At 37.7% G+C, this 144,179-nt stretch overlaps 3 protein-coding genes across 3 annotated transcripts; 1 reads left to right on the plus strand and 2 right to left on the minus strand.

The window, feature by feature from the left end:
• Positions 1 to 19,897: 19,897 nt before the first annotated feature.
• Positions 19,898 to 52,321, minus strand: LOC106050188 (39S ribosomal protein L37, mitochondrial-like). Its single transcript, XM_056010437.1, has 9 exons — positions 51,888 to 52,321; positions 48,224 to 48,388; positions 45,692 to 45,789; positions 45,156 to 45,295; positions 43,327 to 43,445; positions 42,982 to 43,164; positions 39,032 to 39,177; positions 21,201 to 21,284; positions 19,898 to 20,284 (listed from the first exon to the last, which is right to left on the minus strand). Exons 1-9 carry the CDS (start codon positions 52,015 to 52,017, stop codon positions 20,039 to 20,041), a joined length of 1,311 nt encoding a protein of 436 aa, XP_055866412.1. The 5' UTR covers positions 52,018 to 52,321; the 3' UTR covers positions 19,898 to 20,038.
• Positions 52,322 to 69,481: 17,160 nt separating this feature from the next.
• LOC106070755 (uncharacterized) lies at positions 69,482 to 91,303 on the minus strand. The gene is made up of 4 exons (XM_056011400.1): positions 91,187 to 91,303; positions 82,444 to 82,563; positions 81,687 to 81,829; positions 69,482 to 69,823 (listed from the first exon to the last, which is right to left on the minus strand). Exons 1-4 carry the CDS (start codon positions 91,301 to 91,303, stop codon positions 69,637 to 69,639), a joined length of 567 nt encoding a protein of 188 aa, XP_055867375.1. The 3' UTR covers positions 69,482 to 69,636.
• Positions 91,304 to 113,396: 22,093 nt separating this feature from the next.
• On the plus strand, positions 113,397 to 116,392 carry LOC106050252 (uncharacterized). Its single transcript, XM_013205203.2, has 3 exons — positions 113,397 to 113,435; positions 114,255 to 114,672; positions 115,411 to 116,392. Exons 2-3 carry the CDS (start codon positions 114,264 to 114,266, stop codon positions 115,662 to 115,664), a joined length of 663 nt encoding a protein of 220 aa, XP_013060657.2. The 5' UTR covers positions 113,397 to 113,435; positions 114,255 to 114,263; the 3' UTR covers positions 115,665 to 116,392.
• Positions 116,393 to 144,179: the final 27,787 nt, after the last annotated feature.

Here is a 144,179-nt window from a genome sequence, read left to right on the forward strand (position 1 = left end):
AAAATAGAATAGATAGGCTACTCATTTTAAATTTGTGTAACAATATAGGGAAATGTTGGAGAATGTTGTTGGGGAGGGGGGGGGTGACACCCTGAGCCTATCGCACCGGATGATACCGACCCTAGTGACGCCACTGCTTCTCACCCTCCTGGTCCAGACAAGTGATCATATTGCATTTAGAAAGCTTAAAGCATAAAATTGCGCTAAACAAAAACAATTGGTAAAAATATTTTGAATCGCATAAATTTATTAATGTTAGTCTAGATCTATTAGGTCTACAAATTTAATCACATGACTGATCCAAGGTAATTGATACAATGACAATTAATATGAGCTTTTTTTTAAAAAGTATTTTTAAAATTATTTTTCTTATTTTTTTTAACACAGTTTTGAGCAATTTTCATCCTTTTAGCTATGGTCCAATCACATTAATTGGACATTTTTTTTTTGGTTGGGGGGGGGGGGGGCTGGGGGAGTTGGGAGTGAGGCTGCTTTTTCAAATTTTTTTTTTCTAAAAAAAAAAGTTGCTGAGTCTGAATTCGAGCTTGGGCCTCCATGATGAAGAGCCTACACGCTAACCACAAGTATTTACAAAAAATCGAAGGTTTTATGGCTATCCCAGTTTCTTTTGTTAGCTTCATAGTTTTAGGGAACTCTCTAATTCTCCACACAACGCTCAATTCCCTTTAGATACTACTGATTCTATACATATGTATATATTATTAATTACGACTAATTAATAAAATAATTGGTCATTTTTTCGATTGATGCATATGTTGTTGTCAATATATAGTTGTAAAAAGTTTCGACTTCATCTGCGGTTACTTTGGGAAGTGAGGGAAATAAGATTTTAACCAAAGTTGAGTTGATTAAAAAAAAGTTATTACCTGTGCTTATATTGCTAAATAATGGAAATAGTAGGAAAGTCTTATTTCAGTCATATAGACCTACCTAGACTTTGTTAAACTTCCTGAGTGTGCCAAGCACATGTTGTGGACAATATAGGCTATGTATATTTAATGTCCTTAATAGGTTGGAACGAATATAGTTTCCAAATGTATCTTCCCCAACAACTGCTATCAGCCTCATCTTCTACCTTCAATCACAAAAGTCACCAGGATAAGCTTCTACTTCCAGACACTGCTATCAGCCTCATCTTCCACTCTCAACTTCCACCTCCAATCACAAGTCACCAGGATAAACTTATCTTATCTTATCTTATATAATACAGACGTTACTTCAAAAAAAGAAGATGATTACGTCCTAAGCGTCATGCATTTAGTCATGCATATTAACCAATGACTTAAATTCTGCCAAGTCACTGGTTTTCCTGGCTAGCTCAGGCAACCCATTCCATGCACTAATAGCACTAGGGAAGAAGGAGTATTTGTACAAATTTGTCCTAGCATATGGGATGAGGAATGTGCCTTTATCTTTGTGTCTTTCAGAGTATTTTATTTTTTTTTTGTATTTGAAGATTATGGTTCAGTGTTTTATGTATAATTGCTACTTTACTTTTGAGTCTTCTGTCCTGAAGGCTTTCTAAATTTAGTGATTTTACTAAAGGTGTTACTCTAGTCAAATGGGAATATTCGTTTGTTATGAATCTCACTGCTCTATTTTGTGTCTGTTCCAGTTTCTTAATGTTTTCTTGAGGATGCATATTCTATTATTGGTCTAACCAAGGTTAAATGACATTTTAGTTTTATGTTCTTATTTGATTTATAGAAATTTCTTGTAATAAATCCTAATGCTTTGTTTGATTTTTTTGTAGTTTCATCAATATGTGGATTCCATGACAGTTTTTCATTTATTATAACACCTAGGTATTTTGCGTTTTTAGTCTGTGTTACTGGTTTGCCATGAATAAGATAAGTGGAATTAATTTGTTTTAGTTTTTTTTTTGTTACTCTTAACAACTAACATTTTTCTGGGTGGAAAGAAATGCTCCAATTTGATTGCCATTTCTGTAATTCATCTAATTCTCTTTGTAAAATATCTGTGTCTTGTGTTGTTTTTATTGTTCTATATATTAAGCAATCGTCTGCAAATAATCTGACTTTTGTTCCTGAAGTAATGCAATTTGGTAAATCATTTATGTAAATTAAAAATAGTAGTGGACCCAAGACTGTTCCTTGAGGTACACCTGAGTTTACTGTTATCGGTGTTGATTTAGAGCCATTTATTATTACAGTTTGTTCTCTCCCTATCAGAAAATCTTTAATCCACTGATGCGGTGGACCATTAATGCCGAAATATTTTATTTTTTTAAGCAAACTATGGTGGTGAACTTTGTCAAAAGCCTTAGAAAAATCTAGTAAGATAGCATCTATTTTTTCACTATTATCTAAACCTTTTTAAAAATCATCAATTAGTCCTATTAGTTGTGTTTCACATGATCTATATTTCCTAAAACAATGTTGGTATTGTTACGTATTTCTGAATCTTCTGGCTAAATGTACTAGAAGGCACACAAATAAAAACACTGTAAAGAACTTGACGACTAAACTTTCAGCTTCATATAACTTTATTGACTATTAACTCTAACAATTTGTTACTGTAACAATTAGCGTAGAAGACTGTACAATATATGTCAGTTTACAGTTAGCTATACTTCGTTGCAATTCATCTCTTCACTTCGTTGCTATTCATCTCTTCTCAACTTGCCTCGAGCCGTATTCCACAGGACAGACCAATGACACACTTCCCAGTGTCGCTCCAGGTCTCACAAAACTGAACCAAGTCGTACTCAAGTCTACCGAATCAAAGCCGCACACGTCTTACATCGACTGTATCGACTGTAACGGCTCAAGTCCACTGTAGTTCGCTGTATAGACTTTAACGACAGTAGTCCACTCCAGTTAACTCTACCCTAGTTAACTTGCATCGAGTCGTACACATCTCTCTTCTACTGTCTCGCACAGTAGACAACAGTACCAACGACTCACTCACGACTGACTTTCACATTAACTCTCTGGCTTATATAGAGTCCCTAATCGCTTCTCCAAAGTTGCACAAACACTGATTGTATCTTCTGGAATAACACGTGAGGAAACGTCACATACTGTCTTTATTTATACATGTAGATTCCAGAGAACACTCGCTGCAGTGTCATCAAGTCGGGGTCACACGTAGTGACCTCTATCTGTCACTGTTCATTAGTAATTGTCCCCCTACTTAGATCTGTTCGTCCCCTGGAACAACACGTGAGGACACGTCACATCCTGTCTTTGTTTGTACATGTAGATTCCAGAGAACACTGGCTGCTGTGTCATCTCGCCGGGGTCATACGTTGACCTCTACCTATCACAGTTCATTTGTAACAGTATGGTGTGAGGACATTATGTTTGTCTAAGTGGTTTATGATGTTGCTACATATTATGTGTTCTAGAATTTTACATGTGATGCTGGTAAGTGATACTGGTCTGTAGTTTCCTGGGTCAGATTTTTCTCCTTTTTAAATAGTGGGGTGACATTAGCTTCTTTCCAGTCCTTTGGTACTCTGCCCTGGTTAAGTGAAGCCTGAAAGAGTATTTTGAACACTGGGGCTAGCTCATTGCTTAGTTCTTTGAGTAATTTAGCTGGAATACCATCAGGCCCAGAAGCTTTATTTGGTTTGGTGTTGGCTAATAGTTTTTGAATTCCATTTTCTTGTACTACTATATCTTCTATGTTGTTTACTTGGTTCAAATTCAGTAATATGTCTTTGTCTCCTGGGGCTGAGAATGCTGATGCAAAGTATTTGTTTAGGATGTTTGCTTTAGTTTCATTATCATTATGTGTTATGTTATGTTCATCTTTTAATGGCGCTATGCCTGTTGTTTCAATTTTCTTAGACTTAATGTATGACCATAGGTTTTTGTTGTTATCTTTAGATATTACATTGTTTATGTATTCACTCTGCAGCTGTCTGCTTACTTTTTGGGTTAAGTGTTTAATTTTTATATACTTTTTGTAAACTCTTTCTGCATTAGTTTCTTTAAATTTTTTATATAGGTTTACCTTCTGTTTACAAAGCTTCTTTAGTCTATTATTAAACCAGCATTTATTTATTTTGTTTGATGTGTATTTAGTTGGTATATGATTTTCTATAATGCTTTTAAGATGGTTTTTAATGAAATTCCAGAGGTCATCGACTGGTTGGTTAATGTCTTTTTCTAATAAGAATGTTTGTTGAAAGTTTAGTGCAGCTTGGTGTAGTTGTGTCAGGTTACATTTATTCCAGAGTAAGATACCCCGATCTTCTCTGACGTAGCCTACAATCGAAGTATTGTGTGTGAACAGAACAGGCCTGCTACAAGCCCTTTGGCTAAACACGAATAGGATGAAATGACGGTATGTTTGTGGATAAGCCTATTAAAAACTTGCATGTTATACTGAAGTGTTTCAAACTGGGGGGAATGAAAAATCTGGAGGGTGCGAAACCTTTCAAATTTTTTTTCAAGGTTAAAATTAAAAAGTTGTATTTTTGTTGTAGTCATTAATCAACGTTCTAATATGAATCCTGTCAAATGTCTTTCTTAGGCCAGACATCCTCACAACTGTTGAAGTAGTTTGACGACTTTTGTGTGACAAAAATTAAAGTTCCGAAGCGTAAGTTCTTACTGAACAAGAAAATAATCTTAAGACCGTCACTCACACTACAGTCATACGTGCGCTCGAATATCCCTAGTATACCAGTTTTGACCAATCCTTCTTTATTAGACTTTTGCTTTTTAAAATTTGGATGAATAGTGTCTTCTGATTGCAAGAAAATAATTCAATATTGGAACGTATTTGCCTGTTAATCATTTTGTACATGATCTCTGCATACCACCAGAAACAAAGCGCTGTCTGCATACCACGAGAAAAAAAGCGCTGTCTGCATACCACGAGAAACAAAGCGCTGTCTGCATACCACGAGAACAAAGCGCTGTGTAGACGCCAGAAAATAAAAACACAAAAATTATGAAGCCCAGAAGGCAGGAAGGCGTCTGGCGAAGCTTACGGCACTTCCCCTAGATCTTGTCACTTAAAAAGGGGTTGGGGGGGGGAACTGATTCCTCTCTTATGCTATTTCCTGCAAGAAAGAATTATCTACAAATCAACATTTACGAAACCAAAGGCTTAACAAACTAGCTTTTAATTAACATTCACTTCGTACATTTTGATTCCAAACATAAAATGAATATTTTAAAAAAATTAAACCGGAAAATTTTATCATAATTATATATCTTTTCTTTTTCATTACATTCTTAAAAGCCTTCCAAAATCAATTGTTAGCGCTTTCATAGGTTTTCCCTTTTAGGTACCTAGCTGGGGTGCGATAAAACAAAATGTCCAGGAAAAAAACAGGAAAAAGTTTGAGGAGCACTGTTCATTTGTTTTGAATGTTTCTCAAACTTCAAATTCGGCAGGTCCACCTCTTCTTAATTTATTTTCTTTAACCGGCGATTTCTGACTAGGAGAAATGATGCAATCTAAAACCAAAGAAAATTCGTGTCTGAAGTTCAGAAACACTGAAAAAAGTTGGACCAATAAATGACTAAGGGGGCGGCGAATATTTTTTGGTCTCGATTCTAAAATATTTTAGATGGTAGTCAAAAATTGAATAAGGTTAGCATAATGAAAAAAAGTGTCCGTAATGTGTAAACGAATTTAAAGTCTAAGAAGAAAAACATGCTCAGTTAATGTAAAGTCTATTTCTTATTTAATAAACATACATTTATAAATATATGTAGTAGCCATGGATAAAATGTCATAATCATTCACATTTAAAATAGAATAGATAGGCTACTCATTTTAAATTTGTGTAACAATATAGGGAAATGTTGGAGAATGTTGTTGGGGAGGGGGGGGGTGACACCCTGAGCCTATCGCACCGGATGATACCGACCCTAGTGACGCCACTGCTTCTCACCCTCCTGGTCCAGACAAGTGATCATATTGCATTTAGAAAGCTTAAAGCATAAAATTGCGCTAAACAAAAACAATTGGTAAAAATATTTTGAATCGCATAAATTTATTAATGTTAGTCTAGATCTATTAGGTCTACAAATTTAATCACATGACTGATCCAAGGTAATTGATACAATGACAATTAATATGAGCTTTTTTTTAAAAAGTATTTTTAAAATTATTTTTCTTATTTTTTTTAACACAGTTTTGAGCAATTTTCATCCTTTTAGCTATGGTCCAATCACATTAATTGGACATTTTTTTTTTGGTTGGGGGGGGGGGGGGCTGGGGGAGTTGGGAGTGAGGCTGCTTTTTCAAATTTTTTTTTTCTAAAAAAAAAAGTTGCTGAGTCTGAATTCGAGCTTGGGCCTCCATGATGAAGAGCCTACACGCTAACCACAAGTATTTACAAAAAATCGAAGGTTTTATGGCTATCCCAGTTTCTTTTGTTAGCTTCATAGTTTTAGGGAACTCTCTAATTCTCCACACAACGCTCAATTCCCTTTAGATACTACTGATTCTATACATATGTATATATTATTAATTACGACTAATTAATAAAATAATTGGTCATTTTTTCGATTGATGCATATGTTGTTGTCAATATATAGTTGTAAAAAGTTTCGACTTCATCTGCGGTTACTTTGGGAAGTGAGGGAAATAAGATTTTAACCAAAGTTGAGTTGATTAAAAAAAAGTTATTACCTGTGCTTATATTGCTAAATAATGGAAATAGTAGGAAAGTCTTATTTCAGTCATATAGACCTACCTAGACTTTGTTAAACTTCCTGAGTGTGCCAAGCACATGTTGTGGACAATATAGGCTATGTATATTTAATGTCCTTAATAGGTTGGAACGAATATAGTTTCCAAATGTATCTTCCCCAACAACTGCTATCAGCCTCATCTTCTACCTTCAATCACAAAAGTCACCAGGATAAGCTTCTACTTCCAGACACTGCTATCAGCCTCATCTTCCACTCTCAACTTCCACCTCCAATCACAAGTCACCAGGATAAACTTATCTTATCTTATCTTATATAATACAGACGTTACTTCAAAAAAAGAAGATGATTACGTCCTAAGCGTCATGCATTTAGTCATGCATATTAACCAATGACTTAAATTCTGCCAAGTCACTGGTTTTCCTGGCTAGCTCAGGCAACCCATTCCATGCACTAATAGCACTAGGGAAGAAGGAGTATTTGTACAAATTTGTCCTAGCATATGGGATGAGGAATGTGCCTTTATCTTTGTGTCTTTCAGAGTATTTTATTTTTTTTTTGTATTTGAAGATTATGGTTCAGTGTTTTATGTATAATTGCTACTTTACTTTTGAGTCTTCTGTCCTGAAGGCTTTCTAAATTTAGTGATTTTACTAAAGGTGTTACTCTAGTCAAATGGGAATATTCGTTTGTTATGAATCTCACTGCTCTATTTTGTGTCTGTTCCAGTTTCTTAATGTTTTCTTGAGGATGCATATTCTATTATTGGTCTAACCAAGGTTAAATGACATTTTAGTTTTATGTTCTTATTTGATTTATAGAAATTTCTTGTAATAAATCCTAATGCTTTGTTTGATTTTTTTGTAGTTTCATCAATATGTGGATTCCATGACAGTTTTTCATTTATTATAACACCTAGGTATTTTGCGTTTTTAGTCTGTGTTACTGGTTTGCCATGAATAAGATAAGTGGAATTAATTTGTTTTAGTTTTTTTTTTGTTACTCTTAACAACTAACATTTTTCTGGGTGGAAAGAAATGCTCCAATTTGATTCCCATTTCTGTAATTCATCTAATTCTCTTTGTAAAATATCTGTGTCTTGTGTTGTTTTTATTGTTCTATATATTAAGCAATCGTCTGCAAATAATCTGACTTTTGTTCCTGAAGTAATGCAATTTGGTAAATCATTTATGTAAATTAAAAATAGTAGTGGACCCAAGACTGTTCCTTGAGGTACACCTGAGTTTACTGTTATCGGTGTTGATTTAGAGCCATTTATTATTACAGTTTGTTCTCTCCCTATCAGAAAATCTTTAATCCACTGATGCGGTGGACCATTAATGCCGAAATATTTTATTTTTTTAAGCAAACTATGGTGGTGAACTTTGTCAAAAGCCTTAGAAAAATCTAGTAAGATAGCATCTATTTTTTCACTATTATCTAAACCTTTTTAAAAATCATCAATTAGTCCTATTAGTTGTGTTTCACATGATCTATATTTCCTAAAACAATGTTGGTATTGTTACGTATTTCTGAATCTTCTGGCTAAATGTACTAGAAGGCACACAAATAAAAACACTGTAAAGAACTTGACGACTAAACTTTCAGCTTCATATAACTTTATTGACTATTAACTCTAACAATTTGTTACTGTAACAATTAGCGTAGAAGACTGTACAATATATGTCAGTTTACAGTTAGCTATACTTCGTTGCAATTCATCTCTTCACTTCGTTGCTATTCATCTCTTCTCAACTTGCCTCGAGCCGTATTCCACAGGACAGACCAATGACACACTTCCCAGTGTCGCTCCAGGTCTCACAAAACTGAACCAAGTCGTACTCAAGTCTACCGAATCAAAGCCGCACACGTCTTACATCGACTGTATCGACTGTAACGGCTCAAGTCCACTGTAGTTCGCTGTATAGACTTTAACGACAGTAGTCCACTCCAGTTAACTCTACCCTAGTTAACTTGCATCGAGTCGTACACATCTCTCTTCTACTGTCTCGCACAGTAGACAACAGTACCAACGACTCACTCACGACTGACTTTCACATTAACTCTCTGGCTTATATAGAGTCCCTAATCGCTTCTCCAAAGTTGCACAAACACTGATTGTATCTTCTGGAATAACACGTGAGGAAACGTCACATACTGTCTTTATTTATACATGTAGATTCCAGAGAACACTCGCTGCAGTGTCATCAAGTCGGGGTCACACGTAGTGACCTCTATCTGTCACTGTTCATTAGTAATTGTCCCCCTACTTAGATCTGTTCGTCCCCTGGAACAACACGTGAGGACACGTCACATCCTGTCTTTGTTTGTACATGTAGATTCCAGAGAACACTGGCTGCTGTGTCATCTCGCCGGGGTCATACGTTGACCTCTACCTATCACAGTTCATTTGTAACAGTATGGTGTGAGGACATTATGTTTGTCTAAGTGGTTTATGATGTTGCTACATATTATGTGTTCTAGAATTTTACATGTGATGCTGGTAAGTGATACTGGTCTGTAGTTTCCTGGGTCAGATTTTTCTCCTTTTTAAATAGTGGGGTGACATTAGCTTCTTTCCAGTCCTTTGGTACTCTGCCCTGGTTAAGTGAAGCCTGAAAGAGTATTTTGAACACTGGGGCTAGCTCATTGCTTAGTTCTTTGAGTAATTTAGCTGGAATACCATCAGGCCCAGAAGCTTTATTTGGTTTGGTGTTGGCTAATAGTTTTTGAATTCCATTTTCTTGTACTACTATATCTTCTATGTTGTTTACTTGGTTCAAATTCAGTAATATGTCTTTGTCTCCTGGGGCTGAGAATGCTGATGCAAAGTATTTGTTTAGGATGTTTGCTTTAGTTTCATTATCATTATGTGTTATGTTATGTTCATCTTTTAATGGCGCTATGCCTGTTGTTTCAATTTTCTTAGACTTAATGTATGACCATAGGTTTTTGTTGTTATCTTTAGATATTACATTGTTTATGTATTCACTCTGCAGCTGTCTGCTTACTTTTTGGGTTAAGTGTTTAATTTTTATATACTTTTTGTAAACTCTTTCTGCATTAGTTTCTTTAAATTTTTTATATAGGTTTACCTTCTGTTTACAAAGCTTCTTTAGTCTATTATTAAACCAGCATTTATTTATTTTGTTTGATGTGTATTTAGTTGGTATATGATTTTCTATAATGCTTTTAAGATGGTTTTTAATGAAATTCCAGAGGTCATCGACTGGTTGGTTAATGTCTTTTTCTAATAAGAATGTTTGTTGAAAGTTTAGTGCAGCTTGGTGTAGTTGTGTCAGGTTACATTTATTCCAGAGTAAGATACCCCGATCTTCTCTGACGTAGCCTACAATCGAAGTATTGTGTGTGAACAGAACAGGCCTGCTACAAGCCCTTTGGCTAAACACGAATAGGATGAAATGACGGTATGTTTGTGGATAAGCCTATTAAAAACTTGCATGTTATACTGAAGTGTTTCAAACTGGGGGGAATGAAAAATCTGGAGGGTGCGAAACCTTTCAAATTTTTTTTCAAGGTTAAAATTAAAAAGTTGTATTTTTGTTGTAGTCATTAATCAACGTTCTAATATGAATCCTGTCAAATGTCTTTCTTAGGCCAGACATCCTCACAACTGTTGAAGTAGTTTGACGACTTTTGTGTGACAAAAATTAAAGTTCCGAAGCGTAAGTTCTTACTGAACAAGAAAATAATCTTAAGACCGTCACTCACACTACAGTCATACGTGCGCTCGAATATCCCTAGTATACCAGTTTTGACCAATCCTTCTTTATTAGACTTTTGCTTTTTAAAATTTGGATGAATAGTGTCTTCTGATTGCAAGAAAATAATTCAATATTGGAACGTATTTGCCTGTTAATCATTTTGTACATGATCTCTGCATACCACCAGAAACAAAGCGCTGTCTGCATACCACGAGAAAAAAAGCGCTGTCTGCATACCACGAGAAACAAAGCGCTGTCTGCATACCACGAGAACAAAGCGCTGTGTAGACGCCAGAAAATAAAAACACAAAAATTATGAAGCCCAGAAGGCAGGAAGGCGTCTGGCGAAGCTTACGGCACTTCCCCTAGATCTTGTCACTTAAAAAGGGGTTGGGGGGGGGAACTGATTCCTCTCTTATGCTATTTCCTGCAAGAAAGAATTATCTACAAATCAACATTTACGAAACCAAAGGCTTAACAAACTAGCTTTTAATTAACATTCACTTCGTACATTTTGATTCCAAACATAAAATGAATATTTTAAAAAAATTAAACCGGAAAATTTTATCATAATTATATATCTTTTCTTTTTCATTACATTCTTAAAAGCCTTCCAAAATCAATTGTTAGCGCTTTCATAGGTTTTCCCTTTTAGGTACCTAGCTGGGGTGCGATAAAACAAAATGTCCAGGAAAAAAACAGGAAAAAGTTTGAGGAGCACTGTTCATTTGCCTTGAATGTTTCTCAAACTTCAAATTCGGCAGGTCCACCTCTTCTTAATTTATTTTCTTTAACCGGCGATTTCTGACTAGGAGAAATGATGCAATCTAAAACCAAAGAAAATTCGTGTCTGAAGTTCAGAAACACTGAAAAAAGTTGGACCAATAAATGACTAAGGGGGCGGCGAATATTTTTTGGTCTCGATTCTAAAATATTTTAGATGGTAGTCAAAAATTGAATAAGGTTAGCATAATGAAAAAAAGTGTCCGTAATGTGTAAACGAATTTAAAGTCTAAGAAGAAAAACATGCTCAGTTAATGTAAAGTCTATTTCTTATTTAATAAACATACATTTATAAATATATGTAGTAGCCATGGATAAAATGTCATAATCATTCACATTTAAAATAGAATAGATAGGCTACTCATTTTAAATTTGTGTAACAATATAGGGAAATGTTGGAGAATGTTGTTGGGGAGGGGGGGGGTGACACCCTGAGCCTATCGCACCGGATGATACCGACCCTAGTGACGCCACTGCTTCTCACCCTCCTGGTCCAGACAAGTGATCATATTGCATTTAGAAAGCTTAAAGCATAAAATTGCGCTAAACAAAAACAATTGGTAAAAATATTTTGAATCGCATAAATTTATTAATGTTAGTCTAGATCTATTAGGTCTACAAATTTAATCACATGACTGATCCAAGGTAATTGATACAATGACAATTAATATGAGCTTTTTTTTAAAAAGTATTTTTAAAATTATTTTTCTTATTTTTTTTAACACAGTTTTGAGCAATTTTCATCCTTTTAGCTATGGTCCAATCACATTAATTGGACATTTTTTTTTTGGTTGGGGGGGGGGGGGGCTGGGGGAGTTGGGAGTGAGGCTGCTTTTTCAAATTTTTTTTTTCTAAAAAAAAAAGTTGCTGAGTCTGAATTCGAGCTTGGGCCTCCATGATGAAGAGCCTACACGCTAACCACAAGTATTTACAAAAAATCGAAGGTTTTATGGCTATCCCAGTTTCTTTTGTTAGCTTCATAGTTTTAGGGAACTCTCTAATTCTCCACACAACGCTCAATTCCCTTTAGATACTACTGATTCTATACATATGTATATATTATTAATTACGACTAATTAATAAAATAATTGGTCATTTTTTCGATTGATGCATATGTTGTTGTCAATATATAGTTGTAAAAAGTTTCGACTTCATCTGCGGTTACTTTGGGAAGTGAGGGAAATAAGATTTTAACCAAAGTTGAGTTGATTAAAAAAAAGTTATTACCTGTGCTTATATTGCTAAATAATGGAAATAGTAGGAAAGTCTTATTTCAGTCATATAGACCTACCTAGACTTTGTTAAACTTCCTGAGTGTGCCAAGCACATGTTGTGGACAATATAGGCTATGTATATTTAATGTCCTTAATAGGTTGGAACGAATATAGTTTCCAAATGTATCTTCCCCAACAACTGCTATCAGCCTCATCTTCTACCTTCAATCACAAAAGTCACCAGGATAAGCTTCTACTTCCAGACACTGCTATCAGCCTCATCTTCCACTCTCAACTTCCACCTCCAATCACAAGTCACCAGGATAAACTTATCTTATCTTATCTTATATAATACAGACGTTACTTCAAAAAAAGAAGATGATTACGTCCTAAGCGTCATGCATTTAGTCATGCATATTAACCAATGACTTAAATTCTGCCAAGTCACTGGTTTTCCTGGCTAGCTCAGGCAACCCATTCCATGCACTAATAGCACTAGGGAAGAAGGAGTATTTGTACAAATTTGTCCTAGCATATGGGATGAGGAATGTGCCTTTATCTTTGTGTCTTTCAGAGTATTTTATTTTTTTTTTGTATTTTGGTTCAGTGTTTTATGTATAATTGCTACTTTACTTTTGAGTCTTCTGTCCTGAAGGCTTTCTAAATTTAGTGATTTTACTAAAGGTGTTACTCTAGTCAAATGGGAATATTCGTTTGTTATGAATCTCACTGCTCTATTTTGTGTCTGTTCCAGTTTCTTAATGTTTTCTTGAGGATGCATATTCTATTATTGGTCTAACCAAGGTTAAATGACATTTTAGTTTTATGTTCTTATTTGATTTATAGAAATTTCTTGTAATAAATCCTAATGCTTTGTTTGATTTTTTTGTAGTTTCATCAATATGTGGATTCCATGACAGTTTTTCATTTATTATAACACCTAGGTATTTTGCGTTTTTAGTCTGTGTTACTGGTTTGCCATGAATAAGATAAGTGGAATTAATTTGTTTTAGTTTTTTTTTTGTTACTCTTAACAACTAACATTTTTCTGGGTGGAAAGAAATGCTCCAATTTGATTCCCATTTCTGTAATTCATCTAATTCTCTTTGTAAAATATCTGTGTCTTGTGTTGTTTTTATTGTTCTATATATTAAGCAATCGTCTGCAAATAATCTGACTTTTGTTCCTGAAGTAATGCAATTTGGTAAATCATTTATGTAAATTAAAAATAGTAGTGGACCCAAGACTGTTCCTTGAGGTACACCTGAGTTTACTGTTATCGGTGTTGATTTAGAGCCATTTATTATTACAGTTTGTTCTCTCCCTATCAGAAAATCTTTAATCCACTGATGCGGTGGACCATTAATGCCGAAATATTTTATTTTTTTAAGCAAACTATGGTGGTGAACTTTGTCAAAAGCCTTAGAAAAATCTAGTAAGATAGCATCTATTTTTTCACTATTATCTAAACCTTTTTAAAAATCATCAATTAGTCCTATTAGTTGTGTTTCACATGATCTATATTTCCTAAAACAATGTTGGTATTGTTACGTATTTCTGAATCTTCTGGCTAAATGTACTAGAAGGCACACAAATAAAAACACTGTAAAGAACTTGACGACTAAACTTTCAGCTTCATATAACTTTATTGACTATTAACTCTAACAATTTGTTACTGTAACAATTAGCGTAGAAGACTGTACAATATATGTCAGTTTACAGTTAGCTATACTTCGTTGCAATTCATCTCTTCACTTCGTTGCTATTCATCTCTTCTCAACTTGCCTCGAGCCGTATTCCACAGGACAGACCAATGACACACTTCCCAGTGTCGCTCCAGGTCTCACAAAACTGAACCAAGTCGTACTCAAGTCTACCGAATCAAAGCCGCACACGTCTTACATCGACTGTATCGACTGTAACGGCTCAAGTCCACTGTAGTTCGCTGTATAGACTTTAACGACAGTAGTCCACTCCAGTTAACTCTACCCTAGTTAACTTGCATCGAGTCGTACACATCTCTCTTCTACTGTCTCGCACAGTAGACAACAGTACCAACGACTCACTCACGACTGACTTTCACATTAACTCTCTGGCTTATATAGAGTCCCTAATCGCTTCTCCAAAGTTGCACAAACACTGATTGTATCTTCTGGAATAACACGTGAGGAAACGTCACATACTGTCTTTATTTATACATGTAGATTCCAGAGAACACTCGCTGCAGTGTCATCAAGTCGGGGTCACACGTAGTGACCTCTATCTGTCACTGTTCATTAGTAATTGTCCCCCTACTTAGATCTGTTCGTCCCCTGGAACAACACGTGAGGACACGTCACATCCTGTCTTTGTTTGTACATGTAGATTCCAGAGAACACTGGCTGCTGTGTCATCTCGCCGGGGTCATACGTTGACCTCTACCTATCACAGTTCATTTGTAACAGTATGGTGTGAGGACATTATGTTTGTCTAAGTGGTTTATGATGTTGCTACATATTATGTGTTCTAGAATTTTACATGTGATGCTGGTAAGTGATACTGGTCTGTAGTTTCCTGGGTCAGATTTTTCTCCTTTTTAAATAGTGGGGTGACATTAGCTTCTTTCCAGTCCTTTGGTACTCTGCCCTGGTTAAGTGAAGCCTGAAAGAGTATTTTGAACACTGGGGCTAGCTCATTGCTTAGTTCTTTGAGTAATTTAGCTGGAATACCATCAGGCCCAGAAGCTTTATTTGGTTTGGTGTTGGCTAATAGTTTTTGAATTCCATTTTCTTGTACTACTATATCTTCTATGTTGTTTACTTGGTTCAAATTCAGTAATATGTCTTTGTCTCCTGGGGCTGAGAATGCTGATGCAAAGTATTTGTTTAGGATGTTTGCTTTAGTTTCATTATCATTATGTGTTATGTTATGTTCATCTTTTAATGGCGCTATGCCTGTTGTTTCAATTTTCTTAGACTTAATGTATGACCATAGGTTTTTGTTGTTATCTTTAGATATTACATTGTTTATGTATTCACTCTGCAGCTGTCTGCTTACTTTTTGGGTTAAGTGTTTAATTTTTATATACTTTTTGTAAACTCTTTCTGCATTAGTTTCTTTAAATTTTTTATATAGGTTTACCTTCTGTTTACAAAGCTTCTTTAGTCTATTATTAAACCAGCATTTATTTATTTTGTTTGATGTGTATTTAGTTGGTATATGATTTTCTATAATGCTTTTAAGATGGTTTTTAATGAAATTCCAGAGGTCATCGACTGGTTTGTTAATGTCTTTTTCTAATAAGAATGTTTGTTGAAAGTTTAATGCAGCTTGGTGTAGTTGTGTTAGGTTACATTTATTCCAGAGTAAGATTTTTCTTTTGGGTTTTGTATTGGCTACTGCTTTTATCTGACTGTGTATTTTTATGATCTCATGGTCTGATAGACCAGGTATAATATCATAATCAACTACTAATCCAGGTCTGTTGGTTAAGAAGAGATCTAATGTGTTGTTTAATCTAGTTGACTTTTTAATGATTTGATCTAAACTTAGGTTGTGTAAAGTTTCTATGAAAAGCTCATTTATGTCCTTAAGGTTTTGGTGTTTATCTATGGTTAGTGTTTTCCAATTTATATCAGGTAGGGTGAAATCACCCATAATAAAAAAACTGCATTTTTATTTGTCTCTTTAAGTGTAGTAATCTGATTACATAGTTCCTGCATGTATTCTAAACTAGAATTTGGTGGTCTGTAAATGCTGCCTATTATTAGGGATGTTGAGGTGGTATTAATTTTACAAAATGTTTCTATATTTTTTGAGTTACATAAGGTAATTTCTTCTGCTATAAGAGTGTTTTTTTATTGCTAAAAGAACTCCTCCATGATTATCAGCCCTATCGTTTCTAAAAATTTCATAATTACTATTGAAAATTTCTGCATTATAAATTTCAGGATGTAGCCAAGTTTCTGTTCCTGCAATTATGTCTGGTTTCTCACATTCTAATAAAATTTCTAAGTATGCTGTTTTGTTCCTAATGCTTTGAAAATTTATTACTAAGGTTTTAAGGTATTTTGGTATTACTTCTTTAGTAGGTTTGTTTAGTGAGGCTGTTGTATTAATTTTAGTAGATTTAGGTTTAATAGGAGTGGATCTGGCTAGTGGTTGGTGAGGTGTATTTATATCGAGACATGATGCATGGTACCATTCATCGCAGGTGTCACATTGAATGGCTTTCTGTTTCATGGTGCATACTTTTTTGCAGATGTTGCATCTATCTTTAGATCTAGGCCCTGGATTTGATTCTACATCTCCTGCTATTAATATTAACAGTGATAGGTATTTATTTCTGCTGTGTCTGATTGAGAACTTCCATTTGTGATGGGTAATCTTCTTTAATGTTATGGATGTGTATGTTAGGTAATTTTTAGCGGCCCGCGAAAGGGGAAAAGACGCTATTAGTTTTGTGCGAAATGTCTGACCGTCTGTCCGTCCGTCCCGTTTAGATCTCGTAAACTAGAAAAGATATTGCAAATCCGACATCACAATATTTGAGACCATTTAAAGTTCTGATGCAACGGCTACTTTTTTTTTCTGAAAGCGAAAAATCTAATTTTTAAAATCAGTTATGCAAGCAGTTTTTTAAAGAGAAAAAGCTAATTAGTATGCATTATAAGTTAGACCTAATTTAAAATGAATAGTGATCTTATAAGCTTGATTTTTCTAAACATTTTTTTTTATTGCGGAGATTTTTTTATATTTTTTGAGGATTCGAATAAGAGATAGAGCCTTTTCAAAACAATTAGATCAATTAGAAGACATCAGTTAGGCTAAGGGAGGCGCGGTGGCTGAGCGGTAAAGCGCTTGGCTTCCGAACAGGGGGTCCCGGGTTCGAATCCTGGTATTTTCAACTTTGGAATCTTTGGGCGCCTCTGAGTCCACTCAGCTCTAATGGGTACCTGACATTAGTTGGGGAAAAGTATAGGCGGTTGGTCGTTGTGCTGGCTACATGACACACTCGCTAACCGTAGGCCACAAAAACAGATGAACTTTACATCATCTGCCCTATAGACCACAAGGTCTAAAAGGGGAACTAGTTAGGCCAGGTTCACATCTAACTTTACATTCACTTACACCTATTCTTTGATCTGCGGGACCGTTGGGGCACTACACAAGATCTGTTAACCTTCTTTCTCCATTCTTATCTCTCATTTGTCTTTGATATAATTTCATTTGGATGTTCTTTCTGAAAATATTGAAGCCTGCCTGGGTGGACCTCTTCGGGGGCCGATTTTGAGTTTGTGTTTCCACACAAACTGTCTTTTGTAACCTTGTTTAAGTTGCATTGATCTAAAGTGTGATGATTGATTATGACTGTTGTTTCCTTTTTAAGTTTAGTGTTGACTAAAGGTAGATCTAGTTCTGTGTTCAGCTAGTGTGTATTTAGTAATTATTAGCTTCTACTTCCAGACACTGCTATCAGCCTCATCTTCCACTCTCAACTTCTACCTCCAATCACAAGTCACCAGGATAAGCTTCTACTTCCAGACACTGCTATCAGCCTCCTCTTCCACATCCAATCAAAAGTCACCAGGATAAGCTTCTACTTCCACCACTACCTTCAGCCTCATCTTTCACCTCCAGTCACAAGTCACCAGGATAAGCTTCTACTTCCAGACACTGCTTTCAGCCTCATCTTTCACCTCCAATCAAAAGTCACCAGGATAAGCTTCTACTTCCACCACTGCTTTCAGCCTCATCTTTCACCTCCAATCAAAAGTCACCAGGATAAGCTTCTACTTCCACCACTGCTTTCAGCCTCATCTTTCACCTCCAATCAAAAGTCACCAGGATAAGCTTCTACTTCCACCACTGCTTTCAGCCTCATCTTTCACCTCCAATCAAAAGTCACCAGGATAAGCTACTTCCACCACTGCTTTCAGCCTCATCTTTCACCTCCAATCAAAAGTCACCAGGATAAGCTTCTACTTCCAGACACTGCTATCAGCCTCATCTTTCACCTCCAATCAAAAGTCACCAGGATAAGCTTCTACTTCCACCACTGCTTTCAGCCTCATCTTTCACCTCCAATCAAAGTCACCAGGATAAGCTTCTACTTCCACCACTACTTTCAGCCTCATCTTCCACTTCCGATCACAAGTCACCAGGATAAGCTTCAACTTCCAGACACTGCTATCAGCTACTACTTGCAAAGCCCCTCACTCAAACCAGCCTCAGCATTCACTAAATTTAGCTTGAAAGAAATGTGCATAGTTTATATAGATTATTTCTGATCTTTTTGGTGACCAACTTCACTTTTAACCAAACATTTCTTTTTAACTTATTGGGCTTTTTTTTTCTTTCACAAAGTCGATTACAAGTTACCATTTACAGTAACCTCTAACGCTGTAGTTGGCATTGAAGACCATGGCAATATTCTGTTGTACATCCAATAATGCCAATTTTAATGTTAACAGCCTTATCAATCAAACAATTTTATTATCATATTTTTTTTGGCTGTGTTAAAATAACATTAATAGTAGTTAGGATCCTTGCTTACACTTTTTCAATGATCACTATGTATTGTTGAGCACAAAACAGCGTTGAACATTAATAGTAGTTAGGATCCTTGCTTACACTATTTCAATGATCACTATGTATTGTTGAGCACAAAACAGCGTTGAACATTAATAGTAGTTAGGATCCTTGCTTACACTATTTCAATGATCACTATGTATTGTTGAACACAAAACAGCGTTATCATCTGGTGACAGACTAATAGATTCTTCAGTCAATTAAATAAAAGTGAGGACAAAAGGATAAGCTAACTATAATTCCTCTTGTGGCCAAATGCTACCTAAGCACAGCTTAGTGACAACTTAGCAGATATCCAAACGTACCATTTTCCCTCTACTGTATTAGCAATGACATTATCAGCCAACAGTGAGTCTGCTCTAGTGTGTGTATGAACATTTATGTTAAAAATATGAATTGAAGATTAAAATTGCATTAAGATAAAACCTTTTTGTTTATCATATCAAGGGAAGTAAGTGAATTAAAATAATAAAAAAATGCATTTTATCTGAAACGATCTACCATTTGATAAACAATACAAACTTCCTTGAGATAAAAATGTCAGCACATTAAGTGTTTTGAGTAATTACAAGCGTTTTAAAAATGTAGATATGAAATATTAACATACAGAAAAAAAACACTCCTAACAATAGCTAACATTTTCAATTTTTTTTTCATAGTCTGCTCTTGTCTGGAATAGCTTGGAACCTGTCTTATTAAGTCATAAATCTATTCTAGTCAGACTAAAAGTTCAACAGGAGAGGACATATGATGAGACAGGACTTTAACTGCATGTCATTGATGTGTTCATAGGAAAAAATTTAAGAAAACTTTCACTATGTGTAGTATTTGTCTGTGTTTTGATGATCTGTAACATCAACATTTAAAACATTAAAAAATTGGAATTAAAAAAAAAATGAAAATCAAACAACATATAAACAAAAAAAAAAACAACACACAAGAATACTGAAATACACAAAAGTGTATTAAATATCATCTAAATCTCCAGACAAAAGTGTACTTTTTACATACTTCAAACAACAGAATCATTTATCAATTTAATTTGATGTCTTAGCACAAATATATCATTTCAATTGGGATCAAATCATGATGAAGCTGTAGCCTTCTCAGTCTGTTTTTGTAAGATACTGGACATTTCAGGGAACCCATTTAAGTAAACGGCTAGAAATCTGTCAAAAGCCACAGGGTCATAGTCCACTATCTTAGATTTCTCTAAAAGTGGATCTTTCAACCACGGTTGTGGATGTGTTTCAGAATACAGGTCAGATCTATCTGCTGTCCAGATGAAATTTTTGATGCCACTGTCTGATTCAAAATCTAATGTATTCAACTGTGAACATACATTATTGCAGAGCAATTAAATTAAAGCAAACATATTTAATGTCTAAAACCTTAAAACATAAAGTAAGAAGTTTAAATGTAATCAAACATGAAACCCTAACCCATTGATAATAAGAAAAAAAATGCAATACACTTCTCTAGATGCCATGAAATAATAACTAGTAATGCACTACTTTAGAAGCAGGTTTTAACTAGTAATGCACTGCTTTAGATGCAAGGAACATAACTGGTAATGCACTACTTTAGAAGCAGGTTTTAACTAGTAATGCACTGCTTTAGATGCAAGGAACATAACTGGTAATGCACTACTTTAGAAGCAGGTTTTAACTAGTAATGCACTGCTTTAGATGCAAGGAACATAACTGGTAATGCACTACTTTAGAAGCAGGTTTTAACTAGTAATGCACTGCTTTAGATGCAAGGAACATAACTGGTAATGCACTACTTTAGAAGCAGGTTTTAACTAGTAATGCACTGCTTTAGATGCAAGGAACATAACTGGTAATGCACTACTTTAGAAGCAGGTTTTAACTAGTAATGCACTGCTTTAGATGCAAGGAACATAACTAATAATGCACTACTTTAGAAGCAGGGTTTAACTAGTAATGCACTGCCTTAGATGCAGAGAACTTTTAACTAGTAATGCACTGTTCTAGAAACAGGGAACTTTTAACTAGTAATGCACTGTTCTAGAAACAGGGAACTTTTAACTAACTAGTAATGAACTGCCTAATATGGTACTTTAAACTGGTAATGCCTAGTCGAAATGCTATCTGAAAACTGTTTCTAAACAAAGCCACCAACTCTTGTTTAACCTATCTCTACTTAACTGAACAAAAGTGTTTATATGAAACTATTTCGACCCAAGCAGCTCATTAAATAAAAACCTTTATTAGCACACTGACCTGAAAAAATGCAAAGAGAAATTTCCCTTGTTCAACTGAAACATGTTGGACACAGATAGGTTTTGGCAGGATTTTGACATGTTCCTTAAATGAAAAACAAGAAAAATGTAAATAAAAAAATAAGTTTTAAAAACTTATCTAAGGAAAATAATCTAAAATATCACTGCTATATATATCAATACTGCAGCAACAAGTTTCCTTTTTTCTATTAACAAATATAATTACCACTAATTGATTAACTAAGTGGTTAGATTTTTTTATTGATTGATGTATTATTAACAAATAAGAATAATTATGAAAAGTTCAACTGGATCTGAGGAATGGTATTGGCTGAAAAAAGTGTACAAAACATAAGGGGAATAACTCCAGATATACAGCCACATATCTCAATGAGTGCCATAATCAACCCAGAATCAACCTTGCAGCATTCTGTGAGATAAGGCTTCTGCTATTGATAACAGCACGGATGCCCTGGCATCCTGTTTTTTGCAGGAATCTTATTTTATTTTATCTTGCCACCAGTTGTAAGAATCCCCTTAAGCATCAGAGGTGGAAGATATTCAGCTTTTTTCCTGCCAACACTCATTAGCTCATCACCCAGGTCCAGTAGACTAGGGCTTTGGTATAGATAGTCAAAAAGGTTTATCCTACACTCTTTTCTGAAGCTGTGACATGATGCCCATTGCTTTAGCTATCCTGTTGTTGGTGTTGTTGTTCAGTACAGAGATTCCTACTTGCGAAAAAGGAAATGTATATTCCCAGACCTGGAAATGTGTATTTTGAGTGGCCAATGTGTATTTTCCTAAATATAAAGAAATCCATCAATCCATCCCAGTGGCACTACAGCCCATAGAGGGCTTTGGCCTGCTTCAACACATCCCTCCATTCAGATCTCTCCTGGGCCTTTCAGCTCCATGCCTGAACCCCCAAGCTGTTGTAAATCTGCTCCACATAATCAACCCATGACATTCGGGGTCTGCCTTTGGGTCTTCTGCCTTTTGATTTTGCCTGGATACAATTTTTGGCTCCTCTGTTATCTGACATTCTTTCAAGTTGACCTGCCCAACATAGTCTGTTCTTTTTTATTTCAGTCACTATCGGTGGGTCTTCATGTAATTGATATGGCTCATGGTTAGTGCGTGTCCTCCACCCTGTTTCATCTTGTATAGCACCATAGATTTTCTTATGGATTTTGCTCCCAAGTACTTAGTAGATTTTTGGTTGTCTTTGTCAGTGTCCAGGTCTCACTTGCATATATTACTGATGGTCTTATTATGCTTATGTATATTATTTTTTTGGTTTTCCATGATATTGTTTTGCTCTTAAGTAAATGATGGGTGCTATAAAATGCTTTGTAGCCTCCTGCTATTCTTTTCTTTATTTCTGTTAGTAGGTCAGTTTTGAAATCAATTGTACTTCCTAGATATTTAAAAGTTTGGACATTTTCGAATTTATGTGTTTTTTTTTCATATATTGTCCCTATGTTTGGTTGTCTCTTGTCATTGTGATGTACTTGGATTTTACTGTCATTGACTTCAAGTCCTGCTGTTGGAGATGCTTCTTCTAGCTGTGTGAAAGCTCTAGCAATGTCAGAGGTATCTTTACTCAATAAAGCATATAAAGATATATACTCACAAAATACTGAAATCATTCAAGCATGTAACATAAAGAAAATGCAATAATTATAAAAAATTAACACAGCATAATGCTATATAAGACATTCTATACATTTTTCAAAATATTGAGACATTTAGTCTTTGTAATAGACTTTTTAGAATATGTTAGAATGTTGCCATTGCCAATGATTTAATGATCATAATGCCTCTAGTGTTTTATTCCTGATTTCATAATAGCAACAGCAGAAAATTCATTTAAATGGGATTTTAAATAGGATATTTTTTTTTGAAAATAATTTAGACTTTAACCAGATTAAATGATTTGCTTAGCTGGATCAGTGACATCTAGTTTTATAAAAAGTTGGTAATTTATTTACAAGGTATGCAGACACTTAAAATATTTTATCACATTTTGAAAGAATTCAGATTTTTCTACTTTCATAGCATTCTTTGCAGAGTCAGCAATGAAAGCTTCAGCATATATTCTATTACTATTCCCAAAAGCTTAAAGATTTTTTCAGACAGACAATCCTAATTAGTCATTGAATTTGTTTCTAATTTAAAAGTCTGCTGAATATAGATACTGGTTTTAATGCTTTTTTTTTTCTGCATTATAAAAAGCTTTTCTTTGGTAAACACGTTCAGCCTTAAATGTCCTTGATTTCAATCTTTGAATTTAGGTTTTCATAACTAATGGAACCTAGCTATGCCACTAGTGACTATAGCAATAGCTTTAGATGTACCACAGAAGCTACATTCTGTAATTTTAAATTAGGGAACATCAGTTTCATTCCCCTTGTCATGCTAAGAAAATTAAGCTCAACCACCATTTCTACAAAAACCTCTGCCCTTCTCACTTTTATCCCTTAAGAACTCTCTCCTGAATTTGGTGGTTTACAAAAAAATCGAATCTAGAGGCAGCTTCAGTGATTTTGAATGTGCATATTTGGGGAAGCTACCACCTTCTACCAAGCTTGTCCCAAGAAGGCAGATAAGGAAGGACCCATAGATATAAGAGTTAGCTGTGAATACCAAATAAACAGTTGTGGACCTACTGGTTTGCAGTCATGGAGGATGAGGTGGGGTATTCCAGTGGTTAGGATATTCACTAAAAACATCTCAGAATGCTAGGGAAATGATTGTAAAAGCGAGTATAGGGCACTCTAAACCGGGGTAGATGAAGCTCATTTGCTAGGGATAGCAGCTCATCAAGGAGATACAACTCCAAAAATAAACACCTGCTGCCTTACAGATGATCTTGGATGATTATAGGCTATGGGAGCACACCCTAATAGAAAAGCAGGCTTAAGTCGAAGTCATTAGGCCTCTGGAGCATAACATGTTGACATGCAACCTCATCTATGTTGGAGTTCAGTAAGGATTCCCGCCTCTTAGCCCGAACAAGCAAGCTGGTGGTTCTTCTATCTCTGACTGTGGAGCCAGGAGCAGAGACCAGTAAGTACAAAGTACTGGCCAACACTCCAAAACTAAAAATCTAAAAATCCTTCAATGAAATGCAGAGGGCATCCAAAAGAAAAAAAGAAGTTTTAAAAATACTTCTTCACCGGAAAGAAATAGATGTAGCTTGCATCAAGAAACTCACTTAAATGGCAACCTCCATTAAAGGCTACACCTGTTTCAGACAAGATAGCGAAAACAGACTAAAAGGAGGATTCCTCACTCTTATAAAAAATGACATCCCAACAACAAGGCATAACTTTGCCCAATTCATCAGAAATAATGGGCACCAAGCTGATTCTTCCAGAAGGAAATCATAATATCTTACACTGCTACTTACCACGAGACAAGGAAATTGAAATTGACCACATACCTGTCTTGTTTTATGTGATATGTATAGTCACTCTCAGACCTCAAGCCATGGGAGAAAAAAATCGAAGTTAGCAAGCAGAAAACAGATGTATCTTGCTAAATAAACCTGAGGATGAACCAACTTTCTTCCCAAGAGTCTGGTTAACATCAACCACTCATCAGCCTTTGCAACCAACATGTAGAAAAAGTGTACAAGAAATGTTACAGATCAACTAGCCACTAGTGACCACAGGCACATACTCTACAAAACATCAGAAAACTCCACCATTCCCAGATGAAACTCAAAAAGCTAACTGGAATTTATTCTCAAAACTCACATACCTATATACCACATCAATAAACTGCTAATCAAATCAGGTTAACAAGTCACACTCAGCTTTAGTCAAATGAGTGCTCTTAGAAGTTAAGGAATCTCTTCCTAGAGGAGCAAGAAAAGGGTATATATATTCCCAACTGGTCTGCCTGCCTATAACAACTTCACAATGACACTATTAGAGTAGAAAATAACCCTAGTATACAAAATAATATAAATGTAACAGCAGATAAGACAGTTTTCAGGAGAATTTCCTTTCTACTAAGAGGAATGGCATGAAAAAACTGAAAAAATAAATGTAGATAACAAACCAGCTTACTCTTTGGGAATGATTGCAAACCTATCAAGCAATAAAAAAAAGGATACTTTTTAAAATCAGAGCTCATCTAAGGGAAAGAACTGCTGATTACTGCCATTTACTGATAACTACAGGAAATATGCTATATAAAACAAAATTATTTAATTAGTACTAAATAATTAACTAATTGGTTATTTTTTTTTATTCCTGTATTGTCATCAACTATGAATAATTATGCAAAATTTCAACTTGATCAGAGAATGGGAAATGGGAATAAAAAAATCAAAACATAATAAGGGGATTTAGGCCATATATATACATCCACATCTCTCATTAAGTAGCATTTATTCCCTTTATTTCAATATCAAACATTGGATAATCTATTTGATTCATTCATGTTTTATCAGGGTTAATGAATGATTGGCAAATTTTAAACTTGATCTTAGAATGTGAAATGGAGAAAAAACATGTTCAAACATTCATACCAGACAGACAGAGTGAGTTGATATAAGATTTGTAAAAATGAAAGAATTAGATGAAGCCCTAACAGTCCTCAAACCAAAACAAGCCTAGGAACAGATAAAATTTCCATTAAAAAAAAACAAACTGCTACAAATCTTTAATGGAAGCTGGAAATCAGACCCAAACATAAAAAGGCATTATGATCTCTATACTAAAGCATGGCAAACAAAGAAATAAACTGGACAGGTACTGTCCAATAGCGACACTAGCCATACAAGCAAACTTATGGAAAGAGTGGTGAATAACAGACTCACATGGATCATTTGAGTCAAATAATCTACTTACTGCAGCTTAGGATTGCCTACATCTCTTAAGAGATAGAAGAAGCTTTCAGAAAAAAAAAACCAACAATGATTGTGTGGGTAGATTTGGAAAAAGCAAATTCACAAAAAGCATTTGACAAAGTCTGGGAACAAGGCCTCTTATTCTAGCTAATCCACCACCACAAAGCCCACAGAATGTACAACTTGATAAAGGAATATGATTTAAAAAAAAATATATTTTATAACTAAATAATCGAAAAGCTTTAGTTTACATGCAAAAGCAAAGAAGTCACACAGTGGGTATAAAAAATGGTGGCATCCCGCAAGGAGTCCTATCCCCAACACTCTTCTTAATATTCATAAATGATCTTAACCAAAACCTACCAAGAAAAATTAAAACATGCATGCATGCAGATGACCTCGCCTTAATTAGCACATAAGATTATGTAGGAACTAGGGGTGCACCGGATAGTCCCTCCGGCTCCGGCTTCTGCCGAATATCCGGCATTTTTTACTATCCGGTGCTATTCGGCTCCGGCCGGATATCACTACCGGATAGTAAACCGGATAGTAAAAAATACACCTATTTAATATGCATAAAGTGGACCTCGTTCCATTAATGTCTGTTGTAGAATGTATTAATGTTTATATTAAAACAAAATAATGTGCTTAAAAATAGAGCCATTATGAATATGCACCAAACATCGTTTATTATAAAGACAAGGCGTGTTAATAACTTAATATAAATAGAAATGAAACTTTACATCATAAATGCGCTTTACATACAGAGCAGCAATGGCTGACACTTTTTTCAATTTGTCTTGACCTTTGAGTAGGTAACATGTTAAAATGCTACATTCCGTGACTACGTCATGCTGACCAGACGTCTGTCTAGCTGTGCGGGTATATCTCCAGAGGTAGAGATGAACAACTCCCACCCCTTTTATTTGTTTAGTCCATCACATTGAGTTTTTTTTTTATAGGCAGGTGACCACAAGTTAAATACGATGGACGTAGGTTTAATGTCAGCGTATTGACACTCTTTAGGGGTCACACCTTTCGAGGGAACTGAGTTTGTTTATTTAGTAGTTAATCTTTATTAGGGGGGGGGGGGGCTGGACTACAAGAGCCACATCTCTAAGGTAACTAGGTATATTTCCAGATGGACAACTCCCTCCCCCTTTTATTTGTTTAGTCCATCACATTGAGTTCATTGATTGACAGGTGACCCCAAGTCAGATACGATGGACGTAAGCACTCTCTAGAGGTCACACCTGGGAACTATGTTTGTTTACTTAGTAGTTAATCCTTATTTGGGGGGGGGGGGGGGACTAGACTTCAAGCGAAACATCTACACGGGTATCCGGACAAAGAGTTTGCTTATTTGGAGAAAAATCTTAATCACGTGGTTGGGCTAGAGGCCACACTTTTTCAAGTGTGCCGAGTTACTTGAACATAAATCTCAAGCTGGACTAAAGATCACACGCACCTAAACGAGTGACCTTTAGCTACACAGAACACAAACCGCGAGATTATATAGCCCAGTAAGCCAGTAACGAATTATTTTGTAGAAGACACGACCAGGGCTATCTTTAAATGGAGAGCTAAACACCCCATACTCTTTATTTTATTTTTTTGGTCCTTGACACCCAATTTATTGATAGACATTGACCATTTTTAAGCCAGAATGAAAAAACACAACGTGCTAACAAAGGATATTACACTGTCAATAAATATTACGGTTAAATACTTTTTTCTAACGTGTTAACTTCAATATTACTCCTGCAGTTACGTGTCTTGATTTGATAACAATATTCTTAATAATTTGTGACAGTCAATTAACTCCTTGTTATTATTATTTTTTTGTTACTTAAGATGCGTACTTAGCCACTGTGTATCAGGCTAGGACGACTTTTACACACCTAACATCCATAGGCTTACTATGGTTCCCTTTTGTAACAGTTACTGACACCACGAATAAAATAATTAATAAGTAATAATTAAGGACGATGTTTCTAACATACGTTCTGTGCATTTAATGTTTCTTACGTACGTTCTTTGCACAATAAAATAAAACAAAGATGTGCATGTTTACAAAGAAAGCTAATTTCATTGTTTAATTCTTTTGACTTAATAAATAACGGAAAAACTTACAGTAAATTTCAAAACCGCATAAAATAAATTGAATAATAGTACCGCAGTTAGATCTAGCAAACAAAGAAACAATATGCTGGAGCGTAAAAAAAAACAATCCTTGACCTCTAACTAGTGGACGGGTATAATTTATCTACATGCTTGACTGACCATGTCAATGTGTTATCTTTTTTGACTGACACCCAACTCTATTGCGTGCGTATGCTCAAGGAAAAAACAATGCTTGATGGATAACACAAACAACTATACACACTACACTAGGACTACGTGTGTAGGCTCACTAGGTATAACTGACCAAGTTGTTGGTCTGAAATTCATGAACACATACATCCGACCACTATACAAGGCAGATTCCACTTTACTTATGAGAGATTTACATTAGTAATTACTAATTAGTTAGATATATACTAACATTATTTACATTGGCCTTCCTACACACATCCTTTACAGTTGGTGGCAACGTACATACACACAGACACACTCATGCTATACAGATTTTTAGAAATAATGTTAAGTTTGAATAAATCAATCAGTAACAGAGTTTAAAACAATAAGGTATATAAAAAGCAAAAAAAATAAAACCAACCAATATAGGTATGTTATTTAACAGTTTCGTAAAATGTTCAGCAACACAAGCTATTAACAAGACACTTAGGTATCCGGCTCCGGCCGAATATCAAATTTTACTATCCGGTCATATCCGGCCCCGGCCGGATATCAAAAAGTACTATCCGGTGCACCCCTAGTAGGAACTAGATAAACTCAATAAATGGTCCAAAGATTGGGGCATGTCCATCAACACAAAAAGACAACATATACCATCTTTTCACTGTCAACAAAACAACAAAGAATATAATTAACATTAGATAAGGAAGCTTTAGAAGAAAAAAAAGGCAGTGCTGCATATCTTGGATACACCTATGACCCAAGATTAACTTGAAAAAGAAAAACCATATAGAAAAAACACAGAGACTATATAATTTGAAAACATTAGCTTCACAGACTTGGGTGCAAATCACAACATTCTGAAAAAGACCTATACCAGTTACATAGGACCTGTACTAGAATATGGTGCCACAGCATGGGGCTCAGCAGTCCAAACCAAGCTAAGGAAAATAAGCAAGGTTCAAAATATTAAGAATAATGACAGGAACAAAAAAAAAAAAGAACACCATAATAGCTATGAAAACTGCTTAATGAAAGAAGAAAAATAAAAATACTTTTCCAATTCACTAAAATGAAAACCTTGGAGAGGCACCCACTCAAAACAAATAAAAACAAAAAAATTGGCACAGAAAAAAAACATCTCAAAAGGACTAATTATATACAGGAATCTCAGAACCTGAAAAAGAAGCAAGTAGAAAAAATAATTCTGGAATCCACTAAATTAGACTTTCTCATGCTTTTTGACCGGGTGACCCATTGAAATAGTTGAAACTTGCCCATGGCCCCTAAGTGAAAATGCTACATAAATGCAGAGTAAAAAAAAAAAAAGTTACAAATAAAAAAAAAACACATTTTGTTGAAGGATGTTTATTGAGACTTTTGTTTCAAATAACATTTTAAAAAAATTTGATGAGGTTGATGTCTGTAAGTAGCAACTAAAAATTTCAACGTTTTTTTATATTTTGGATGAAGTTCATTACGGTACTGAATCCACGTTGTATCAAATAACAAGCGGGATTGCAGTTAACAACTTCGATACAATTACCCTTTATGCGGACTATAAAATTGGAATCCTAGTTCAGATATTGGTTTAAGTTCCTCCTTTGTGGATATTCCAAAAAGCCTCTCCTGCAATTAGTATGAACTCCTCTGTGATTGAGATCTGAATTTGTTCAGGTGCTAAAGAAGAGTTCACTAGCCAGTGGGGAATATCCAGTTGAAGTATAACTTGAAATCTTTGGTTTAGGCTAATACTAATAGACATAGTACAGTGGCGATTGGATTATTAATAAAATTATTCGATTGGATAAACTGGCTTTAGGCAAAGAGGTTATTTTAAATATATATAATTTTTTTATCTTTCTGCGGACCCCACATGTGCGTCTTGCGGACCACTGGGGGTCTGCGGACCACAGTTTGAGAACCACTGCACTAAACAACACAGTGAATATCCAACCTGGGAACAACGTTTCTTCCTTCTGTAAGAGACTATTGAAAATACAACAAAAAAATCTGACTACATTTTAACAGAGGAAATAGTGAACTCTTTTCTACAAACTCATTACCCTAACAATTAGTTTAAATGGATGTTCAACATATGAAGTCACTATATATTGAGGAGCTGGAATATTCATCGAATGGCCTGACGGAGAAAAATTAGAAAATCCATTGCAACTGGAGATTCTCCGTCAGCCACAGAGTAGAAAGGAAAGCACTAGAAATAGCAGCTACCATGCTAAAAAAATACTTTAAAAAAAATAAAAATAAAGATTATACGAAGTGTAATTGTTTCAATTAGTTTGGATCAGTCATGTAATTAAATTTGTAATAGATCTAGACCAACAATAAATCTGTGCGATTAGAAATATTTTACCAATTGTGTATGTATAGCGCTATTTCATGCTTTTAGATTTCTGAATACCCTATGATCCTATCACTTATCTCTGTACGAGTTGGGACAATGGGGGAGGGGGGAAGAAAGAAAGGGATATCTGGGTGAATTTGACAGGAATTGGTTTTTAAAGACATTTACAAACAATGAATAGAAAAAAGAATACGTTTTAAAACAAAAAGCTTATCTAAGTGGAAATAACCATTCATTACTACTATTCATCTGAAAAATACAGGGTTTAGCTCCCTTTCTGCTAGAGAAAAATTTATTTAACTATTACTAAAAGATTAACAAATTAGTTAATTTTTAGACTGATTCATGTATTGTTATCGACTATGAATAATTATGCACATTTTCAACTTGATCCGAGAATGGGAAGTGGGAGAAAAAAAATGTTGCTACGTAATAAGGGGACTAAATCCATATATGGATATATATATATATCCACATCTCTCATTAAGAAACATTTATTCCCCTTATCAAGAAATCAAACTAAACGATAATTAACTAATTGTTGAAGTTTTTTATTGATTCATGACTTGTCAGATTCAATAGAAAACATGTTCAAACTTTTTACCAGACAGACCAAGTGAGTTGATACAAGTTTTGTAAAAAAAGAAAGGAGGAACGACCTTAACTCGAATTCGGCCCAATGTGCTTACCACTCTGCAAGTGAGGTACTTTAACTAGAGGAGATTGTATAGTTATGTATTGTTTGTTTTAAGTTTGAGCGGCAACCTATAAAGGGGTCTAATTCAGTTTATACCACACAACTTCTTTCTCATTTTCGAGGTACCAAGCAAAATAACTAATTACCAATAGTTAATTAAGTAATTATTTAATTTTTAAAAATTGATTCTTGTGTTGTCAGATAAAAGAAATAATTGTACAAAATTTCAGCTTGATTCGAGATTGGGTGTCGGAGAAATAACACGTACAAACTTTTTATCAGTCAGACAGAGACAGAATGAGCTGATATAAGCTTTGTAAAAACTGTTATTCAATGCATACCAGCACATAGTGAACTATAAGGAAATGAGAAGGCTTACAAACTTGCCAAATGTGGGAGAACAAATACAGAAGTGAACACTGCACTCTATCAAGAAGAAATAAAGAAACTAATAGTTAATAGAATAAACGAGAAATGGACATGCTCTCATACGAATCACAAGAAAGACAACGCCTCAGAGCTGGAATGTTCCTGAAACTAAAAATTTGAACTAGCGAAAACTGCCCTTGTGGGGTGTCACTGAGCACAAACCCCCATTGAAAGAAAGCTATATAGAGATTTGGAAATTACTGCACAGGTCATCTCATATATTGGTCTAGTCATCTGAACGCTCTTACATAACAAAGAGAACAAGGAATAATAAGTAGAAAATGTGCATTGGCCATTTAAAGTTTTTTTTAACAATCCCACGGAATTGCAGCCCCATAACTCCCTTTATCCTGAATGTGAAATAGGCCTACTAGTTCTAGAACTCTATACAGATTGAACTGACAATTTTGCCCTTTTATTACAAACCTTATTACCTTACCTTATAAAAATTTTATATATTTTTAAGTACTTTGCCCCAACTCAACTCAATTAAATGTTTGTAGTCAACCCCATCTCCCGGATAAAGCCCAGTACATTCCCAGTATCAACGCGTTCAAACAGTGTTTTGAGTTTGTCTGTTCTAAAATATTTCCCTCTAATATCCTGGTATCTGAGGCAATCAAAGAGGATATGCTCTATGGTGAGGTAAGAGTCAAAGCAGATACACAGTGGGATCTCCTGTACCCTTAGCTCGTTGTCAGCCTCAGCGTCCCACCGATCCTGTCACCTTTCAGAAGGGGAAGAGGTTATACTCTATATAAAGTAGAATGTAAGGAGTATGTATGTACGTCCTTTATAGAAATCAAAACTATTTAACCGATCTTAATGGTACTTGGCATGAACATTCCTTAGATAATAGTGGTGATCTTTGGATATGCTAAGTTACCCTACAACAAGAGAGTTTGCTAGATTTAGGTTAATAAGGCTTCTCGACTTTACTTTTAACTATTAAAGCAGCATAGATGACTTTTATGATCAAAACAAAAAAAAATATACCAAAATAACCAAGCAAAGCTGAGTAAAATCAAAGCTAATATATATGGTTAATATTTTAGATCCATTTGTTTAAAAATAGGGGTTTATAAGTGTAATGAAACAACAAATACTAGTATACCAATAACATGGCTTTATTCGACAAAATTAGACCACAGTAAACAGTGAATGAAACAAGCACGTCTCGCATAACACTGATGCAGTCTGTACACACACACACACACTGAACATGACCTTCTGACACGCTGGACTCATGCAGAAAATCAACTTAGTTACACTACATTCACCCCGCCTAAAAGTTATAGGAACATAAACATGTAAATAATAGTGAAGGAGGCCTTAGTATCCCTACAGAATATTTACAGAGTTACTCTATTGAAAAGCATTGTATAACTATAAACAAACACGTTATACACTATAAAATTATCAGTCCCTAAGTGTCATATTATGCATACAAATATTAGGTTAGACCAGTAGAGAAAGTAGTCTTGAATAATAATGTAATAAGTAATACAATAGAAAAGTCTATTGAAAAGCATTGTATAACTATAAACAAACACGTTATACACTATAAAATTATCAGTCCCTAAGTGTCATATTATGCATACAAATATTAGGTTAGACCAGTAGAGAAAGTAGTCTTGAATAATAATGTAATAAGTAATACAATACAAAAGTCTAACTAGAAAAGCTTTACACTATAAAATGATCAGTTCTAAGTGTGTCATATTAAGCCTACAGATACTGAGTTAGAACTTGTGATATGGAAAAATAAGTAAATAAATGTTAGACCTTATAATTAGGTCTGCTTGTTCTTGGTCTTATTTTATATCTACAAGGACCAATACTGCCGTCGTTTTGAGTTGGTGACATCGGCGTCTCTCTAACTGGAGACTCAGACCCTGTATTTACTTCTTCTTGATGTCCATTTTCCCCCTGTTGTACATGTGTGTTAGGGGGAAGCCATTGGTTCCATAGTCACATGGACAGTAGGCACCTGCATCTGTGTGATAGGGTTTGTCTCCGGCTCAAGATCTTCATGTTCCATATGTTGATACACCTCTGATTCTCCCTCTCTTGGAGCAGGGGCCAAATGTCGTAGTGACACTGTTTCTTCTCTTCCACCAGGAAGTCTTACAAAGGCATACTGTGGGTTGCATGTGATTAAGTCCACAGCTATTGTACCATCGTCATATTTTGATGTACGGACTCCCTTTTTTAACAACACTTTTTCTGTTTGAGTTAACCATGTCAGGAGTGATTTGCCGAAGGTGGACCTGCGATAGAACTTGAATATTCTCTCGTGCGGTGTCTCGTTTGTAGCGGTACAGAGCAGAGAACGAAGAGAGTGCAGGGCTTGGTTTAACACCTGCTCCCATTTGGAAACCGGGAGTCCTTGAGTTTTTAAGGCCAGAGTTATAGCTTTCCATAATGAGCCATTTAGCCTTTCTACTTGAGAGTTTCCTCTGGGATTATAAGGGGTCGTCCTGCTTGTGGCCACCCCTCTCTCGTGTAAAAATTCCTCCACCTCTCTTGACATGAATGAGGTACCTCTATCAGAGTGTACATAGTCAGGCATTCCGAATAGTCCAAATAAATTATCTAGACATCTGATTACTGTTGAAGCCGACATATCAGAACAGGCGTATGCAAACGGGAATCTTGAAAATTCGTCAACTATGGTGAGGAGGTATGTGTTCCGAGATGTAGAACGGAGCGGTCCTTTGAAGTCCCTACTTAGTCTCTGGAAAGGCTGCATCGCCTTAATTAAAGTTCCATTAGAATTACTGAAATATCTGGGTTTTACTTCGGCACAGATTCTGCACTGGTTGACAACCAGCCTGACATCTTCACAAGAGAAAGGTAAGTTTTTCGCTCGCACTAAATGCCATAGTCTTGTTACTTCCGGATGACACAGAGAGTCATGGAGCAGTTTCAATTCATTTCGACTCATAGCTGACACACACCCGTTTCTAAAAAAACGTATCAGCCGCTACATTGTGTTTGCCTGGTCTATACAAGACATCGTAGTGGAAACAGCTCAGTTCCAGTCTCCACCTTTGAATTTTCTCATTCTTTATTTTCCCTTTGCTCTGTCATACATGAAGGCCACAGAGCGTTGATCCGTGACAAGGGTAAAGCGATTTCCTACTAAGTAGTGGTACCATTTCCTTAAAGATTCTACAATGGCGTAGGCTTCTTTTTCTATTGCCACCTTTCACTTTTAGAGAGTGTTCTTGAAAAGAACGCCACGGGGCGGCCATCCTGGTTGAGGGTGGCAGCTATTGCAACATCCGAAGCCGTTTGTTTCAACTGTCAGAGGTCGAGTATAGTCGATGGTGAAGATGGCAGCTTTCTCCAGCTCCTGCTTTAATTCGTTAAGGGCTGTCTTTACTGTTTCTGAAAGAGGGAACGACGTGTTATTTGCCAAAACATTTATTTTGTTAGAAAAATTTGGGATCCACTGTGAGTATTACGCCAACATCTGTTTTGTGAGCGCATATCATGAGGAGGAGGAAGGTTTCTTAAAGCCTGGAATCTTTCAGGGTCTGGTTTGAGTAGGCCTTTAGAAATTTCGTATCCCAATAGGCAAACTTTGTCAGTGGCTATCGTACTTTTATCTTCATTAAATGTGATCCCATACTTTCTAGAAGCATCTAGAAATCTTTGCATATTCTCATCGTGCGACTCTTTATCATGACCACATACCGTTACATTGTCCACGTATGCAAAGGTGTCCTGCAACTTTTCATTCTCAATAATTTGATTTATTGTTCTCTGAAAGCATGCAACTCCATTGGTAACACCAAAAGGGATGCGACAGAACTGGTAGAGTTTGCCACATGCCTCAAATGCAGTAAACGGCCTTTCCTCAGTCTTGATTGGTATTTGATGGTAGGCACTTTTGAGGTCTAGAGTACTAAAAACGGAATAGTTGGATATCTGTTCTACCAGTTCATCGACTCATGGCATTGGGTATGCATCCAGTAAGGTGCAGCGATTTATTTTTTGACTGTAATCAATGACCATCCTTCTTTTATGTCTCTCCTTTGTTATCACTAGCTCCTGTGCTCTCCAGGGAGACTTTGAAGGTTCAATGATTTTGTCCGAGAGGAGTTTTCTAACTTCAGACTCAATAAATTTCTTTTCACCTATTGAGTGCTTTCGGGACTTATTAGCCACCGGTCTGCAGTCAGAAGTTAGATTACTGAATAGGCTCGGTGTTTCGACTCGTGCTGCTTTAAGACCACAGATGTGTAAAGGATTGCATTTTCCTCCGTACGCTATGGTCAATTCCTTATGAAGACTTATAAAAGTCTACACCAAGTATTACATCCGAGCACAATCCAACAAGTATAGAATATTTGACCTTTTCATAGTGTTCTCCCTTGTACTGGACATAGGTAAAAATATGTCCTAATGTCTTTTCAGAAAGAAGTGTAGTGGCCATGAATATTCTGTTTGTAGACGGGCGTACTGGCCATTTATTTCTGATATGTAGCTTTCACAGCTGCCAGTGTCTATGAGAGCTTGCAACACCAACCCGTTGACACTCACTTGGGCCGTAGACTGTGTAAGCCCAGAGAAATGCGTTGATGACAAGGTAGTTGGAGTTATCACACTGGTCAGTGATATTGTGCTGGCAGCTTTGGTGGCTGTTGTTTTACTTGATTGACAAACAGTTTGGAAGTGTCCCTTTTTACCGCACTGATGACATAATGCATTTCGAGCAGGGCATTCAGTCCTAGAGTGTCGCTTCTTCTTCCACAGAAGTAGCATAGCGACTTAATGGCATTCAATTCCTGGTCTTCATTAGAAATGTATGTTTCTAGATGGGAGTTAGTTGGCGTTTTCATTGCCCCACAAGAGATTTCGTTCATTGAATTGTAAGCCTGAGCATGCGTTGTGGCTGTTTCTAACACTCTAGCTTCGTCAAAAGCGCTTTGTAGAGTAAGAGATGTCTTTTCCAGTAACCGCTGTCTAATAGTGTTGGATGCCAGACCAGTTATGAAGGCGTCTCTAATACAAATGTCTCTGTGCTGTTCTGCAGTTACTTCTTTAAAGTCAAAGTCCCGGGCCAGGCTTCGAAACTTTAGCATAAAGGACTCTACCGTTTGGCTCGGCTGCTGTTTACATGTAGCAACCAAATGTCTAGCAAAAATGTCATTCTTTACCTTAATATAAGTTGTCTTGAGTGTGTCTATGGCCATCGAATAGGACGATACATCACTGATGAGCATATAAACCGTAGCAGATACGTGATTCTTCAACAACTTTAGTTTAAAGTCTTCATTAATATCCTTGATGGACGAAAGAAAATTCTGAAATGTGTCATACCAGTGAGTCCATTTTTCTGAGGCCAGAGGAGCATTAGGATCAATGTCCAACTCTTTTGGTCTGAGTAATTTATCCATTGTAAATTAAGGAATCCAACACTAATCCAGATACATAATTTTGTGGAATAAATTGTAATGAAACAACAAATACCAATAACATGGCTTTATTCGACAAAATTAGACCACAGTAAACAGTGAATGAAACAAGCACGTCTCGCATAACACTGATGCAGTCTGTACACACACACACATTGGACATGAAACACGCACTGGGCATGACCTTCTAACACGCTGGACGCACGCAGAAAATCAACTCAGTTACACTACAATAAGCCATCCTTAAACATGATGCACAAATACAATAGTAAAAGTTGCTTCAAGAACAATAGTACACAATAGTCTAAAATACAAAAAAATAACTGAATATTTGGCTTAGTACCACATCTGTTTACCACTTGCTTTCTTGCTCCTTTTTATGAAATGAAATAATAGATTTTAGGAAACACAAAGGCCTTCTAGCAGAAATTCAGATAAACAGCCAAACCATAGAACAAGTCCAAGAATATAAATACCTAGGTACAACCATCAACAAAAAACTGAAACGAAACTGAACACTGTCAAAACCTTTACACCAAAATTCACCAACGTCTCTTCTATCATAGAAAGCTAAGGAAATTTAACATTGACAAAACAATAATTAAACTATTTTATAAAATTATACAGCAACCATGAGCGGTCTGATTAACTTTGCCATCACCTGCTGGTATGGTAATACTTCACTGGCACAAAGACTTAGACTAAATAGACTAATTAAAAAAAACATCATATATCACTCGAACACAGCTACGATCTCTTGAAGAGCTTTTTCATGAAAGATGCCTTTCCAAAACACTCAAAATTTTTAAAGACAACCTGCACCCGTTAAACCACTGTTACATAAGAACTGAAGGAAGTGGACGTCTCCTTTCCATTAGGACTAAAACAGAAATCTCCTTCATCCCACTTTCGGTCAGAGTGTTACAAGATCATCTGTCGTCATCGAGAAGTACATAGAAGTCTATTTATAAAGCGCTGGTTATGAGTGTGTATGAGTTTCGTGTGTGAATATTGTTCGTATTTGCATCTATATTGTTATTGTACAGTAGTTACGCTGAGGTTGTCAATATACCAAAATTTCTCAAAGGACTTAAGCTGAACTGAATTTATTTTTATTTCTTTATTAGGTTCCTTCTTTGGAGAGCATACCAAGCAACCAGGCAGCCACCCATTGCAGACCATTCCACTCCATGTTAGACTTTCTCCATTAATTAAAGGCTTAAATTACAAATCTAGAATTTCAAGTTTGGCTCCTATTGAAAACCGAGGTCACAGAAAGGTCATCTTTAAACAAGCTTTAAATGAGTATCTGACAATTTTTAGAAGTTTAAGATTAAGACAATAGGTTTTATTAAACAAGAATGACAAAACAGTTCATAACAGCACAGCAGTAAAAAACATTTCGCACAAGGTAAATACATAACAACAATAGGCTTTATTCTGGCTTTAGACACACTCATTAAATTGTAGTCACAGAAATAGGTGAACAGTTCAATGAATCTCTAGAAAGACATTTCATTGAAATATATACAATAATTATTAATAATTCAGTGGTTATTGCTTCAAGTTCCACAAGCCTGCCTTAAGTCCATTGCATGCTCTAACTGATTAGAGCTGCTGTTCACAATACATATGACCAATTTATTTCAAACTTCTTGCTTAATAGATTTGAAGTGTAAATTGGACCTAGCAACTAGCACAAAATTTCCTACTTGCAAGATCTGCAAATTGTATATTAGATCTAATGACTTACCCCAAACCTCTTCCTGGCAAGAGCTGCAGTATACATTAGACAAGACATAATCTGTGCTGCTTGGTAATGTTTAACTTCCCAATGAGTTTTTCTAGGAAACTGTATGATAGTATGTGGACAGGTCAGTTTCATATCACTGGAAAACCCTAAACAAGAAAACATTTTCAAGTTATAAAAGATTGTTCCATTAAGTTGGCTTGTATCATATCAGCTTATCTAAATGACTATAGTTGCAAAGATAATTATAAGTTCACTGTTTACATCTAACTTTACTTGTGAAGATAACAATATGTGCACTGTTCACTTAAGATGAACGTGTAGGATGGAATCATCTTCTTTTTTGAAGTAATGTTTTGTATTTCATAAGATAATATGATAGATTAACATTGTGAATACAGATCTTTTCATGATCTTTTCATGTCTATTGATGTTAACTAGCTAAGTGTGAAACTGATAATACTGTTCATAGTTTTAAGATAAATAGCTCATAGCTCATCACAAGCTTTTCATTCAATTCTTCTGATATTTCTGCTTTTTTTCAAAAAGACTGCAGATGATTCGAAGCTTGAAAATATATATATGCTAGATATTATATATATATATATATATATATATATATATATATATATATATATATATCCATTGGCCTCCTTCAGTCGTAGAACGACTATGGTTCATCTCAGAGCACACTTCCTCATGTGGCTGTGGAGCCCTATTTTGGAGAGACACTCCCGTCCACAGATAGCGCAGGTTAAGGTGGCTTTTGCTTCGGTGGTAGAGGAGCTGGCCGTTTTTCGGATTGTGCATTTTTCTTCCTGAGCTGAGACCCATGTACTTTCACTGTCCATAGCTTTCTTGGTCACTGTCTCTCTCCATCTGTTGCTGTCTAGAGCTATGTCTTCCCAATTATCAGTATTGATGTTCACTGATTTGAGGTCCCGTTTTATTAAATCTATGTAACGGAGGCGGGGGCGACCAGTTTTTCTTGTGCCAGTCGCGAGTTGACCATAGAGGATGACTTTCGGGATGTGCTTGTCCTCCATCCGGCGAACATGTCCAAGCCAGCGCAAACGGCATTGTCTGAGGGCTGTAAAGATGCTGGGAATACCTGATCGTGCAAGGATCTCAGTATTGCACACTTTTTCTTTCCATGTGACATTCAAGATCCTACGGAGACATCTCAAATGGAATGAGTTCAGTTTTCTCTCTTGCTTTGCATAGGTGGTCCATGATTCACTGCCATACAGCAGTGTACTCATAATGCATGCCTTGTAGACTTCCATTTTGGTCACCGTAGTTAGCTTATGGTTTTCCCAAACTCTTGGTCTGAGTCTAGCGAATGTCGAGGCAGCCTTCCCTATGTGTTTTTTCATCTCCTCTTCTAGAGACAGGTCATCTGTAAATGTGGATCCCAGATAGCAGAATTCGTTTACGGCGTCCAGCTTGTTATCGTCTATGAGAATGGAGGGTGGTGCTGTAGCAGGTGGTCCCATAACATTTGTTTTCTTCGTGCTAATAGTCAAGCCATATTCTATACAGGCCTGAGAGAAGCTGGACATTAGTGACTGAAGTTCCTCTGTGTGCCACTACCGCTGCGTCATCCGCAAATAGCATATCTCTTACGAGGGTGGCTCTGATTTTAGTTTTGGCCCTCAGTCTGGCAATATTTAGGAGTTTGCCATCAAATCTGGAATGGAGATAGATGCCTTCAGTGGATTTGTCAAACGTGTTGTGGATTAGCAGTGAAAATAGTATTCCAAAGAGGGTTGGGGCCAGGACACATCCTTGTTTAACTCCGCTGTTTATACTGAAACTTTCAGCACTGGCACCGTTGAATTGCACTGTACCCATCATATTTTGGTGGAAAGATATGATTACATTTAGTAGCTTGGGTGGACAGCCTATTATCTGTAAAATTTTAAAGAGGCCATCTCTGCAAACTAGATCGAAGGCCTTTCCAGGTCAATAAACGCAATGTACAAAAGCATCCTTTGTTCTCTGCACTTTTCCTGGAGTTGGCGGATGGAGAAAATCATGTCAATCGTGGATCTCCCTGAGCGAAAGCCGCATTGTGATTCTAGATAGACCCGATCAGCGAGTTTTTGTAGCCTGGGAAGTATCACTCAAGCAAAGACTTTGCCTACAATACTTAAGAGGGAGATTCCCCTGTAATTGTTGCAGTCGCTTCTGTCGCCATTGTTCTTATACAGTGTAATGATTTTAGCATCCCGCAGGTCTTGTGGCACAGCACCTTCTTGTCAACATTTGCAAAGCAGTTCGTGTAGAGGTTGGATTAGAGTAGTTTTGCATTGTTTTAGAAGATCTGGGGGGTTACAATCGCATCCGGGTGCTTTGCGGGCAGCAATATTGTCTATGGCTTTGTTGAGCTCTGAAAGGGTTGGTGTTTCGTCTCGCTCATTCATTGTGGGTAATTGTATGATGGCCTTAAGGGCTGAGTTAGAGACTGAGCTTGTTGTGGCGTAGAGCTCAGAGTAATGTTCAACCCATCTGTGCATTTGTTGGCACTTGTCTTTGATAATTTCCCCAGTGGTTGATTTCAGAGGTGCTGTCTTGTTTTGGGAGGGTCCGAGAGCCTTTTTGATTCCTTCGTACATCCCTCTTATGTTGCCCACTTGGGCTGCGAGCTGAATATTCTCACTGAGCTATACCCAATATTCATTGGCACAGATCCTTGCTGTCCTCTGTGCATTGGCTCTAGCTTCTTTCCGGTTTAGCAGGTTGCGTTGGGTAGGTTTTGCCTTGTAAGTAGCGAGTGCATCTCTCTTTGCTCTGATGACAGGTGCTAAAATAACTGCTTTAGAGTCGAACCAATCATTTTGTTTTGTAATTTTTCTTCCAAAGATTTCCAGGGAAGTCTTTTGTATGGTGGACTTGAGGTGTTCCCATATTTCTGTTGCTGTATTTTCAGAGATATTTTTATACTCATGTTCAAAAGATTCCGCAAACTGTATCTGGAGATCAGGGTGACACATCTTACTAACATCTGATTGGGGTCTTCCAATCTGCTTGGTATGGTGGATTTTTTTTGGGAGAAGATTGATCTTACACATACCAAGGACTGATCTGTGTCGCAGTCTGCACTGTGGTAGGACCTGGTAAGCTTGACAAATTTTAAGCACTTTTCTCTTACCATGATTAGGTCTAGTTAGTGCCAATGTTTGGAGCGAGGGTGCCGCCAAGATACTCTGTGCTGCGGTTTAGTCTTGAAATAGGTATTAGTGATGCAGAGGGAGTGTAGTGAGCAAACCTCGAGGAGCCTTTGTCCATTTTCATTTACTTTTCCGACACCAAAATGCCCAATACAGCTGTCCGATTCAGAGTTGTCAGATCCAACGCGTGCATTGAGGTCGCCGAGGATGATAACCTGTTCCGTAGTTGGGATCTCGCTAAGAGCAGACGAAAGTTTGTCATAAAACATATCTTTGGCCTCTGGTGTGGAACTCAGAGTGCTCGCCTTTGCCCCTTCTCCTGTCTGTGGTAACGGTTCCGCCAGGCTCAGTAACTGAGCCACACATGAAAGCCAGGAGTTGGACTGGTTGTCAGAGGCTATTTGAGACGCATGCCATTGGAAGCACTTTATAGGTAATGATGGGCTTAAGACCATTACCACTTCCGGCGTTAACAACCTTGCGGAACCATATATATATATATATATATTACATTTTCTATGAAAATACAATTAATAATTAAAAACTTATGAAGCAACATTCAAATATTGAAACAAGGTGTTTTCACACAAACTCAGAGGTGAACTGTTTTAAAAGGGGTGATAGTGATATTTATAGCACAAATATTAGAAGCTATGAACTCTATAAACAATCAAATTCCTACCTCCCTTCACACAAAATGATTTACAACTAAAACCATTAATCTATTGTTCTCACTAGTAGCAAATATAAAATGATAGTTTAAGCAATTATACTTTTTACCTGTATTACTAAGTATCTCATAGTTGTTAGTCTTGAGGAAATCCACTGTTGGAAATATAGGCCACATGTCAGGTATCTTGTAGAGTACACTAGCATCTACAGCATTCTCATCAGCAAAGGGAGGTAAGTCTTGATCAGAAGTTAGTAATATATCCAAGGGTTCTTTCATTATGATTGCTTTACCTGGGAAAAAATAAGACATCAACTAATTAATTTTAGTGATAGCACATTAAATAGGAAAAATGTATCAGTGCAGTTAGCAGTGACAAATAAACTATTCACATCTGAATAATCCTAATAGAATAAAGCAGTATATTCTAGTGTAGAACTCACAGTTTACCTTACCTGTGTACATAATGTGTGAATAAATGGGAACATCTAATATATACTTTCTACCAGTGAATGAAGGAAATTGTGCAGTCTGGATCTGGCATAACCTCAATAGATTTCTTACTAAGATTTGTCTAGAACATGGATAAAAAAAAACTTTAAATGGTTGTAAAATACAGAACAGAGAATAATGAAATTATGTTTTCCATAAACATGTTGAGAAAAATCTGTAAATTGACATACATCATATAAAGAAGTGTAAAAAAATGTTTGTTAAGTGTAAGGTTTTAAGAAGATGAAATATTTTTGGCCCAAATTATTATGTTTTATTCAAAAATTGATATTTTTACATTTTTAATCAGCAATAATACATAGACACATCTTTGAATTTAAGCTAGTTTCATCTTTAAGTATTTAATTTCAGGAGCAGAATCACTGTTATTTAAAAAAGGAGTTTTTTAATTAAAGGATTGGCAAGAAAATTAAAGTAATGTGGTTATTTTCATTTTCAAAACAAAATCTGGAACATTCTTTTATCAATAAAAAGTATTTTTTTCATGTTTCAGCCAGAAAATTAAATGTAAAATAATCAACAATCGTTTGTAGTAAACGACTTTTGTCTTAAAATCCTGAACAACTCATTGACATATTTTTTTTAAGTCATTTGACAAATTTAGTTGAAAATTCAGAATAATTTGATATAGATAATTAAATTTTTTCTTTTAATAAAACAATATCCAGAACAACTTTGTAGGTAATGACATATATTTCAAAAAAAAAAATTTGCATTTAGCGTTTATATGTTATTTATTTTTCAAATCCTGAACAACTTTTTTCTTATCATGAGCTTTTGCGGCATTTAAGGAAGAAAATTAAATGTGATATGTTAGAAGAGTAATACCAAACATTTGTTAGCATTAATTTGCTTTTCAAAAAAAACATATTATAGATACTAAAATTATTGCAATGTTTTGGAAGGAAAAATTAAGTTTTAAATAAGATTCTCAAAAGCCCTTATTATTACACTAAAATGAATAAATAAATAAAATCTGATTAATCAGAAATTTTGAGGGGACTAATTAGTACAATGTGGCCACTGATGGCACATTAGTGCACGAAAGTCACTTCATTTAATGTCAATTTTTTAAAATGTGTTTGACATTTATATAGAAAGTGCATTCTTAACCTTTATAAACAAACATAAATGTTTTCTTTTAATTTTAGTAGCTAGTGTACCAGAAAAAAACACAATTAATATTTATATTTGTCGTGAACATTTTTTGTACATTTTAAAGATTTTTGTGAATAAGTGATGCAGGAAAGACACAAAAATTATCTTTCTTTATTAACATATTGTTAAAAAATCTCCCTTACATTTATGCATTGTTTTAGAAGTGGTGCATTTTAATGAAAAATCGCTTGCATAATTAATTTTAAAAACAAAATGGTTTGCTTTTAGAAAACAAAAAGTAGCCATTGCATTTAAACTTTGCAAGCCACAATGCATGGAGAGATAGGATTTTTTTATTTCACTTCTAGTTTTTTAGATCTGAGTGTGACAGATAGACATTTTACACAAACCTAACAGCAGCTTTTCCCATTACATGCACCGCTCAAAAATCAACAAATAAATGAAAATATCAAAAAATAAATAAAGCCTAAGTGAATTCTCAATCAAAAAAAAAATAATTTCATTAAAAATGAAAGCGCCAAGAATTTGCAATCAAAGGATCATTTTTCATTAAACCAACATAGTAACCAAAAGAAACATTTTCTTTCAAAGTGTACTGGGTAACTATTAAAGAAGTACACATTCAAATATAAATAGAGTAAAGCCAACTTACGTTGATTTGACATGTGTAATACCGACTTGTTTAACCCATTTCCATCTGGGTTTGTCAGGATGTGGAGGAGGCTTTGGTAAATTATCTTCATCTGTGTTCCACACCTGAGACTGCATAATATATCTTTGTAGAATCATGTCCTGTGCAATACAAATAGGAAAAAATATAGACCTTTTCTTTTTAATTTCTTTAGTATAGCACATATTTCATGTTATAGCTAGCATGTTTCAATCTATTTTGTGGGGATTTCTGAGAGAAGGTTTTCTTGCTCCCTTTAAGCACCCAATAAACACAACTTGAGTTGGGATTCAAACTTACCCCCCCCCCCCTCCCCTGAAAGGCAGCCAAGAAGTTTATTCAACTCAGCCACACATTTCATTAAACAACAATCTAACCTAGCCATCCAACCAAGCCATTAAAAACATGCAATTAGAAATGAGTTCTTTCAAAAATGTATTTTTTCTTACTATTATAAAACATCTTTTTATAAAAAAAAAGGGAATAACCAATAGTACCTTATAGTTATTAAAACTTACTTTATCAGGAACATCCATGGCACCTATTAATTTATCAACACTAGGTGGAAAGCCTTCAAATGGTTGAGCTTTAGCAATAAGACAAACTTGTTTGATTCCTGGTAAAAAAAATATATATATTGTACATACATTATCTTGGATAAAAAGATATATATATGTAGGTATTGTAATTTTATCTGACTACAAAATTTAATATTTTCTCCAAAATATATGTTTTTAAGAAAAAAAACAGTTTTCATTCCAGAAATTTATCCAAAAAGTGTTAGGTATTCAATTTACATAAGTCAAAAGTATCAAATAAAGAACAATCCCAGCATTTTTTTTTTGTTGCTGATTTTGTTTTTGATTTTGCTTTGAGATGCCTTGGGTTGAATAGGCCACCATTTAATCTATATGTTACTATCTCCATCTATGAATGTATCTGTCAACATAGCAGAAGCATGATACTGAACAGTGTTGGTGCTAGGACAACCATGTTTTACTCCATTTGATACTCCAAAGGACTCTGATGGTTATTCACTCTACTGAAAATGAGCCTTCTTGCCATTATGAAATAGTCTCTCCATGGTAATGAACCTTTTTGGACATCTGTATTTAGAAGTGATCTTCAAAAGTCCTTCCCTGCTAACAGTGTCGAATACTTTTGTTAGGTCAATATTTATTGAGAAGAGGTTTGGTTTGGGCATTTTTTGTGAAGCTGTCTTGCCGCAAAGATCATGTCAATTGTTCCACACTCCTTTCTGAAGCCGAATAGGCTTTATGGTAGTTGTCCATGTTCTAGATGGTACACAAGCTGATTTAGTAGGATATGTGTGAGGAATTTTTCCAGCAATAGAGAGAATTCCTCTTTTGTTGTCGCAGATTTGTTGGTTTCCTTAGAGCTTGTATACATGAACAATTGTGGCATATTTAAGTAAGTATGACTCATGAAGTCTTTCAATCAGGACTTTTCCACCTTTTTGTAGACCTCTGCAGGAATGGAGTCATCTCCTGGGGCTTTTCCACTTGTGAACTATTGAATTGTAAGATCTGCTTCCTTCAGCATAGGTTAGTCATCCATGATTGTATCAGAATGTTGAAGTTTTGTAATGATAAAGAGTAGTAATAGTCTGTTACTGTTGCACTGACATATCCTGTGCTTAAGACTCCTTTCCAAATAGCAAAAGATCATAGTTGCAATCCATGCTACAGTATGTACGGGTGTGAATGACTTTTTTTTCAGATCCATCCTCCAAGTGATGCTGAGATAAAGCTGGTACCACCTTTTTAGCATGGGTGCTGCCATGAGACTTTATGACATTTTTGCCAGAGAAGAATGTGTTTGTTGTGCGCAGTTCATGAGAGCTAAAGAACACTAGTAGCCTTTGGCCATTGCCATTTATCTTGCCAACACCATAAAGACACAGACATTTTGGCCATGCTTCATTATCAGCCAGATATACAAGAGTGTAAATTATCAGTAGCATATTATGGACATAGATTTAGTTGATTCTATTATTACGAGAGTATGTGTTTAGTATTACACAGTAAAGTTTGTACAATTTTTAGCGGCCCCCAAAAGGGGAAAAGACGCTATTAGTTTTGTGTGGCCTGTCTGTCCATCCGTCCCATTTAGATCTCGTAAACTTGAAAAGATAGTGAAAATCCAACATTACAATATTTTAGACCATTCAAAGTTCTGATGCAAAGGCTACTTTTTTCTTTTCTGAAAGCGAAAAATCTAATTTTTTAAATCACTTATACAAGCAGTTTTTTCATAAAAATACACCACTTTTACAACTATTCACTATTAATAGTAACAAACACTTGAGGCTCTTTATAAGGGGAGGTGACTATTTACCATATTTGTAACACATTGTAGATTTTTTGTCCAAAAATATTTTTAAAAATATTTTTATTGTTAAGTTATGTAAGTTCTGTTATACTAAGTACTATCCTGACTGATCCTTGTTTATATACCCTCTTAAAATTATCTCCTCCAACATAGAAGAAGGAATGAGAACTCTATTTCTGTCTTGACTATTTTTTTACAACTCACTCTGTCTGTCTGTATGGTAAAAAGTTTGTACATGTTATTTCTCCCAGACCCAATCTCTGATTAAGCTGAAATTCTGCACAATTATTTCTTTTACCTAACAACACAAGAATAAATTTTAAAAATATAACAATTAGTTTATTAGTAATTAATTATTTTGTTTGGTACCATGAACAAGGGAAACAATCATACTTGACAGATGTGATGGTATAAGTTGGATTAGTCTTCTTGAGACCTGACTGAACATTTTTTATTCGTTTAAAAAATGATCATGTAAACATTCACCAAGATACCATTTTAACAACTGGTCTAGACAAGTGATAGGATCATAGCGCATTGAGAAAACTAAAAGCTAAACAAAAACAGTTAGTAATTGGAAATTCTTCTCGAAATGAAGTAAACATCTTGTTTACAAATCAGACTTTGGTATGTACATTACATGACAATTCCTTTACATAATCCTTACAAGAAATAAATCACAATTAATTAGCCCTTACCTTCAAACAAGCGGACATTATCATGGTGGACATACACTGGCTCTGGTTTCCAGTCCTCTTGTTTTTCTGGAGGAATAGGTTCAGCAAAACGTGGATCATCAGAAACTGGTGGAACCCACTTTGTATAGACTGGTTTAATATCATTCACCTTAATGACTGGAATACCTGTAAGATAATAATTAGAAAACAACATTTAGCATAATACTAATGATAAAAGGAAAAAAAATAATTCTTTTACCATTATTTTAATAAAAATAATGATTTGAAATGTGTATAAACTGAGCTATAGCACTAAGCAGCATGACAAAGGCGTTTGTGCTCAACACAAACTCTTAGGCCACCATGTGGGTCAGTTGTACTCACACATCATGATCCCATTCATAACAGTTATGACACTTTAAAGAATAAGAGACCATTGTTATCATTACCCAGGTTTGAAAGGAAAAAGTAGAATATTTGTTAACTTATTTATAAAAAAAAAATCATTTGGTTTGGGAACTATACAGTTTGTGGATCTATCAATAGCATTATAGAATAGTATACACTACCTACATAATCTAGTTTTACAAATGGTTCATACATGTGTGCATACAATATGCATACTTACCTAACATCTTATTTTTAATAGAAAAGGATAGAATTTACTCATATTTACAACAGTGCAAAATATATAAGAGATAAGACTATGTTTAACATGAAAAGCCTTTTACATTATTATGTATAAAATTAGCATATTGAAAACAATTCTTAAGTATTATTTTACATGACCATAAATATAGCACCTATATTGAACATAATAGAAAAATTAAAATTTCAAAGGCTTATTATATGTAGTCAAATAGCTTTTTAAATTAATGTAATAATGGCTGTATACTTTATTTAAATAACAAAACATCATATTTAAGAAAATCAAAATTAGTCATTGTACCTATTTTAAGCATAATGAAAGGAGTAGGAAAATTTAACTTTCAATAGTGCTTTAAGTTTGTGAGATCTGAATAAGACATACAAACAGTCAGGACTGATGCAATAGCTACAATGAAGCATGTAGTGTGAGTTTATGAGTTTAGACACATCAGCACAATTTAGGCCATGTCGTGCCTGTAATCCTTTAAGGATCACTCTCCCTTTATATAACAAGGGCTACGTTGCCATTTAATTCCAGTGGTTGTGGCGGATGGAGTCGTTCTATCTGACACCATGTAATAGACACACTAAAGCAACAAGTGTCTCAAATAATACATTGAATTTATTAGCCTTCTTTACTCCAGCAACTTGTTCTGAATCTGACATTCCTTTACACACAGTCCTCCCTTACACACCTTCTTTGCTGTTCACTCAACCATGTACAATGAAGGTCAACTGGTCATTTCATACACAGGCACACACACAGCACTACTAGCCACATAAAACACATACACTTACTATCACACCCAGCAGTAACCCCAATAGATACCCCAATAGCAACGAACCATGCTGAGAATTACTCCCTTAGAGCACGGAAGAGGAAGCGGGCAGTGAGTTGTAAGGTGGCCTTATCCCCATACAAGGACAGACCTTTTGCCACACATGGACCAGTATTCTAACTCTCAATTCCTTGGCTTGGCATTCATGAAGAATGTGCTCTATTGTCTCGTCGTCCTTGACCCAGTGGCGGCACCGTGTGTCGTGGTTCTCCTTCCACCATCCAAAGTACATGCCTATTGGACAGTGCCCGACTCGGAACTGGGCTAGGACAGCCTGCTCCGCTTGGCAGAGCTCCCACCATGCGTCCTTTAGGTCTGGTCTATTTATCTGCCTGTGTAGCTCTCGGCCCTTATCGGAAGTACCCAAAGTGCCAACATATGGTTGTCGGCTAGAAATAGTACACTCGCAAGAGTGCATGGTTCATCATCTATGGTGCACATTGCCGCCGCGGACTTGGCTAAAAAGTCAGCTTTCTGATGACTGACCAGACCACAATGGGATGGCACCCACAGTATAAAACTATTTACATTGAGCTTCAGAAGGCGCTGCACCACTGTGAGGAACGCTTCTTCCTTCCCCACACATGCATGCTGCCCTTCAAGGGCAGAGATCAAATCGGTGAAAATTACCACGTCCGCAGTGGCCGTGGATCCATTTTCGACTCTTTCCACTACCCACTCCAATGCTATTCAATGAGCATTGCTTCCAGCTCGTGCTGCCTTTCCCATGGCAGGGTCAGTTCAGCTCCACACTTTCGGGATTGCCAGTGAGTCGGACCACCACCCCATACCCAGCTCTCACAGTGCCTTCGAGCATCTGCACAGAACCGTCCGTGTAGATGGTGGACTCTCCAGCCAGATACTAAACAATGGTTTCTCTGGCTGCTTGTAGTATCTGTGTAGGATCGCACTGCTTTGTCACCTCTGGGTCAAGTAGGTTCTTCTGTACGTCTGTACCGTCGGCATGCCAATAGCTTTGTCAGGGGGGAAGGAACCGGACGGGGAAACAGCAGCCCACTCCACCGGTAGATTCATCTCTCTAACCAGCCCCATGCGCCACATGCATAAAGCAGGGCCGGTTTTTGAGACGCCTCTCGCCCTCCCAGTTGTCGACCAGACTTCTGAGCAAACATCCCTCCTCCAGCCGCCCGTACATTGGCACATTGGCTATAATCTCGCCGGCAGCAATTGGCTTGTGCGAAACGTACCACAGATGAGTCTGATGGCTTGATTCTGAATAGCGTCTAGCTTTGCTAGAGACGTTTGCCAAGCTCAGACCTGAACAGATAATCCATATGAGACTGAACTGTGTCCATGTTCAGTGATCTCAGCACACCCGCCTTTGCTCCCCATTTCGTTCCAGCTAGCTTTTTACAATGTTCAGCCTCTCGGAGGCTGTTTCATGTACATGCTGGATATGGTCGCACAAGGTCAATTTCTGATGAAGGATGACCCCAAGGTACTTGGGCTTTTCGTCCCATGCCGTCCATCCAACTGGTTCCTTCACTATATCACCCCAGCAGTAACAGCCATGGACAGAGAAAGGGGACAGTATAATATATTATATATATAGCCTGTGGGTTAAACAAGTTTTTACAAATGAATGGTGGCTGTGCAGGGATGGCAGGGTGTATATATATATATATATAAATGTGCAGGGTTTATAAAATAATTTATATTACTCATAAACATCTTCTATAGCATAACTATAAAAACATAAAACATATCATAATTATGTACATCCTATAGCTGTGTGGTTGTGAAATGTACATTGGAAAGCTTTATGAGCATCTCGTTATAAACCTCAGGAAAACAAATAGTACCAATGCCAATGATAGTACATTTAATTATGTGCTACTAGAAAGTAGTTTATTAAATAAATGACAAGTCTCGCTTTACAGGTATATTAAGGGTGCGGGTTGTACTATTTTGTATTTTACTTATTTTGTAATTTGTGAGAGGTATAGTAGGTATACATCTCACATCCGTGAAGGTTATAATAATGTGTATGCAGGGTAAAAAGTAAAGTATATGCGCAAGAATACAATATAAATATATATATATAGATCTAGTTTTTCTAGACCTAGATCTACATAGAAAATTCTATATAGCAATAAATAGTATATATTTTATATAAGTACATATATTATTTATATTCATTATATATAGAAATATCATTATTTATTTTTTTTATCTACCTTTTGACGCCAGCGCTTCTGGTATTGTATATGGTTGATCAAAATACTTTCCTTGATATTTCCAAACTTTTTTCCAATTGCGTACTGTGCAATCACGAAGTCCAGCTAGTAATGTGCGTGTTAGCCTCATTATTTTATTTTATTATAAAATTTAGATCTAGGTTATAATTATTAGTAAATAATATTATAGTTATACTATTTGAGTAGATCTATAGATCTACTATCTAGTATAAGTATTAGATCTTGATGATTTAGATTAAGATATGGGATATAATCTATGTAACTGAGTTTATATCTTTAGATCTATATAGTTTATAAGTATATAGAATCTAGATCTATTTCAGCCCTTAGTAATATTAATAGATCTAGACTCTAGATTCTAATTTCTAGATTTATTTTTTAACGAGGTCAAAGTCGCCATCTTTAAAGGAGTAATTATAATATTTTGTTTTAAATTAAGAAGTAATATTATATACAGATCTAAATTTTAATAATATCAATTTTAATTAATATAAATATTAATTAATTTCTGATTAGTTAATTTAAATTTCGATCATTTTTTATTTTGCTTAAATATTGTAAAAAAATAAATAAATGAATTTATACAATTCTGACTCCCTGACAAGAATATTATGGATATTTCCACAGACCTATATATTTAACTGCTGCGTCTGCGACATCTTTCCAACCATTGTTAATGCCCATGCTTCAAAGCCATAAAAGTCGTATGAAAAAGGGCTATACGAGATGAACCATAGACGCACTGGCGGATCCAGAACTTTGGAGGTGGGGGGGGGGGGGCGATTTTTTTCCAAACCCTAACGCCCAGTAAACCCTAACCCTATGCATAAACGTGCGTAGCGTACAGCATATATATATATATATATATATATAGGCCTATATATATATATATACTAGACATATGTTACCCGCGACCCGCGGGTCTTTATTTGCGCATTACTGTCGATATAGTCACTGAGAGTGTTTTGTAAACAATTAAACGAAATAATAATGTAATAAGTAAAGCGAATGTGTCAATGTAAAAATAGTGTGAATGAAGCTATCAAATCAAAATAGCTAATAGGCTTAATTAAATCCATTTTTTTTTTCAAATTAAAACATTTGCTTGTAGGCCTACATATATTTGATTAAAATTTGAGATGAATAGACTAAATTTTGTATGTTCATGTGTATAAAGTATAAAGTAGATCTTGAGGTAGACGTGACCTTTTTTCATGAATGAATTTATATAGGCCTATCTCAACACGGCTACGCAGCTTTAGCGAACAGCGAACGAATGTATTAGAAATGCTTTAGAAAAACAAATTTGAATGTTAATTTGATAAAAATATCAAATGAATGGTCAATAATTAGTATGTTTATGTGTTAAAGCATAAAACTATCTTTTCGAAAAGAAGTTTTATCATCTTAGAGTTCAGTAAGAGTTTTAGACCTAGGCCTAGGAATAGACTCAGACCTCAGAAGAGAGATGTGTTAATGTGTAACCATTTGGTAATGTCTAATGAAAGAATGTTCGCCAGGAAATCTGTAGATATCAGGAACTAATTTATGTAAAAAATGCTTTTGGATAATCTAGTGGATTGGATTTAGATGTATGTTAAACGTAGCTAATGATCCTTTCACGTTATTTCTGTTTCGCTACGAAAATAAAATTAGTTTTGAGAAAATGGGTTTACCCGAAGGACGAAAAGAGCGATAGCTTTGTTAAATGAATGGGATTATAACAAAGTGAACAATTAAACGAAATAATGTTTAGTACGCGATTCATGAATGAATATAGATCTAGGCCTATGTCAACTCGGCTTCGCAGCTTTCGTAAACGAATGTAGCTTTAGAAAACCAAATTTGAATGTTTATTTGATCAAAATATGAAATGAATGGACTTTAATTAATATGTTTATGTGTTAAAGTATAAAACTATCTGTTCGAAGAGAAGTTTTATCATCTTAGAGTTGAATTAGAGTTTTAGATCTAGGGATGGGATTATAAAGTAAACAATTAAACGAATTAATTTTTAGTACGCGATTCATTACGGAATTGTCTAATGAAAGAATGTTCGTCAGGAAATCTGTAATCACAGATATAAGGAACTAATTAATGTAAAAAATGCTTTTGAAACACAAAATTGAAGGTTAATTTTATTATATAATGAAATCAATGGATCTTCTTTTGTCTTTTCATGTGTCAAAGTAAAAAATAATCTGCGCAAAGTGTATTTCTTAAAATTAGATCTAGGTCTAAATCCTTTCTATCTTTTCTCATGTCAACATTGTAGACATGGCCTAGATTCATAAAATACTATAGCTGTAATAGAGTCGGACAACTTTATTTTTTTTTGAGGGTCTTAAGTTTGTTTTAGGGCTACAATACATACACTACGGTCTAAGTTGGTACCCAAGGAACATTCCTGCCTAGTTTTATCAAGATTGGTCAAGCGGTTTTGATGTCTATAAGTAACATACATACATACATACCCCTCACATTCTACTTTATAATATAGATATATATATATATATATATATATATATATATGTATAGGCCTATATATATATATATATATATATATATATATATATATATATATTCGATATATGAGAATAAAATAAGACTGTTTCTCAATCTTCGGCGAAAAAAAAAATAGGAAAAAAAACAGTCATGTTGAGGCCTTTCTCTTGCACGCTTGGGGGTCTGGGAAAGCGCTGTAAGTTTCCTCAGTGACCCAAAAGCGCTTTCTTGCATTTTTCACTGCAAAAACGCATTCTCCTGACATGTACAGCTCATTATTTATCAGTGGGTTTCGTGGCGAAGCCCCGACGCAAAAAGCGTTTTCTTGCATTTTTCACTGCAGAAACGCATTCTCCTGACATCTACAGCTCATCGTTTATCAGTGTGGTTCGGGGCGAAGCCCCGACGCCAAAAGCGTTTCCTTGCATTTTTCACGGCTGAAACGCATTTTCCTGACATCTACAGCTCATTACTTATTAGTGGGGTTCGGGGCGATGCCCCAACGCCAAAAGCGTTTTCTTCAATTTTTCACGACCTACAGCTCATTATTTATTAGTGAGGTTCGGGCGAAGCCCCGACTCCAAAAGCGTTTTCTTGCATTCTTCACTGCAGAAACGCATTCTCCTGACATCTACAGCTTATTATTCATCAGTGAGGTTCGGGGCGAAGCCTCAACGCTAAAAGCGTTTTTTGGCATTCTTCACTGCAGTAACGTATTCTCCTGACCTACAGCTCATTATTCATTCTATTATAAAGGACCTTTTGAATAATGTGGAAAAATATTCTAATATGAATTTATAGTCCCTTAATACATTGCAAATACAACCGATTTGTTCTTTGAAAAGATAAGATACCCAACATATTTAGATTAAGGCTTTGAGGATCGCCGCCGAAAAAAAAATATTCGATTAATAATATTCAATAAAATGTAAGCATAAATTGTGAGTTATAGTCCTAAATTTATTTAACTAGAAAAATATGAGATTGAGTAAAGGTTGGAAAAAGTCGACTAGGAAAAGATTATATGGCTTTTGAACTCATCTCAACCGTGACTGTTATATTGAAAAATTTCGTATGAATTATAACTTTTCCAAAGCAAAGTCTTTCTTAATAAATTCATGTGAAATTACACAAACTCTGTCTGGAAAGGGGAAGGGCGTTAAAATGAAAACGATTAATCCTCCCTCCTTTTTATAATTTCTGCTAATGATTGCATTTTGCATTTAATAATAGAGGTTGGGCGACTCGATATAAGAATTTACTTTATAGCATATATAAATTATATTAGTGACAGATTTTTTTTTATTTTGTAATTTCTTACTATAATACAAAAAGAAAAAGTATTGTTTTTTCCGATGGGGGGGGGGTGATTGCATGTATCGCACTTCCACCTGTTTATATTATATAGATATTCGACTAATTTTGTTCACATACTATGATTTCTCCATAAAAGTAGGACCGCCCCCCCCCCCCACTCAAAGGGTTTAGATGGGAAGGGCAGTAGAGGTATTCGCTCCTTCCCTTCCAATCGGCCAAAGATGAACGACATAATATAAAGACCTGTTAAAATACCAATAAAAAGTTTTAATGATATAGATATTTAATTGATTCTGTTAGCAAGTTGTGATTTCTACAAATAAATAGGACCGCCCCGCCCCCACTCGAAAGTGTATGGTGGGGGGGGGGGCGGATTGATGCCATCGCCCCCTCCCGACCCTACCAAATCGGCCAAAAATACTAGAAAGGGGGGGGGCAAAATAATCTAAAAACAGGTTGAAATATTAATAATTAGTATATATTATTAACATAAGTAATAAATTCGTATACAAATTGTGTGAATTCTATACTAAAATTCGTCCGCCCCCCCGCCCCAAGGGGGGGGGTCGGCCGAGTGGGGGGGGGGCGATCGCCCCTACCGCCCTCCCCCCTGGATCCGCATAGACGACCATAGTCTTTCTACGACTAAAGGAGGCCAACACATCTTATAATAATAATAATCTTTATTATCCATTACGAAATTTGTTTTACAATTAGTGCAATACAACAAACAAAACATTATAAATATAGAAAACAAAGTAGGCTATAGGTTGTAGAGTTGTAGGCTACATGTCATTCACATATTCACACCAGATTCGTTACAAAGTTGCATGTAAAATGTCTATATCAGATAGTTACTTCGTGTATAATTATTTGATTGCTAGGGGAGCATAGATTATCTAGGCTTTATTTTTACATTTAAATTATTCCAAATTTAGATTCTAGATCTAGTAGACCTATACATAGGGATATATTATAGGCCTATATCTTTAAAGTGCTACATCAGAAGTTTATATCAACATCTTCAATCTAGTCCCAATAAAAGGAAAATGCCAATAGCTTTGTATTGATAACTGTGCTGGAACATCAAGCAGACGTTGCTGAAGTACAAACTTGATATCCGCTCTGGCTGAGCGGTAAAGCGCTAGGGTCAAGCGGGGGTCAAGGGTTCGAATCCTGGTGAAGACTGGGATTTTTATTTCGGGATCTTCTGGTGTCTCTGAGTCCACTCAGCTCTAATGAGTACCGGTACCTGGCATTAGTTGGGGAAAAGTAAAGTTGTTGTGTTGGCAACATATTTTTTATGACACCCTCTTAAACCGTAAGCCAGAAATAAATTACCTTTACATCATCTGCCCTATAAAACACAATGTCTGAAAGGGGAACTATTATTTAAAAAAAAACAATGCCAAAAGATTATCTAAAATCATTCGTCCTACTAGGAAGTAGATTATCTTCAACTTCAAAGGAACATCCGAAACATTTTTGAAACATTATTACTTAATTTGGACATTAAAAACAAAATCATGTTTTGAATATTCCTTGCAAATATGCGGATCCGATAGGGATCCCACTGGGCCGCCTCTGAGTTTGTGTGATAACACAAACTCTCTTTGTAATCTTGTTACTAAATATTTTTTTCTTTATTTTTTTTTTGTTTCTATATAAATTTTACTTTCAAACTGAATGTATGCATAATTGTAAATTAAAATTACATTCATGTTTAAATAAGTTATTTTAAGCGGAAACGAAGTGGGCAGAGGCTTCAGACATTGCCAGCGACAGAGCTTGTGACTTGTACGAATTTGCTGAGTATTTCATAAAGTTGTGTTTTGTGTGTGTGTGTGTGTATTTGTTAGGTATTGTCAGCGTTGGATGTTAATATTGTTGTAACCCTGCCTTGCACCAGTGCTTGAGATGCGCACTAGCGCACTAGTGCACTAGTGAACGTAAACAGGAAGACGCTAAAATGGAGAGAATAACTGCATCAGGGATTGTGAAGAGTCTGAATGTTTGGGAAACTAAGAGGCCAACTTTTGTGCTGCCTGATGGTTGTAGCAGGGACCTGGAGCGAAGCGGGGAAGGCTGTCGTTGGTCCACATTCGGGTTAAGTAGCAAAGGACTGGTATACTTAGTAGTAAGACTCCGAGGAAGCTGAAGGATGAATCTTCATGTTACGTGTTTGTTCTACTGAATAAACACAACTATTATTTCCTGTTAAACTGTGTTGAGTTGCATGCCTTTTCGTTGAGTGCCTAACCTAGAGTTGCAACAATATTTAGACTTCTTAGCTTATCTCATACATAACACAGGTTACTTCAAAAGAGAAAAGAGAAGATAATTACGTCCTACGAATTTCATGTGTCATTCTATTTATCAATATACATAGAGAATCAAATTAAACGAAGTATGTAGTATGTGTATATATATATATATATATATATATATATATATATATATATATATATATAGTAACGTTTCTCCCTATCCAGGCTCTTTGCAAACTGCACCACACGACACAACCTATTCAACTTGACAACTCAGGGCTTCAGAGTAACGTAACAGTTAAATGTCCAATAAATCACAGCTAATACTGTACAATTAGCAACAACGTAACACTGACTGTATAAGAACTTCGACGCAACTCTGTAACGCTGCATCAGACACCACTGGTTTTCCGCCTCTTCCTGGACCTGCATTCAATTCTCTTTTCCAGACCGACTTCACACCTATCTGTGTCACCACCAGGTTTATAACACTGTCCCCTCCTTAGATCAGTCCGTCCCGGACAGCATCCATCTCATGACATGGGATGTGAAGTTTCATCGCTGCAGGTGGGGGTCGATCGGTGGGGGTGGCAGTGAGCTTGCCTCTTGAGCTAGATGAAGCCATCCACATCGCATAAAGCAAATGACGCTTTCTTCTCCTCCAGTCGACCTTCATCTTGTTGCAGTGACGTCGTGGTTGCATCACCATGCACCTTGGACTCAGCAAACGTCGCCTTCTTCTGCCTTTCACTACTGAGGGCAGCCACTTAACACATGGGGAGGGAAATGATGTCAGGACTAGGGTCACCAAGATCGTTGGTCTAACAGGTTTCTTCCTAGGGCTTTGAGGAGAAAGACTTGGGAGATGGGTTTCTGGTGCACAGGAGGGGATATAGTGGCACACATCATCTTCAGCCTTGTCCGGAGGACATACTAGTGGGGCAGATGGGTAACCCTCCACTTGCGAAGGTTCTTTCATCTTCTGCATCAGGCTCCCTTGACTTCCTTGACCACCATCAGGGCTTATCCCTCTAGTCTCGTCAGCAGACCAATCTTCTGTTGAGTTCAGACCCCGTAGATGAATTTCAACTTGCAAGTGTCCATTAACTGCTGCATCAGGTTTCATTGCATTCTTCTGAACACCATCAGGATCTCTCTCTCTGGTCTGGGCAGCCGGACAAACGTCTATGGGCTCAACCTTGCCGATGGGTTCCTTGGAGTTAGAGTTTTTCCTGCGAAGCTCGACACGTAAAGTTCTTGCCTAACAACTGGGTGCAGCCATCAAGATTTGAGTTCCACTCAATAGCAATGGCAGATCGAAAGATGTCTTTAATGTTCTCAGCTACAAGGTTGGGGGTAATTTTAAGACACAACGTTGTATTGATCTATCTGGCCGACTGAAGTACTCATATCAGGTACATCTGCAGCAAAAGCTTTGGTTGAACTATTGGCCTCCTCTTGTTTCTTCTCCTGTTTCTTTCTGCAAGTCACCATTGATCACATTCTGTCAGCTAACATCTGTTTTCTCGAAAGGTGATCAATAGGTCTAATACATCGGGTTCTAACTCGAACAGGTAGGTGTCCGGGTCTTCACCTTCTTCAGTTAGTTCTTCTCGGAGGCGTGCTTGCAAGGCTTCCTTGTTTTCGATTGCCTTCAGCCCTCGATCACGGAGTTCTCGCCTCAGTTCTATCGATTCAAGTTCGTTAAGCAGTTTCAGATGAACCATAGTAGATCCGATCCCACTTCTTGACGCCAGTTGTAACGTTCTCCACTATCCAGGCTCTCTGCATACTCCACCACACGACACAAGAACTTAAAGAACCTCACAACTCGGGCCTAAAGTAACAGTAACAGTTTAATTTCAAACACATCACAAATACTGTACAGTTGGCAACAACATTACACTGACTGTCCAAAAACCTAGCCTATGCTCCGGACTGACTTCACACACCGCGCTGGTTCTGACGTCGCCTCGTACTGGTCACATTGCGAGGTAACGTGAAGTGTCTTGATTCTGACAAACTCGCTCTTATATAGGGTCCTACATGCCTTTTAGAACCGGATGGAACGTTGCTGGGCCACTTTGGTGGATTACATTCGCCGTGACTAGCGTGCGTAATATTTACAACACAGGTCTTTGCCAAACTAGCGTGTACTGTCACTCGTCACGGATGACCGCTCGTGTAGCGCTGGCCTGAAGCGATTTGCGTAGTTTAAACGAAATCGTCCACCTGCGGATAATGGTTATGCTTGCCCTGGTTGTGGCGAAATATGTAGGTCACAGCTAAGACTGCGCAGCCACGGGAAATAATGCATTCCTCACTAATCTTCGGACTCGAAGACTAGCCTTATTATATATATATATATATATATATATATATATATATATATATATATATTGTTACGTATTTCTGAATCTTCTGGCTAGATGTATTAGTTGGCACACAAATAAAAACACAGCAAAGAACTTGACGACTAAACTTTCAGTTTCATATAACTTTAATGACTATTACCACTAACAATTCGTTACTGTAACATGTAGCGTAGAAGACTGTACAATATCTGTCAGTTTACAGTTAGCTATACTTCGTTGCAATTCATCTCTTCACTTCGTTGCAATTCATCTCTTCTCAACTTGCATCGAGCCGTATTCCACAGAACAGACCAACCACACACTTCCCAGTGTCGCTTCAGGTCTCCCAAAGCTGAACCAATTCGTACTCAAGTCTACCGAATCAGAGCCGCACACGTCTTACATCGACTGTATCGACTGTAACGGCTCAAGTCCACTGTAGTTCGCTGTATAGACTTTAACGACAGTAGTCCACTCCAGTTAACTCTACCCTAGTTAACTTGCATCGAGTCGTACACATTTCACTTCCACTAGAGCCGCACACGTCTTACATTGTCTGTATCGACTGTCACGACTCACTCACGACTGGCTTTCACATTAACTCTCTGGCTTATATAGTGTCCCTAATCGCTTCTCCAAAGTTGCACAAACACTCCTAGTATCCTCTGGAACAACACGTTAGGAAACGTCACATCCTGTCTTTGTTTATACATGTAGATTCCAGAAAACATTGGCTGCAGTGTCATCTTGCCGGGGTCACAAGTTGTGACCTCTATCTGTCACTGGACATTTGTAACACTATATATATATATATACACAGTGCTTTTTTTGTAAAAAAAAAAAATAGGTAACTTTTAAGTACTAATAAATTCATAATAAACGTGAAAATATAAGAAAAGTAATAATTTTTCTCCTCACATTGAAAAAGGGGAAACACTGTATACATATTTACTGTATATAGGGGGAAGATAAATAAATTACAGTCACCGAATTCCATGAGCTAGCTAAAAAAAAAAGCTAGTCAACAAATTCTTTAAGCGTAGCCAAAGGTGGTTTGAGGTTAACCCCACTCCTCTATTAAAATAACTATTTAATAGTATTAACGCAATCAGTGAGTTCTTCGATGTTAAACCCTCTCCAATAAAAAAAAAAAGATAACAAAAAAAAAAAAACAATAGCCAGATTTAATGATTGCAACCAGAAGTTTTTGAGAATAATGTTCATCCCTCTGCCCCCCCCCTTCCCCCCCCCCCCAAAAAAAAAAAATTGCATGTGTCAGACTCAAATAGGCCAAATTTTTTGTAAGATATTTCTCTATTAAAGAAGTCATGAAAGTTATATAATAAAACACCTTTTAAAAAATGATTACAATTTTTAAAATCACTTCAATTTCTGTTTCTACAATTATTTTTGTGTGTGAAATTGTGTATTGGGATATGCCAGGTACTTGAAACAAGCTAGTCCTAAAAAAAAAAATACACAGATCTTGGGTAAAAGCCTCGTCAAATATAGTAGTGTAAATGTGTAGTTTTCACAGGCTTGTTTCAGGTCTTTTCTTTTTATAGCCTCTATCGAGTCTGATGCCAACTCCCCGTACTTTTTTAAATAGAATTTTTCTACCAGGTACACTTAAATTCACAGCCTAATAATGTCAGTTTAATTTAAAAAGAGAACTGAAAAAATATATGGAAAAATGTACTACCGGCTCAATTTACTAATTCTAGTTCTAATCAAAGAAACGAAATGGGTTCGCGCAATATCGACCTTTAGAAAAACCACACTTAACAATCCCACGATTGCAAAGAGGAGCAGGGGTTTAGGTTCAACCCATACCAATAAAAGTCACTGAGTTCCACCAATGTAGTAAATAATGTCACCAAATTTCAGGAGAGATTCTCCCCCCCCCCAAAAAAAAAAAACAAAAAACAAACAAAAAAAAAAACAACAATTCACTCTTTGATCGCTGGAATCGAGAAATAAAGTAAATCTAAGTGAATTCGATTCACCGCTAAAATAATTAAAGCAAACTACTACACCAAATAAAACATTTCACACATTGATCTGTTTTTCTGCCAGTCGCTGGGCTCCATTAATAAAGTTAGGTGAATAGCAGATTTGATATATGACCTGCTATTTGGAAGAATAGCCGGATATCGCACTGTAGACACTTTAGAAAATGCATTTTTAAATTCAAATAAAGGAAATAATGCTATGCGCCGAGATTTTACCCAGACCCCACTGAGAGAGCTTTAGCTTACAAGGGAATGATCAAAATATTATTACACAATAGCTCGTGCAGTGTCGTGCCTAAGGGGCCTAAATCTTCAAAAAGTCTACAATAATCTGTATTTTTTGTTGTTTTTAAACGTTCCTGGTGAGATCGTAAGATTAGTTTTGTATTTTTTTGTCTGTCCATCTGTCACGTATCTGTCGAAAAAACTAGAAAAGCTGATTTTTCCTTTTGGGAAAAAATAATGTGGGCCTAAGTCAGAAATCTAATTATCGATAATATGTTAATCAGTTTGTTTTCAAACTAAAAGAAAACTCCAAATGATTATCTGAAAGCACTCTTCCTAGTCGTTTTCAATTTAAAAAAAAAAAATTCTTTGCAACTTTATTAATGTATAGTATTTGTATACAATCGAAACAAGACCATAACATAAGTACTCCTTGACGTGGGCGGAATCCGGTGGAGCCAACCAGTGGCGTAGCTAGGGCATATGATGCCAGTGCGGCAGCCTCACGTGATCCCTCCCCCTTTAAAAAAAAAACGAAATAAAACAGTGAAATGACTTTTTTTTCGACCTAATATGTATTTATTGTTAAAGTATTGCTAATATGCACACAAAAAAATACAAGATACTGCACAAATCTTACCTGCTTTCATGCTGGTAAAATTGAAATCTATTTTTTCCCAACAAGAGCCAAATTAGTGAGTCGCAAATTTTTTCAGCGTTGATTGCTATTAATTAATGATCAGCTTGAGTCTGAATAAAACTTTGCTCGCACAGAACCTCACTCACCACAATTGTCAGAAATATGAAAATTAAAACAATATTACAGCTGAATCATCTACCCGACATCTTGTTTATTAAAACTCAAGATCTCAAACAGCTTCTTGTTTCAGAAGTTCAAATGCTTCTGAAGAAACTGAGACAAACCACTGAAGTCTCTTTCGCTCCAGATGAAATTCATACGTGTCAATATCGCTATGAGCACTATCGAGATTGATTTCGATCTGAGGATTCACTAGTTGGGATGGCGACAAAAAATCATATTTACCTACTACATCATGATATTGCTCATATCAGGTTATTATTTCTTGAACTATCCCGTTGTTTAGAGAGAGAGGGATCCTTAGGGGACTGCAGGCACGACATGGCCTAAATTGTGCCGATGTGCCTCAAATAAAAAATCAATCAATCAAACCAAGGTAGAATACATTTCCATCCTTAGCTCTTCCTTGTGTGTAAATACAGAATTTTCCCCTTTTGTCTGGTATCTTGTGGCTAACACGTCTTTGAAGTTCTGAGCTACTCACCAAAATCTGAGCACATGCATTCTGTAAAGTAACACTGGCTTCATCGATGTTCTCCCATCTAGTACTTAAGAATATTGTAATAACTTAAGTGAGGCAACTCAACGAGGACATAGACGTTTATTTACATAGAGACATGACAAACACAAAGGGCATCTGCCTTGAGTACAACATCTCCATATTGGTTCTCTCCTTGGGCGGAAATCGTTAGTCTCTTCATGTCAACATCCTGTTCTAGTTTGGTTACTAGAAGTGCGCATCTCTGCACTAGCCTGGATGGTGGTGCGCATGGCAAAGTCATAACATTGCCCCCGTCTTAGCACTTTTCGTCCCGAAAAGAAACACTGCAGTGGAGCTTTGACAGTTCAGGTGGAGGTCGATCGGTGGGAACCACAGACGCTAGGGTGTCTGTTGCCCACAAAGCCATCTGCACAGTTTCCCGTGGTCGTCGCTTCCTCTTCTTCCAGTTGGCCAGTCTACGCTTGGGGCGATATCGTGGTCGCTGCTTCGACCTCATGACGATAGTCGCTGATGCCAGACACATGGAGAGTTAGTGGAGGTCAGGGTTGCCAGCCACGTAACACAAATGGATGTTGTGGCGATCACCGTAGATTCTAGGGTTGTTGTTCTAAGACGCTGAGTCAGCGGACCTTTTCCATGGACGTCTCGTGACACAGTTGTTGGCCCACAGCTAGCCATGGTTTCAAGCACATAGTCTTTCTCAGCTTCATCTATAAGGTATGCCCATGAAGCATCCTTGTAATGTTCATCCACCACTACATCAGGTTTCGCTGGGATTAATTCACCACCGTTCAAGTCATTCTCACTGAAGTGGGCAGAAGTACACATTTCTGTCAAGTTCAGATCTTGTAGCTGGGTTTCTTGGCATGGGCACTGTCCCCGCAGGACGCCGCATATACATTTCATGTCAATGGCCTGGATGCAGTTGCCAAGCATCGAGTTCTCTCTTATGCCGCTGCCAAAGTCAAATTCGTTGTTTCTGTCTCGGCCATTGTTGGGGCCCGTATTCGCAATTTCACTCGACGACATCAAAGGCAAGGAATCAGAAACGGTCTTGAGGCTTTCATGGCTTGAGTTCTTATGAAAGGTACTGACAGGTAAACAGAGGTCTTTAAGGTCCACAGCAGCCAGCTTGGACGCAGACCCAACGTTGTTTTGATCTGTCCGGCCCGTTGCAGGTATACCAGGAACAAAAGTTTCAGGCTCATAACAGACTTCTCTAGTTTCTTCATTTGTTTCTTTTCTTTCAATTCTGTATATCCCATTGCGATCGTCGCAGCAATCGTTGTCACGTTTCTCGCCATGAAAGTCATCCCCGCCAGACTTGCCCACAACACAGTCACAGACAGCGCTCCAATCCCCAGCGCCTCCATCACCACTGTTTGTGCAGCCACAGTCCTGACCAGGCAACTGCTCCTTCCCTAACGAGTTTATTCCTCCTTTTGCTTGCGACTCAATTTTATCACTTTGGTCTATTCGGCCTTCTACTTGCAATACACTTTCCTCTACTTTACTCCCCATCCTATTGATTTGTGCACACATTGCATCAATTTCTTCCTGTATCCTGCCAAAGAACTCAACAATCCCAAGTTCAATTTCAAATGTGTAGGTCTCCGGATCTTCTTCATCGATCAGGGCTTGCCGCAGACGATCCGTGAGCGTTTCCCTGCTACCGACGGGTTTTAAACCTCGGTCCCGAAGCTCTTGTCGTAGCTCTTTAATTGAGAGCTGATGTAATAGCTTCAAATATGTCATTGTAACCAAAGCCTACCTCCTCTCGTTGAGTTGCCTATAATCCCACTTCTGACACCAATTGTAATAACTTAAGTGAGGACATAGACGTTTATTTACATAGAGACATGACAAACACAAAGGGCATCTGCCTTGAGTACAGCATCTCCATATTGGCTCTCTCCTTGGGCGGAAATCGTTAGTCTCTTCATGTTAACATCCTGTTCTAGTTTGGTTACTAGAAGTGCGCATCTCTGCACTAGCCTGGATGGTGGTGCGCATGGCAAAGTCATAACAATAATTTAAATCTTTTACGTTTAGGTGCGCAGTCTCGAATTGACAATCTCTTGTTTTTTAAGGTACATTTACGCGTCCTTAATTCAGTTAATACAGGGGTCAAAAACCCAAGGTAGGTGAAAAAAAGAAAACAGCATAGCAACTAACAATCCACCTGTTTCAGCTCTAGTAGAGTTTTCATCTGCTCTAGTCAATGTCTCTAGAGTTTCTATAATTTTTAATTCAGTAGTTTGTCTTTGTTCATGTATGCACAATGCGTGGATTTTATTGAGAAAATTTATCCTTTGTTTGATGCCCCCCACCATTTGATGCCCCGTGCGGCCCACATCACTCGCACATGGCTAGCTACGCCAGTGGGGCCAACTCTGAGTTGCTGTGATACCAAACTCTCTTTGTAATCTTGTTTATCTATATATATATAATTCTCTTCATGGCTCAAGAGTTTGGACACGCAAGAAGAAGTAAAGGAAAGATCACTCTTTTTTTCTGCAAGTTGGACGAACTAGAGTGACCCTACGAAAAAAAAGAGGGGGGGGAGAACAAGTAGTATTCACCCATCACTAAGTAGCAGACTTAACCGTTGTGACCAAAAAGTCATGGAAAGATCACTCTTTTGTATTTCTACTTCACGTAATTTTAGTGGTCTGCGAAAAAAAAAGGGGAGGGGGGAGGAGAACAAGTAATCTACTCTGTATTCACCCGTCACTAAATAGCAGGGCCAAACTTAACCATTGACATTTAAGTGAAATTTAAGAGTTTGTATTAGAAAATAAATTCGTCTTTGCATTTTATTCATTCTTTACTATGTACAGAACTACTTTACGAGCCTTGCGTGTAGCTAAGTCATACAGTATATCATACACATTTTATTTCCTACATAGAATGGCAAGAATTACCAAATGTTTCAATCTATCTACGAGAATTGTTGACCTCAAGTATGTCTTCATTAGTTTGAGGAGCGACAAGCTTCTTTCACTATGTGAGCATGCGCTCCCAGAGCTATTTTTATACGTATTTTCGTTGTATAGGTTAGAACTATTTTTAAGTATTCTATTTTTTATAGGCTAGTGCCAGAATAAATATTTGTACTTCCGCTTTTTGTTATATGGGTTAGGGCGGGTAGTATAAATAGTTAAATCCATGTTACATCCTGTAGAGTTGACCTGCGGTCAGTGTGACAGTTGATAATCTTAGTGATCTGGCTAATACTTATTTAATCATTTCTATATTTCTGTACCTGGGATGGCCTGTAAGTGTAGAAATATTTTATATTTTCTTTTACTAGATCTATGTCACACTATGTGTAAATATGCTAGATATATCTTAATTTAGTTTTTTGGAATATTTTTCAAAAGAGTTGACAGTTGTTCCCAACATGCTGTATTCAAAAGGGCGGCGCCCAGCTTAGCCTGATATGAATATGTTGTTCATGCTCTAGATCTAGTAGAATATATGATTTTGTATTTATAGTTTTGCATTTATGTATTGCACGCTATTGTTACTGCTGAAATACATGCTGCTGTATTACTCTGCTGAATATAGATGCTGAAATACATGCTGCTGTATTACTCTGCTGAATATAGATGCTGAAATACATGCTGCTGTATTACTCTGCTGAATATAGATGCTGAAATACATGCTGCTGTATTACTCTGCTGAATATAGATGCTGAAATACATGCTGCTGTATTACTCTGCTGAATATAGATGCTGAAATACATGCTGCTGTATTACTCTGCTGAATATAGATGCTGAAATACATGCTGCTGTATTACTCTGCTGAATATAGATGCTGAAATACATGCTGCTGTATTACTCTGCTGAATATAGATGCTGAAATACATGCTGCTGTATTACTCTGCTGAATATAGATGCTGAAATACATGCTGCTGTATTACTCTGCTGAATATAGATGCTGAAATACATGCTGCTGTATTACTCTGCTGAATATAGATGCTGAAATACATGCTGCTGTATTACTCTGCTGAATATAGATGCTGAAATACATGCTGCTGTATTACTCTGCTGAATATAGATGCTGAAATACATGCTGCTGTATTACTCTGCTGAATATAGATGCTGAAATACATGCTGCTGTATCTAATATTGCTGCTTTAAGCTGCTGCTGTAGAAAATACTGTAATGACCATGTTCTGTAGTGACTGTATGGTTGCGCACCAGCGCACGAGGATGGACTAAAATGAATGGGGAGAGAGGAAGAGGAAGTGCGAGAAGATTGAGATTGGAACGGTTCTTGTTTTTTGGGTGATCTATGTTGATTAAACTTTGTATTGTCTTTGTTCCCATACCTCGTTGAGTTGCCTCCTTTAAATGTTGTAACAATACTGTAGATCTAGTGTTATTTTGTTTCTGTACTAGTATTGCCTTAGTCGGCTTAGACTTTGTGGTTTTTAATATGTTCTTAGTGAATACTAATAGTAAGGTACTAGTCTAAGGTGTTCTTGTTTTAGTTTTAGTTATGGGTTGGTTGTAGTAGTAGAATATTTTAGATCTAGACTAGTTTATTGTAGTGTGTTTGTGTAGATCTAGGTCTAGTGTAGTAGTTGTAGTGATTTAGTTAGATAGTTGGTTTGATCAGTTTGTGTTAGATAGTTGGTTTGGTTAGTTTGTTGGTGTTTGTAGTGGCGTAGATTTAGAGGGTTTTAGTTAATTGCTGGGTTCAGTTGTAGTGGTTAGTGTATATATTATATTTTATAATTGATTTATTTTTATGTAAATAAAGTTTCATTTTGTCTTATTTAATTTCAAGGAAAGTTTCGTTGGTGCTTTCATTTAGTTTAGGTTAGTATGTCTGGTTACTTAGGCGACTGAGGTGTCACAGATGGAACCCACCCAGTAGCGCTAACATCTGCCTACTGTTATAAAATTTAATGTTGAGCAGAGAAAAGGCCTCACTCAGCGCCTCCTGACCTGCTCACAACTAGATTCCACAATTACGGGTATTGCATAATGCCGTTTTTTTTTATCGCTCGTAGGATTGGTGTTTTCCATATTGAATGACACCCCATTTTTTGTCTATATGTTTCAGGAGATAAGTATGAGTTTTCAAAAGATTTTAATAATTTCGGGATATTTCCAGGACTTTTTCGTATATTTTGTAATTTCAGGAGATTTCCAGGAGCTCCTGGTAAATCGACAGGAGGTCGCGGGAAATCTGTTATAAGTTATAAAATGGTTGAATTTAATAACTTATACACCTAGAATTAGCGCGGGTCCTATGAAAGTGCGGGGCCCACTGCGGTCGTATAGGTTGCAGTGGCCTAAGGCAGGCCCTGCAAAATAGCGACGTATGCTACGCCGCCGGTCGACTACTATTACTTATTTACTTAAAGCTAAGGTCTATTCTAAATGTACCTATTCTTTGGATTGTCTTTCATCTATTAATGAAATTGATCGCATAAATCTAAATATCTCCAATTGGACAATAAATATTAGGCTTCCCGGTAAGTTCGCCATAAAAACTACATTGTAATTGATCCTGTGGTGTTATGTATACGAGGTGAAAAAAGGATTTAACAATTAGTTCTTAGTACAATTTTATTTCTAGGTAGTTCCATGCAAATTATGTTGTCTTAATTCATTTCTGTTGTCTACGTAGCCATATATATATGTAAGTGTTTTTTTTAATGTATGTCTGCGTTCATGCTTCCCATTCTCCAGTAACAAATCTTCATTCATCTAATGGTAACTTCCTCGGCAAGTCAACTGTGGAAGTTGTGGCTTTCTGTCCGGATTTCTCCACATCTGGCTGGATATATTGCGGAAAAAAAGTGGATGGACAGGACGGTATCTAGAGCTGATGTCTGATGGTGTGGGCTGTTGCTGACCATTCTGATATATTCTCTGCTCACACTTGAAGGTCATCCTGAAAGTGTAATCGAAAGTGTCAATAAAATCTGTAAATTACGGACGAACGATTGCATTTCCCTCGGCCTCAACGTGACGCCCTAGTAGAGGCGGACAAGGAAACAAAGGGTAGTGAAACAAGGGTTACTCTCGGAATCTGGGAATCAAGGCATTCAATGTAACGGCCGAAAGGTTGAACCTAAAAGATCCGATAGCCCAGTTGTAACAAGCCACCCCACCGTTCTATCAGTGTCCCGTGGTTGTGATGTCCACACGGAATGTGGCGCTGACATAATAGAGAAATGACATTTCCCGTGGTGTACGCTACAACTAGTTACTAGATAGAAGACAAAAGTTTTTCCTCCTACAATATACCAAAGCTAATCACAAAAAGGCCGCCATCGCTACATACATGACGTTCGTGAACAAAGATGTAGCATACATACAAGTCAAGAACCTTCAAGTTTAACGGGTGTATGTATAAGTTGTACTTGATATATTTCTACAGTACTTTATTAATCCTAGATGCTTGGGTATCTTGCAGAGTGTACTACTGATGCGAGTTCTATTGCTAAGACATACATCACGTCACAAAAAGTAACTCGAGAAGAAATAGAATAACGAACTTTATTACAGAATGGGTCATAGTCGAGTCAGTTACTAAAACGATGTTATCCATTCTAGCAGTAACTGTCCTAAAAGTCTACAATAATAATCTCTTAACTCAATGCCTATGTCGTCACTAGAAAATGTCGCGTTTAAAGTCAGTCTATTACAGTGCGTTCCTAAACTAAAAAAGCTCTACGATCTCCGATTCAATTTCAAATAGATAGGTCTCCATACCTTTTTTCTTCACCCATCAGGGCTTGCCTGAGACAAGCTGTAAGCGTCTCCTTGCTACCATCAAGCTTCAGACCTCGGTAACGAGGTTCCTGTTTTAGCTCTTTAATTAAGAGTTGGTCTAGTTGTTTCAAACATGCCAATCGAATCCTACCTCCTCTGGCTGTCGTCTATAATCCCACTTCTGACACCTATGTAATAGTCTAATGGAGGTAACTCAACGAATGCAGGTCTTTATTAACATGACATCATAAACACAAAGCATAGAACAGTGTCTTTAGCAAAGCTTCTGCATCAGCTCCAGACTTGGGTGGAACTCCGTTGCTTCTTCTTTAATGTCAACATTCATCTCAAATTCTTAGCATTGCATTTTTTGTGTGGTAAAAACGAGATGTCAGTGTGCATCATAGAGTTACAAATCAGAATTACAACCATATGTTTTATAGCTAACTATATTAGTTTCAGACTTTTAAGCGACGACCTAATTCTCTACACAAAGCATAAAGGGGAGTAATTCAACTTATACCGCCATATCTGTAAAATACGATTTCTTTCCCTTATTCAATACCAAACAAATTAATTAATTACCAATAATTAATTAACTTATTAATTACATTTAAAAAATTAATTCTTGTTTTGTCAAGTACAAGAAATTATTGTGCAAAATTTCAACTTGATCCGGGATTGGGTATGTGAAAAACAGCGTTCACAAAAGATGTACAGACAGTCAGACACAGTCAGTAATTAGTGAGCTTAGTAATTAAATAAAAAAAAAACTTGAAAAATGGTTTATTCTTATGAATATACAATAGGCATACATTTTTTATCAAAACTTGTGGTTACGCATTTGAGTTATTAAATGAACTTAAATAATGTAGTTACTAAAATGGCTTTTATGTATACATTTTCAAGCATTACACACCGGATACGCCCGTAGATTGTTCACAGGATATTTATTTGTTTTTTTTTTTTACAGTAACATCCCCTTCTTTTTTTTTAACTTGTAAAAAACAGTGTCCACATTTTAACAATGTCCCTAAGAAACTTTCTAGCCTGTGAACTCTAGTATCTGTTTCATTGAACCAGCCCGATCTATCTCTTTCTTTTTTTCTCTCTCTCCGGAACACCCTCTTTTTTTTTTACTCTCCGCATCTAGTGTTATCTGACGTAGATTTTTTTCTTGAATTGGAATGGACTTTTTTTAATCCCCCCCCCCCGACCTTTAGGCCGTAGGTTTGTCAATTCTACTATTCCCCTTCCCCCCCCCCCCGCCTATCCACCTACAATTAAAAGTTAATCCTACATACAATTTCTACTCATCAAAACTTTAATTAATTGTAATAATTTATATGACCCTTTTTAATGCCGCCACCCACTTCCAAACTACATTCATTATAGCATTTGAATTAGAGAGCATTTGAATATAAAAGAACAACTCCTATTCCCGAAAACATATCTGATAATTCAAAAGGTATGTGAATAATCCCGTACATTCTGAGGAAGAAAAGTGGCACCACTAGAGTGCATGGAGCGCAAGGCTCTCTGAGGGACATATGGAGTGATCAGTTCGCTTAGGTACAAAAGCGTTTCTTGATTAATTGAAAGGTTGAGAAATTTCACGCGAATCCCTTAGCAAGTTTAAGAGATCTCTTGATCAGTCAGTCAGTGGTAAATAAGACACACATATATATATATGACTAGCTGTACACACCGGTTGAGCCCATTGTTTTGTTCCCAGTCTATTATGGTCGAATAAACTGGCCATATTTTAAACTATCAACATACTTTTTTGAGACCGTGAATTAATGTTTTACAATGAAATTCTACGGCCCGCCCTCTCTTTCCTTCTCTTTCTCTCTCATTTAGCTCTCTGGAACCCACATTTTTGTTTAAGCTGAGCATCATAATTACTCCAACATAGACTTTTTACTTGATTTGGAAAGACCCGCTTCATAATGCTCGCACTCCTATTTTGGGCCCGTTAATTCTAATATCACTTTTACTTATCCGCTCCATCACACCCCCCCCCCAACCTCCAACAACAACTATTTGACTTCTCAATTCACTCTATTTTATATTTCGACTGTGAATCCCACCCCCCCCCCCTTTGGTTAGTTGTTTGTGTTCAACCTTTCATTTGAAACCAAGCAATGTACGGTATTAGACACCGGATACATGTCTTCATACCACCAGTTTCAGACCTAGAGAAAACAAATATTTTCCGAAGGCCCCTACCACATTTCCATTCCCCTTTTAAATGTATTTTTGATAATTTGGTTTTATTAATTGTAATCGTTTACTTGACCCCTCTTGAATAGACTTAGGAAAAAAGAAAAAAAAGCTTTAAAAATACGGAATTTGTGTGATATTTTTCTAAAGATTTTAATATTTTTTAAGTCCTGTATAGACTGCGACCTTTTGGGGAAATACTTAAAATTAAATAATAATAATTTAATGTTCAGAGCACTCTTAACAAACATAATCTAGGCTCAAGGCGCTGTGATAAAATTACAAACATAGACATGAGAATTGAAATGACAAACTAATTTTAAAGGTTCTGAACAGATGTTATAGAACTTAATGTTTTTCTTGCAGGTAGTGTAGCATGCTGTCTGTCAGAGACCAATGGGGAGTGAAATCTAGAGATTTTTTCGCGAATAGAAGTGACCAGGCTAAAAAATGTCTAAACCGGTTCTTAGAAAGCGCCTTAGTGTAAAAAGGAACCTGCGTACGAAATCTCATGCTAATCAGTACGACAGTTAAAGAGATGTTTAGATCATTGAGTTAATCAGTCATATAATATTGATACTGCTTGTCTTATTCATGTTTAGTTTTGAAAACGAAAGGATATACTTTCGGGTTACTACTGTGCATCTATGAACATATTTTAAACATGTTGAAGGCGATAGTGGACAATTGCGAGGTAGACCAAAAGTAGACGTTGTGACAATCGCGAGGTAGACCAAAAGTAGACGTTGTGACAATCGCGAGGTAGACCAAAAGTAGACGTTGTGACCATCGCGAGGTAGACCAAAAGTTCACGTTGAGACAATCGCGAGGTAGACCAAAAGTAGACGTTGTGACCATCGCGAGGTAGACCAAAAGTTCACGTTGAGACAATCGCGAGGTAAGCCAAAAGTAGACGTTGTGACAATTGCGAGGTAGACCAAAAGTAGACGTTGAGACAATTGCGAGGTAGACCAAAATTAGACGTTGTGACAATCGCGAGGTAGACCAAAAGTAGACGTTGTGACCATCGCGAGGTAGACCAAAAGTTCACGTTGAGACAATCGCGAGGTAAGCCAAAAGTAGACGTTGTGACAATCGCGAGGTAAGCCAAAAGTAGACGTTGAGACAATCGCGAGGTAAGCCAAAAGTAGACGTTGTGACAATCGCGAGGTAAGCCAAAAGTAGACGTTGAGACAATAGCGAGGTAGACCAAAAGTAGACTTTGAGACAATCGCGAGGTAGATCAAAAGTAGACGTTGAGACAATCGCGAGGTAGATCAAAAGTAGACGTTGTGACAATCGCGAGGTAGATCAAAAGTAGACGTTGAGACAATCGCGAGGTAGACAAAAAGTAGACTTTGAGACAATCGCGAGGTAAGCCAAAAGTAGACGTTGAGACAATCGCGAGGTAGATCAAAAGTAGACGTTAAGACAATCGCGAGGTAGATCAAAAGTAGACTTTGAGACTATCGCGAGGTAGATCAAAAGTAGACGTTGTGACAATCGCGAGGTAGACCAAAAGTAGACGTTGTGACAATCGCGAGGTAGATCAAAAGTAGACTTTGAGACTATCGCGAGGTAAGCCAAAAGTAGACGTTGAGACAATTGCGAGGTAGACCAAAAGTAGACGTTGAGACAATTGCGAGGTAGACCAAAAGTAGACGTTGAGACAATAGCGAGGTAGATCAAAAGTAGACGTTGAGACAATCGCGAGGTAAGCCAAAAGTAGACGTTGAGACAATCGCGAGGTAGATCAAAAGTAGACGTTGAGACAATAGCGAGGTAAGCCAAAAGTAGACGTTGTGACAATAGCGAGGTAAGCCAAAAGTAGACGTTGAGACAATCGCGAGCATGGGCGTAGCCACAATTTTTTTTCGGGGGTGGGGAGTTTGGGGGGGGGGGGATTTTTTCTCCCCACCCGCCCCACCCCCCCCCCCGCGAAAAAAAAATTATATGTATTTATGTGTGTGTGTGTGTGTACATAATCTTTATTACATTCTGACCCTTCATTCTTTCGGTAGACGTTTATTGTCCCCTAGAATAGGTTCTTCCATGAGTTAGTGAAAAAATTGTAGATTCCCCTACAATACTAGCGAAGGGGTCTGGGGGAGCGCTAGGAGCTCCCCCCAGCGCGGGGCGAAGCCCCGCCGCCAAGCACTATTTCTGATATTGAAAACCAACAAAATGCATATTCTGAGGTATCTACAGTGCATTTTCCTGCTATTAAAAAGTTCTATTTCAAAAACCTAATGTGCTATTCTTACTGACTTAGACCCTCCCGCGACGTTCGGCGCATTTGCTGTTAAGCTGTTTCCATAAAATTGTAGATTACCCGCCATTACTATCAAGGGGGTCTGGGGGGGCGCTAGGAGCTCCCCCAGCGCGGGGCGAAGCCACGCCGCCAATCGCTATTTCTGGTATTGAAAGCCAACAAAATGCATATTCTGAGGTATCTACACTGCATTTTCCTGCTATTAAAAAGTTTTATTTCAAAAACCTAATGTGATATTCTTACTGACTTAGATCCTCCCGCGCCGTTCGGAGCATTTGACGTCAAGCAGTTTCCATAAAAATCTGTCACTGGTAATGTCTGAAGCCTCTTCCCACCTGCCATGAGGACCTCCATGAATGAGTGGCGTCAAGTTGTACTAGGATATCATTGCAACTCTTCTTATGCGTAATTCATTTTGTTGGAGAACATGTCCCGCAAACCTCATGCGTCGCTCTCTCACAATCTTACTAAGGGGTCAACTCCCAGTTCGGCATAGGATTTCCTTGATTTACACCCGATCTCTATAACTGACTCTAAAATCTGTCTTAGCCATCTTTGTTGAGCCATATTTAGTGTTTTTCAATTTCGGCAGATGACTATTCACTGCAGTTTATTAATAGAGCCCTGCCACTGGTAAAAATGTGTAACCTCTCTTGAATACGCTCTTGGAATTAAGTGACTGTAGTTTGCTTTAGATTTTATATCGAAAAGAGAAGTTTTATCGTCAAAATAATCTGTTGGGGGTTTTCCACCTCAAAATGCTCTGTAGGGGGATCTTAAACTCGAAACCATCTGGAGGGGTTTTAAACTTTAAAAAAAGGCCATCTGTAGAAGAGGGGTTTAAACTCAAAATCCCCGATTGGATTGGATACGCTCAAATAATTTTAGTGTGTAATTTGCTTTTTTTTATATTGAAGAGGTATTTTTAGCATCTAACCCCTCTGAATGGGGGCTTAAACCCAAAACCCCTTTTGGCAACGCTCATAGCATTTTGATTGCGTAATTTACTTTTTTTCTTACATTGAAGATGTATTTTTTAGCTTCAAACCCCCCTGGCGGGGTGTTAAACTCAAAACCCCTTTGGCTACGCTCATAGATTTTAGAGTGAGTAATTTGCTTTTATTTATATTGTAGAGGTACTTTTTAGCTTCAAACTCCACTGGAGGGGAGTTTAAACTCAAAACCCCTTTGACTACACTCATAACATTTTGAGTGTATAATTTGCTTTGTTTTTATTATTAAAGAGGTATTTTTTACAATCAAACCCCGCTGAAGTGGGGTTTAAACTCAAAACTGAGTCAAAACCCATTTAGCTACGCTCATAACATTTTGAGTGCGTAATTAGCTTTTTTTTTATATTGAAGAGGGGGTTTATCGTAAATTTTAGATTGGGTTTTAAAATCAAAATCTTCCTTAACTGTGCTCTTGGAATTAAGGGATTTTCGTTTGCATTTTTTGTTTTGTTTTCTTTTGTAGTAGAGGGGGAGTTAACTGCAAAAACCCAACGTAGAGGGTTTAAAAGTCAAAACCCCTGGTAGGGGTTTTTAAACTCGAAACCCTCTGGTAGGGGGTTTAAACTCGAACCCCCCTGGTAGGGGTTTTTAAACTCGAACCCCCCTGGTAGGGGGTTTTAAACTCAAAACCCCTTTGGTTGTGCTGGGGCAAGTGATGGTTTAGTATTAAAATCTCAACTAAAATAAACAAAATCAAAGCAAAAAAGCAGTCACTAAATTCAAACTCCCCCCCTTCGGGGGGGGGGATTTCATTTCGGAAGGGGGGTTTGAACCCCAACCCCCCCCCCTCTGGCTACGCCCATGATCGCGAGGTAAGCCAAAAGTAGACTTAAATGTGCCGATGTATGATTAGTTATTGTGTTTTAAGTGCTTTAAAAATTGTTTACATTTTAATTGCGTAGAGCGGTGTAGATACCTTTTACTTGTTGTTTATTTTGCTGGTGATCTCGAGCTGTCTCGTTCTGAAGCCGCATGCAACCAGGTGCTCTCTTCTATGTCAGCTAAGGCAAGTTGGCTCCTTAGCTGGTCTTTTATGCGTTTCGGTTTTAAGTCGACCACTTTTTTAGCTCACCAAAAAAAAGACTGCCTTTGGCATGCGTTCGTATGACATTCGTCTCCCATGCAGGATACCGCTCTGTCCAGCGTAACTGTCGGACTTTAAGATTTCCCTCTATACAAAGGCCGCGGATACACATTTTAGATTAAAAGAAAATCTGCTGCCGAGGACAGACGCAGACGCGAAAAGAAAATCTTAACCGACCACCGGCGGACAATGGTTATGCTTACCAAAACAAAGGAAAGGTTCATAGCACAGCTTTTCTACGCCTTACTTGCTCACACTGAACATGATATCTAGCTAGCGGTGAACGAGTTTGCGTACGCTGCAGCCTCTTTTTATTTAACTATAAACCTCGGTAAAAAGCTTGGGGTTAGGGCGTGGTGATGGAAGACCGACGAGAGATCTGAATGGAGGGATGTGTAAAAGTAGGCCATATCCCTCCACGGGCTGTAGCACCTCTGGGATAAATGGATGGCAAAAGCCGGTATGAACTTCTTATAGTCCGACAGTCAGGCTGGGCAGGGCACGTATCCCGTATGGGGGACGAACATATTGTTCGGCGTAACAGAGATGTCCCACGGAAACGTTTCTTTGGAAAAATAATGCAATGATTTAAGTCTATTAATAAAAAATGCGCCATTTTACTTTGTCACAAAGTGCCTGTTTTACCATATAACGTAGAGATTTGCGTCACTTGATGTTTCGTACTAAAGACATAATGAATATACCAATTCCATAATTAAATGTCTGAACGTAACCATCTAAGAAGTTACACTGCAAAGACTTTCTTCCAAGCCAATAATAGTAGGCCTACAATAGTTTTACGCAAAAGATGCATTGTAAAACTATAAGACGGACGTGAGCTGTGGTTTGTCTAGACTGTAGGAGGACTTAAGAGACTTTATATTTAATCGCCATGTACAATGACATTTAGAACTAACAGAACACTAAAGCAACTCGTCAGATTTGTAGTCTTTATCTGATCGTTCATTATTGTAATTACAAAAATATTTCCCAAATGACTTCGGGTATATAACCTTCCTTAAGAAATTATTTAACCGATCGAGGCTCGGCCACCTGGTACTATTCCCTAAATGACTTCGGGTATATATCCTTCCTTAACAAATAATTCATCCGAGCGAGGCTCGGTCACCTGATATTATATATATTTATACACATACATAGCCTACAAGAATTGCTCGCTTACGAGTATAGGATATAAGAAACATTCTACAAGTTAGAAATCTTCTAACATTATTAGGAATTACCTCCTAATCTAGACAAGCCAGAAAAATATTGTCACCTTCAGGTGGTCACATAAAACCATTTTAGTAATTGAATTGCCCCTGTTGTTTCACTTAGTTATCCACATGAACATGTCTAGTGGGTGCATTCCGTAGGGCGTAGGTAACAAAAAGAAAAACTTGTGGACAGAGACACTACATTATTTACACGTCTCAGCGGAAACAAATAAAGCAAAAGGGAGAGCACTACACACAAATATTATTCTTATTTTCAAGGAAAAACTAAGATCTAATTGACAAGGAAATGAAGTGAACGAAATATTTGTCTAAACCAGGGGTTCTCAACCTGTGGGTTGCCAGGGGTGCATAAGAGCGTCGGAAAATTGTTGTTTTACTATGACTAGTTGTCATCGGAAGTCTTTTTAATGTTTTTAACGTGTTGTGAAAAGCAGATTTGCACATAGCATTATAGTTTAGGAACATTAGTTAGATTACATACATTATTACTACACAAATTATGAAACGATCTATAAACATCAATAAAATAAAATAAAAAATGGGGTGATAAATGCGTCATTTGTAATTAAGTACTCTACGCCATATGTATGACGCCGAACAAACCTCCGAACTTTGTTGCTAAGGACATCCATTATTTTAGTTTGGAAGGCGGATAAAGTCAAGAGATTCCGACTTGACTCGGTTGACAAGTAGCATGATTAAAACATAGCAGCCCTAGAAGCTTTTTATTTGGTGGCTCTCAGAATTGCCAAGACAAAAATGGACATGTCTGCTGATATTATCAATCAGGTAAATATGATATCTTCCTCCACATCCAATATTAGCATCCCAATGGATGAATCCACAGACGTAGTGAATTGTTCACAATGACTGACTTAAATCCTCCCGCGCCGTTCGGCTCAATGGGCGGCAAGCTGTTTCCACAAAAAACTGTCACTGGCAATGTCTGAAGCCTCTTTCCACCTGCTCTGAGGACCTCTATGAAAGTGTGGCGTGAAGTTGTACTAAGATGTTCCTTTTTGCGATTTCCTCTTAATGGCCTCCATGTCATTGCAACTCTTATTAAGCGTAATTCATTTTGTAGGAATACATGTCCCCAAATATCATGCGATGCTCTGTCACAACCTTACCAAGGGGTCGACTCCCAGTTCGGCATAGGATTTCCTTGATTGAGACCCGATCTCTATAACTGACTCCTAAAGTCCGTCTTAACCATCTTTGTTTAGCCACATTTAGTCTTTTTCAATTTAAGCAGATGACCATTCACTGCACTTTATTAATGGAGTCCAGCCACTTGTAGAACTTTTGTAACCTCTCTTGGCTTCGCTCTTGGAATTAGGTGACTGTAGTTTGCTTTAGATTTTATATCGAAAAGGGAAATTTTATCGCAAAAATCATCTCTTGTGGCGTTCTAAACTGAAAAATCTGTGTTTTTTTTTTTAAACAAATTCAAAACCCCATTTAGCTACGCTCATAGAATTCTTATCTTATCTTATATAATACAGACGTTACTTCAAAAAAGAAGATGATTACGTCATACGCGTCATGCATTTAGTCATGCATATTAACCAATGACTTAAATTCTGCCAAGTCACTGGTTTTCCTCGCTAGCTCAGGCAACCCATTCCATGCTCTAATAGCACTAGGGAAGAAGGAGTATTTGTACAAATTTGTCCTAGCATATGGGACGAGGAATGTGCCTTTATCTTTGTGTCTTTCAGAGTATTTTATTAAATTTTGTTTTTGTATTTGAAGATTATGGTTCAGTGTTTTATGTATTATTGCTACTTTACTTTTGAGCCTTCTGTCCTGAAGGCTTTCTAAATTTAGTGATTTTACTAAAGGTGTTACTCTAGTCAAATGTGAATATTCGTTTGTTATGAATCGCACTGCTCTATTTTGTGTCTGTTCTAGTTTCTTAATGTTTTCTTGAGTTGAGGGGTCCCAAACAGAGGATGCATATTCTATTATTGGCCTAACCAAGGTTAAATAACATTTTAGTTTTATGTTCTTATTTGATTTATAGAAATTTCTTTTAATAAATCCTAATGCTTTGTTTGATTTTTTTGTAGTTTCATCAATATGTGGATTCCATGACAGTTTTTCATTTATTATAACTCCTAGGTATTTTGCGTTTTTAGTCTGTGTTACTGGTTTGCCATGAATAAGATAAGTGGAATTAATTTGTTTTAGTTTTTTTGTTACTCTTAACAACTGACATTTTTCTGGGTGGAAAGACATGCTCCAATTTGATTCCCATTTCTGTAATTCATCTAATTCTCTTTGTAAAATATCTGTGTCTTGTGTTGTTTTTATTGTTCTATATATTATGCAATCGTCTGCAAATAATCTGACTTTTGTTCCTGAAGTAATGCAATTTGGTAAATCATTTATGTAAATTAAAAATAGTAGTGGACCCAAGACTGTTCCTTGAGGTACACCTGAGTTTGGTGAGTGTAGTTTGCTTTAGAATAATATTGTAGGGGGATTTTAAATTCAAAAACATCTGGAGGGGTTTTAAACTAAAAAAAGCCATCTGGAGAAGGGGGTTTAAATTAAAACTCCTCTTTGGCTTGGCTAAGCTCAAAGAATTTAAGTGTGTAATTTTAATTTTTTTATATTGAAGAGGTATTTTTAGCATCAAACCCCGATGAAGGGTGGTTTAAACTCAAAACCCCTTTGGTTACGCTTAAAGATTTTTGAGTGCGTAATTTGCTTTTTTTTTTATATTGAAGAGGTATTTTTTAGCTTTAAACGCCGCTGAAGGGGGATTTAAACTCAAAACCCCTTCGGCTACGCTCATAGCCTTCTCAGTGTGTAATTTGGTTTTTTATATTGAAGAGGGGGTTTTATAGTAAATTTAGGAGGTGATTTAAAAATTAAAATCTTCCTTAGCTATGCTCTTGGAATTTGGGGATTGTCGTTTGCATTATTTTTGTTTGTTTTGTTTTATAGACGAGGGCAATTTAACTGCAAACCCCCTGATAGGGGTTTTAAACTCAAAACCCCCTTGGCTGCACTGGGGCAAGTGATGGTTTGGTATTAAAATCTCACCTAAAATAAACAAAATCAGAGCAAAAAATCAGTCACTAAAGTCAGTGCGAAATGATTTTCGCATATCTCCATCAACAAAAGTGATCCAATATTAGATCTTCATATCAATACAAAGCAAGCTAAGATGAATATAGAAGATAGAGAATGTATACCTTGCTGCTATTGGTTTAGCTTTACGAAACACAACTTTAGAACCATCAAAATGTCTGTTTTTTATGTTGTACAAGTCAGATCTAAATAGTTCAGTGCATGCCGATGTCACGTTGGCCTTTGGTACAGTCATTTGAGTTGCTTTCTGTAGAGAAATGATCCAAATGTGACAACACAGAATTTGAGCATTTTGAACTGGAAATGTTCTCCATCACTTGCTTTATGAAGTGTGTCTTTGGGGAGGAGTATTTATTGAACACGTTTTTTGGGAGTGAGGCTGATACTAGAATGCACGTGTTAAAAAGTATGTTAAGAGTGCGTTAATGGTCCAATACGGACGTTTTATTGGAAGTGGGGGAAAAAAGGCGAGATTCCGGCCAAAATAAACAATATAGGGCCTATAGCCTATTAGTCTGGGAACAAATCGAAGGGCGAAGCCGGTGTGTCATACTAGTAAATATATATTTGAAAGAGGAGAGTGATATCTAATGAAGAGTTCTCATTTAATAGCTCTTCCCTTTTGTCGCGAAGGAGTATCGGAATTGTATAGCAGGCGGCTAAGGTTAGGGGTTTGGAGTGAGGGTGTTGGGTATTTTGTGTCATCACCTCAATTAAAATTATAATATCTTAAATGTAACTTTCCAAACCACTAAACACTTTCTTTACAGACAACTGCAAACATAACACTACTTTTCTGTTTTAGTCGAGTAAACAAGATGACAATACAATGATTTAAAAAAACAACAACAACAAACAAACCCGAAACTCGTGTTCTGTATACTGGCACTTGACTCCATGCCTCGCACAGTTTATGTCGTTAGTGTTCAGTGGGGAAAGTCGGTAGTTTTGTTCATAGGTCAGTACATATGGATTCTGTTGCTGTTGAGAGGAGAGTATGTCAAAGTTAATGACATTTACAGTTTGACTACATTTTAATTGCTAGCACAAGAGGAAGGAAGGTCTGTAATTATTTCGATCTTTAGTTTTATAATTTTATATTTATAATTAAATTGTAGATTCAAACACTTTATCGAAGCAATAGGCTTCTTAATTGAGGCTTGAAAGAGAGATTGGCACTTTCAAAACCATCTGAAATTCTAGATGAGATTTTGTTATAATTCTAGCCTACATTATATTTATTCTAGATCTATTTAGAGTTTAAGATCTAGAGTCTTTGTTAGGCTATAGAGTCAGAGTTTTATATGAAGATTTAGAGTAGATCTAGTTAAAGATCTAGAGTCTTTGTTAGGCTATAGAGTCAGAGTTTTATATGAAGATTTAGAGTAGATCTAGTTAAAGATCTAGATCTCGATCTTCAATTAATTCTTGGCTCTTTCTTCGCGATACTCTTTTATCAGTAAAAAATGGCCATTAATAATTCATATTTTTACATCGTAGCCCAAACCTCAGCATGAATGGGGTCGGGTAAGGTTCTAATAGGAGACGCTTAAGAAGACAGCGCGGAGCGCATACCACAGGACCAGACAGGCATCATTAAGGAATATTCTTTGTATTCTAAGCTAAATCTCTAAAGTAGGAAAGAAAAAACCTTCATTTTCATTAGAAAATAATTTAGAACCAAAACAAAAGAAGCTCTGTGTCAGGTCCTGGTGTTACTACAAGAAAAGAAGGACTCGCTTATTATATGCTTTAAAACGAGTTAGAGTTGTTTTTTTTTGGTCCCAGTCTGTCTGATAAACGAGATCCATGGGCGGACATTGGAGTCGCTTTTAAGTTTGTGTTGAACACAAACTCCTTTTGTTATCTTGTTTGTTTTGTTTTTGCTTTTTGTTATTGTTTTTGTATGGGGATACTGTTCTGGCTTTTCTTTATAATAGAAACTCATTTCTGGTGGTCAACGTTTGACGAGGGCATAGTGTGGTCAAAAGCTTTGCAGGGAGAACGCCAACTCCAAGAAACCCATCGGCAACGTCTGCACCCAACAGACCAGAGCTGCCCAGACCAGAGAGAGAGAGATCCTGATGGTGTTCAGAAGAATGCAACGAAGCCTGATGCAGCAGTTAATAGACACCTGCAAGTTGAAAGTCATCGACGGGGTCTGAACTCAACAGACGACTCTTCTGCTGACGAGACTAGAGTGAGAAGCCCTGATGTTGGTCAAAGAAGTCAACTGGAGCCTGATGCCGAAGATGAGGGACCTTCGCATGTGGAGTCTGCCAACTTGCCCCACTAGTATGTCCTCCGGACAAGCCTGAAGATGATGTGTGCTACTATTTCCCCTCCTGTGGACCTGAAACCCATTCCCAAAGCCCTTCTCTTGAAAGCCCTACGAAGCAACCTATTAGACCAACGATCTTGGTGACCCCCAGTCCTTAGATCATATCCCTCCCCATGTGTTAAGTGGCTGCCCTCAGTAGTGAATGACAGAAGAAATCGACGTTTGCTGAGTGCAAGGTGCATGGGGATGGAACCACGACGTCACTGCAACAAGATGAAGGTCATCGGGAGGAGAAGGCGACGTTTGATGAGTCCAAAGTGCAAGGCGATGCAACCACGACGTCAGTGCAACCAGGTGAAGGTCAGCTGGAGAAGACGAAAGCGACATTTGCTGAATGCGACGTGGATGGCTTCGTCTAGCTCAAGAGGCAAGCACACTGTCACCCCCACCGATCGACCCCAACCTGCAGCGATGAAACTTCACATCCCAGGTCATGAGATTGATGCTGTCCGGGACGGACTGATCTAAGGAGGGGACAGTGTTATAAACCTGGTGGTGACACAGATAGGTGTGAAGTCGGTCCGGAAAAGAGAATTGAATGGGTAGAAAATGGTAACTATTGTTTCGCTTTATTTTTCTATTAGAGGGGAAGAGAAACCGAAAAGCCTTTATAGGCTACGCTCATGAAATTTGGTAATTGCAGCTTTGCTTTTTCTTATATTGGAAAAAAAAAACAGAGGAGGGGGGGGGGTAACCTCAAAACTTTGTTTGCTATGATCATGGAATTTGGTGATTGTTGTTTGCTTCAGATTTTTTTCTTTAACAGGGGGAGTTTAATCGTCAAAACCATCTGTTGGGGGTTTAAAACTAAAAAACGCTCATACAATTTGTTGATTGTAGGTTTAGTTTTATATTGAAGAGGGGTTTTTAACGTCAAAAACCCTCTAGCTCTAACTGGGTTTAAACTGAGAAACCCCTGGAGGGGGTTTAAACTTAGAAGCCTCTAGAGGGAGGAGGTTAAACTCAAAACCCATCGTGGCTACGCTCATAGAATTCGGTGACTGTTGCTTGCTTTAGTTTTGATTTAGAAAAGTGTTTTTAATGTCAAAAACTCTGAACGCGGAGTTTAAGCTCAACCCCTCTTAGCTATGCTCATGGAATTCGGTGACTGTGGTTAGCTTTAATTTTTGTTTTATTAAAGAGGGAAGATAACCTCAAAACCCGCTTGATAGTTATAACATTAAAATCTGAATTATAATAAAAAAAAAATAAAGCAAAAACGAGTCACAAAATTCCACCGAGGAGCCTCAGCAAGAAAAGAGCCGCCACAATAGATAAAGAATCCATATTTTGACGGGTCAGCAACTTTACTTTTTCTTTGTTTCGATTTTGCTTTCGGTTTTTTACCGAACAATATTTGAAATATACAGTTGGCAATATTGTCATGGTTACAAGTGTCTGCTTATAGTGTGCTCGTAACAGTAGCATTAGTAGCTCAGGATTGACTACGTTGCGTGATCCCTTAAAATTGCATTTTATATGACTCAAATATGAATATATTTATTTTATTATACAACGGGAAAAAAAGTTAAATTTACAAGATCTCTCTTTCTTTTATAATTTGGCATGTTTAATATATTAGTACTAATTAATAGCCTAATCTTTATTAGTGGATTTTTATTAAAGCTTTTGACAAAGTTTAGGGGCCTCCTTAAAAATGTGACCCGTGACTTGACACACTTAACACCGGCCCTGAAGAGGGAGGAGAAATTGTAAGTTAGAGTCCCACAATAGAAAACCCATGGAATGGGTTGCCTGAGCTAGCCAGGAAAACCAGTGACTTGGCAGAATTTAAGTCATTGGTTAATATGCATGACTAAATGCATGACGCGTAGGACGTAATCATCTTCTTTTTTGAAGTAACGTCTGTATTATATAAGATAAGATAAAAAGCTCAGATTGAGTAAAGGTTGGGAAAAGGCAAGTAGGAAAACAATATTTGGTTTCAGAACTCATCTCAGTTGTTACTCTTATACCGAAACATCTCTTATGAATTCTAAATGTTTCTAAACAAAGTTTTTTTTTTTTTTTTTTTACATAACAAGGACAAATTCATGTGCAATTAAATATACTCTTTCGCCATATTTGACTATTGTGTTTTAAGAGTAAGGTTCTTGTCGGGAAAGGGGAGAGGGAGTGATTAATCATGTCAGATTCCTCCCTTCATTTAATAATTATTGCTAGCTCGCCAAATATAACCCGCAGCCTGTTGACCTTAATTTGAGTATAACGAATCTATTGGATTGGAGTTACATCTAGGTCAAACATGGCGAATGTTCCTTTCATATTTTTTTATAGTTTGCCACGAAAATAAAAGTAGATTGTGATTATGGGATTGACCATTAATATTATTTATTCTCGTCGCTTGTTTAATTTGTTTACATTAAAACTTATGTATTAATATTAACAATATATGTTACTATCCAGTGAATGATTTGTCTGTGAACAATTTGTCGGTGAACGAAATGTCAGTGAACGAGCTGTCTTGGTCCCCCCCCCCCCACTCAAAAGGTTTGGGTGGAGAGGACAGTAATGCAATCGTCCTTCCTCCTTTCACACTCGGCCAACCTATCAGAAGGAGAGTGTTAGCTTAAATAATGATACACTTATAAACTTAATAATATCAGGTGACCGAGCCTCGCTCGGATGAATAATTTGTTAAGGAAGGATATATACCCGAAGTCATTTTGGGAATATTGTTGCAATTACAAAAATGAACGATCGGGTAAAGACTCAATCCGAAGAGTTGCTTTTTCGTTCTGTCAGTTCTCAATGTAATCGTATATGATGATAAGAATAGAAAGTCCCCCCAACAGTAGGCCTATAGAAAACCACAGCTCACGTCTTAACGTTTTACATTGCTTCTTTCACGTAAAACTATTGGGCTATTATAGGCTTGGAAGAAAGTCTTTGCAGTGCAACTTCTAAAATGGTTACTTTCTGACGTTTAATATTGCAATTAATATATTCATTATGGCTCTGAGACATGGACACTTTACAGAAAACAACTAAGACTTCTTGAGTGCTTTCACCAAAGATGCTCCATCATGGACATACGGTGGCAGGACCGCACTACAAACAGCGATGTCCTTGCCAACGCCAGTATGGACAGTATTGAGGGACTTCTTATGGTCCGACAGTTGCACTGGGTAGGGCAAGTATCCCGTATGGAAGACGAACGTATGCCAAAGTCAGTCTTTTTTTTTGTGAGCTAAAAGGTAATCAAGGTCACTCACGAAGGCCGCGGGATACACATTTAAAACCAAAAGATAATCTGCTGCCGAGGAAAAACGCAGACGGCGAACAGAAAATCTAAATCGACCACCTGCGGACAATGGATGTGCTTGCTCTGAATATGGCAAAATATGTAGGTCACAGCTGGGGCTGCGCAGCCACGGGAAATATTGAATTTCCTTATTAATTTTTCGGACTCGAAGACAAGCCTTATTATTATGGCTTTATTAAGAATCAATAAGTGATGCAAAATCTCAACGTTATAGTGTAAAACGTGCACCTAGTAACAAAATAAAATCGCGCATTTTTTCCTAAGAGACTTAAAAACATCGCGTTAGTATTATTAAAGAAGCGTTATTGTGAGGCATCTCTGTTACTCCGACAACCTTTCAGCTTACTAAAATAAAAGATTGCCAAAAATATGTTCGTCCCCCATACTTATCAACCTCTCTTTAAAGCAATGCGTCATTTGATACTATGCTTCCCAGATAATGTGATGTCTATGCGCGGTGATCTTTGGGCTGAGTAGGTTTTATTGGGTGACTTCTGGAACATGACTTCTGTTTTACCAAGGTTTATAGGTTAACCAAAAAAAGCAGCAGCGTGATGAAAATTCGTTGACCGCGAGCTGGATATCATCAGGGCCAGCCTTAGGCCTATGCTGTCACAGTGGTGGACTCCGAAGGTTCAAAAGCCCCGCGCTAATTCTAGGTGTAAATTATTAAATAAAACCATTATAATTTATAACAGGGTTCCCGTGGTCTCCTTGTTTTCAAGGAGCTCTTAGAAATCTCCTGAAATTTATAAAAATTTCCTTAAAAAGACAAAATTGTCATTTTGGGGTGTCAATCAATATGGTAAACGCCAGTCCTACGCGTGATATAAAAAAACGGCGTCGTCAGCTTTCATTTAATAAAAATGTAATGCAAATACGAATTTATTTTCTAATACAAAATTTTATTTTCACTTATTATCCTTATCCCTACCCTTACTGGTCCGCGCGCAATCCATTTCAAATAGGGCCCCGCAAATGTTAGGGCCGGCCCTGGTTGTGCAAGTAAGGCATAGATAAGCTGTGTTATGACCATTTCCTATGTTATGGTATGGGACAGTAGACTTCGAAGCTTAAACACATTGCAATAATTCACCAGCAAAATAATAACAAAGTAAAAGCTACCTACGGGTGTACGCAATTAAAGTGTAAACAATTTATAAAGCCTTTAAAACACAATAACTAATTATACATTAAGATATTAAATTTCATTATTTTTCTTCCATAGTTTCATAATGGATCAATGTACAATAAGATGGTGCGCAAATGTTTAATTACGCCAATTGAATCATTAAAACTTTTTCTTGTTTGCGAAGAAATGTCTTAGTGTACTGCTGTGAGCCTAGTGACGTAAGCGGTGTCAAGTTTTTTTTCCCATTGACGTCATTTAGAAAATTTCATTCATAAAACATTCTAGCCAAAATTAATTTTTCGATAATGAGCTATTTTCAAACCGATATAACGGTCGACCGCGAGTTTTCCCGATGTGACCAATGAGCTGAGATTTTTTTTCTCACTATTATGCACATACCGTGAAATCTTAAAGAAAATCGTTAGAGCCGTTTTCGAAATAAAATTTATATATATATAAATATATATACATACATACATACATACAAGAATTACTCGCTTAAGAGTATAGGATTACACAATAGAACACTGAATTCAATAAGTGACGCCAACACAACAATGTAAACTTTCTTACCAAAAGAAATAACTCTACATTCTAACAACAAATGCATACGCACAAACACAATGTCAACGGAGAGCGGCATAAAATAAAATTCATATTATATAGATAATATCAGGTCACCGAGCCTCGCTCGGATGAATAATTTGTTAAGGAAGGATATATACCCGAAGTCATTTTGAGAATATTTTTGTACCAGGTGGCCGAACCTCGCTCTGTTAAATAATTTCGGAAGGTTATATACCCGAAGTCATTTTGGGAATATTCTTGTAATTACGAAAATGAACGATCGGATAAAGACTACTAATCTGAAGAGTTGTTTTAGTGTTCTGTTAGTTCTAATTGTAGGCCTAATTGTACATGTCGATTAAATTTAAAGTCTTTTAAGTCCTCCTACAGTCTAGACAAACCACAGCTCACGTCCGTCTTATAGTTTTACAATCCATCTTTTGCGTAAAACTATTGTAGGCTTACTATTATTGGCTTGGAAGAAAGTCTTTGCAATGTAACTTCTCTACGTTATAGGGTAAAACATGCACTTAGTGACAAAGTAAAATGGCGCATTTTTTCTTATTAAACTTAAATCATGGCATTAGTTTTCTAAAGAAACGTTTCCGCGGGGCACCTCTGTTACGCCAAACAATATGATCGTTACCCATACGGGATACGTGCCCTGCCCAGCCTGACTGTCGGACTATAGGAAGTTCATACCGGCTTTTGCCATCCATCCATCCTAGTGGTGCTATGGCCTGCTTTTACACATCCATCCATTCAGATCTCTCCTGGCCCTAACTCCAAGCTTTTTACCGAGGTTTATAGTTAAATCAAAAGAGGCTGCAGTGTACGCAAACTCGTTGACCGCTAGATGGATATCATGTTTAGTGTGAGCAAGTAAGGCGTAAAGAAGCTGTGTTATGACCATTTCCTTTGTTTTGGTACAGGAGAGGTAGACACTGAAGCATGAACACATGGTAATAATTCACCAGCAAAATAATAATAATAATAAGGCTTGTCTTAGAGTCCGAAAATTAATGAGGATTGCAGCTGTGACCTACATATCTTGCCACATCCAGGGCAAGCATAACCATTGTCCGCGATGCTCGATTAAGATTTTCTTTTAGCGTCTGCGTCTGTCCTCGGCAGCAAATTTTCTTTTGGTCTCAAATGTGTATCCGCGGCCTTTGTATAGAGGGAATTCTTTAAGTCCGACAGTTACGCTGGACAGAGCAGTATCCTGTATAGGAGACGAATCGCAGACGAACGCATGCCAAAGGCAGTCTTTTTTGGTGAGCTAAAAAGTGGTCGACGTAACACCGAAACCCTTAAAAGACCAGCTTATGGCGCAAACTTGACTTAGCTGACATAGAAGAGAGCACATGGTTGCATGCAACCTCAGAACGAGACAGCTGGAGGTCACCAGCAAAATAAACAACAAAGTAAAAGGTATCTACACCGCTCTACACAATTAAAGTGTAAACAACTTATTAAGCACTTAAAACACAATAACTAATCATATATCGGCACATTTAATTTCATTACTTTTCTTTCATAGTTCTATAATAAATCAATCTACAGTAAGATGGTGCGCAAATGTTTAATTAGGTCTATTGATCCTTTAGAACTCGTTCTTGTTTGCAAAGAAATATTTTAGTATACTGCGGTAAGCCTAGTGACGTAAACAGCGTTTTTCCCGTTTACGTCATGGAAAATTTTCATTCATAAAACATTCTAGCCAAAATTAATTTTTCGATAATGAGGCATTTTCAAACCGATATAACGGTCGACCTCGAGTTTTCCCGATGTGGCCAATGAGTTGAGAATTTTTTTTCTCACTAATATGCAAATACCCTGAAATTTTAAAGAAAATCGTTAGAGCCGTTTTTGAAATAAAATTTATATATATATATATATAAATATATATACATACATACAAGAATTGCTCGCTTAAGAGTATAGGATTCAGCTAATTTTGTTCACAAATTATGTTTTTGCATATAAATTCGACTGACTTCCACTATAAGCGTTTGGGTGGGGAGGGAAGTAGATGTAATTGCCCCCCCCCCAACCCCACCTCACCAAATCATCCAACATAGTAGAGGGGGCGACATAGTCTAAAAAATGTGTTAAAATATAAATAATGAGTATTACGTTACGTTACATCAGTCAAATATTTGTATAGAAATTGTGTTATTTCTCTTTTAAAATTTGGCCGTCCCGCCGCCTCTTGATGGAGGGTGGGGGGTTCAGTCGAGTGGATTGACTGGATCCACCAGTGACATTGACTAACCTGATCTATCTGATTTCCAACAGAACACACCAAAAGGTGTTTGTTCGACACATTAAGTAAGCGACTACTACCAGATGTGCTGTGACAACAGCCGCGGTGGTTATTGCTGTCCGACATACCTGGATAACAGAATTTCATTAGACAAGCCTCTGAAGTCGTGAAAGTATAACAATATTATTTATAATTGACGAGTTTTTAAGTAATTGGTGTAGGTACTAAAAATTAACTTTAGAAAAGTAATACTTTAATTTACAATAATTAAAGTACAGGATAACAGCATAGGCTTACCAAAGGCAAATTATAATTGGTACATTTAAAACACTAGCATTGCCTACCCCGCCCCTCCCCCACTAAGTAACATATACATATTTATTTTGTCTACACCCTTACCTTTTTTTAACATATAATAGAAAAAACTTAAAGTTAATCCGTCCCCATACATACCTTTGGCCCTTGAATTCTAGTATCTGTTACGTTGAATTTGAACGCCCCCTCCTTTCATAACCCCTTAAAAATATAAAATAAGGCACGCGGTGGCTGAGTGGTTAATCACGTGACTTCCGAACCTGGTTTTTCTGTGTTCGAATCTCGGTAGAGACTGGGATTTTGAATTTCGGGATTTTTAGGCGCTTCTAACGTAAGTCGGGGAAAGGCGGTTGGTCGTTGTACTGGCCACATAACATCCTGCTCGTTAAGCGTTGGCCAAAGAAACAGAAGACCTTTCCTATAGATCACAAGGTCTGAAAAGGGGAACTTTACTACTTACTTTTTTTAAAATAAAATCTGGGAATTCTTTTCATTTCTTTATTGACTTATTTGATAGGCTCTGATGCAAATGTCTTTGTGTATCCTGTTGGCAACCTCTTTCCTACTTTTCTTTTCACTTTCATCAAACGGTCGCATCTTATCTCTCATGTAACACCTTTGGCCGTGACTTCAAATATCTGTTTATATTGTCACTAGTCGACCGGCGGAGTAGCATACGCCGCTATTTTGCAGGGCCGACCTTAGGCGCCTGCAACCTATGCGACCGCAGTGAGCCCCGCACTTTCATAGGACCCGCACTTTTATAGGGCCCGCTCTAATTCAAGGTGTAGAAATTATTAAATTAAACCATTTTATAACTTAAAAGAGATTTCCCGCGCCCTCCTGTCAATTTATCCGGAGCTCCTGGAAATCTCCCGAAATCGCAAAATATACGAAAAAGTTCTTAAAATATACTGAAATATATACACGAAAATTATCATTTTGGGTGTCATTCAATATGGAAAACGCCAATCTTACGCGCGACATTATTCATCAGCCATAATTGTGTAATCTGATGAAAGTAGCTTCTCGCGCCTCAAACTAATGAAGAATTACTTGAGGTCAACAATTCTCAAAGATAGATTGAAACATTTGGTAATTCTTGCTATTGAGCGTGATCTATGTAGGAAACAGAATTATTATGATATAGTGTATGACTTCGCTACACTTAAGGCTCGTAAAGTATTTCTGTACGTAGTAAAGAATGAATAAAATGCATAGACGAATTTATTTTCTAATACAAACTCTTAAATTTCACTTATTATCCGCTTTCCTACCCAAACTTGGCCACGCGAAACCCCTAACCCGACCGTTTGATGAAATCCACAATGGGTAAGTCCGGCCCTGCTATTTACATATATATATATATATATATATATATATATATATATATATATATATATATATATATATATATATATATATATATATATATATATATAGTTCCTAGTCCAAACCTCCCGCTGGACAAATGGGGGGATGGGAGCGGGTTTGATACATTTAAACGACAGTCCATCGCGCAGCCAGTCATCCGTAGTGTAAACACTACTCTTGTTTTCTCGTGGACTATCCGCAGTGACTAATTAGTGGACTATCTCTCTTTCTTGAGGGAAGAAGAGAATTATATATATAGATAGATACTTCTGGCCTAGTAATTCTAGTATCTATTGACTTCACATACAACAACCAAAAATAGTCTTACATCCATTTCATTTCATATACAGTTTATAACTCTTCACTCTCTCTCTCACACACACACACGCACGCACACACGCACACACACACACACACACAAACACACAAACAAACAAACAAAAAAAGCATGAAGCTATTTTCAATTTATGGAAAAAGAAAGCAAAAGGCTTTAAAAAGATAGAATTGTATTTTGATGTATTTTGTCCCATTAGTATTTCAATTTAAATACATAGACTGTGGAGGAGGCTTCAGACATTGCCAGTGACAGATCATTATGGAGACAGCTTGCCGCCCAATGCGCCGAACGGCGCGGGAGGACCTAAGTCTAAGTCTAAGTAAGTCTAAGTAAGACTGTGGACATTCTGATGAAATAACAAAAAATTAATAAAAAGATTTAATAGAAAGCTTTGGACTGTTCACGGATTGCTGCGAATCTATCAAAACTTTCTTAGCGGTACCTATTAGGTGAATGTAACCGTGTATCTCTCAGGGGCAGCGGCGATTTCAGATTGTAAAAGTGCCTCTTGCTCTTTGTCATAGACTCGTACTTCTGGCAGTCATTCAGTCTGTCAGCTGCGCAGCCAGGATAAGGTTCATGACAGTTTCAAAGGTGTCTTCTATTCAACCTATCGCAAAAGCCTACATAGGTCTCTCTGCGCTTAAGGGGAGCTCTACGAAACGTTTTCTGATATTTCTGTTAGTTCAAACTGAACTACCAGCACGTCTATCGGTGCTGCATAGTCGTACCGCTGTTGAAAGGGAGTTTAATACAGGCCAGATAGACCTTGTTTCGGAGGCATTGGGCTAGTGCTCCATAGGAATGTGGCTTTGGACTTAAAGAAGTGGGCTTAGTGGGGCGCGATTCGGCTGAGGTACGCACTTTCTCACGTTCTAGAGTTCTTTTTCCCTCTCTCGTTCCTCTCTTCTTTCTCTCGTTCCTCTCTTTTTTAAATTTCCCCTCTCTTTCTCGTTCTTTTCTCTTTTTCGTTGTGTATCTCTCTCCCTTTTGTTCCCTCTCTCTATTTTTCTCAAGAGCCCGTGCTTCTCTTTCCCTTTCTGCCAAGATTTCTTTTATGTAGATCTTTTCTAGACAACTTCTGATCGTATGAAGTACTAGTATTACATTGCATTTGTTTAGTGCAACTTGTACGCTTATCAGTGCGCTATGGTCCAATCACTTTTGTTAACCAGTTTTTTGTTGTTGTTTTTTGTGGGGGAGGGGTATCTGAGAGAAGGTTTCAGTGCTTCCTTTATCTGTCTGTATGCGTTCAGCAAGCAGATACTCAGCTGGAAGAGGGATTCCTCGATAAGTAGCCACTCACCAAGCACACATCCCACGACGTTGCTTCAAAAGAAAATTATTACTTCCTACGCGTATCCAGTCGTGAATGTTAATTAGAGATTCTCTTAGCTGGAAGAAGGAAAACTTATACGAATTGCTATGGAATAAGAAATGTACCCTTATCTTTGTCTTTATGAGTAGACTATTTTATTAGTAGATTATTTTATTAGATATATTTTTGTGTATGTAAGTTACAGTTTAGTGTTTTATATATTAGTGACACGTTATTTTTTAGTCTTCTTCCATGAATAGTCTCTAAATGTTATCATTACCAAGCTTATATCTACTCACTCCGTCTGTCTGCCAGGTCAAAATAGTTTAGACTTTATTTCTCACACTTTCTATTCTCGAATCAAGTTGATACTTTGCACAATTATTCATTGTCGATGACAACACATAAGTCCATCAAAAAAAAAGTTATTCAATTAGCCTTAATTAAATAATTTTGTTTTATATGGACTCTTGTCAAGGCTAATGTAGAGAATTTGGTCGTTCGCTAAAAACTGTTAACTAATAATACACTAATAAAACCTTCTATTTTTATAAGAACTTAAATTGTTTAGTGGCAGCAAAACACATCGGTTATAATATGGTTTAATTTAATAATTTATACATCTAGAATTAGCGCGGGTCCTATGAAAGTGCGGGGCCAAATGCGGTCGCATAGGTTGCAGTGACCTAAGGTTGGACCTGCAAAATAGCGACTAGTATGTAAAATCAGATCTAGATTTCTGCTCTGCGCGCGCGTCTTTCGGTCTTGTCGCTTGTAAACATGGCTATATGACCTAGATCAATGAAATTGTAATGCTTTCATAGAATTGGGCAACTTATTTTGTTTGAAGGTCTTCAGTTTGTTGACACTGTTGTAGGGCTACTTTATAGGCCTATATGTTTTTTTTCCCGTTAGTACCCAAAGAACATTTATGACAAGTTTGTCAAGAGTTGTTAATCGGTTTTGATTATTATTTGGAACATACATACATACATACTTGCATACATACATGCATACGCTTAACTTTCTGCCTTCCGGTTGTGGGTAGGACATTAAAATACACTATTGTGTCCGCCATGATCTAAGAAACATTTTCGCCAAATTTTATCAAGATTGGTCGAACGGTTTCGATTTCTATGAGGGACATACATACATAGGCGTACTCCTTACATTCTACTTTATATATTAGATTATTAGTCTATATCTATTCAAAAATTAATTAAGCCTACATAGCTGACTGAAAATATTTAATAATTCAATTTCACTCAATATAAGCTAGGATTTCTTAAAAAGTATTTTTATGTTTAAAGTGTTTAACTAATAGTTTTTCTGTAGGCCTAGGCCTAAGTCAAATGTGAATACTCTTTAGTTATACATCTTTCGTCTCTGTTGCATCTGTTCTAGCTTATATAAAAAATGTTTGATTAGATTGGTTTTAAACAGAGGACCATCAGGATGCATTAATATATACTATAGAAGGCCCTAGATACACTGGCGGATCCAGGGGGGGGGGGGGGGCGGTAGGGGCGATGCCCCCCCACTCGGCCGAAAGGGGGGGGGGGCGGACGAACTTTAGTATAGGATTCACACAATTTGTATACAAATTTATTACTTTGTTAAAAATATATACTAATTATTTATATTTCAACCTATTTTTAGATTATTTCGCCCCCCCCCCTTTCTAGTATGTTGGCCGATTTTGGTGGGGTCGGAGGGGGCGATGGTATCAATCCCGCCCCCCCTTCTACACTTTCGAGTGGGGGGGGGCGGTCCAATTTGTTAGTAGAAATCACAGCTTGCTAACAAAATCAATTAAATATCTATATTATGAGAATTTGTTATTGATATTTTAACCGATCTTTATATTATGTCGTTCCCTGTTTGCCGATTGGTGTGTGTGTGGGGGGGGGGGGAGGCGAATACCTCTACTGCCCTTCCCACCTAAACCCTTCGAGTGGGGGGCGGTCCTATTTTTATGGAGAATCATAGTTTGTGAACAAAATTAGTTGAATATCTATCTATATTATAAAGTAGAATGTGAGGGGTATGTATGTATGTATGTTACTTATAGACATCAAAACCGCTTGACCAATCTTGATAAAACTAGGCAGGAATGTTCCTTGGGTACCAACTTAGACCGTAGTGTATGTATTGTAGCCCTAAAACAAACTTAAGACCCTCAAAAAAAATAAAGTTGTCCGACTCTATTACAGCTATAGTATTTTATGGATCTAGGCCATGTCTACAATGTTGACATGAGAAAAGATAGAAAGGATTTAGAACTAGATCTAATTTTAAGAAATACACTTTGCGCAGATAGATTTTTACTTTGACACATGAAAATACAAAAGAAGATCCATTGATTTCATTATATAATAAAATTAACCTTCAATTTTGTGTTTCAAAAGCATTTTTTACATAAATTAGTTCCTGATATCTGATATCTGACTACAGATTTCCTGACGAACATTCTTTCATTAGACAATACCGTAATGAATCGCGTACTAAAAATTATTTCGTTTAATTGTTTACTTTATAATCCCATCCCTAGATCTAAAACTCTAATCCAACTCTAAGATGATAAAACTTCTCTTCGCACAGATAGTTTTATACTTTAACACATAAATATATTAATTAAAGTCCATTCATTTCATATTTTGATCAAATAAACATTCAAATTTGGTTTTCTAAAGCTACATTCGCTTACGAAAGCTGCGAAGCCGAGTTGAGATAGGCCTAGATCTATATTCATTCATGAATCGCGTACTAAATATAATTTCGTTTAATTGTTCACTTTATAATCCCATTCATTTAACAAAGCTATCGCTCTTTTCGTTTTTAATAGATAAGAATGTATCGACTTCGGGTAAACCCATTTTCGCAAACCTAATTTTATTTTCGTAGCGAAAGAGAAATAACGTGAAAGGATCATTAGCTAAGTTTAACATACATATAAATCCAATCCACTAGATTATTCAAAAGCATTTTTTACATAAATTAGTTCCTGATATCTACAGATTTCCTGGCGAACATTCTTTCATTAGACATTACCAAATGGTTACACATTAACACATCTCTCTTCTGAGGTCTGAGTCTATTCCTAGGCCTAGGTCTAAAACTCTTACTGAACTCTAAGATGATAAAACTTCTTTTCGAAAAGATAGTTTTATGCTTTAACACATAAACATACTAATTATTGTCCATTCATTTGATATTTTAATCAAATTAACATTCAAATTTGTTTTTCTAAAGCATTTCTAATACATTCGTTCGCTGTTCGCTAAAGCTGCGTAGCCGTGTTGAGATAGGCCTATATTCATTCATGAAAAAAAGTTCACGCATGCGCAGCACAGAACTCTAGATTAGTGTAGATTTAGATCTACGTCTACCTCAAGATCTACTTTATACTTTATACACATGAACATACAAAATTTAGTCTATTCATCTCAAATTTTAATCAAATATATGTAGGCCTACAAGCAAATGTTTTAATTTGAAAAAAAAAAAGGATTTTATTAAGCCTATTAGCTATTTTGATTTGATAGCTTCATTCACACTATTTTTACATTGACACATTCGCTTTACTTATTACATTATTATTTCGTTTAATTGTTTACAAAACACTCTCAGTGACTATATCGACAGTAATGCGCAAATAAAGACCCGCGGGTCGCGGGTAACATATGTCTAGTATAATATAAACTACGTATTGATATGTGACCCATCGTATATTATGTCGTACCATACACTAATCTCAAATTGTATCATTAGTAAATTTAAATGAAAAAGGGTTGTACCAGGTGGGAGGGGCGATGCATGCAATCGCATTTCCCCCATCGGACTAATCAATACTTTTTTTTTTGTATTATAGTTAAGAAATTACAAAATTAAAAAAATCTGTCACTAATATAATTTATATATACTATAAATTAAATTATTATATTGAGTCGCCCCACCCCTATTCTTTAATGCCAAATGCAATCTTTAGCAGAAATGATAAAAAGGAGCGAGGATTAATCGTTTTCACTCTACCGCCCATCCCATTTCTAGACAGAGTTTATGTAATTTCACATGAATTTATCATAATTATTCTAAGAAAGACTTTGCATTGGAAAAGTTAGAATTCAAACGAAATTTTTCAGTATAAAAGTCATGATTGAGATGAGTTCTAAACTCAAATAATGCTAGCATAGTCGCCTTTTTCCCAACCTTTACTCAATCTGATATTTTACTAGTTAAATAAATATGGGACTATAACTCACAATTTATACTTCCATTTTCTTAAATACTATTTATCGAATAATTTTTTTTTCGGCGGCGATCCTCAAAGCAAAAATCTAAATATATATGGGGTATCTTATCTTTTCAAGGAACAAATCAGTTTTATTTGCAATGTATTATGGGCCTATAAATTTATATTAGAATATTTTTCAAGTACAACTAGACAATAAACTAAATTTTACTGCAAATACTGATTATATCAGCAAAAAAGGGCAGCAAAGATTACTACTAAGAAAACTGTCCTCGTTTAATGTTAGCGAAAAGGCCTTGGCTATGTTTTATCACGCTCACATCTGCAATATTTTAAGTTTCAATATCACTGCCTGGTATGGCAATCTGAGCATTAAAAATAAAAATAAACTTAATAGAATCCTAAATGCTGCTGGCAAAATCATTGGCAAAAAACAAACCCCATTTGGGCAGTTGTTTGAGACAAACATCTATAAAAAAGCTAACAAGGTCCTCGAAATAAAGAATCACCCTTTGTGTCAGGATTTTGTGATTTTACCATCACAAAAGAGATACAAGACACCGATAGCAAAGACAAACAGACACAAACACTCTTTTGTTCCCCTGGCAATCAAATCATTAAATAAGAACAATCTGGTATAAACTTTGTCACATGTAAATTATGAGTGCGTCTGGTGTGAATGTACACTTTGGTTTCTTATAGTTATAATGTTTTTTGTTTGGTGTAATGCACAAATTGTAAGACAAATTTCCTTACGGATAATAAAGATTATTATTATTATTATTATTAACATTATTCGAAAGGTCCTTTTTTTAATAGTATGAATAATGAGCTTTAGGTCAGAAGAATGCGTTTCTGCAGTGAAGAATGCAAGAAAACGCTTTTGGCGTCGGGGCTTCGCCCCGAACCCCACAAGAGAACCTTATAGCGCTGCCCCAGTTGTTTGGTTTTCGCCGAAGGTTGAGAAATGCTATATATATATATATATGTGTGTATGTGTGTGTGTGTGTGCGCGCGCGTGCTGTACGCACGTTTGCATAGGGTTAGGGTTTACTGGGCGTTAGGGTTAGGGTTTGGAAAAAAATCGCACGCCCCCCCCCCCACTTTAAAGTTCTGGATCCGCTAGTGCCTAGATATAGATCTAGATCTATATTGTATTATTGGTCTAACCATGGTTAGATCTAAATAGCCTTTTGGCTTTATGTTTTAGTTTGATTTAACATTTCTTTTCATAAACCCTAACCTCAATCTGATGACCGTAATTACCTCAGAATGACTTTGACATAAATTCTTGAATCAAGCAGCAGAAAACAATCTCCTAAACCTAGATCTAGTTCTACGGCTTCACAAAGCAATCAAAGATGGCATCGGTGCTCAATTGTGCCAATGGATATTGAGATCAACTGATATACGTTTTTCTTGTGTGTGAATATAGACTAAGAATTGAAACACATTAATGTGCATATATGGTGGACAAGCTAATCGCATTTTTTCTTCCATGCTGTCGGTTTAGAAAAACGTGTATTAACAATTTTTTCTTAGAACTCTAGATGAAGCTCTCTATGAAATTAAAATTATTCGCATGATTAGAGACGCCAAAGCTCGTCATATTCGAAAAGAAAATCGAAACCTCTGATTCTTCAAAGAAGCTATTTAGGATCACCGCTGCAATGTTAGGGGGAGCAAATAACGAACGTTTGCCCTCATCTATCCCAGTATCTGAACTCACTGATTCACATGCCATCCCTCTCATCACAGCTTGACCACTCTCTAATCTTTCAAAATTCTCATTTGGCTAGTTTCAGAGTGTCTCTGGAGATTATGTCAAGAGTCTTATTTTAAAGATACCAAAATAAGTCACGTGACCTTGATGCCATTTCAACTTCCTTGCTCTTTGAATGTTTAGACGAACTTACTAAAAGTATGAATTCTTCATTGACTTCAGGCATTGTACCACAGAAATTTAAGCATGCACTTATTAAAGAAATCCAGTCGTGACCCTGAATGTCTAAAAAAAACTATCGCCCGGTATCAAATTTTCCCTTTCTGTCAACGCTTCGTATGAGAGCAATTTCTTTCTCACTTTAAATGGAACTGTCTTTTGGAAGAATTTCAATCTGCATATAGGATGTGCCGTAGCACAGAAACTGCAGTGATCAGGGTTCTAAATAAATTTCTTGACAATTCAGACATAGGCCACATAGCAATCCTTTCCATGCTGAACATGTACGTAGCCTTTGATACGCTAGACCATGAGATTATGATGGCCAGATCTTCTGATCCTGACTGAACGCACCCAAAGTGTGGTGGTTAACTGGACAGAGTCAACAAGCTTACTACTGGTTCGGTTCTAGACCCAGTATTGTTCACTATGTATACATACCCACTCAGTGGTGTCATACAGCCAACTAGCATCTTCTATCACTTCTTTGCTGATATCTCACAGTTATACGATTCTTCAGTACCCTCAGAGGTGTCACATCTGGCAGTAAAAATCAGTGATACAGTTGCAAGTGTCAGCAACTGGATGGTTGAGAATAAGCTGAAGATGATAGAAGACAAGACAGAAATAATTTAGATTGGCACTTGGAACAACATCACAAAAGTTGAGAGCACAGATTCCGTTTTTATCACGAACTTCAAGACTCTTTTTTTTTGTTCATGCAGTTCGCAATCTTTGACTTTTCTTTAACTCAACACTATCTTTCGACCCACACATACGTCAGCTCTGCAAGGGTCTTTATCTGCAGCTGCGCAGATCCGACAATAGTTGACGACGGAGTAAACATAAAAGATAGCTGTATCATTCATACTCTCCCGCCTTGACTACTGCAATGTAGTGCTAGCAGGCTTACCTGATGACAAAATCGCCAAACTGCAGCGAATTTAGAAAAACAATGCCACACGAATAGTCCTACGGAAAACCAGATGAGATTCTGCAACTGCTCTGTTGTACACACTCCATTGGCTTCCTCTGAAAGCAAGAATCGAATACAATGTGGCCACTCTTTGTCATCTACAATATTTAAATGCCCTTGTACCTTTATGAACTGATTACTCCATATGTCCGTCAGAGAACACTGTGCCCCATGGACTCAACGCTTCTAGTAGTGCCACGTTTCTCCCTCAAAAGCTATGGTGCTTTTTCTGTGCACGAACCAAAGGTTTGGAACTCACTCCCCATTGATCTCAGACAGACAACATGTTGCACTACATTCAAGAAGAACATTAAGACCTATCTGTTCAAAACCTTTTTAGATTAGTTTCTCATTTCAGAAACTATAATTATTGGACTTCGGGGCACGACATGGCCTAAATTGTGCCGATGTGCCAAAAACCCAAAAACATGTTGGACATCTACAACAACTTCGAGTTTATTCATACATTCACAGGAAATGGCATCATGCTTATAGCTTATATTACCTATGGTTTATATATTCAACTATAAAGAGGATGGTATGGGGAGGTGGCGATAGCATCAATCCAGCCCCCCCACCTACCACTATAAACTTTCGAGTGGGTGGGGCGGTCCAATTTATTTTTAGAAATCACAGCTTGTTAAGAGAATCAATTAAATATTGTTATAACCTTGTCATGCACACAGCCATCCAAATTAGTGCAGAAAGAAGGTGCGCACTATCAGTGATCAGACAAGTCGGATGTTGACATAGGTGACAAACGATTTCCGCCCAAGGGGAGAGCCAATATGGAGATGCTGTACTCAAGGCAGATGCCCCTTTGTGTTTGTCGTGTCTCCGTGTAAATAAACGTCTTTGTCTCGTTGAGTTGCCTCCCTTCTTCAGTTATTACATTGGTGTCAGAAGTGGGATTTAGGTAGCTCAACGAAAGGAAAGAATGACAATGCTGAGGAAGCTAGATGAACTGAGCTACAAACAGTTAAATGAGGAGCTCCGAGCCAGAGAGCTAAAGATCGTAGGGGCCAAAGAAAAGATAAGAGCCAGTCTTCGACAGGACTTGGTTGATGAAGGTGAGGATCCCGAGACCTACCTGTTTGAGGTAGAACCAGATATTGGTGAGGTGCTGAACACCATGCAGAACTGGTTATGTGAACTTTGTACTTTCCAGGATTCGATGAATCATTCTATAGACAAACTGATACGTAACGTGCAAGGCCAGATCAATCCAGTAAGAGAGAGGAGTCCATCATTCAACAACAATGAACCGTTACTCATTCAAGACTGTGGCTGTACTGATAGTTACAAAGAATGCGTCAATCTTAACAAGAAAAACACAGATGAACAGAAAGAGACAGTCTAAGCAATAGAAGTCTGCTACGCGACTGAAACTTGTACCAGCTTTGAGTGCATCAACGACCCGGACAGAGCAGGACAACTTTGATCCTTTGTTAGAGTTTGTCACTTTGGACCTTAAGGATCCCTGTCGATCTGCCAGTGCCTACGAGGGGAACTTGAATTTTGATTGTTGCATTCAGGCGGTAAGCAACAACTGTACATGCGGTGTTTCACGAAGGGAATGCAAATGTCAAGAAACCCATCAACAGGGTCTGAAACCAGTGGACTTCGATAATTCTGTTTTCACCAGCGAGAGAGGCCCTGAAGGTGGTCAGAAGAACCCTGCAGCTGATGAACTTTTACACCTGAGACGTTGTAAAGGTGCCTTACAGACAATTCTCCCTGAGACGGCTTTGTTTGTTTGTTTGTTAAACAGCGTGGCTTCATGTGGGTCTACAGCTCTTCCACGAGTCATCCTTAGAAAGGGCCTGATGAAGCGCAGTTCTGAATCTACTGCATTAACAACAACAAGAGCTGTCACTACCATTCTATGTGTCAGGTGGCTGACGCCAGCGACAACCGTCAGGATGGAGAGGCCACGTTTGCGACATCGTGTCGAAAGAAACTTGGTCAACTGGAGAAGGAGAAAACGGCACATGCAGAGAGCAGTGTGGATCGCTTTGTGGGGAGCACGCTCCATACAATCTGTGACTCCCACTGACCGACCTCCACCTGCATTGATCAACCGTGAACATATTTCTTTTCGGAACGAAAAGACTAAGGTGGGGGTAGTGTTGTAACCCAGCCTTGCACCAGTGCTTGAGGTGTGCACTAGCGAACGTAAACAGGAAGACTAGAAGAGAGAGAATAACAGTACATCAGGGATTGTGAAGAGTCTGAATGTTTGGGAAACTAAGAGGCCAACTTTTGTACTACCTGTAGTAGGGACCTGGAGCGAAGCGGGGAAGGCTGTCGTTGGTCCCTATTCGGGTTAAGTAGCAAAGGACTGGTATACTTAGTAGTAAGACTCTGAGGTGAATAAACACGTATTTATTTCCTGTTAAACTGTGTTGAGTTGCCTACCTTTTCGTTGAGTGCCTACCCTAGAGTTACAACAATTTGTCTCAGAAGTGGGATCATAGGCGACTCAACGAGAAGAGGCAGGATTCAATCACAATGGCATCGTTGAAACAACTAGACCAGCTTTTAGCTAAAGAGCTAAGGCAGGAACTTCGGTACATACGCCTGAAGCTTGGGGGGTAGCAAGAAGGTGTTTACAGCTCGTCTCCGGCAAGCCCTAATCGATGAAGACGAAGATCCGGAGACCTACCTATTTGAAATTGAACCGGAGATTTATGAGCTTATTGGCAAGATAAATGAAGGTATTGATGCAATGTGTGAACAAATTAATAGTATGGGGAAAAAGGTAGATAAAATGGTGTCTCAAGTAGACTCGTTGGTAAAGGAGCAGTTGCCTGTAGACTCGTTGGTAAAGAAGTTGCATGGTCAAGACTGTGGCTGCACAAACAGTGGTGACGGAGACGCTGGGAATTGAAGCGCCGTCTGTGTCTGTGTTGTGGGCAAGTCTTGTGGTTGTGACTTTCAAGACGAGAAACGTGACAACGATTGCTGTGATGTACCGAATCGAACGGAAAGAGACAAATGAAGAAACTGAAGACTGTTGCCTGCCTGAAGCGTTTGTTCCTGTTGTACCTGTTACCAGTACCTTAAGTGAAGTCTGTTATGTGCCTGAAGCGTTTGTTCCTGTTGTAACTGTTACCAGTACCTCAATGAGCCGGACGGAGCAAGACAGCGTTGGGTCTGCGTTCCAGCCTGTTGCTATGGACCTTAAAGACCTCTGCCTATCTGTCGGTGCTCACGAGGGAAATTCGAAGCTTGAAAACTGCATCCAGAGGTTTAGCATGAACTGTACGTGCGGCGCACCAAACATAGAATTTAGATGCCAAGAAAACCACCAACAGGGCATATGTATTTCTACCATCATCATCGACATTGTCATAGATGTCAATCAAACCACTCAAAATCTGAGCTGTCAATAGGAAGACATTTTCCACTTGAACCTGAAGAGACCTATATTCTGTGAGACTGTTATCTGAGGATGACTGCGGTGCATTGGACTTTGTTTGCAACATGGCTGCATGTGAACCTGCAGCTCCCTTGAGAAGCGTCTGTCGGGAAGGTCTGCTGAGACAGCGTGTCCGATCAACGGCTGTGCTGAAGAAAACAGTGCTCGATACTAACTCTTTGTGTGTCAAACGGAAATGTCATCGTCACAACAACAGCCTGATCAACTGGAGAAAGAGAAAAGGTGCGCACTATCAGTGACCAGACAAGTCGGATGTTGACATAATGTTTTAACCTTGCCATGCACACCGCCCTCCAAGATAGTGCAGAAAGAAGGTGCGCACTATCTGTGACCAGACAATTCGGATGTTGACATAGGTGACAAACGATTTCCGCCCAAGGGGAGAGCCAATTTGGAGATGCTGTACTCAAGGCAGATGCCCCTTTGTGTTTGTCGTGTCTCCGTGTAAATAAACGTCTTTGTCTCGTTGAGTTGCCTCCCTTCAGTTATTACAATATGTATGTTCCGAATAGAAATCAAAATCGTTTGACCAATCTTGATGAAACTGTGCACAAATTTTCCTTGGGTGCTAACTGGAACCATGAGGTATGTATAGTAGCCCAAAAAAAGTTGCCCAACTCTATGAACGTATTAGTATTTGATGAATCAAGGCCATGTTTACCATGTTTAGATCGAAAGGATTTATATCTAGATCTAATTTTTAAAACTACACTTTGCACAGATAGTTTTTCTTACTTTGACACATGAAAATACAAAATATAGTCTATTGATTTCATTATTTAATAAAATTAACCCTCAAATTTGTGTTTCAAAAGCATTTTTACATAAATTCGTTCCTTATATCTGCGAATTTAGAAGTCCTGACATGAATTCTTTCATTAGACAAGACCGAAATGTTAAACATCTCTCTATTCTTAGGTCTAAAATTCAAATCTAAAATGATATAACTTCTCTTCGCAAAAATAGTTTTATACTTTAACACATAAACATACTTATTATAGTACATTCATTTCATATTTTAATCAAATTAACATTCAAATTTGTTTTCCTAAAGCATTTTTCATACATTCGTTTGCTATAGTTGCAAAGTCGTATTGACATACATTTTAATAGTCCCATTCATGATTCCGTACATCTAACAAAATATTGATATTGTTATAACTCTGCCATGCGCATCACCATCCAGGTTACTGCAGAAGTTGCGCACTTCTAGAAACCAAACTGAGAAGGATGTTAACATTGGGAAGAGAGAATGATTTCCGCCCAAGTCGAGAGCCGAAATGAAAAGACTCTGGTAAAGATAGATGTTGTTATAATGTATTTGCGATGTCCTGTGAATAAACATCCTTGTCTCCTTGAGTTGCCTCCCTAAAGTTATTACATTGGTGTCAGAAGTGGGATTGGGCGACTCAACGGAGGACTCAGGAGCTTATTTAAAATGACATCTATGAAACGGCGAGAGGAGCTGGAATTGAAGGAAATGAGTGGAGGCGTCTGAAACGCTTTGAAAAGAATAAAGACATTCTTAGAGCACGTCTTTGGCTTGCTCTGGCTGATGAAGGGGAGGATCCGGAAACATAGTTTTAGGTGGATCCAGTCTATCCAGATATCGGTGAGTTTCTGAAAATTATGAAATCGCTACAATACATATACGACTCGATGCGTGAAGAAATGAAAATGATGGTGAACATGATCGGGAACAAGGTGGATGAGCTTGTATCGAAAAAGGAAGGCCAAATAGACCCAAGTGATAAAATAATGTCGCAATCGAAAGAAGGAATAGACTCGTTAACGAAGGAGCAGTTGCCTGGTCAGGACTGTGGCTGCACGAACAGTGGTGATGGAGGCGCTGGGGACTGTAGCGCCGTCTGTGACTGTGTTGTGGGCAAGTCTTGCGAGGGTGACTTTCAAGACGAGAAACTTGTGGACGATTGTTGCGACGATCTCAGCTGGATGTATCGAATCGAAACGAAAGAAACAAAGTAAGAAACCAGGGAAGTCTGCTATGTGCCTGAAGATTTTGTTCCTAATGTATCTGCAACAAGTACCTCAATCAGCCGTTGGCTCTGCGTCCAAGCTTGCTGCTGTGGACTTTAAAGACCTCTGTTTATCTGTCAGCACCTTTGTTGAGAACTCAAACCATGAAAGCCTCAAGACCGTTTCTGATTCCTTGTCCTTGGATGTCGTCGGGTAAAATTGAGAATACGGGCCCCACCCATGACCGAGACAGAAACAACGAATTTGGCTTTGCCAGCGGCATAAGAGAGAACTCGATGCTTGGCAACTGCATCCAGGCGATTGACATGAACTGTATATGCGGCGCCCTGCGAGGACAGTGCCCATGCCAAGAAACCCAGCTACAAGATCTGAACTTAACAGAAATTTGTACTTCTGCCCACATCAGTGAGAGTGACTTGAACGGTGGTGAATTAATTCCAGCGAAACCTGATGCAATGGTGGATGAACATTACAAGGAAGCTTCTTGGGCACACCTTACAGATGAAGCTGAGAAAGACTATGTGCTTGAAACCATGGCTAGCTGTGGGCCTACAACTGTGTCACGACACGTCCATGGAAAAGGTCCGCTGACTTGGCGTCTGTGACAGGTCAAAAACTCGCTGCCAGAGTCACTCAAATTTATCACAGCATTAATTATTATTTTTCATTATTTATTTATTTTATTTTAATTATTTCCCCATCCTACCCCCAAATTCTTCACCCGCACCACCTTTTCCTCTCCAGGCTAGACTTAGTTGACCACATTGGAGATAGCTAGGCCACGTCTTTCGATTTATCTTCCCTTGACCGGGGCAAAGATACACACAGACTCTTTGATCTTATCGGCAGGATGTCTGACAGCCGCAGTGGACACCACCTTGTGTGGAATGCAAGTCACTCCCCCCCCCTTTCTCCTACGTCTCTCTTTGATCTAGGAGATTACTCGAGTCAAAGTGCCTCTCGACATACCAATGTGTGACTCCCATCTCAAGTCTAATTCACCCACGTGTAAGATAATTCTTAGCCTAGGACATTTCGTGTTTCCGCCCACATTTTCCAGGCTTATATAAAGTAGATCCAAATAAAGCCAGACTCTCTTTCATTTCTCATTCTATCGCTGAGCAATCGAGTCTGGACTACTTCATTTATTCTCCCTCCTAGAGGAATACCTGGTGGTAAGCCGAACTTAATCACAAGTTCCATCTTAATTACTTTTGTGCTATTTCCACTGGATATTATCATGTGTATTTTATTATTTTATTTACATTAATTAGTGCATTGTGTATTTCTCACTGTCGTAAGTAGAAAACATAAACATGTCCTATGGACATATCCTGTCAACTACGCTGCCCACGGTAGATCAGCTCTGCCCGCAGTACACTTGTGCCCACGGTAGCCGGCCACCCGCCCTACTGTGCCCACTACAGATATCAGAACTTTGGATTGGAACTCCACAAGAACTGAATCACCGGCGTCCCTCTATCCGCTAGAGCGCCACCTCCAGCTGCAGAACCTCAAGCCAGGACACAGCCAGCTGCGACATCAACACCAAAACCAGCTAAGTCAGAGGACAAAGTGACATACTCTCTTATTAGGTGCAAGAGTGATGATTAAATCTAGTATTATTTAGAGATAGATGCAAACCCTCCCCCTTTTCATTCTTATATGTATATTTATGTAAATAAATATTCTTCATTTTTAACTTTTGTATCTATCTTTCATTGCTTGTCTCGTTGCGTGTCTGCTCCCGATTCATATGCTGATAATCATCCCATAGACATTAAACGCGCCAAACACACGTCACACTTCCCCACCTGTCACAGCGTCTTAGAACAACAACCCTGGAATCTACAGTGATCACCACAACCCCCATTTCTGTTAAGTGGCTGGCAACCCTGACCTCCACTAACTCTCCCTGTGTCAGCCGGCTGGCATCAGCGACTATCGTCATGAGGTCGAAGCAGCGACCACGATATCGCCTCAAGCGTAGACTGGCCAACTGGAAGAAGAGGAAGCGACGACCGCGGAAAACTGTGCAGATTGCTTCGTGGGCAACAGGCACCCTACCGTCTGTGGTTCCCACCGATCGACCTCCACCTGAACTGTCAAACCTCCACTGCACTGTTTTGGGACGAAAAGCTCTAAGAAGGGGGCAATGTTATAACTATGCCATGCGCATCGCCGTCCAGGCTACTGCAGAAGTTGCGTACTTCTAGAAACCAAACTGAGAAGGATGTCAACATTGGGAAGAGAGAACGATTTCCGAGAGGCGAAGTGAAAAGACTGTGCTAGAGATAGATGTTGTTATAATTTATGTTGTTCCCCTGAAGCCGATTGGGGGGGGGGGGCAAATACATCTACTGCCCTTCCCACATTAGCCCTTTGATTGGGGGGGGGGCGATCTTACTTTTATTTAGAAATCATAGTTTGTGAACAAAATTAGTTGAATATCTATATATTATAAGCTGAATATTGATGTTTTAATCCATGTGTATATTATGTCGCACATACACTCTGATCTTAAATTTTATAATTAGTAAATATAAAATGAAACAGAGTTGTGCCAGGTTGGAGGGGCAATACATGCATCGCCTTCCTCCTATCGGACAAACCAATACTATTTTCTTTTTGTATTACAACATTTTTAAAAAATTGTCACTAATATAATTTATATATGCTATAAATTAAATTCGTATATCAAAGAATTAGTTAATGCCAAATTAGCAGAAAGTATAAAAAGGAGCGAGGATTAACATTTTCACTTGACCGCCCTTTCCGACGAGAACATAACGTTCTAAAACAGAAGAGTCAAATATGGCGACAGAGTTTATTTAACTGAACACGAATTTATCTTAGACTTTGTTTTCGAAAATTTAGAATTCCTACGAAATTTTTCATTATAAGAGTAACAATTGAGACGAGTTCTGAAACACAAATATTGTTTTCCTAGTCATCCTTTTCTAACCTTTACTCATACTGATATTTTTCTATTGTATAAATAAATTGGGCCTATAATTAACAATACATACTTGAATCCTAAAAATGCAAAAAAATATAGAGTAGAATCTAATTGGTCCACTTAATTTCTCCTCCCACTTCCGAATTTTTTTTTTATAGCTTTGAATTATAGTTTTGTAACAAAACAAAGTTACAAACATACCCATTGAACAAAATGTATCACTTACAAATTAGCTTTTTTTTTAAATATTATTTTTCGAATTTTTTTTTTCGTCGGCGATCCTCAAAGTCTTAATTTAACTATGTGGGGTATCTTATTTTTTCAAGGAACAAATCCATTGAATTTGCATTGTAGTGAGGGCCTTTAAATTGATATTTGAATATTTTTCAAGTAAAACATTATTCAAAAGGTCTTTTTTTAATAGAATGAATTATGAGCTATAGATGTCAGGAGAATGCGTTTCTGCAGAGTGGCGTCGGGGCTTTGCCCCGGACCCCACTGGTGGACTTTACAGTGCTCCTCCAGACCTCCTAGCTGTCAAGAGAAAGGCTTCAACATGGCTGTGTTTTTTGTTGTTGTTGTTTTTTCGAATATTTGTTTTTCGACTTCGATCCTCAAAGCCTTAATCTAAATATGTGGGGCATCTTATCTTTTCAAGGAACTAATCGGTTGTATTTGCAATTTAGTAAGGGCCTGTAAATTCACATTAGAATATATTTTAAGTAAAAATATTCTTCAAAAGTTCCTTTTTAATATGATGAATAATGAGCTGTAGGTGTCAGGAGAATGCGTTTCTGAAGTGAAGAATTCAAGAATTCAGCGCTCCCCCATACCCCTTAGCTGTCTAGAGAAAGTCCTCAACATGGCTGTTTTTTTTTTGTTTTTTGTGTGTGCTTTTTTTTTCTCGTAAAGTTGAGAAACATTGCTTTATTTTTAGCGCACCCGAAGGAGGAAATGACGCTATTAGTTTTGTGGAATGTCTGTCCGTAAACTAGAAAAGATAGTGAAAATCTGACACCATAATATTTTAGACCATTCAAAGTTCTGATGCAACGGCTACTTTTTTCATTTCTGAAAGCGAAAAATTTAATTTTTTAAAATCAATTATGCAAGCAGTATTTTCATAAAAATACGCCATTTTTACAACTATTCACTATTAATAGTAACAAACACTGGGGGCTCTTTAAAAGGGGAGACGGCAATTTGCCATATTTGTAACACATTTATGCAAATGGTTGTAGATTTTGTATGCCATATGTATTGCTAAATTATGTCTTATCAACTACTACATTTACACACACACACACACAACAGTTTTCTTTTTTTGAAAGAGAAAAAATCTATTTAGTATGCCTATAAGTCGGTCATAATTTAAAACAACAATTAATAAAAAGTTTTTCATATTATCGCGTGAACTGCAGTTTCTCTGTAAAAATAGTATACTTAACTAAAGGAAATTTTTTTTAAAATGTTTTTTTTCTTGAGGATTTGAATAAGAGATTGACCCTTTACAAAACAATTAGATCAATTAGATATTCATTATAAGGTATTAGGTTCACATCCAACTCCACATTCACTTTCACCTATTTTTTGGTCTGCTGGACAGCTGGGTCACCACACAGATCTGTCAACCTTCTTTCTCCATTCTTCTCAGTCATTTGTCTTTGATAGAATTTAATTCTTTGTTCTTTCTGAAAATATTGAAACCTGCCTTTTTACCTGCCTGGGTGGACCACTTCGGGGGCCGATTTTGAGTTTGTGTTTTCACACAAACTGTCTTTTTAACCTTGTTTAATTCTAATCTAAATGCTGTATGCGCGTTTATGATTAGTGTTAGGGTTAACTGGGAGTTAGGGTTAGGGTTTGGATAAGAATTTCCCCCCCCCCTCCAAAGTTCTGGATCCGCGAGTGTAGATTATACACCTATATGCTTTTATACAAGCATAGAATATTAAATATACTAGACCTACTTACTAGTCTAGATCTACTACCACTACTATTTGTCACTTGACTAGAGTCTAAAGCTTTTTAATTACTAGGTCTATAGACTAAAATACGAGATCTATATTACTTGATCTTAAATCAGTCAGATATTTATTAAGTTCATTATTATTATGCCAACACATTGCTGGGTGCTTTTTTGTGATGGCTCTGGTGGACATGCATTCCCGAAAGATGATAAAATCGAAAAAAAAAAAAGAAAAAAGGATTATATCAGAGAAAAGAGAAGGTTCGGATCATAGCATTTGTTTAGGTATTTAGTTTTTACAAATAATCTGGTTAATAAACTTTTTAAAGTCACTACAATTTTCGCTTTTACAATTATTTTTGTGTGTGAAATTGTGTATTGGAAAATGCCGGCTTCTTAAAATAAGCTAGTCCTAAAATATACACAGATCTTGGAGGCTCGTCAAATAAATTACTTTAAATGTGCAGTTTCACTTGACTTGTTTCAGGTCTTTCCTTTTTATAGCCTGTATAGGGTTTGACCCTTTACAAAACAATTAGGTCAATTAGATATTCATTATAAGGTATTAGGTTCAAATCTAGCTTCACATTCACTTTCACCTATTTTTTGGTCTGCTGGACCGCTGGGTCACCACAAAGATCTGTCAACCATCTTTCTCCATTCTTCTCTGTCTCCACGAATTTGTTTTTGCAGAATTTTGTTCTCTATCAGTTACACTTAAATTCACACTAATGTCAGTTTAATTTAAAATGAGAACTGAAAAATGCAAAAGATATATAAGGAAAAAGTTTCTTCCGGCCCATTTTAGTTTTGACCAAAGAAACGAAATGCTTCTAGCATATATATATATAAGATAAGATAAGATATAGATATATATATATATCGACCAACATTAGAACTAGGGCTTTGGAAACGGATCAATTTTAATTAGGAAGGGCAGAGTATATTGCTGGCCGCTTAATTGAGGGTGGTGTTTATTGAACCCTTTTAATTAAGGTTCTATCAGGAAAAAGTATGTCCAGACCTGGTGCAATTATGTTGTACAAGATTAGTAGATCGTAAATATGCGAATACTGTGTAAGTGTATGTTGTAAAGCAAATAAAATTGTGTAGTCTTAGATACGCTAGACTGCGACAAGAATGTTTTTTCTGAAGAATGGCTAGGAAATACTAGGCACTGGAATTTCTGACTGGATGCACATAACCCTTACCCTAACCCTGACCCTAGTCCCCAAGCAGAACACAGCAACAAGCAAAGACAAAACTGATGCGGATTTGTTTCGTTTTCAAAAGACAAAAAAAATCCAATGATAGTTATTTCCCATATTATAAAATGGCGCTGTTCTAAGCTGCCACACACTAACATAGTAACTGCAGTAAGAGCCTATATTGTTGAGTCTTTTTAAAACATACCGTACTATGAGATCTATATTAATTTACTGACAATATTGTCAGCCATTTTTTTTTCTCTATTTACAAAAATTTTAATAAGTTTCTTTGTATAATAAATAAAAATACAAACTATAATCTAATCTAGAATAGTTTATAAATTATAGATCTAGCTAAACTCGACTCTGTCACTCTAGACTCTAGACTCTAAATCCTAGACTATTTAATTTCTTGAAAAATTCTTACAACAAAACAACCAAAATAATAATACAATATTGTCAATATATCTCCAATATGTACAAAGTTAGATTATCAAGAAAGTTATGAACATTTGGACTGCTCTTATCATGGTGGGAACAAAACTATCTCAATTGAATAAAATCAGCTTTCTTTTAGATCGCAATCAAAACTCAAACAAAAATGCAGAGAACAATATTCTAAGTACAGAACATAGCAGTTTAAGCTCCATAGCTGGTTGGGTCTATCCTTTAGACTCCAGCTATCAATCTGAAAGAAATAGCATTAACTCTGATCAAGACTATGATATCTCAACTAAACAGGCAAGCCTTGATACTAACAACCCAATTTCGGACGCATATGACTATACTGTCCCTGACATAGAACAAAGAAAAATACACTGTACGTTTCAATGTAAGGATGGATATTACACTTCAAATGATAATAACATAAGCATTCAACAAAAGCGTCTCATGTATGAAGCAAGAATCCCGGATACTGAACAAAGTAACATACTATCTGAGCGGTTAATCTCGATTTCTGAATATGTTAACTCTATCACTCTGCAGAGTAAGGTGATGGCCGAACAAATAAACGTAATGCCTGAGCAAGCTAACGTAATACCTGAACAGGCAAACCTAATGCCTGAGCAAGTAAGTCATGTGTTAGTAGAAAACAGTTGTCCAGAAGTTGATCACATATCCTCACCCAATCGGTCGTGGCTCCATCCAAGAAAGAGCATTAGTTCAGAGCAGGTCTCTTCGCGAAGAATTTCCAGGACCTCATCACTTCCTACTGTTTTGACTCCCAGACCTACTAGCATATCTATGGCTCCACTGGGACTTAGCATGTTCTCTCATATTTTGTCCGTGGCTCAACAATTTCTCTTTTATTTCCTGAGAGGTGGACTGAGTTCTGTCATGTTTATCTCGGACCTTTTCATTAACTTTATCATCTTTGTCCTCGCAGGCATAATGCATATTCCAGGTGAGCGAACATGTCATGTGATATACTGTTTGATGAATTTTGTTTTTCATTTAAGTAATTTATTTCTAAATCTATGAATAAAGACAATTAGTTAATGGTATTGGTTGACATCATGTTATGTAAGGGATGCTATATAGAGTAGCAGAAACTTTTGCATCATTTACCCTATAGATCGCATGGTCTGAAAGGGGAACTAAGAGAGGTTTTGAATTATATCAGATTCAAGATTCTTTACCTTCATGTGAGTGAGGTTATTCTGATAGAATGTTAGAACAATTAAATACCTTAAGTTACAAACTTATCTAACACGCAAGCATTATAAATTATGTATTATATAAGCCTATATATTCGAATAAAGCATTATATATATTATATATTTTATAAGCCTATATAATTAAAACAAGCATTATAATTTATATATTATATAAGCCTGTATATTTGAACCATGGAACACTAAATTATATATTATTATATCATATGTTTTCGAACTTGTACAAAATAAATGTAGCTTATTAAATAACATTTTAAAATAAAAATATAATTTTCTTCTTCATCAAGATAACGGACAGCGACAAAGCCCTTTTGCTGATCCCCATTCACATAAACCAAGGATGAAGGCGGGTTAACGAGGGGTGGGTAAGCGAGTCTATGCTAGTATGTGACTGTACCCGTTGTAATAATAAATTACTTCATCGATGAAAATTTTGATAACCTCTAACTTTTCCATCTCTGATCTAGGCGCCGCAACTCTAGGGGCCTTTGCTAAAAGTGTAATATTCTTGACTCAAATGCTCTTGTGGCTATTCGTGTCGGCTGTGGAACTGTTTTTCTACACCCCTATGTACCTACAACTTCCCTACCTCCTGGCCATTGCACTAGTCTACTACATCACACCAAACGTCGTCAAAGAATGCATCAATGCATTGGTATGGGCGTCTTTCAAATTCTTTAGTCTGGTCAAGAAAGCATTTTTAGCTTCTGCTATTTACTAGAGTCCATCAGAACCACCAAAGAGTCTCCCATCTACACACTAACAGGACTATGTCCAAGTACTTACATTATGGTCAAGTACAGAAAATATCACCAAACTCTAACATTGTATTCATGAACATTGAATATCACCAAACTCTAACATTGTATTCATGAACATTGAATATCGCCAAACTCTAACATTGTAGTCATGAACATTGAATATCACCAAGCACTTTCTTTGTATGTCAATCTAAAAGATCACTAAGACCTCCTGTATGTCAGGATATAATATGTGCACCTTCGAGTGTAGTACACCGCTTCCTAGTCTGACATCAATTGCAGTGATGATGTAATTAAAACCTTGGAGAATCGTTACTGTTGGAAGTTTGTTGAAAAACAAACCAACAAGTTAACATTGAATTTTAACTATTCACTAATTAATTAGTTCTGTGATTTCTATTCAAACGTATGTCGCCACCCGTTTCTTCGAATTTGGGCAGAGTGTCCCACCCGCTGTCTTGTCTGGAGCCGGAACTATCTCGGTTTAAATAGGAACTTTATAGGATCATGCATTTAAAAATCGTATGCAAAGGAAATGTGAATTTATGCAACTGAGATGTGAACTTATGCAACTGAGATGTGAACTTATGCAATTGAGATGTGAACTTATGCAATTGAGATGTTATTTTTTAAACAAAAAGCTAATAAATAAATATTACTGTTTATAAGAAAAAATGTTTATTGACTACAATTTTTCAATGCGTTGAATAAAAACAATACATAGCAATGAATAAAGATATCAGACTGTAGTAAATAAAATCAACACGGCAATCTTTAAATATCAGCAATACATTTTTTTTGTGTTAGTAGCACTCAGGTGGATTGATTGTTCATTTAAATACTAAATAAGTAAGTAAATAAATATATAAAATTAAACTTTTTTTATCTGAAGACAATGGATGCCTATAAAGAGTCAGTTCTATCGCCTGAAGTCGCGACATGTATCCTTTAGTTTGACTGGGCGTCACTAGGTGCTGGATTTAGAATCTAGGTCAGTGGTTCTCAGCCTGTGGGTCGTAACCCCCTTGGGGGTCGATTGACCATTTGCTAGGAGTCGCCTAAGATCATGGAAACTATGGATTGTTATTGTCTATTCTTCTATTGCTGTATGTGTATGTGTGTGTGTGTGTGGGGGGGTCGCGGTAGAGTGGGGAATTGTAAAAAGGGGTCGCTGAGCTTAAAAGATTGAGAACCGCTGATCTAGGTGGTGACCCAGTAGGAGGTGACCCAGTTGGAGGTGACCCAGTTGGAAGTGGTCCAGTTAGAGGTATGTAAAAAACAGTTGGAGCTTATCCACACTGACACTTATGGCAATAGCAGCAAATACTGAGCTGTACTCTCCGGAGAGCCCAAAATACGACCCGCAGCTTACATCCGTCCCATGATATGGTCCCATCCGGCCGGCTTAAACGTCGGCACAGAGTGAAGAAAATCCTCTTTCCACACAAAAAAAGTTTGAAAAATTCTTATAACGCTTAAAACTTTTGGAATTTATTCGCTTTACAAAGCAGCAGTTTTGAAATCAGAGAAGTTTTTACTCTTAGGAGCATACATCAGAAAAACAAAGGGCGAAGTCCCGTCAAAGAAGTTTTAACCATCACAGAGGATTGTTCTCTTTCAGGGCAGAAATGTTTTTGAGTAACTACAGATGGTGCCAGAAGTATGGTTGACAGCAAGAGTTATTAGAAAATTTGTTGAGCCTCTGTGGCTTCATTAACCAAATGTGGCAAGGTGTTCAGTCTGAACCATGTGATGATTATCGTGTGCAGATTTAACAATGTTAATCGTTTCGAAAATCCATCTGCGGCCAATATGTCAAGTGCCTTGAAAAAGCTGAAACTGGTTGACTTACAAAGCCATCTATCCCTGCTTGACAAATTTCAAGCGGTTCAGACAATTGATGTTTACTCCGTGTTGCTTGCAGAAACTTTTCTAAATCTCCGAAAACTAGCGTTACAGATGTTGACAGTTATTTCACGCACATATTTGTGAGGACAAACCTTTTAAGTGATTAATCGTGCGAAATACAAGTTACGTCATCAGCTCATTTCTAGATTTAGTGTTTTAACTTGGCGTTCTCTTCTATGCAATCTAATATTTAAAAGTTGGTTTAGGATAAACTTCTCATGAATTAATGTAAGGTAAGTACTAGATTCACGAGTTTGCAGTGAAACTGTTATATCGTCTATTTTCATTTTTTTTATTGTGGGGGAGGCGGCGCGATCACTGAGTAGTTAAGCGCTTGGCCCCCGAACCGGGGGTCCTGGGTTCGAATATCGATGAAGACTCTGAGTCCACTCAACTCTAATGAGTACCCAACTCTAGTTGGTCGTTGTGCTTACCCCAAAAAAAACCCAGATGAATTTCACATCATCTGCCCTATAGATGGCCATACGAGTGTCGGAAGTTACAACGGTCCGCAGGCCGAATAACGTTGAGCTTCACTGAGTATTTATAAGTAGCAAACACGTCATACCAAAGTAAAGAGCTTGACACTAATTTGTGACACAGAATTATACTGAACTCGTAATCGTTGCTTGGTAGGGGAGGTAATGTAGTGTACACTACTACAGCAGACTGAGGTCATTAAGTACGTCTCAGGGCTTAATTATTAAGAGGTATTTGAGTTCAAATGTATATGTAATGTTTCTATAGCATAGCACAGCAACTCAAACTAGAAAATGATCACGTGCTAAAGCCCTGTAGTAACATATGAGAGTATCTCACAAGTTGCCTAAAATCAAAAACTAAAATAGGCTGTTTGAAGAAGAAAAACTCGCGGTCAAAATAGACAAAATGCGAAACAGACATCAATTTTATATCATAAAGATGAACATAAACACCATATGTAATTTAAACGAGAATACATTGAGCTTTGCTTTGCGATATGTCAAAATATGCATATGTTATCTTATTAAGCAATGCCTCAAGCTGTTCACAAAATGAAATTATAATTAGTTTTGAAATCAAAATTGTGATGTATTTCCATACAAATAATAGGTCACGTATGCAGACTACTAAGTGACATTTTCGGTAGTTATATCAAGAGTCACTGCACAAGTCATGTGATGATGTGTTTTTATTGTGATGCCCCATTGTAATTGAATCCGAAGAAAATTCAAAACCGATGCAGCAAGTTTACACAATATATAATTCCCAAAATTTCCACATCTCTCCCTCTCTCTCTCTCTCTCTCTCTCTCTCTGTATATAAATATGTGAGCTTGCGCTACCACAGCTATTTTATATGTATTTTTGTATTTAGTACTTTTATAGGCTAGAGGTATTTTTGTGTATCCTTCTATTTTTTTATAGGCTAGTGATCAATTTATTATTTGTACTTCCGCCTATGGTTATATGGGTTAGGGCGGGGTAGTATATATAGTTATGTCCATGCTGTTTCCTGGACAGTTGACCATGTAATTATTTTCAATCTCCTGTAACTGGGACTGCCTGCTATCGTTACTGCTATAACTGCTTCAGTTTTGTTAATGCTGCCTTTGTCTTTTCATAATAGATATAGTTTCGGTTGTAGATTGTAGTAGAGTGTGTTTTAGTTTTAGTGTTATGGGTTCGTTGTTGAATATTGTAGATCTAGACTAGTTTTATGTTCATGATTTGGATGTTAGTATAGATCTGGTTTTAGTGTAGCAAGTTAAGGTAATTCATAAAGTGGGTTTGTTAGTGTTGATTATAGTAGTAGCATCTAGGTCTTAGACTAGAGTGTTTTTGATTTGTTGTTTGGGTTGAGTCAAGTTTAGTGTACATCTATTTTATTATTAATTTTTTTAATTCTATGTAAATAAAGTATCATTTTTTTTATTTATTCTAAATTAAAGTTTGTTTTCCTTTAGTTAGTTAGCTTAGTTTAGTTGTTGATGTCTGGTTGCTTAGGCGACTCTAGCCCGTTAGTCACAGACTGAGGTGTCACAGATGAAACCCACCCAGTAACGTTACCATCTGGCTACTGTAATAAATTCTGTTTAGCAGAGAAAGGCCCAGTGCCATCTCTGACCTGCTAACAGAAAACTGGTGTCAGAAGTGGGATCTGTGCTTGAGTAGCCAGACACGCATATTTTTTGTTTGATTGGGATAGCTTAGGTTTGCTTACGATGAGGAGAGATCGTAACACCGGTGTCAGAAATGGGATTTCCAATGGCTTCTGTAAAACTGCTAGATGAACTGTATCTGAAAGAACTGAAATAAGAGCTGAAATGGGAGGACTAAAATGCTTTGAAAGAAACAAGGAAACTTTTTGAGAACGCCTTCGACAAGCCTTGCTGGACGAAGATGAAGATTCGGACTCGTATCTGTTCGAAGTACAACTAGATATCATAGAGCTCATGAGTGCCGTGAAAGTACAGATTAACTCGTTCCTGGTACAGCTGGGTACGAAGCTGGAAGAGGTCAACGAGCAGGTCTGTACCGTGATTAAACAGATAGGTAGCAGTACCTCGCTGCACAAGACTCAGGAAACGTTTGATACCATGATAAACAAGACAGAGGAACAGATGGCTACCATGTCAAGAGAGAGGTATAAACAATCCGTTCCTAAACAGAGATGCTGTTGATAGTAGCGCTGTCTATGACTGTGATAGCGAGCCGTGCAAGCTTGGCTCCTATGACAAGAAGCCTGACATTTGCTGTGACAATGATGAGCACAGATCTGATCATGTCAATATGATTCCTGCGTGCACCCAGGCGTTCATCAAGAACTGTGTTGACAGGCCGGCCTCGAAGGGAGAGTGCGAGCACCGGAAGACTTACCAACAGAGTTTTGACCAAGCCGACGTTTGTCCTGATACCAGTATCAGCAAGAGAAGCGCTGATGTTGGTGCTGCAGATGGACTTGTGCACATAGGATGTTGCCCACGTGCCCTGCAGACATGCCTTCCAGACACGCTTGAAGATTATACCAAGTTTGACAACCTGGCCTCCTTGGGGCCTACGGTGCAACGAGAAAGCCTGCGGAAGAAACGTGTAAGAGTAGCAGTCTTGATGACCACTGCCATGACATGAAGTACTCCGCTACTAGCCACGAGGCTGCGATCGGCGGCGACTGACAGGAAGGCCAGACAACGTGCACGACGTCCTCTCAACCAAAGGAAGACCAACTGGTGCAGGAGAAAGCGACTTACAATGGCTACAACGCAGATGGATCCATCGAGATGCCAATACAAGCCCACTGGCTGGCAAGGATGGACTGTCTACTGCAGTAATGTAAAAAATACGGCCCGCGGGCCAGATCCGAAACGTGTCCTGGTTCCATCCTGCCCTCCGAAACGTCGGCACAACGTGTAGAAATCCTCCTTCCAAAGGAAAAGAAAGGTTGAAAATATGTATATGTACCTACTTTTGCTTTTTCTCTGATGAATTGGTACCATGATCTTTAACAATTGTGTGTTTAGAAAATGGGACTGTGAATGTAGAATCTACCAGGAAAAGTGAATTTTTTTTTTGTGTTGTTGTTGAAAATGATATTAAGCCAATATATTTATTTTTAAAGAAAGTATGGCTGTCCAATAAAACAACATAAAAACGGCATTATAAAATAAATATGGCGGCATTCTTGGTTTGTGTTCGAATAAAAAATTGTCAAGCAACGCTTAGAGGTTGGAGGATCCATGGGCATATTTACCAAAAAAAGACCACAAAATGAGTCGTTGGTAAAGCTACATACAATGTTGCCTACATTTTAAGTAGAGAAATGAAGCTTTTTTCTGGCGTAAAAAAAATACAATTGTCAAATAACCTATGAATTAAGTATTAAATCCACAGGTTTCTACTAAAATAGTTTCAGAACAATTTCATTTCGATTTTGTAACTTTTTGGTCATGTGGCCCGAATAACGAGTGTTGGAAATTAAAATGGCCCGCGGATCGAATTAGGTTGGGCGTCACTGTACAGTATTTCTACTAACCCCAGGAACAACATATTCGAGGGTACAATAAACATCTTCCGAAAGAATGAAGCGTCGGGGACAAACCTACCTATATATAGGTATAAACCTGGTGGTGACATGGGGACAGTGTTAGGTGCGTTTGTAGCCGACGCAAGTAGCCCCAGGCCAGCGCAAGACGAGTTGTCAACCGAGACGAGTGACAGTACAACCTAGTTCGGGATGTACCTGTGTTGTGAATAGTACACACGTAAGTCACGTCGAATGTAGTCCTGTGATCAACCAGAATGGTCAAGCCATGTTCCATCCGGTTCTAGAAGGCCTATGGGGAACCTATATAAGAGCGAATATGTCAGAGTCAAGTCACTTCACGTTATCTTGCAATTTCGCAAGTACGAGGCGAAGTCAGAGTCAGAACCAGCGTGGTGCGAAGTCGGTTGAAGTCGTTCCGGAACAGAGAATTGAGTACAGAGCAAGGAAGAGGCGAAGTTTGTGTACAGTCAGTATTATGTTGTTGCCGATTGTACAGTATTGGCTGTGACCTATTTGACATTAACCCCCTCCAAAGAAAAAAATCTCCTAACCCTACCCCACCCCACAAAAAACTATCCTGGCTGCGTACACGATCTGAGTGCAAGCTAGTACTAACACTAAACTCGTTTGACTTTGACTTAGATCAGTTGTGAGGAGGCGGTCAATTTGTTTTTACTTTCCTACATCAACACAATGAGTCCAACTTTTCTCTTCCATTGATTCTAAGAGACTATCTGAAATTACAGCATTCAATGAAATTAATTTTAGTTACTATTTGATCGCTGCGAACACTTTTCGTTTAGTACTGAGTAAATGTGTTCATCTTCTTCATCGAATGTTGGGTGGTAACAAACACTAGAACATTTGAAGAACTTTCCAATGGAAACAGCCTGGATTACCTTCCCTAGTCGAATGTATTGTAAATCACACTCACAGCTGGAGATAAATGAGATGGAATCTGTTGATGAAATAAAATCACACCAATTTTTAGCGGCCCCCGAAAGGGGAAAAGACGCTATTAGTTTTGTGCGAAATGTCTGTCCGTCTGTCCGTCCGTCCCGTTTAGATCTCGTAAACTAGAAGAGATATTGAAAATCCGACTTCACAATATTTTAGACCATTCAAAGTTCTGATGCAACGGCTACTTTTTTTTTCCTGAAAGCGAAAATTCTAATTTTTAAAATTAATTATGCAAGCAGTTTTTTTTTATAAGAAAAAGCTAATTAGTATGCATTATATGTTAGACCTAATTTGAGACGAATAGTAATCTTATAAACATCATTTTCGTGAACATTTTTTCTATATAACAGAAATTTTTTTTCTTTTTTTTTTTTTTGAGGATTCCAATATGAGATTGAGCCTTTTCAAAACAATTAACTTATTTAGTTCGAACCGAGGGTCCCGGGTTCGAATCCTGGTGAAGACTGGGATTTTCAACTTCTGAGTCTACCCAGCTCTAATGGGTACCTGACATTAGTTGGGGAAAAGCATAGGCGGTTGGTCGTTGTGCTGGCTACATGACACCCTCGTTAACCGTAGGCCACAAAAACAGATGAACTTTACATCGTCTGCCCTTTAGACCACAAACTAGTTAGGCCAGGTTCACATCTAACTTTACATTCACTTTCACGTATCCTTTGATCTGCGGGACGGTTGGGGCACTACACAAGATCTGTTAACCTTCTTTCTCCATTCTTATCTCTCATTTGTCTTTGATATAATTTCATTCGGATTTTCTTTCTGAAAATATTGAAGCCTACCTGGGTGGACCACTGGTCGTGCGGTTTGCGCGCTGGACTGTCGTTTGGATTTATCGACGATCGAAGGTTCAAACCCTGCCTGCTCCCATCCCCCGTCGTCCTGCGGGAGGTTTGGACTAGGAAGTAAACTATCTTCAACTCTGAAGGATTATCCGAATTATGTAAAACATTTTACTTCGGGGGCCGATTTTGAGTTTGTGTTTCCACACAAACTGTCTTTTGTAACCTTGTTTGTTTTGTTTTTCTTTTTTACCTAAGAAAGAAATTGGTAAAGAAATTATTTTGTGACTAGAGTTATTGTTAATGTAAGCTATTTAATATCAGCTTATTGGTTAGGAGTCTACTACTTTGTTGCTGCTCTTTCAACTAAATAAGAAAAAAAAACATTGGAGACATTCTGCAATGCGAGTGCCTTTTAACTTTTTTTGTCCATTTTTTTTTCTTGAATGTCGTTGTTTGGGTTGAAATTTTTGTTTATCTGTTATGAAATAGTTCAGAAATGCACTTGATGTTAGAGGAAACAGCCTTGAGAATCAGATAATTATAAGCTCTTATATTTCTATGAACAACAAAATGATTATAATTTTGGAGGCTAGTGCAGACTGAAGAACCAAGTGTCAGACATGTAGTCATACAAACATACAGGTGGGTATCAAAGTCTGCTTTGGCATTTGCATCGATCTGAAACAAATCGCGTTCCATGACATGAGTGTCCATTCTTACCTGTCCTCATATTATGCAAAGTTTAATAATGCATCGAATATTAAAAACTTGTAGCTAGGCTTGCATAAACTAGTGTATTTGTACATGGAGTTCTGGTGGTGGCTGGTAGGTTATAAGAAAATATATTCTATGCACAACCTTAATTGATTGAATTAAAAACGTTATTGTAATAACTGAAGTGAGGCAACTCAACGGAGACATGACAAACACAAAGGGGCATCTGCCTTGAGTACAGCATCTCCATATTGGCTCTAGACTTGGCGGAAATCGTTCTCCTCTTCTTTTCCTAATGTTGACATCCTTCTCAGTCTAGTTTATCACAGTGCGCACCTTCTAGCACTAGTCTGGATGGCGGTGCGCACGGCAGAGTTATAACAGTATTATCCGTCTTTCTTTTGTTCTGATAGTAGCCACTCATCCCTCCTCAACTTATTTTTATCTGGTGACCGGTCATTTCATCCCCAGACACTTCATCCCCGGTCATTCCATCGCCAAACACTTCATCCCCGGTCATTTCATTCCCATTAAAATATATTTTATAAATCATTATGTATTTGTGTTGGGGTTAGGGCTTAACATTTAAGCCCTCATTTCATCTTATATATAACTATGTTTATTTAGAATGCTTTTTTATATTTCTGACATGTTATTATGGTGTTCTCACTCCTCATTTCATATTTGTTGAGATTTGAAATAATACATGTAAATAAGCAGATAGATTGAAATGCAGGGATTGCATTTAGTTATATTGTATCTTTCGATGTAGGAATGTCAATGTTTTCCTGTGCATACTGCTTGATGTAATTAATGATCAAAGGCCAAGGTGCGGTGGATGTGGTGAAAATCTTTTGATAGAAATACGATTAGAAAACGTTTGATCATGACGCTGATAACAGATCTCCTGACGACAATTTTTACTTTATTTTTGTTCAAACTTTCTTTCTTGAATATGGGCGTGTCATTTCAAACCCTGATATAACTTTTTTTTTGTAATTCTGATAAACGACGGCTTGAACCCTACTCTGGATTCGATTCATATCGCCTAGATACGCTTTTTGTAATTCCCCGTTGTAACATTAAAGTTATACATCGTGGCACTGAAGAATGACCAAGAAAGAAATATGCAACACTGGACAAGAAATTGCAAAGATGTACAGCAATACGAGTCAATGAATCGTCGTCTGTACCTACTATCAATAGCCCATCTTATTGAGTTCGATTAAACTTCAAAAACAATTTTTACCTTGGCTCTGTATCCATAGATATTAAATTTTTATATTTTTAAAACTACATTAAATTCTATTTTTACTTAACGTGTCACACTCTTTGTCATTTAAATGAAAATAAATATCTGAAATATTGTTGATGCCATTATTTTTACAATTATTATTTGTTGGATCAGAGGATGAAATAACCAGGGGATGAAATAACCAGGGGATGAAGTGACCAGGGGATGAAGTGACCAAAAATGAAGTGACTGGGTATGAAATAAACCGGAACCTTTTTATCTATAAGGGTCAACTTTGATTTACATTTTAGATATTTTCTTTATCATCTCCATGTATACCTAAAGTAAACATCAAAATACCTACCGAAGTAAGTCAGGGTGTAGTGAATAGTCACTCACAGTACACACTTCGAAAACAAAATTAACTAAAAATAATTTTTTAGAAAGAAAATAGTTTCGTAGTACTTTTTTTCTGAATTTATTAATTTTTTTTTAAAGTGTGCATTTTAAAAAAAAAGCATCGCCTGTCAAAGTGGGACACCTAGTGCAGCACGATCTCTGTTGGTTTCACTCAGCTAGATTGTCCAGTTATCTGCTGTCTAACTCGTTCCGACAGTGAGTTGTGAACTCCTCGTAGCAGACGCAGCAGTGTTCGATAGCCGTGCCGAAAACCATGCCACAGGACATGCATGTGGACTCGAGTCGGGATGTCAACACCTCTGGGGGGATCTCCCTTGTGTTGCATGGCTTGCAAGGGGTCTTTGGCGACCTGTGGTTGAAAGCGTGAACTTGTGGTGGTGTGCACATCACGGCGCCAACGAGGAGAACTAAAACATAGAACGTGGAGACTTCTTTGGGAATGAACATTTTCAATCTGGAGATACAAAGAAAACAACATTTTTTTAGTTAAAGTGTTGAACTAGTTGTGAAAACACAAAGAGGACGAAGGAATGTGACCGCTGAGAGTGAAGTCTCACGACAGGAATGTCTGAGATCGTCCAGTTGAAATGTTCAAGTCATCGTTATAGTCGCTAAACAAATCGCTTCTTATTGCGCATTGTTCACAGAAATAGACTCACTGTTTACAGTAGTTACACTGTCATTTTCAAGATCCCTTACAAGTTAAGCAAAAAAATAAAAGACAAAACGATATAAAGAAATGTGATTACTTTATCAGGAAACCTAAAGAAAGGCATAAAATAGTAAAAGAGCAAGATCTGGATGGATCTTACAAAATATAGTTAAAATAAACAATGTGAACGCCATATTGAAAGATCAATGTTATCAACTAAATATTAAACATTCCTTACATTTCTTTGTGCTACAAGAAAAACAAAAAGCTGAGAAATTGGCTTCAACACAAGTGCACAAAATGTAGGATTTGATGGATTCAAATACTTCACTTCGAAATAATGTTTTTAACAACCTATTTATATGTTCTTGTAACAGGTGGGGAAATGTGATGTGTGTTTGGCGCGTTTTATGTCTAGGGGATGATTATTTTTAAAGCTATCACACACCAACCTATCAGCATATGAATCGGGAGCAGACACGCAACGAGACAAGCAATGAAAGATAGATACAAAAGTTAAAATGAAGAATATTTATTTACATAAATATACATATAAGAATAAAAAGGGGGAGGATTTGCATCTATCTCTAAATAATAATAGATTTAATCATCACTCTTGCACTTAATAAGAGAGTATGTCACTTTGTCCTCTGACTTAGCTGGTTGTCCTGTTGATGTCGCAGCTGGCTGTGTCCTGGCTTGGGGCACTGGCGGATCCAGAACTTTGGAGTGTGGGGGGCGATTTTTTTCCTAACGCCCAGTAAACCCTAACCCTATGCATAAACGTGCGTACAGCATATATATATATATATATATATATATATAAATATATATATATATATATATATATATATATATATATATATATATATATATATATATATATATATGTGAGAATAAAATAAGACTGTTTCTCAATCTTCGGCGAAAAAAAAAACAGGAAAAAAAAAACAGTCATGTTGAGGCCTTTCTCTTGCACGCTTGGGGGTCTGGGAAAGCGCTGTAAGTTTCCTCAGTGGGGTTCGGGCTTTCTTGCATTTTTCACTGCAGAAACGCATTCTCCTGACATTTACAGCTCATTATTTATCAGTGGGGTTCGGGGCGAAGCCCAGACGCAAAAAGCGTTTTCTTGCATTTTTCACCGCAGAAACGCATTCTCCTGACATGTACAGCTTATTACTTATTAGTGGAGTTCGGGGCTAAGTCCCGACCTTTTCTTGCATTTTTCACTGCAGAAACGCATTTTCCTGACATCTACAGCTCAATGGCCATCAGTGGGGTTCGGGGCGTAGCCCCGACGCCAAAAGCGTTTTCTTCGATTTTTCACGACTGAAACGCATTCTCCTGACATCTACAGCTCATTATTTATTAGTGGGGTTCGGGGCGAAGCCCCAACACCAAAAGCGTTTTCTTGCATTCTTCACTGCAGAAACGCATTCTCCTGACATCTACAGCTTATTATTCATCAGTGAGGTTCGTGGCGAAGCCTCAACGCTAAAAGCGTTTTTTGGCATTCTTCACTGTAGTAACGCATTCTCCTGACATACAGCTCATTATTCATTCTATTATAAATGACCTTTTGAATAATGTGGAAAAATATTCTAATATGAATTTATAGTCCCTTAATACATTGCAAATACAACCGATTTGTTCTTTGAAAAGATAAGATACCCAACATATTTAGATTAATGCTTTGAGGATCGCCGCCGAAAAAAAAAATCGATTAATAATATTCAATAAAATGTAAGCATAAATTGTGAGTTATAGTCCTAAATTTATTTAACTAGAAAAATATGAGATAGAGTAAAGGTTGGAAAAAAGTCGACTCGGAAAAGATTATCTGGCTTTTGTACTCATCTCAACCCAAGCGGATCCAGAACTTTGGAGTGGGGGGGGGCGATTTTTTTCCAAACCCTAACCCTAACGCCCAGTAAACCCTAACCCTACGCATAAACGTGCATACAGTGCGCGCGCACACACACACACACACACACGCACACACACACACATATATATGTATATATATATAAATATATATAAATATGAGAATAAAAAAGCAGCATTTCTCAACCTTCGGCGAAAAACAAAACAACTGGGGCAGCGCTATAAGGTTCTCTGGTGAAGTTCGGGGCGAAGCCCCGACGCCATAAGCGTTTTCTTGCTTTTTTCACTGCAGAAACGCATTCTCCTGACAAGTACAGCTCATTATTCATCAATGGAGTTCGGGGCGAAGCCCCGACCCCATAAGCGTTTTCTTGCTTTTTTGACTGCAGATACGCATTCTCCTGACAAGTACAGCTCATTCTTCACAATGTAGTTCGGGGCGAAGCCCCGTCGCCAAAAGCGTTTTCTTGCATTCTTCCTTGCAGAAACGCATTCTCCTGACATCTACAACTCATTACCCATAAATGAAGTTCGGGGCGAAGCCCCGACGCCAAAAGCGTTTTCTTGCATTCTTCTCTGCAGAAACGCATTCTCCTGACATCTACAACTCATTACCCATAAATCAAGTTCGTGGCGAAGCCCCGACGCCAAAAGCGTTTTCTTGCATTCTTCTCTGCAGAAACGCATTCTCCTGACATCTACAACTCATTACCCATAAATCAAGTTCGTGGCGAAGCCCCGACGCCAAAAGCGTTTTCTTGCATTCTTCACTGCAGAAACTCATTCTCCTGACCTGAAGCTCATTATTCAAAACGACCTTTTGAATAATGTTGTACTTGAAAAATATTCTAATTTGAATTTATAGGCCCATAATACATTGCAAATAAAACCGATTTGTTCCTTGAAAAGATAGGATACCCCACGTATTTAGATTTTTGCTTTGAGGATCGCCGCCGAAAAAAAACTTATTCGATAAATAGTATTCAAGAAAACTCTAGTATAAATTGTGAGTTATAGTCCCAAATTTATTTAGCTAGAAAAATATCAGATTGAGTAAAGGTTGGGAAAAGGTGACTATGAAAACGTTATTTGAGTTTAGAACTCATCTCAATCATGACTCTTATACTGAAAAATTTCGTTTGAATTCTAACTTTTTCAATGCAAAGTCTTTCTTAAAATACTTATGATAACTTCATGTGAAATTACAAAAACTCTGTCTGGGAATGGGAATGGCGGTAGAGTGAAAACGATTAATCCTCGCTCCTTTACTAATTTCTGCTAAAGATTGCATTTGGCATTAAAGAATAGGTTTGGGGCGACTCGATATAAGAATTTAATTTATAGTATATATAAATTATATTAGTGACAGATTTTTTTAATTTTGTAATTTCTTAACTATAACACAAAAAGAAAAAGTATTGATTTGTCCGATGGGGGAAATGCGATTGCATGTATCGCCCCTCCCACCTGGTACAACCGTTTTTCATTTAAATTTACTAATGATACAATTAGAGATTAGAGTGTGGTACGACATATTTACAATGGGTCACATATCAATACGTAGTTTATATTATATAGATATTCAACTAATTTTATTCACAAACTATGATTCTCCACAAAAATAGGACCGCCCCCCCCCAGCACTCAGAGGGCTAGAGTGGGGAGGGCAGTACATGCAATCGCCCCCCCCCCTCACCCCACCGAATCGGCCAAAATACCAGAAAGGGAGCGACATAGTATAAAATTTATATATTAATTCAACTAATTTTGTTCACAAACTATGATTTCTCCATAAAAACGGACCGCCCCCCCCACTCAAAGGGTTTAGGTGGGAAGGGCAGAAGAGGTATTCGTCCCCCCCACCAATCGGCAAACAGGCAACGACATAATATAAAGATCGGTTAAAATATCAATAAAAAGTTACAGGGATATAGATATTTAATTGATTTGTTAGCAGGCTGTGATTTCTACCAATAAATTGGGCCGCCGCCCCCCACTCGAAAGTGTAGGGGGGGCGGAATTGATACCATCGCCCCCTCCCGACTCCACCAAATCGGCCAACATACTAGAGGGGGGGGGGCGAAATAATCTAAAAATATGTTGAAATATAAATAATTAGTATATATTTTTAACATAAGTAATAAATTTGTATACAAATTGTGTGAATCCTATACTAAAGTTCGTCCGCCCCCCCCCTGGGGGGGGGGGTCGGCCGAGTGGGGGGGGGCGATCGCCCCTACCGCCCCCCCCCCCTGGATCCGCCAGTGTCTCAACCGTGACTGTTATATTGAAAAAATTCGTTTGAATTATAACTTTTCCAAAGCAAAGTCTTTCTTAAAATAGTTATGATAAATTCATGTGAAATTACACAAACTCTGTCTGGAAAGGGGAAGGGCGGTAAAATGAAAATGATTAATCCTCCCTCCTTTTTATAATTTCTGCTAATGATTGCATTTTGCATTAAAGAATAGAGGTTGGGAGACTCGATATAAGAATTTACTTTAAAGCATATATATATATATTAGTGACAGATTTTTTTAATTTTGTAATTTCTTACTATAATACAAAAAGAAAAAGATTGTCCGATTGGGGGGGGGGGAAGGTGATTGCATGTATCGCCCTTCCACCTGTTTATATTATATAGATATTCGACTAATTTTGTTCACATATTATGATTTCTCCATAGAAGTAGGACCGTCCCCCCCAACTCAAAGGGTTTAGATGGGAAGGGCAGTAGAGGTATTCGCTCCTCCCCTTCCAATTGACCAAAGATGAACGACATAATATAAAGACCTGTTAAATATCAATAAAAAGTTTTAATCATATAGATATTTAATTGATTCTGTTAGCAAGCTGTGATTTCTACAAGTAAATAGGACCGCCCCCCTCACTCGAAAGTTTATGGTGGGGGGGACGGATTTATGCCATCGCCCCCTCCCGACCCTACCAAATCGGCCAAAATACTAGAAGGGGGGGCGAAATAATCTAAAAAAAGGTTGAAATATAAATAATTAGTATATATTATTAACATAAGTAATAAATTCGTATACAAATTGTGTGAATTCTATACTAAAATTCGTCCGATCGCCCCTACCGCCCCCCGCCTGGATCCGACAGTAGCTTGGGGTTCTGCAGCTGGAGGTGGCGCTCTAGCGGATAGAGGGACGCCGGTGATTCAGTTCTCGTGGAGTCTCAATCCATAGTTCTGATATCTGTTGTGGGCACAGTAGGGCGGGTGGCCGGATACCGTGGGCACAAGGTTACTGCGGGCAGAGCTGATCTGCCGTGGGCAGCGTAGTTGACAGGATATGTCCCGTGAGTTGCAGAGGGTTGGCGTAGCTATGACGTCTCGCACAGACCTGAGTATATAGGGACGTCGCACCTAATAGGTTGACAGGTGGGCTGTCGAATAGGCGGGCAAGGCCGATAGCGCCAAGTAGTAGAGTTGAGTAGATCTCAGTAGGCAAGTGCAGTGCTGAATAGCACTAAGCACACAAATAGGCAATAGGTGATTCTCGATAGCAAATAAATAGGCAGAGACCTGAGGGAGGCTGCGGATAAATAAAGACAAGTTAGGACATGTCTCTCATGCATCTTATCGATGCCCTCGACTGAGGTGCATTCGTCAGATTGGTAACATTGCTTTGAAGCACAATGGGGAGATGACGACAAATGGAATTGGGAAAATAGATGGCTGCTAGTAGCAATATAGAAATGTACATAAAAGGGGAAATAATAATATAAAATGTACATAGAAAGGGAAATAATAATCTCAAATAAACAACACAGGTGGATATAGAAGGAAAAAAAGGGGGGGGGGGTTGAATCGGGCGGTGGTCAGCGACCAAGACGGTTTGTTTACATATGACCGTAGGTCGAGAACAATGGAGCGCGCTTGAATGGAGAGGGTGTCCGTTCAAGGGGCTCAACTCTCGTTAGAGTAAAATGACTTCAGGGGAGATAATTCAATACAGGGTAGATATTCCATAACTTTTTTCTAGACGCAGTATCAGTGCGCTAGTAAAATTATCAAGGCGGCCAACCGATATAAAGGAAATAAAATAAGGTGTACAAATATATACACGGTTGCATCAACGATCAATTGAGCAACGTAGATTAATGCAATACTAAATAAATACATAGGGCATGTTTATGTTTTCTACTTACGCCAGTGAGAAATACACAATGCACTAATTAAATATAAATGAACTAAGCAAAATACACATGATAATATCCAATGGAAATAGCACAAAAGTAATTAAGATGGAACTTGTGATTAAGTTCGGCTTACCACCAGGTATTCCTCTAGGAGTAAGAATGTATGAAGTAGTCCAGACTCGATTGCTCAGATAGAATGAGAAATAAGAGGGTCTGATTTGATTTGGATCTACTTTATATAGGCCTGGAAAATGTGGGTGGAAACAGAAAATGTCCTAGGCTAAGAATTATCTTACACGTGGGTGAATTAGACTTGAGATGGGAGTCGCACATTGGTACGTCGAGAGGCGCTTTGACTCGAGTAATCTCCTAGATCAAAGAGAGACGTAGGAGAAGGGGGGGGGAGAGGAGTGACTTGCATTCCACGCAAGGTGGTGTCCACTGCGGCTGTCAGACATCCTGCCGATAAGATCAAAGAGTAGGTGTGTATCTTTGCCCCGGTCAAGGGAAGATAAATCGAAAGACTTGGCCTAGCTATCTCCAATGTGGTCAACTAAGTCTAGCCTGGAGCGGAAAAGGTGGTGCGGGTGAAGAATTTGGGGGTAGGGTGGGGAAATAATTAAAATAAAATAAATAAATAATGAAAAATAATAATTAATGCTGTGATAAATTTGAGTGACTCTGACAGCGAGTTTTTGACTTGTCACATACGCCACCGCCAAGATGGATCTATCGCAGAAGATCCATAAAGTGCGAGCAGACTGATGTCACTCTAACTTTAAGATCAGTTGTTATCACAGCATTAGAAAAAAATCAGGAAAAATAAAGGGGTAGCCATGCCAGGAGGAGGGTCTGTCCAAGTCTGTCCGTGGTCTACTTCCCGTCCCTGTGTATGTAGTCACCTGAGTGAAACATATGGGGTTGCTTGGGAGAGTAGATTGGGCGATTGGGTGAGTAATAATTTCTTCCTGGGGCGGATTGGTGAGTGTGATCGGGGCTTAGGCGGGGTGCCCAAGGCGCGTGTGCTCGTTGGGGCTTACCTCCGAAGCCGCTGTGAAGCGCTTCTTTACGAGAGTAAGTAGTCAGCTTACCTCGGTATCGTCTGACACGATCAATGTCAGGGAAGAGTGGCCTGAGAAAGAATGTGGAGTTCTGCCTGAGAACGTCCCCACGAGAGCGATAATCTGGCTTACATCGTGGCTTCCTGACACGGTTAATGCCAGGGGAAGGTTGATATTGAACGGTGGCTGAGGAGCCATGGTGAGAAGTGTTTTCACGAGCGCGAGGGTTCGGCTTACATCGTGACTTCCTGACACTGTCAATGCCAGGGGAAAGTTGATATTGAGTGGTGGCTGAGAAGCCATAAAGAGGAGTGAGTCCACGAGAGCAAGGGTTCATCTTATCTAGTGGCATCCTGACACTGTCAATGTCAGGGGAGGGACGCATGATTTTGGCTGAGTAGCCTGGGTCAAGTAGACCCTCACAAGCGCGGGTATACGACTTAACTCATGACTTCCTAGCAGTGTCAATGCCAGGGCGGAGAGGTTTGAGCTTCGCTGATGAGTCGGGACTAGGCGTGTTAGTGTGGCGACCAGGGCTTCCAACCAGCTGGTTGCTGCCACGTTTCTGCTTCGTCGATCTACCGACGGACAGAGAGAAGTATGGCTTGTTGACTACTCCAAGAGGGACATGTTTGGAGCCTAGAATGAAGTCATACACTGGCGTGTCCATAACGGCGGCGTCAATGGTGCCATGTACGTACCTACACTCTACGTGTACCCTCGCGACAGGCAGAACCTGCGGAGGAGTGCCACGGTCTATAGACTGGATCGTCACTGTTCCACCAGTGAGATCCGATGGGTCAATCAGCGTTCTATTTATAACCGCGCCGAACGAACAGCCTGAGTCGTAAAGGCCCAAGACTTCAACACCGTTGGCCAGAATGTTCTCTACTCCCGGAGGAGAAGAGGTGGGGTGAGGTGGCACGGGTGGAGTTCTGGTTGGCCGAGTTCAATGGCAGTGGGTTGAGGAGCCACGGTCATCGCGGAGACGAAGTATGTGTCCTCCTCCGGTAGGTCAGAAGGATCGATCGCGGAGGGTTGAGAGACTGGCGTCACCGTAGATAGGGTCCGTGGGACCTGCTGCTGCCCTTGTGGAGTGGGTCTACTGTCACGCGCGCTAAGACGTGTGTCACGCTGAGAGTAGCTAGCCTGGTTATAGCGAGACTGGTGGTTGGGGCGGTTATTGTGGTTGTTTGGGGCTGATTGCCGGCCTGGTGCCTGGTTATGCTGGGGAGTTTTGGGAGCAAGGTCGGGCTGAGCAGGAGAAGTAGGTTGGTCCGTTTGATGGTCTGTCGCGGTCGCTTTGCCTTTTAAGTCCTTACGAGCGTTCAAGTACCTATCAGCGGCGGAAGCTATGTCGGCGGGCGCAGTTGCTTGTTACTCCTTGACATAAACTCTGACCTCTTGGGACATGCATTCCAACAGCTGCTCAGAGAGTATGAGGCATGCTAGGCCATCAAAAGTCTCTGGCAAATGGCTGAGAGCGTGCCACCTGACAAGGTACTTGTCCAGCCTTTCGCAGAGGTTGCCGTAGGTCTCTCTGCGTTCGAGGCGGGAACCTCTGAACTTTTTGTGGTAGGCCTCGGCGGTCAGCTCGAACTGGACGAGTAGCGCCTGTTTGAGGGCTACGTAGTCTTCTCGCTGGCCGGAGGGAAGTTTGGAGTAAACTTCGTAGGCTTTGCCTCGGAGGCATTGGGATAGCCGGAAGCACCATTTCTCCTCTGGCAGACCGTAAAAGCGTGCTACTTCCTCAAAGCGGACAAGGTAAACTTCAATGTTCTCTGTCTTGTCGTCAAAGTGCTCCATTGGCATGTGGGATAGACCGTTCAAGGAACTTTAAATGGATGCTGGACTAGCCGGGCGAGACTCAGAAGAAGCCTGGCTGGCGGCCTCATTCTCTTTGTCCGCGGCTATCTATTCTCTCGCTGTTATTTCTTTCTCCTTCTCCCTCAGAGTTATTTCCTTTTCTCGCTCGGTGGCTTCCTTAGCAATAGCTATTTCAGCTTCCTTTCTTTCTCTTTCCTTAGCAATAGCTATTTCAGCTTCCTTTCTTTCTCTTTCTTTAGCAAAAGCTATTTCATTATCCTTTTCCTTCATTGCTAGCTCATGCTCCCTTGCTAATCTCCTTTCTTCCTTTTCGTCTTCCTTTCTTCTTCTTCCTGTTCGTCTTCCTTCTCCTTTCTTTTTTCTTCCTCTCTTCCAAACGCCTCGAATTGTGCTCTCACATATTCTTTCCGTTCTGCCTCATCATCAAATATGGAGGCTACGTTATCTTTCCATTCAGCTATTTTCTGCTTCATGTCAGAGTGCTCTTTGGAGCATATGCCGCTGGCCATAATGATGAAGGGTGGGTAATGAGAGGTACTAGGATGGTGGAGGGGCAGGTAGAATGGATAATAGGATTGTGCTAGAATTAAAGAAAGTGGGTTAGTGAAAGTGAGTCGCTGGTTATAGGAAAGAGTATCAAAAGAATGTGGGGTCTGCCTAAGTTAATCACAAAGCTCCTGCAAGAAAATATTACACATGAAATGCAATAATAGTAATAAATAAAATATGACAGAAGTGACATTCTTGTTAATGCGAAGTGATGATACTTATAAATATTTTTAGAAAAAATATTGATATTGTGACAGGTGGGGAAATGTGACGTGTGTTTGGCACGTTTTATGTCTAGGGGATGATTATTTTTGAAAGCAATCACACCCCCACTTATCAGCATATGAATCGGGAGCAGACACGCAACGAGACAAAGCAATGAAAGATAGATACAAAAGTTAAAATAAAGGATATTTATTTACATAAATATACATATAATAATAAAAAGGGGGAGGGTTTGCATCTATCTCTAGTATATTCTATGTTTAATCATCACTCTTGCACCTAATAAGAGAGTATGTCACTTTGTCCTCTGACTTAGCTGGTTGTCCTGTTGATGTCGCAGCTGGCTGTGTCCTGGCTTGAGGTTCTGCAGCTGGAGGTGGCGCTCTAGCGGATAGAGGGACGCCGGCGATATAGTTCTTGTGGAGTCTCAGTCCCAAGTTCTAGTATCTGTAGTGGGCACAGTATGGCGGGTGGCCGGATACCGTGGGCACAAGGTTACTGCGGGCAGAGCTGATCTGCCGTGGGCAGCGTGGTTGACAGGATATGTCCAGTGAGTTGCAGAGGGTTGGCGTAGCTATGACGTCTCACACAGATCTGGTCTATAGGGACGTCGCACCTAATAGCTTGACAGGTGGGCTGTCGAATAGGCGGGCAATGCCGATAGCGCCAAGTAGTAGAGTTGAGTAGATCTCAGTAGGCAAGTGCAGCGCTGAATAGCACTAAGCACATAGATAGTAGGTGATTCTTGATATCAAACAAATAGGCAGACACCTGAGGGAGGCTGCGGATAAATAAAGACAAGTTAGGACTGTCTCTCATACATCTTATCGATGCCCTCGACTGAGGTGCATTCGTCAGATTGGTAAAATTGCTTTAGAGCATAAAGGGGAGATGATGACAAATGGGATTTGGGAAAATAGATGGCAGATAGTAGCAATATAGAAATGTACCTAAAAGGGAACGTAATAATATAAAAATGTACATAGAAGGGGAAATAATAATCTCAAATAAACAACACAGGTGGATAGAGAAAGAAAAAGGGGGGGGGTGAGTTGTGCGGTGGTCAGAGACCGAGACGCTTTGTTTGCATATGACCGTGGGTCGAGAACAATGGAGCGTGCTTGAATGTCCCTTCAAGCGGCGCAACTCTCATTAGAGTAAAATGAGTAAAGGGGAGATAATCCATTACAGGGAAGATAATTCATATCTCTTTTCTAGACGCAGTATCAGTGCGCTAGTAAGATTATCAAGGCTGTCAACCGAGATAAAAGAAATAAAATAAGGAGTACAATGATATACATGGTTGCATCAATGATCAATTGAGCGACGTAGCATTAATAGATTAATGCAATACTAAAATATATACATAGCACATGTTTATGTTTTCTACTTACGCCAGTGAGAAATACACAATGCACTAATTAAATATAAATGAACTAAGCAAAATACACATGATAAAATCCAATGGAAATAGCACAAAAGTAATTAAGATGGAACTTGTGATTAAGTTCGGCTTACCACCAGGTATTCCTCTAGGAGAAAGAATAAGTGATATAGTCCAGACTCGATAGCTCAGCTCGAATGAGAAAGAGAGGGTCTGACTTTATTTAATTTACCTTATATACAAAGGCCTGGAAAATGTGAGCGGACACAGGAAATGTCCTAGGCTAAGTTTTATCTCACACGTGGGTGGATTTGACTCGAGGTGGGAGCCGCACCTTGGAATATCACGCGGTGTGTTGACCAGGGTAATCCCTTAGATCAAAGAGAGACGTGAGAGAAAGGGGGGGGGGAGAAGGATTAGCTTGCATTCAAACCAAGGTGGTGTCAACCGCGACCGTCCTTCAGACATCCGGCGGGCAAGACAAAAGAGATTGTGTGTCTACCTTTCCCCGATCAAGGGCAGATAAATGAAAGGACGCGCCTTAGCTATCTCCAAGGTGGTCAACTAAGTCTAGCCTGGAGCGGAAAAGGTGGTGAGGGTGGAGAAATTGGGGTTAGGACGGGGAAATAATTGAAATAAAATAAATAAATAAGGAAAAATAATAATTAATGCTGTGATAATTTAGAGTGACTCTGACAGCGAGTTTTTGACTTGTCACAGATATGGAATTTAGTTATTGCTGCCTGTTCGTGCCTGCTGTACTAATGGGTTAAAACCAGGACGGGCTCGCCAAAATGTGACAGGTGGGGAAATGTGATGTGTGTTTGGCGCGTTTTATGTCTAGGGGATGATTATTTTTAAAGCTATCACACACCAACCCATCAGCATATAAATCGGGAGCAGACACGCAACGAGACAAGCAATGAAAAATAGATACAAAAGTTAAAATGAATAATATTTATTTACATAAATATACATATAAGAATAAAAAGGGGGAGGATTTGCATCTATCTCTAAATAATACTAGATTTAATCATCACTCTTGCACTTAATAAGAGAGTATGTCACTTTGTCCTCTGACTTAGCTGGTTGTCCTGTTGATGTCGCAGCTGGCTGTGTCCTGGCTTGGGGTTCTGCAGCTGGAGGTGGCGCTCTAGCGGATAGAGGGACGCCGGTGATTCAGTTCTCGTGGAGTCTCAATCCAAAGTTCTGATATCTGTTGTGGGCACAGTAGGGCGGGTGGCCGGCTACCGTGGGCACAAGGTTACTGCGGGCAGAGCTGATCTGCCGTGGGCAGCGTAGTTGACAGGATATGTCCCGTGAGTTGCAGAGGGTTGGCGTAGCTATGACGTCTCGCACAGACCTGAGTCTATAGGGACGTCGCACCTAATAGGTTGACAGGTGGGCTGTCGAATAGGCGGGCAAATACACATGATAATATCCAATGGAAATAGCACAAAAGTAATTAAGATGGAACTTGTGATTAAGTTCGGCTTACCACCAGGTATTCCTCTAGGAGTAAGAATGTATGAAGTAGTCCAGACTCGATTGCTCAGATAGAATGAGAAATAAGAGGGTCTGATTTGATTTGGATCTACTTTATATAGGCCTGGAAAATGTGGGTGGAAACAGAAAATGTCCTAGGCTAAGAATTATCTTACACGTGGGTGAATTAGACTTGAGATGGGAGTCGCACATTGGTACGTCGAGAGGCGCTTTGACTCGAGTAATCTCCTAGATCAAAGAGAGACGTAGGAGAAAGGGGGGGGGAGTGACTTGCATTCCACTCAAGGTGGTGTCCACTGCGGCAGTCAGACATCCTGCCGATAAGATCAAAGAGTCTGTGTGTATCTTTGCCCCGGTCAAGGGAAGATAAATCGAAAGACTTGGCCTAGCTATCTCCAATGTGGTCAACTAAGTCTAGCCTGGAGCGGAAAAGGTGGTGAGGTTGAAGAATTTAGAGGTAGGGTGGGGAAATAATTAAAATAAAATAAATAAATAATGAAAAATAATAATTAATGCTGTGATAAATTTGAGTGACTCTGACAGCGAGTTTTTGACTTGTCACAGTTCTACATTAGATATGAAATAAAATGCGCTGAAAATAATGCTGACTCATCAGTGGCGTATCAACGAGCGCAAAGGTAGTAAATTTACTTTTTTTCTTCTGACCCAGCCTTTACCTTAACAAACTTAATATTCTTAAAAAACATTATATTCATAGCAAACATTATAGTCTTGTATAAACATATTTGAAGCAATAATCGCACGCCAGTTTACTTTCTCGGCTTGAGAGATAATCCGTAGTCTATCGCCTTTCCTGTTTCCACCCATTTCTTCCGGACCTTTAGAAGCTAGAATAAGGCGGGATAGACTCCCTCCCTCACTTACTCTTTTCACTGACAGTCTAGTTTGGACTATTTCATTTATTCTTACTTTTAGAGGAATACCTGATGGTGAGCCGAACTTAATCCCAGTTCCATCTTAAGTAGCTTGTGTATATTTCTCGCTGAATATTATCATGTGTATTTTACTTATTTCATTTATATTTAATTAATGCATTGTGTATTTCTCACTGTCGTAAGTAGAAAACATAAACATTGCATATGTATATATTTATGTATTACATTAATGTATATTCACGATATTATTGTTACGTTGCTCAATTGATCATGGACCAACCATGTATATATTTGTACATCTTTTTTTATTCCCTTTATCTCGGCTGACCGCCATGATAATTTTACTAGCGCACTAATACCTCGCTTAGAAAAGAGATATGAATTATCTCCCCTTTACTCATCTTACTTTAACGAGAGTTGCGCTCTTTGAACGGACGCTCTCTCCATTCAAATTCGCTCCATTGTTTATGGCCGACGGCCTTATGTAAACAAATCGTCATGGTTGCTGACCACTGTCCATTTCTCTCCCCCCCCCTTTCTCTTCCAACTTATGTTGTTTCATTGAGATTATTATCTCCATTACTATGTAAGTTTTATATTACTATTATCAGCCATCTATTTTCCCAATCCCATTTGTCATCATCTCCCCATTGTACTCAAAAGCAAATTCACCAATCTGACGAATGCACCTCAGTCGAGGGCATCGATAAGATGCACAAGAGACATATCCTAACTTGTCTTTGTTTATCCGCAGCCTCCCTCAGGTGTCTGCCTATTTATTGGGATCTGCCTATTTATTTCGATCTACTCTTTTAGGATCACTTGCCTACTAGGTGCTATTCAGCACTACAGATCACTGCTTGTCAACCTAACTGGCGCTATCGGCTCTACTTGCCTGCCTATTCGACAATCCACTTGTCAACCTATTAGGCACGACGTTCCTATAGACCACGTGTCTGTGCGAGACGTCATCGCTTCGCCAAATCTCCGCAACTCACTGGACTTATCCTGCTAACGACGCTGCCCAAGGTAGATTAGCTCTTCCCGCAGCACCCTTGTGCTCACGGTAGCCGGCCAGCTGCTTTACTGTGCCCACTACAGATATCAAAACTTTGGATTGAGACTCCACAAGAACTGAATCACCGGCGACCCTCTACCCGCTAGAGCGCAACCTCCAGCCAGGATCACAGCCAGCTGCTGCATCAGTAGGACAACCAGCTAAGTGCAGAGGACGAAAGTCACATACTCTCTAATTAAGTGCCTAGTATGATGATACAATATTGCTAACGAGATAGATGCAAATCCCCTCCCCTATTTTATTCTACTTTGTATATTTATGTAAATAAATATTCTTTAATTTTTCAACATTTGTATCTTTTTGCATTGTTTGTCTCGTTGCGTGTCTGCTCCCGATTTATCTCTGATGGGCCAGTGTGTGGCCATTCAAAAATAATCATCCCCTAGACATTAAACAAGCCACTCACACACGTCATACACGAGGTCCGTCACAATAGTAATGCTCTCGAGAAGGCAAGTAATAGGAAGTAGCATTAAGTACTCAGAAATATGCATCAAGTATTTGAAAGTAATAATGCTCTCGAGTAGACATATAGGCAGACACCTGAAGGAGGCATCAAGTATGAAATAAGAGAATGAATTATAGAGTCCGGGCTCGACTGTCAGCATTTGGAGAAATAACGAAGTGTGTCGATTTCTGAATTAGTCGAGTTTATAACAATGCTCTATGAAGAAATGACGATTCGCTTCTAGGATGTAAATAAATTTAAAATGTAAATGTAAAAGACAGTTTTTTAAACATGTTACTGATTGAGTTAAAGGAGAAAAATAGATTTACAAAATTGTGTCTTCGGTAAAATATATTAACATTGGAGGCACAACAGAGATATGGCTGCACTTAAATATTCCTGTAAAATTCCGAAACTGCGGTGGAAAAGGAAATTATTTTTAGCTTTTACATCTACATACATGGTCAAATTGGATTTAAATACCATCCTCAACTATACACAAATATGTATAACATATTTTTTACAAACCAAATCTATATATTTAATTCTCTTCATGGCTCAACAATTCAGAAAGTAAGTAAAAGAAAGATTACTCTTATATTTCTGCAAGTCGGACTACAGTTACCCCACGTAACTTTGGCGGCAAAAAAAAAAAAGAGGGAGGGGGGAAGAACAAGAAGTATTCACCCGTCACTAAAAAGCAGGGCCGGACTTAACCATTGTAACCAAGAAGTCATATACTCTTATATTTCTGCATGTCGGACTAGAGTTACCCCACGTAACTTTAGCGGCAGAAAAAGGGGGGGGTAGAACAAGTAATCTACTCTGTTTTCACCCGTCACTAAATAGCAGTGCCGAACTTAAGGTTAGGGCCCCACAATTGTTAATTCCGGCCATGCTATTTAGTGACGGGTAAATACAGGGTACATTACTTAAGCTCTTTCCATGACTTCTTGGTCACAATGGTTATGTCCGGCCCTGCTATTCAGCGACGGGTAAATACTACTTGTTCTCCCCCCCCCCCCTTTTTTTTTTCGCCTCTAAAATTACGTGGGGTAACTCTAGTCCGTCCGACTTGCAGAAATAAAAGAGTGATCTTTCCACTACTTGGTCTCCAAACTCTTGAGCCATGAAGAGAAGTATATATATATATATATATATATATATATATATATATATATATATATATATATATATATATATATATATATATATATTGTACCTTTATAAAGGGAGTATGGCTGTATATTATCACAATGATTCCACGTTCTAGAATGAATGTTTTATATTTATTTTAAAAGTATTTCAGTTAATTGAAACTTTAACGTAGTATCTCTGGAATCACAACATTGTGTGGGTGTTCTGAGATTGCTTAAGAAGAGAAATATATTCGAAATTAAATCTTGTTTACAAATGTGCCAGACCAGACTTATCTTCAAACAGTAACTGTCCAAAGTCGGGGTGTAATTCTAGCAATTCCTGGTCACAAATGCCAACAGGTCTAATAAAACTGTCCAATGGTCAGTGCTCAAAAGACATAAGTTACTTCCGGAGTGTAAACATTAACGAGCCACCTTTTGCGCATGATCAGATTGAAAGACTTTTTTTCTCTAATACGAGATTATATCTACAGTTTGGTAAAGGAACATTTTTTTTATTGATCCCGGTAGGAGAAAACCTTTAAATTTGTGTAGTCTGTCTGTCCGTCTACCATAATAACTATGAAAGATATTGAAAATCTAATTTCACAATATTTTGTGGCTAGCAAAGTTTAGGGGAAATTATAACTCTTTCTTTTGATAGGAAACAGTTTCATTTTTATATACAAAAATAATTGTGTTGAAGAAGTAGCTATTGAAATTATAAATTAAAAAAATAATAAATGCAAAAAAATGAATGACTTGAGCGAACGTGGTAAAAGGTGTCGAGTTTTATGAACATTCGTCTTAATGTTTGTGAGTAGTTAGCATCCCCACGAGGACTATTTTCTAGGGGATGAGATTTATAACGGCACTGAATACACGTTCAACTGTTGTACTAAATAGGAAGACAGGAAAGCAGTCAACAACTTCTGTACAATAACTCATAATGCAGGTAATACGATTGGGATCTACTTTTGTAACTAGAATTTATAGTATCTTTGTTCGAACATTGGCTGAAGTTGCTACTATATGGCTATTTCAATAAATTGCTACTGTTCTAGTATGGATTCAACAGTGTTTGTGAATTGAGTTTGTCCACACACAAAGAGTTCAACGTCCTGTCGAGTATATCAAAGTGAAGAATGTTTTTTTTAATCTTTGGTACAGGTCTGCAGGAAAAGACGTTAAGTGTTGACACGCGAATGTTCATCTCTATTTGGTCATTTCAAAAGATTTGATGACAGAATATTTTCCACATGCCATGTTTTTTTTAAAAGAAAATGTTAAGCATAAAAGCAGATATTAGACTTTTAGTATTGAATTTCACCTTGAAGTTTCACATTAGTTTCGTTAAAATGGTCAATAAATCAACCCTACAGGTTTTGTCAGTAGTTGATTTACTAACCATTGTTGTTACTTTTCAGGAATTTGTAACTCCAAATTAAAGAGATCATAAAATGGTGTGAAACTTGCACTTACAGGTAACCAATGAGTGAACCATGTTCATTTTCCAAATAAAGTTAAGCAAATAATCTCTCATTGAAGGCATTTCTTTGAGTTTTTAAAACTGCTCCAATGACATAATCTGGTAATTTGTACAAGC

This window comes from Biomphalaria glabrata, chromosome 14 (genome assembly GCF_947242115.1).
Source record: "Biomphalaria glabrata chromosome 14, xgBioGlab47.1, whole genome shotgun sequence".
Lineage (NCBI taxonomy): Eukaryota > Metazoa > Mollusca > Gastropoda > Planorbidae > Biomphalaria > Biomphalaria glabrata.

Excerpts from the sequence above, each read along its gene's own strand:
- LOC106070755 (XM_056011400.1), bottom strand. The coding sequence starts at position 91,303 with ATGTCGGACAGCAATAACCACCGCGGCTGTTGTCACAGCACATCTGGT. Across the intron at positions 82,564-91,186 it reads TTGGAAATCAGATAGATCAG|CAACAGAATCCATATGTACT; the intron begins GTTAGTCAATGT and ends TCCTCTCAACAG. Across the intron at positions 69,824-81,686 it reads GCTAAACCAATAGCAGCAAG|GATGACCTTCAAGTGTGAGC; the intron begins GTATACATTCTC and ends TTACACTTTCAG.
- LOC106050252 (XM_013205203.2), top strand. The coding sequence starts at position 114,264 with ATGGCCGAACAAATAAACGTAATGCCTGAGCAAGCTAACGTAATACCT. Across the intron at positions 114,673-115,410 it reads AGGCATAATGCATATTCCAG|GCGCCGCAACTCTAGGGGCC; the intron begins GTGAGCGAACAT and ends TCTCTGATCTAG.
- LOC106050188 (XM_056010437.1), bottom strand. The coding sequence starts at position 52,017 with ATGAGGCTAACACGCACATTACTAGCTGGACTTCGTGATTGCACAGTA. Across the intron at positions 39,178-42,981 it reads TGAGATACTTAGTAATACAG|GGTTTTCCAGTGATATGAAA; the intron begins GTAAAAAGTATA and ends TTTCTTGTTTAG. Across the intron at positions 20,285-21,200 it reads TTCTCTTTGCATTTTTTCAG|TTGAATACATTAGATTTTGA; the intron begins GTCAGTGTGCTA and ends GTATGTTCACAG.